Raw genomic sequence first — 144,179 nt, forward strand, 5'->3', positions numbered from 1 at the left:
TTGATAACAAAGATGTGGTTATACTTCTGTTATATGTGGATGATATAATCCTAACTGGTTCAAGTGAGGTACAAATTCAGCAAGTGGTTCAAGATCTTGCAGAGGTATTTGATTTAAAAGATATGGGCAAACTCACCTACTTCTTAGGCTTGCAAATTCAGTATTAGGAAGATGGATCTTTGTTTGTCAACCAGTTTAAGTATGCAAGGGATTTGCTGCATAAAGCTGGTATGGAGAATTGCAGACCTACATCCACACCTTCTAAACCACATACATAACTACTTATCACAGAAGATGTGCCAATGACTGATCCTACTCAATACAGAAGCATAGTAGGAGCACTGCAATACTTGACCTTTACTAGACCTAACATAGCTCATTTAGTTAATGTGTGTGCCAATACATGACTAATCCCACCAAGATGCATTTTCATTTAGTCAAACGAATTTTGAGGTATTTAGAAGGCACAATTACATGTGGTTTGAGATACACAAACTGCAAAGACTTCTCTATAAATGCATACTCGGATTTTGACTGGGTTGCAGACATCAATACAAGGCGATCTATCACAGGCTATGTTGTTTTCCTAGGAAACAATCCAATATCATGGCAATCTAAGAAACAATCAACAATTTCTCGGAGTTCAACAGAAGCAGAATACAAAGCACTAGCTCACTGTGCTGCAGATGTGTTTTGGATCAGGTCACTTCTCAAAGACATTTATCAGGTGTTATCATTTCCTCCTTGCCTACACTGTGATAACTTGTCTACATTGGCAATCTGTTCAAATGCAGTGTTTCATTCAAAGATAAAAAACTTAGACACGGATTATCATTTTGTTCGAGAGAAAGTTTAGAAGAAAGACATTACGGTTCAATATATTCCCACTGAGGATCAGGTTGCCGATGTTCTAACAAAAGGTTTACACAGTCCTGTGTTCATCAAACATTGTCACACTTTGGCATTGGGTGCTTCTCGTACTGATGTATCACCTGCAAGTTTTGCAAGTTCAGCAAGTTCAGCTTCAACAATCTCAACAACAACACTCATTGATCCTGTCCACTCTATGAATCACGAGAACAATCTCAGTTTACTAGTTCCTCGCTGAGTTTAAGGGGGGAGTAATAGCTGACAATTATCAAGCTTAGAGCTAATGAGTTAGTTAATATTGTTGTGATAAGTAGAGGTAGTTGAAGGGTAATTTTGTAATAGTATAGAAGATGAGAATACTATATAACCTGAAATGTATTGCTCTAAGCTTTAGTGTGTTGTTGATAAAGAAATATAATAAGTCTTTCTCTCTTTTCTTCCTTTCTTCGATATCATCTCTCAGTTCCATAGTTCTTCCATTGTTGCTAGTATTCTGTTTCCTCATAGATTAATAATAGCATATCTCTAATTTAAAATTATAAAAAATAAAATTTACACCTCTTCCATGTTCTCTCTCTTCCATATATTTTTTTCTTTAAATTTATTATATTTACACGTACATAATGTGATTTTCATCGTGTTCATACTCTTAAGTTCTTTAGAATTTTCATTTGTAGAGACTTTTTCAATTTAGTTAAGATGGTGTCGAGCCAATGATCTACTGTGGGTTGTGAAGCCAGTTGCTATAGTTGTAAATCAGAGAAAAAAATTTGGAGACGGTGTTGGGTATACTTCATTATGATTTCGGCGATCTTTCTTGCGATCTCTTTTGTCTCTGCTATTCTGATGGTTATGGTGGTTTATGGTGAAAATGTGGATTCAGATGAAATTTCAGGTTCAATGTTTGAAATTTTACATCATATTATTCTTTCTTGATGGTTGTTGCTAATTCTTGATCTCAATTAGAGATCTTGATATTGATTGTTCTTGGTTATGATGTAAATTCAGTTTAGTTTCTTGTGTGTATTTGGATAAATATCTCAAACCCGATGCCAGTTTTATCATTCTTGATTGTGAAATAGTTTTGGATTATGAAAACCCGATGCTTTTAATCTAGTTAGTTTTATTTTTTTTTATTATTATTTATTTTTTAATTTTTAAATTTTTTTTGTAATTTTAATTTTAATTTTGTAATTTTTTTTTTAATGGAATCCAAAGGCCAAAGCCAGTGTTCCTTGATTTTGATTTTGTAGGTTATTGAAGAATTAAAGGTTGAGTGTTTGCTATTGTTATATTTGGGTATTATCATGGTTTCTTATATCGTTAAAATTGAAGGGTTGTCGGGATCACAATTAAACTAAGTGGGCATTTCAGTTCAAAACTGTGTTGAAAGGTTACAAACTCTTAAGTCATTTTGATAGATCTGTAGTCCGTTCTCTAATGTTTGTTCTGAATATTGAAACTGAGGTTACAAAGGAAGTATTTGAGGCTTATTAAGAATGAGAGTCCACTGATTTAGCTTTGTTGAGTCTCTTAATTGCTACTCTTTCTGATGATGCTATAGAGGATGTAATTGGGTGTAGAACAACTGGAGATGCTTGATCTAATCTTGAAGAAAGATATGCTTTTGCGTCTAAATTTGATGTTAATCACTTAAAGACTGAGTTACATACAATTCAAAAGGAGAGTGATTTAGGGGATAAATACCTTCTCAGACTTAAGTGTACTAGGGATGACTCACTGCAGCTGGAGAATTCATTTCAGACAATTATGTTATCATTACTGCTTTAGCTGGATTGCCAAAGGAATATGCTAAAGATACCTCTATTTCTATGAAAGAATTTAGAGCTTTGCTTCTTGGTGCTGAGAGAGAATAACACTGTCGTAACTCTTTATCTCATAGTATGTCAGCTCTATACATGCATGGTGGTTCTAGTTCTTCAATGAGTTCACAGTTTAAAAATAGGATACCAAGTAAAGCTTTACAAATGAACTCTCTTCTTCCTGTTCTCTTTTTGATAAGCTTCCACCCTCACAAGATTTAAATATATTTGGATCAACTGTCTATCTTTATCTAACACATTACAATGATAATAAGCTTCAGCCTATAACTTTTGTGGGTTTATTTTTGGGATATGCCTTGGGTTATAAGTGTGTGATATGTCATTATTTGCAATCCAAGAAGTTAATCTGTCAAGGCATGTGCTTCATGATAAGTCCATTTTTCCAGCGAAATTGTTAAACAAGTGTCTCCAGAGGTTATCAAAGTTGTACCCCCTTTATCCATTCTCCAATAGTTGTGAATGTAGTTTCTCCCGGTATACAGCATAACTTGTCTAATGGGGTTCAATCTATGGATTCCATTTCTTCTCTACATGAAATTCATAATGCATCTAGTTTCAACTCTACTGCAGTAAATGGTTATTCTAGGAATAGTTTTGATACTGCAACATATCAGTATGAGGCAGGGTCTTCACAGGGATTTGAAACATCACATTCTCAAGTTTCTCCTCAAAGTCAAGATCAGTTCCAACCTTTATTAACTATCCTTGATCTTGCACAGCATTAGGTACTCCCTATTATATCCTCTCTAGATTATTCTAATTCGGCAATTATACCAGATCCAGTATCTAGTAGTACTCATCCTATGCAAACAAAGTGACAATCAGGGGTCATTGAAAGAAGAATTATGTTGCATATTTGGCTTTGCTTCTTGAGCTTAAGTCCTTAAAGATTGATGAGCATGAAGACTCTTGTTTTGTTGGGTATTAATTTATAGCTGATATTAATGATTGTGATGAGCCAAAAACTTTAGAATTGTTGCTTCTAATTTTCATTGGCAGCAAGCAACGCAATATGAGTTTGATGCATTCAAATTAAGCGAATATGGAATATAATTCCTCCACCTGCTAATAAATTGGTCTTCAAGATCAAGAAATATCCTTATGGGAATATTGATAGATATAAGGCAAGGTTGGTTGCATGTGGGTTCACTCAAGAGCATGTCTTGGGTTATTCAGAAACTTGCAGTCTAGTGGTGAGACACACTACAGTAAGGTTAATTTTGACTCTTGTTACCTGTCACAATTGGGAACTTAGACATTAGTATCAAAAAATGCATTTTTGCACGGAGATTTACAAGAAGATATCTATATGAAACAACCATAGGGGTTTATGATTCAAAGCTTCCTAATCATGTGTGTAAACTGGTTAAGTCCTTATATGGGCTTAACCAAGCTTTAAAGGCTTGGAATGCTAAGTTCACTGGAGTGTTACTAGACCTTGCAATTTCTTACACGACTCGTTAACACGAAACGAAAATAACTGTTTTGGGTTGACACGATAACTAATCGGGTCGTTATCCGGTCACACGATAAGAACCCGTTTATAACGGGTCATTGACAGGTTTACATGCGAGTAACCCGTTTTGACATGTTAAGAAAAAAGTTATTTTGATGATTTTAATTTTTTAAACTACTAATATAAAAAACTTACTATAAAATACAGTAGCCGTAATGTGTGTGTGTATATATATTGTATATTAAATATGTATTCTTATATTATTTTTCTATAAAATTTAAAAAATTTAAGTTTTATTTATTTATTTATTTTTAAGGTATACTATAGGCAAAAAGTGAGATTAAAAAAATTATAAAACACATTACAATAAAAATATCAAGTAATTTCGAATACCAAACACATTAAAAAAATTATAATAATTAATTTACAAGTACGAAAACATGTGAAAAATTATGCTAACGCTTGTGATCGCATCCTTTACGCTTTGAGGATGGGTACATCGTCATTTGAATTTTTAAAACCATATAAACCCTCATGAATATTATTTTTAAGGGAGTTCAAAATAAATACAATTCATATTCATTAATATACAAGTCTGAAATATGTAAAATCACATATAAATGCTCGTGATTGCATCATCTACACTTACACAATGGTTACATGGTCGTTTATATTTTTAAAACCCTCCAAATCCCATGAAACGCAACTCCCTTCATTTTGCATATCCTTGAACATTTGGTATTTTGTAGTAATGTACTAATGTTTTTTTTCATTAGACTCTTATTTTAGGGTATGTAATACTTGAAAGACAAATGTTTTTATTTTTATTTTTTGAAGTAATATTTATGTGACAATATAGTATGCATATACTAATTTAGTATTATGTTTTTTTCTTTTTTTTTTTGGGTCAAATTATGTTTTTCATTTTCATTATTTATTGATTTAAAATATATTTTCTTTAACAGGTAACGGGTCAGGTCATATCACCTTTTAGGTCGGGTCATATTACCCATTTACTTTAACGGGTGTTACACGGCACGACCTGTTAAGATATCGGTTATGTCACGAAAACGACATGAACACGGAAAACATGACACGAATGCCAAGTCTAAGTGTTACCATCTCTTGGGTTTACTGTTTCTCAATATGATACAAGTTTGTTTGTCAAACATGATGGTGAAGATATTATTGTTCTACTATTATATGTAGTTATAATTTTGACTGGTTTCAACACTTTGAAAGTTTCAATGGTTGTTACTCAGCTTGCTGAGTAATTTGATTTGAAAGATATGGGCAAGTTGACATATTTTCATGGGTTACATATCCAATACAAAGATGATAGAAATATATTTGTTAATCAATCCAAGTATGCAAGGGAACTACTCAAGAAAGTAGGATGAGTACTTGTAAACCTGCTCCAACACCTTCAAAACCCCATACTCAGTTGCTCATTTAAGAAGGAACTCCAATGGTTGACCTTACTTTATACAGAAGCTTAGTAGGAGCACTTTAGTACTTAACATTCACCCAGCCAGATAATTCTTATTCTGCCAGTGTTGTCTATCAATACATGACTCAACCTACTGAAACACACTTCTTTCTTGTGAAAAGGATTTTGAGGTATTTGCAGGACACTCTTGATTGTGGTCTTACTTATAGACCCTCATCGGATATTCATATTTCAGCATTCTCTTATGCTGGATGGGTAGTAATATCAGAAGATCTAATACAGGTTATATTGTATATATTGGTAATAATCCAATCTCTTGGCAATCAAAGAAACAAGCCTCTATTTTAAGAAGCTCCACTGAAGCTGAACACAAGGCATCGGCTCACTGTACTACAGATGTATGTCAGATTAGATCAATTTTAAAGGATTTACATGAGTTCTTGCCGTATCCTTTTTCTCTGCATTATGATAATATTTCAGCATTAACCCTTAGTTCAAATCTAGTGTTTCATTCTCAAATAAAGCACTTGGATACATATTGCATTTTGTAAGAAAGAGAGGGTACAAAAGAAGGATATTACATTTCATTATGTTCCTACAGAATCACAGATTGCTGATATTCTCACTAAGTGATTGCACAGCCCTGTTTTCATCAAACATTGCAGCAATCTCAGACTTGGATTTCCCAGCTAAGATGTATTAAGAGGGAGTAATAACAGATGTCCATGTGTCAATAACTTAATAGGTCCATCTGTCATTAGCATATTTAGTTGTAATTAGATAAGATTTCCATAGTGTAATGAAGTGTATTGGATAAACGTCCCACATGTGCAAGGTAGTTATTTCATGTCCATATATGTACTGGTGTTTGATACAATATGTTTTAATGAGAATCTATTCAAATCTTATTTTCCCTATCTCTATCTCTCTCTCTAGCTTTCTTCTTCTATAATCTTCATCGTGTTCATACTCTGAGTTATTAGAATTCTTCATTTGTTGAGAGTTCTTCAATTTAGTTAAGAGTTAAACACTTAAGTGATAATGCAATCATCAATTTTCATGTCATTTAGTTTGTAAAGTTTAGTTTCACTATCATTACCCTTCTATAAGCAAGTAGCTTGTGAATTTGACAGTCCCAAAGCCACTTAGGGTGTGTTTATTACACCATACTATCTCGGACTGGACTAACTTGAGGGATTAAGCTGGATTGTCTTAGAATAGACTAAGTTTAACTAGCTTAATGAAACGTTTGGTGCACTGTCGGACTAAAAAGCAGGATAAATAATATTATATTATTCAATTAATAAATATTAATATTTTATTATTATCCTATATTTTTCTCCCTCTTTTCCTTCCTTCACCGTCTCTCTCTCCCTCTTTCTCTCCCTCTTTTTCTCCCTTCTTCGTTCCACCCTTCTTTCTCCCAAATTAGACATCTCAATTCCAGTCTCTATCTCTTTTTCTTTTTGTCCAACTCCCTCTCGATTCCAGTCTCTCTCTCCTCTCTCCCTCGCTCTAGCTCTGTGTTATTTGACGAAACCTCACATCTCCATTTTTTCTGACGAGTTACAGGTTTTCCATCGTGTTTTCCAGCCAAACCTTGTCGAATTGGATGAGGTTAGCACCACCAACAAACTGCTTTCCATCCCTGGACACAGATCGAAGCTTTGTATGCTCGAATCTGTCATGGATTCGAAGAAACCCAAACATGCCGAGGACTTCCGGGTCAATTTACGGCCACCTCCGACCACCTTTTGGCCTCGATTCAGGCAGAAACGGAATCCCCTCACTCCCAGCTTCAGTTTGGTATATTTTTATGTGAGAATTGGTTGTGAAATGTATTTGAAAGAGATAGTCGAATTGGAAAGTTAACAGCAGTGTGTGGTCGGAGGTCACAAGGAGTAGCCGTGAGTGGTCATCAAGTAGGACAAGGATGAGAGAGATGATGGTCTTAGCTAGTCCCATGGTTCTTGGGGGTACTTGCTAAGATCGGATAGTCCTGCCTTTAGTCGAGGTGAGTAAGAGCTAGTCTCACTAAAGCTAATTCTTGCTGGGAACAAACATGGGACTGGACTAACCCTTAATTTTGTCCAGTCCAGTGAACTTTAACGAGGGCAAAGAAACGCCCCCATTGTGTTACAAATCCACCCAAATTGTATCACGTATATTTACTTATTTGGGTAAAGAACAAAAAACTACCTCAACTATTGGTGTCACGACACTTTCATATCTCATCTTTTAAAATTGACAATGTCATACCTCATCTTTAGAATTTGGTCCAATGTTATACCTTTCGTTACTGGACTGTTTACTTTTCAGTTAAATGCTGACGTGTCTTGATTCGAGACCCATTTTCTATTAAAAAATTATTAAAAACTAAAAAAAATGATTTAATATTTTTAAAAATAATAAACAAAAGTAAAAAAAAAATTAAAAAAAAATCCCTCTCTATTCGTCCCTTCCCCCCTCTCTCTCTCTCAACTAGGGGTGGGCACTTGGAACCGAAAACCGAAACCAAAACACGAATTGAATCAAACCGCACCAAACGGTTTGGTTTTGCGGTTTTGAAACGGTTTCGGTTTCAAAACCGCACCGAAACCAAAACCGCACCATATAATGAATAAATGTTATATAACTTATATTTTAAACTTTTCAACTAGGTTATAACTTATAGGTTTGTATTATGGCAAACTTAACCTTTCAATTGGCTTGTAAAGTATTGTGATTGGTGATCAAGTTCAATTTTAGTAGATGTGATGCATAAGGATTTAAAGTTTAACCTTTGATGCATTGGATGTTGTCTCAATTTTAGTAGTTGTCATTTGTTGCAGTTTTGGTACAAGTTTGGTACAAGTTAGCTGCATTTTTGGTGCATTTTTGGGGCTGTTTTGGTGCTGTTTTTTTATGCAATTTTGCTGTATTATTTTTTGGTGCAATTTTGTGCAGTTTTGGTGCAGTTTTGTGCGGTTTTTGCTGCTGTTTTTTATGCAGTTTTGTTGCAATTTTACTGCATATTCATTAATTAATATACGAGGAAAATAAGATCGTCTTATGCATAAATAGGTGTATATTTTAAATTGTACATTTTTTTTTCTCAAAAACCAAACCGAAACCGTTTGAAACCGTACCGCACTGAACTGAACGGTTTGGTTTCATTTCGATTTTGGCTTCAAAACCGCACCACACCGCACCGCAAAATGTTTCGGTTTCGGTTGTGGTTTCATTTGAAACCGCACCGTGCCCACCCCTACTCTCAACATCTTCATCTTCATCTTCTTCCCTGCTTAATCTTCAACCAAAAAAAAAAAAAAATTTTGAAAACGCATCAACTCCCCAACCCCCTGCAACCCAGAAAGAAGAAGAAGGAGGAAGAAGAAGAAGAAAAAAAAAAACCCCAACCCAACCCAGTTTGTCCCCCTCGCGCAACCCAAAAGGAGAAGAAAAAGACCCCCCCCCGGCCGCCGCCTGCAACCCAGAAAGAAGAAAGAGAAGAAAAAGAAAAGAAAAAAAAAAATTCTAAAGTGAACCCAGTTCGTCCCCCCCCAAACCAACCCCCTGCCAACCCCAAATTCACCACTCTCATCCATTCTCCACATCCTCTTCCGCACCCATCTTCCACCTTCTCTGTGTACCCATCTTCTCGGCGACGAGATCTGGGTTTTTTTTCTTTTCTGGGTTGTAGGAGGGAGAAGAGGGGGTGGGCCGGGGGGGGGGGGGGGAGGAAGACAAACTGAGGGGGGTGCGGGGGAAGTCAAATTGGAATTATTATTATTATTTTTTTTTTTGTTGGGGGTTGCAGGTGGGGGAAGATGATGGAGATAGGGAGAAGAGAGAGGAGGAGGAGGGGGGAGGGGAGGGACGAACTGAGGGTGGTTGTTTTTTTTTTTTTTTTTTTTTTTGTTGGGGGAAGAAAGAAGATGAAGATGGGGAGAAGAGAGAGGACGAGGAGTGGGGGAGGGGAGGGAGTTGTTGTTGTTTGTTTGTTTTTTTTTTTTTTTTTTGTTGGGGGTTGTAGGTGGGGGAAGAAGATGGAGATGGGGAGAAGAGAGAGGAGGGGGAGGGGAGGGGAGGGACGAACTGAGGGTGGTTGTTGTTGTTTTTTTTTTTTTTTGTTGGGGGTTGCAGGTTGGGGGAAGAAAGAAGATGAAGATGGGGAGAAGAGAGAGGAGGAGGAGTGGGGGAGGGGAGGGGAGGGGAGGGACGAAATGAGGGTTGTTGTTGTTGTTTGTTTGTTTTTTTTTTTTTTTAAACTTTTCTTTATTATTTAATATTTAAAAAATATTAAATTTTTTTTTTCGTTTTTAATAATATTTTAATGTTTTTTTAATATAAAATGGGCTCCGAATCAAGCCACGTCAGCATTTAACTGAAAAGTAAACGGCCAAATAACGGAAGGTATAACATTAAACCAAATTCTAAAGATGAGGTATAACATTATCAATTTTAAAAGATGAAGTATGAAAGTGTCATAACACCAATAGTTGAGGTAGTTTTTTGTACTTTACCCTACTTATTTTTATTATACCACAAGTTTATAACATATTAATCATGCATAACTATTGAATATTTTGCATGTTTGAAATGCCATGACGTTTTCGAGAACGTTACTTTCTCTGTTTACCTCCACATTGATTGCACGTTTCAAATGCCAGAAGATTGAACAAAAGGCCAAACAATGGGATACACTCATAGTGCGCCAATGACACTCATATATATGTTTTATATTGGAAATAATGGTTCATATCCTTTAACCGTATCTTCCAGCAAATAATTATCGACTTTAATAGAAAACTTTTAACCCCACCATGATGAGTCATTCAGATAATATATGTTTTATATTGGAAATAATTGTTCATATTTTAACCGTGTTATCCCGCAAATAATTATCGACTTTCATCACACCCTTTATTTATTCAAGCACATTTTTTGATCATACCAAATCTTCAATATCGAATCCAATTGAAAGACATCTATCTATTCATGGAGATGGATTATTTTCCCGTCTCGTATGATCTAGTGGTACCTCTCATGGCAGTCACATTGGCCATGTCACTATTTCTCTACTCCCAGTTATGGAAACAAGGAGGGGTAATCCGAAAAGCGCCACCGGAAGCCGGTAGAGCATGGCCAATAATTGGCCACCTCCACTTGCTATCAAGCTCAACTGAACCTGCCCATTTGCTATTCGGTAACTTGGCCGACAAGTATGGACCCATTTTCACTATAAAGTTCGGAATGAAGAGAGCCATCGTCGTCAGTAGTTCCGAAATAGCTAAGGATTGCTTCAAAACCAACGACAAAGTGTTTGCAAGCCGTCCAAAATCTATAGCCGGAGAAGTTCTGGGCTACAACTATGCCTTTTTACCCTTCAGTCCTTATGGCGAATACTTTCGCCAAATACGCAAGATAGCCACACTGGAGGTGCTATCCCAGAGCCGCATTGGGAAGCTCAAACACATTCGGGAATTTGAAGTGAAGGCATCCATGAAAGAAATGTACCGACGATGGACAGTGAACAACAAGAGTAGTGGTTCGACTAAGGTGTTGGTGGAGATGAAAGAATGGCTTGCGTTTACAAATGAAAACATTATATTTAGGATGATTGTTGGGAAAAGTTTTCTGGAAGCTACTGACTCGAAGTACTCTCAAGGACGTTATTTGGCAAGGAAAACGTTTTTGGAATTTCTTCGATTAAGTGGGACTTTTGTGATTTCGGATTCAATTCCATTCCTGAGGTGGTTGGATTTGGGTGGACATGAGAAAGCTATGAAGAAGATTGCAAAGGCGCTAGAAGTTGTGTTCAAGGGATGGCTAGAAGAGCATAAGCACAAGAGGAAGATTCTGGGCGGAATGATTAGTGATGAGCTTGATTTCATGGATGTCATGCTTTCAATCCTTGGTAACAATGAAGTTACTACATCCTATGACGCTGATACTATCAACATAGCAACTTCCCTGGTAATTTTTCACATACGCATTATATTGGTTGTAATTGAACAAGCATCTTATATTATTATTTTTTGTAGTCGATCTAGTAAATTTTTTTCAATTGACTCTCTCTTCGTATTTTGTTTTCTTTCCTTCATATGAACGTACATGATTTCCTTAATTTAACATTTTACTTATTTGTATTCTTGAGTATACGTAATTTATATAAAACTGTAAACATGTGCCATTGTATTGAAAATATTGATCCCACATTGGGGAAATGAAGGATTATGTATGTGCTTATAAGTAATTGAGTCACTCTTTTTAAATTGTCAATTGGTTTTTTTTGTTAAACGTCAACTTTCTTTATGGTATCAAAGCCGGTTGTCTTACGTGTAAAGCCAAATGGCCACACGTGCTCCACATCACTTGACTTGTGTTGTCCATGTGCTAGGCTTGAAAATTCTACACATGAGGAGTATGTATTGGGAGTATTAAGCCTACATCGAGAAAATAAGAGATCTTATATGTGCTTATAAGTACTACTCGGTAAAACCACTTTCAGGTTCACTGAATTGTTAGACGTGTATACATGCAGGGTAATCAGGTTAGATGAGAGAAAGTAAGAGTAGAAGGAGAAGGAAAGATGTTGGAACCCTCAGTCCCACATCGGACAGAGGGAGAAGAAAAGAGTGCTTTAAATAGAAATACCCCTTTCTAACTAACATCGGGGCCTTTTGTGATAAAACCTCACACTTGAGGATTGTGCAGGTGGTTAAGTGGGGACAGTATCGGTGTTGTTGGAGTGGGCCCTCGGCCCGTCAACCTGAAAATTTCCACATGGTATCAGAGCCAGGAGGCGGGCCCGTACTGCCACGTTATTGGGTGGGTCCCCTTTGGCCCCGCGCGATTGTCCACGTAGGCCAAAGATGCCACGTGTTTGGGTGGGTCCCCATTGGCCCCGCGTGATTGGGTGAGTCCCGACATGGCTCCACGTGGTTGCCGATGTGTGGAAATTCACGTGTGACCCATAAGTGGGGTCTCACGTGCGGGGGAGTGTTGGAACCCTCAGTCCCACATCGGACAGAGGGAGAAGAAAAGAGTGCTTTAAATAGAAATACCCCTCTCTAACTAACATCGAGGCCTTTTGTGATAAAACCCCACACCTGAGAATTGTGCAGGTGGTTAAGTGGGGACAGTATCGGTGTTGTTGGAGTGGGCCCTCGGCCCGTCAACCTGAAAATTTCCACAAAAGAGAACAAGAGAGAGACAGGATGGGGAAAAAATTGAGTCTTAAATTTTGAACTATGTGGGCATAGAAGCTTGTTGATTCTATATACCTGTGTTGATGTTACTTGTTTTGCAGACTTTACTATTAGGAGGTGCAGAAACTACGACCGTAACAATGTCATGGGCTCTAGCTTTACTTGTGAACCACCCTGAAACACTAAAGAAGGTCCAAGAAGAACTAGACGAAAATGTTGGTAAAGACAGACAAGTGAAGGAATCAGACGCAGACAAATTAGTCTTTCTCCAAGCTGTTATCAAAGAATCAATGCGATTGCACCCTGCTGGACCTCTTGCAATACCACACCTATCCACTGACGAATGCATGGTAGGTGACTACCACGTCCCATCTGGCACACGCCTATTGGTTAACATTTCAAAGATTCATAGAGACCCAAAGGTGTGGTCAGAGCCAAACGAATTCAAGCCAGAACGATTCCTCACAACCCATAAGGGTTTGGATGTTAAGGGTCGGGATTTTGAGTTGTTACCATTTGGCAGTGGTAGAAGGATGTGCCCTGCAATCTCACTTGCCCTAAAGATTACAGAATTTGCACTCGCTTCTTTGCTTCATGGGTTTGAAATCGAAACCCCAACGGATGACCCGATTGACTTGAGTGAGACAGCGGGATTAACCAACAATATGAGTGCCTTGCTTGAAGTCCTTCTCACTCCACGTCTTCCTGCTGAGTTATATTAATATAATGTACTAATTAGGCAACGTGTGCTATGTTATGTATGTTATTTGAGTGATTGTTATTTGTCGAGTCTTTTATATTTGTATCTCAGCATTGTTCCTGTACTAATTAGGCAAAGTGTGCTATGTTATGTATGTTCTTTGAGTGATTGTTATTTGTCGAGTCCTTTATATTTGTATCTCATCAATGAACAATGCTCACCAGTTTTATTTGTTTTTCTAAATAAACTTCTTCTATCTTTCCTATATGTGTTTCAAGGGACATATTTGTGAGCAAACATTCTAGCATGTGGAATTTGAGAAGAAAGATTGTTGAAAACCGGACCATTATAGCCCCTAGAAAAATTTTAAATAAACAAAAACATAAATGGCCCCATATATTCATGGAAAAAGATGACGATACTGAACAGGTCTTATACCCATAATTAACAAGCACGAGTCATCTGTCTCACCCTGTGGCCAACAAGCATGTGTGATTATCACCGCCTTATAATATTATAAGGTTCTTGGAACTACAAACATCACCAATTTTAAGAGTAAATCGGGCAAGGTGGGCATCACCTCTATATCTTTATGTTAATTTCTTAATCAATGATTGAAATTAGGCCTCAGAAATGGTGCACGAAATGATTGCGAAATTCACAAGCTTGTAGCTAATGTGCTTCCTCCCCTGATTGGTTGTCTGGCTTATGGGTTGACCATTTCGATACATGCAGGGATGCCTTCTCAGGCTGCGAAGTCCAAGCAACAAATTTGTACAAGAACGAGTATTTCAAATTTATGGTTTGAAAGGAGAACAAATAAAATATATATGAAAACAAAAAGATAACATAATCAAAATCATTATGTCTAATTAACATACCTCGTTTTTGTTAAATTCTACGAGACTGATCAGATGAATAAAATGTATCAAAAAGGGTGATGTAAGGTTTTTGGAATTGCACAGGGTTGCAGAGAGAAGGAATGTTCTTAACAAATGCATTTCATTCATCACACCTCACACCAAACATGTGTGCGGGTATATTACCATTAGAGAAGAGAGAGAGTGAGGTATTCTCTCTTTCCATTACAACGAAATCCAACCATCCTTGTAATCTACCCTATAAGATAGTTACAAGTGTCAACACAAATCACTAACTCTAAGATTACATCTTAATTGCACATTTAGACTATAATTCAATGGCTTACATTCAATCTGGAACTAAGGCTTAATTAAATACTATTAACTACATTGTAAAAGATGAAGAATTGGTACAAAGAAAGATGAAGATGATAGAGAGAAAAACCAGAAAGATTGTATTGATTAAAATGGAGAAAATGTATACAAAAGAACTTTTAGAAATGATAGCTATATAATCCCTTATATAACCATATAACCTAATTACAATAATACCCTTCTAACTATACTAACCAATCTTATCCTTATGACAACCTACCAACACATTTCAACTAACTATATTCTTCATTACTAAGTAACCATGTCATCACTAATGACTATGGTTAATACTCCCCCCTCAAACTGAACTTGGTGTAGCCAAGTGAAGGTTGAACGAGCTAGAACACTGAAACTGATCTGGAACTGCAATACCAAGATGTCTGCAGGGGCTGTTGTCATTCATCAATTCTGCCATGTTGGCTATTTCTCATTTATTGGTGGTGGTTTTATGATGGCACAGGATGTTCCAAAGTACATGATGGTTGCGGGAGAAAGAGCTGTGCTTCGTGGTCTTGGTCTGAACATACCCAACAAATTTTCGACTGTGAATTGAGAAGTCATAGTCGACACTGCCAAGAAACTAAATCTACCAAGGAGAATGACACTCCCAAGAAACTAAACTACCACGGAGAATGACACTCCAAGAAACTAAATCTACCAAGGAGAATGACACTCCAAGAAACCAAATTACCACGGAGAATGACACTCCAAGAAACTAAATCTACCAAGGAGAATGACACTCCAAGAAACCAAATCAGCCAAGGAGAATGACACTCCAAAGCACAACACAAATCTCACACTTCTACTAAAAATACCAAATAAGGAGACTGACACTCCATGAACACAAATCATACTGCAACTTAGGAGAATGAAACTCCAAATCATACTGCAACTTAGGAGAATGAAACTCCAAGATTCATAGAAAGAATGACACTTTCTTCTTTAAATCGACAAGAAAACTATTACTTGCAGAGATCAACACATCAAGACCACAGCTTCACTTCAATTAAACCTCGAAAGTACATCAAAGACCACAGCTTCAAGAAATAAGCGTTGCAGATCACCAAACAATTCCAAATGACTGCTATCAACACTTCGATGATCTATCGCACAACCCATATACCAGAATTCATTTACCAATTCAGAAGAACACATAACCAAAAACCCAAATCAAATTCGAGAAAAGAATCCAGATGAAGAAAATATGGGCAATTCGTCAAACACTTAGGCTGCACATAGTCTAAACGTTCTGCCATACCAGAAAACAGATCACGGATCAAAATCACAGAAAATCGAATTCAGAAAACTGCTCTGAAAACACCACCAAGATGAATGAAGAAGTAGATAATCAACAGTGCAAAGAAAGCAAACTCTGCTGAATCATATATGCCATCATGCTGCAGCCACAGGAACTGCGGTCTCCTCGAGTTCTTCAGCCTTTCCCAGCAAAATCGCCAACAGAGCCTTAAACACAATCCGTCCATCTTCGCCATCCAGCTTCGAGACAACAGTAGAGGTGCTTATGCTCTTCTCGACAGCAACCCCAATGCAGAGAGCTCAACTGCATTGTACTGCTTGATGTACCTCTTGGCAAGATTGCAGTAGAAGAAGAATGGACGCTTGGTGCGCGAAATGTGAATCTGATTCTTGCTCTTCAGCTTCTTTGTCTTCTAAGAACTTGAATCTTGAAAACCCAGCTGTACGAAAACTCGCTTCTTCAAACCAGGAAGCTCCGGGAAACCCAGCTGTGGCTGTGCCATTGACGGAGGGCGGTGGGGATGAAGACCCACAAAACGGATCTGGAATGGGAATCCGAGTCGGTGTCGAAGAACCCGTCGTCGATTCTGAAAATGATGAAGAACCCATCGTCAAGTGATCTCATTGAGGCACTCGTTCAGGACCTTCTTGTCAATTACAGTCGTATTGCTTATCTGCTGGAGAGCGGAAGCACCGAAGGGCTTGACAGAAAATTCAAGAAAATCTGAAGAAACTAATGAGAAAAGAAGTAAAACTAGAAATAGACTAATGAGAAGTGGAACCACCAGAATCCATAGCATGAGCCTGGTGGCTCTGATACCATATTAACTACATTGTAAAAGATGAAGAATTGGTACAAAGAAAGATGAAGATGATAGAGAGAAAAACCAGAAAGATTGTATTGATTAAAATGGAGAAAATGTATACAAAAGAACTTTTAGAAATGATAGCTATATAATCCCTTATATAGCCATATAACCTAATTACAATAATACCCTTCTAACTATACTAACCAATCTTATCCTTATGACAACCTACCAACACATTTCAACTAACTATATTCTTCATTACTAAGTAACCATGTCATCACTAATGACTATGGTTAATAAATACATCACTAGCACAAACACTTACATTCCAACACTCCCTTCTAAGTAGGGATGGACACGGACCTGGCCGGGGTCAAAATTGAAAGGACTGGATGGGACCGGTTTGGAAATACAAAGGAACGGGCCGGGGTGGGTTTGTGATATTTTAAAGTTAGAACTGGACCTAACCCAGCCTGTTTAAAATGGGCTATTCTTACGGGTCTCGAGGTCCATTTTGTATTTTTTTTTTTTTTGGTTCTCTTCTTCTTCAGCTCTCTCATTTTAGGAGATGTCGGATCATGGCAACAAGAATGTGAGCCTTCTAATTCTCTTATTCTTCATGTCTCTAGTTCCCATTACCCTTTCAATCCCTACATAAAAATTGGGGATTCTCCCTTAATCTAAAAACCCATTATCCCCAAATCTCCAAACCCTCAATCCTAAAAATGGAAATCACAGAAGAACAAAGAAAATGAGCCGACCACCAACTTCTTCTCCACGGATTGAAGAGCATAGCCACCACCACCTTTTTTCACGGACGGTCTTCGACAAAAAGGTCGTCCCCTCCGTTCTTGCCTTCAAGGTCAGATCCTCTGTGTCGCCAACGAGATTGAGACTTGTTGGAGATCTTTAAGATTTGTTGGGGTTTTTCCAATTTGTCTAATTTTTGAGATTTGATGGGAGAATTGGATCGATTTAGGTTTTATTTTCAATTGGGTTTTCTAGATTTGAAATGGGTGATAAAGATCTGTTTTATTTTTTTATTTTTTTATTTTTTCCGTTTTCTGCTTTTCTGTTAAATCAATTTGGGTTTGTCATCTTCTATAGATTTGTATTAGAAAGTGAGTGATGGCAGAGGAGGAGGATGTTCTATATCCCTTCGGCAATATCACAGCCGGAAAAGGTTGTTATAGAGCTCCTGCACTGTAGTCCAATGGTTTAGATTCATATGGGGTGTGGAAATTAGTGTTTTGTATTGGATTGTCGGTTCGGGCCAGGGGCTCGTTTCTTGCATGATTTGACCCCCCCGCCCTGCTATTAACCTCGACCCGCTCCGTGTTGAACTTTAAAATTTTGGACCCGCCTTGTATCCGTCCCGAATCGCTTAGACCCATCCCGACTCGTGGGTCCAGGACCCGTTTGCCCACCCCTACTTCTAAGTGTTGTGCTGAAATTACTCCAAGTGCCTTTCTCATATTTCAAATTGATCCCTGGCCAAAGCTTTGGTAAAAATGTTTGCCACCTGCCCTTCAGTTCTACAATACAAAAAATTAATTTCTCCATCTTGTAAAGCATCTCAAATGAAAGGAAATCTTCTATTTATATGCCTTGTTTTGTGGTGATGCACTAGATTCTTGGTTATTACTATAGTAGAAGTGTTGTCACATAGAATTTATGTTGGTTCAACTTGTTCCTCACCAAAATCTGATGGTACAAACCTCAACCAGATTGCTTCTGTAGTAGCTTTTGTTGTATTGACATATTCTGCTTCTGCTATTGATAGAGCCACACTACTTTGCTTGATTGTTGTATTGTCATCCTCACTTCCTGACCAATCACTATCAAAATAGCCAATTAGCATTGCTTCTTTCCCTTTTTCATAAGCTATTCCATTGTTAAATGTGCCTTGAATGTACCTAATCACTCTTTTGGCTGTCCCCATATGCTTCTTGGTAGGATTATGCAAGAATCTAGCCAACAAGCTTGCTATAAACACAATATATGGCCTGGTAGCAGTCAAATATAAATGGCTTCCAACAATTTGTCTATATAAATTCTCCTCAGCTTGTTCACTTCCATCAATTTTAGAAAGCTTTTCATTCACTACAATAGGGGTAGAAACAAACTTGCAATCCTTGAGACCAAACTTATCCAATATTGTCTTTGCATATTTCTTATGATGCAAAAAATGCAGGATTCAGTTTGTAGAACACCTAGTCCCAGAAATTGCTGCAATAACCCAAGGTCAATCATTGCATACTGCCTCATCATATTAGTTTTGAACTTCATCATCAATTCTTGTGAACTCCCTGTGTAGATAATGTCATCTACATATAAGAAAACAATAAGTATTCTACTCTCAGAGGTTTTAATGTATAATGTAGCCTCACTAGGACTTCTATGAAAGTTAGCTTTGGTGAAATAAGAATTGATTTCTTCATACTAAGCTCTTGGTGCTTGTTTAAGGCCATACAATGCCTTCTTGAGTCTGTAGACTTTATCTTCCTTGTTTTAAATCACAAAACCAAGAGGTTGATCAACATACACTTCTTCTTGTAGCACTCTATTTAGAAATGTTGACTTCACATCTAACTGGGACAATTTCCATCCTTTCTGTGCAGCTAATGCAACAAGTGTTCTAATTGTATCAAGCCTTGACATTAGGGCAAATGTTTCATTGAAATCTACCATGGCTTTTAAGAATAGCCCTTTGCAACTAATCTTGCTTTGTTATTTTGCACAAAGCCATCAAGGTTCAATTTGGTTTTGTAAACCCATTTGACACCAATTACTGGTTTATCAAATGGTCTACTAACCAATTCCTATGTTTGTTTTTCTCTAATTATAATTTCATTTTCAATGGCTTTTGACCATGCTTCATCCTTGGTTGCATCTTCAAAGGTTTTAGGCTCAATAATGCATAAGTTACACTTCTCATACACTTCTGCAATACTTTTGTACTTGAGTGGAGTATGATCAATATCATGCGGACCTTTGGCTCCACTTGTCTTGTAACATCTATTTCAACATGTGATTCTTCAAAACTTCTAGTTGTCTCATCATGGAATTCTGAAATCTCAATTTGAGCCAAGCCTGATTCACAAGTCACTCCTTCATTCTTTTTTGATATTTCATTAAGTGAGACTGAAATACTTTTTTCTTCTTGTACATTCCAATCCCAACATGCTTCTTCATAAACAGTACATCTCTGGACATAATGACTTTTCCAGATTCAATGTTGTACAATTTGTAACCTTTTTCAAACCTTCCATACCCTAGAAATATACATCTTGTGCTTGCCAAGTCAAATTTCTACCTTTATTAATCTGGTACATGTGAATAACATAGAGAACTAAACACCCTTAAGTGTCTAATCCCTGGTTTTCTTCCACTATAGGCTTCAAATGGGGTTTTCTTGTCCAAACCCTTAGTTGCACATCTATTTAGAACATACACAACAATGTTAATTGCTTCAGCCCAACATTAAAATGGTTATCTTCTTTTCAAACATCAAACACTTAGCCATCTCCAGTATGGTTCTATTTTTCCCTTCAGCCACACCATTTTGCTGTGGTGAATATGCCACTGTGAGTTGTCTCTCCATTCCCATTTCTTCACAAAACCTATTGAACTTCATAGATGTATACTCTCCTACTTTGTCATTCCTCAGTTTCTTCAACTTATAACTGCTTTGCAATTCAACAGTAGCCTTAAATTTCTTAAATACACTGAACACCTCATATTTGTATCTTAAGAAATAGACCCAACACATTCGAGTACAGTTATCTATGAAGGTAAGAAAGTACCTATTTCCATATTTGTAATAGTTTGCATTGGTCCACAAACATCAGTGTGTACCAGTTCCAGAGAGATAATAGCTTTACTCGTTGTCTCATTTGGAAATGCATCCTTATAATGTTTCCCAAGAATGCAACCTTCACATACTTCTTTGGTGTTTTTGATCTCTAGTAATCCAAGCATCAATTCTTGCTCTTGAAGCAACTTCAAACTATTCATATTCAGGTGTCTCATTTTCCTATGCCAAACCAAAGTTGATTGACTCACATTTGCCCTCAATGCAATGTGTAAGTCAGTTTGAAGTGAAGGCTCGAAGGAAAACTTTTGTTTCCTCTCATTGGTACCTTGGCAACCAGATTGGAGAAAGTGCAGTCATCATAAATCTCAGCTTTGTTGTCTCCAAAAATCAAAAAATACCTATGCTTTATCATTTGGCCCACACTATGTAGATTCTCATTTAAACCAAAGACTAACATGACTTCCTTGATATATCTCCTGCCCATTTTAGTCTCAACCACCAAGTTTCATTTTCCAATAACATCAACTAGCTGCCCTGTGCCCATTTCAACCTTTGCGGTCACATTTCTTTCAATATCAACTAGCATATCTTCTCTATCAGTTATATGATTGCTACAACCGTTATCCACATACCACACACCTTCAATAGACTTCATATTAGCTGCTTTACTAGCATAAAACATAGTTGGTGTAGAGGAAACCTGATTTGCATAATTCAACTGCTGAACACTTTTCTTGTTGTTATAATCCTTTGTGCAAAACTCTTCAATGAAGCAACAATTTCTTGAACCTCAACCACATCTATATCCTTTTAATGCTTAATAACATAACATATATAATTAACATTTTCTGCACATTTCTCTCTGTAGGTAATTCCTCTCCATAGTTTCTCATTTGATTAACCTGATCAAACAATTTTGTAAGATAAACAGACAAGGACTCATCATATCTCATTCTCGTATATTCAAATTCCCTAAGAAGACTTTGCAATTTAACACTTATAACCTGTTTATCTCCGTAAAATTCTTATTGTAAGACATCCTAAGCTCCCTTCAAAGTTTCTTTAAGAGAGATCCAAGGAAATATCTCATCAGAGATAGCTCCTTGAATCAACCCTAAAGCTTTGGCATCTTTCATGAGCTTCTCCATGAGAGTGATCATCACATCACTGCTAGATTCTTCTTTTTTCTTCTTCTTTGCATTAGATTCATTATCTCCCTTCGAATCTGAGCACTCTAACACCTTTTCAACAAACTCCCACAAATCGTGAGATTTGAAAATAGTTTCATCCTTATACTCTAGAATTCATAATTATCGCCATTGAAGATCAACGCCCTTAGCTCACTACCTCTAGATCCCCCCATGTTAGACACAGATCACCCAGAAACTCAAGCAATTTCTTCGAATTTCAGACTGTTTTCTTCACAGATTCGAACACCCAGTATCAAATGATTGAACCTGGCTCTGAAGCCATGTTAGATTCTACGAGACTATGATCTCAGATGAATAAAATATATCAAAAATGGTGATGTAAGGTTTCGGGAATTGCAAAAAGTTGCAAAGAGAATGAATGTTCTTCACAAATGCATTTCATTCATCACACCTCACACCAAACATGTGTACGGGCCATTAAAGGAGAAAGAGAGTGAGATATTCTCTCTTTCTATTACAATCAAATCCAACCATCCATGTAATTTACACTATAAGATAGTTACAAGTGTCAACACATATCACTAACTCTAAGATTACATCTTACCTGCACATTTGTACTATAATCCAATAGCTTACATTCAATCTAAAAACTAATGCTTAAATAAATACATCTCTAGCACAAGCACTTATATTCTAACACTTTTCCCAACTAAATTTTTTATGTGTTTAAGAACATGTTACAAGAGATACAGAAAAAGAGAGATATATATACAAGGCAATAACTAGTTTACCCTAATACCCAAGTTGAAGGCTCATTCCATTAAAATTCCAAGTGGGAGTCCAACAATGTAGTAGCAGAAAAGATTTATATGTGCCACCCATGCTTGCCATCCCGTTCCCACTGCTACTCATGTTCATTGTAAACCCCATAAAAATTTGGTCATGGTCAGTAGAACGAACTTGATAAAACATGATGAACGTTATTAAGTAGAAGGTTTTTTAGCTAAAATGGTCCCTGAGATTTGCATAACACATCACTTTGGTCCCTGACATTAAAAATCAATAGAAATGGTCCCCGAGATTGTCCACCATCCATTATTTTGGTCATTCCGTTAAAAACTCTGTTAAGTGTCTCAGAGCTCTTGGCCGAAAGTTTGGGCAATTTTCAAAGCTTCGTAACTCAATCGTTCTTAACCAAATTTGACCCTTAATAAATCAAAACGAAGATAGGAAAGTGTAGAACAAGATTATACCTATTTGAAAGTCCAATTGTTGCTGGAGATGGCTGGAAAATAGCTTGAAAGGTGATTGGTACCTGGGAAAACTTTAAACCTCGTCGGAAACAAGGCAAACTTTAAACGTTCATAACTTCTTCAATACTCAACGAAATCGAGTGATTCAAAAGAAAAAATCATACTTCTTGATGGGACAAAGAGAATGGTACCTTTATTGATGGCTAACTCGTTGTGGTTTGGCCATAAAATGGCTTGAAAGTGGCTATCTTGGTCTCGAGTTAGCCATTTTCGAGCCATTTTCTAGCCAAACCATGGGGAATTATCCATTGAGAAAAGGTACCATTCTAGTTGTCTTGTTGATAAGTATGATTTTTGTTTTTGAATCACTCGATTTCGTTGAGTATTGAAGAAGTTATGAACGTTTAAAGTTTACCTAGTTTTCGGCAAGTTTTCCAATTTTCCCTCGAACCAGTCACCTTTCAAGCTATTTGCCGGCCATCTTCGGCAACCATTGGGCTTCTAAATAGGTTTATTTTTGTTCTACACTTTCCTATCTTCATTTTGATATATTATGGTCAAATTTGGTTAAGAAACGATTGAGTTACGAAGCTTTGAAAATTGCTTAAACTTTCAGCCAAGAGCTCCGGGACACTTAATGGAGTTTTTAATGGAACGACCAAAATAATGGATGGTGGACAATCTCATGGACCATTTCTATTGATTTTTAATCTTAGGGACCAAAGTCATGTGTTATGCAAATCTCATGAACCATTTTGGCTAAAAATCCTAAGTAGAATTTTGATGTCCAAAAGGTAAGACATGTGATTAACTTCTTCAACAACATCATTGCTGGTGGTGGATATGTATGTGATTATAAGTACACAAAAAAAGACACCAACCATGGTCGATTCAATTACAGAAACCATCGTTGCATACTATGCTGCCTTATAGTTTCCAGCTCCTAGTTCATTTGCAACTCTTACTCTGTAAATTCATAAAATAAATTCCAAATGAATGCTAGTGCTTGTACTATGTCAAATAACTCTACCAAGTACAAAAAAACTGTTGATTTCAGTATTTCTTGCCTCAATATTTTTAGTTTCATTATTAAAGTGAGAGTAATTTGGAAACAGTATAGAAATGATACCTCGTTCCAGCAAAGAAGGCTAGAGGAATCATGATCTCCCACCCATTAATAGTCATGCTGCAGAATATAGACCCAATCATAGCAATAATTAGCTAATATAGTTCTTCTTTTGTATTATTATTAACGAACAGATGGAACCGCCGGTGGGGGGGGGGGGGGGGTTTCATTATTAAAGTGAGAGTAATTTGGAAACAGAATAGAAATGATACCCCGTTCCAGCAAAGAAGGCTAGAGGAATCATGATCTCCCACCCATTAATAGTCATGCTGCAGAATATAGACCCAATCATAACAATAATTAGCTAATATAGTTCTTCTTTTGTATTATTATTAACGAACGGATGGAACCGCCCGAGGGGGGGGGGTGAATTCAAAACTGTTACATGAGGACGGAAAAGTTTGAATCGGGGACACAAGGGTGGAATTTAAGTCAGCGCCTTACACACTAGGGTTGGATCACATGCAGCTAAAATAGTCATGTTAAAACTGATGAGTCAATAGTTTACCCTAATCTTATTATCTTAGTATTAATTTATTGATTATTTTGGTAAGATTTTGATACTTTGAATTATATTTCTGTAAGACATTCAATTTTCTCTTGAGCGTAAAGTATACAAACGGACGAATTTTATAGTTTTTTCAATTGGAGGATGTTTGTGTATCTTTCAAGATGATTGTATCAAAGTTTCAGATTTTTCTACCAAGCCGTTTGACTGTGGCAACGAAATAAAGGCCCAGCGCGCAGCTTTTCCAGATTCATGCTCCTGAACATTTTGAGTATTTGGGAGATCAAGATGGCATATTTTGAGGAAGATTGCTTCTGAGGATTTGTAGGGGACGAGTTAAGCTTTCAAAAGAGACATTTTGGGACCAAATCAGAGTTTATTTGGTTAGTCAAAAGTCTGATTTTCTGAGAAATCCGAATTTCAATTATATTGGCTGTTTTATTATTTTATTATGTTTCCTAGTATTATTCTAAGACCTTTTTTTAGGTAGGGTTTTATTTTGTATTAGTATAAATAAGACTATTTAGCCATTAGGGAAAGAAATGCATCAATTCAGAGAACTTAGCTAGGCTTTAACAATTTTTACCTACAAGGTGTTTTCTATCTATGTTCTTAATAATATTTTGTTTTATGGTTGTTCGTAATTAATTTTCGTTTGGTAGGATGATGCCTTGAGCCTTAGTATGAATATGTAGTTTTTATTTAATTGCTTTAGATAGTATGCATGCATACTTTGAATTATTAATCACTATGTTTAAACTGTCTCTATATCTTAATGCTTAATTACTATTAGGATGTTTAGATAAGTAATTTGATGCTATTCGGTCGGAATGCCACCGGAGGATTGAGTATTACTTCTTGTGATTGATAGTTATAAGTAGGGGTGGATTTTTTTGCCAAATTGCTGTGCCAACCGAATTGCCAACCGTGCCATACCGATTTTGTGCCAAATTTTTTGTACCAATCGGTAATGGTACGGTATTGTACCGTACCGAAATTTCATGGTACGGTATTAGTAATGGATACCATTACCACGGTATTACCGTACCATACCGAAAATACAATATAATTTATAATTTATAATTTATATAATACATAATTATATAACACATATTTATAATATTCCAATAATTTGAAAATAAAACCCTACTTATATTAGCATTGTTGTTGGTGACTTTGATCTCTTAAAATTGTGGAAATCAAACACAAAAGAGTTCCTAATTCTTTCACAAATAGCCAAAATATCTTTGTAACCCCCACTTCTTCTGTTGCTAGTGAAAATGCATTTAGTCTAGGGAGGAGGGTTGTGAACCCTTTTAGGGTATTCTTGACTCCTAAAATAATTGAGGCACTAGTGTGTACTAGTGGTTGGCTTAGGGCAGGTGAAGTAAACTTCTACAAGGACCAACGGAAGATATGCTTCAATTTTACAAGGAAATAGAAGAAGAGAAAACAAGAAAGATATGCTTTAATTTTTTTAGTAAATTTGTTATTAAATGGTTTTCAACTTTAATTCTTCTTGCTACTAATTAATATGTTTTCTTTGTTTGTAATGTAAGCTTGATGCAAACTCAATCTTCTACAAGTTCAATGCCTCCTCCAAAAGTTTCGACATCTCAAGCTTGAATAACTGATCAATGAATTCTCCATCTTGAAGTTTACTTCCAATTTTCATTTGGTTTGAAACTTTAATTTCTATTTGGATTGTTAACTTCTATTTGTTTTGGTTCGTAACTTCTATTTGGATTGTAAGCTTAATTTTCATAATGAATCTTGATGCTTCATTTGAATTATTATGTGTGTGAATTGTGAATGATGAATAATAGATGAATTTAATCTATAATGTATAAGATAAAGGTACAAAAAAAAAAGTTTTGCCCTTGAATTGGGTTAAAAAAACAAAAACATATTTTGTCCCAAAACAAAATGGCAATTACCATTGCCATACCATGCCAACCAAACTTTTGGCAATACCGAACTTCGGTATACCGAAAGTTTGGTATGGTAATGGTAATAGATTTTACCAAACCGAAACTTTGGTACGGTAATTGGTACAAGGGTTTTGGTACGGTAACCGTACCGAACCCACCCCTAGTTATAAGTTCACCTAGGGCTAATGCCATGTCTTAGGGGTTGTATGGTTTTTCAAAGGGTTTTCACAAAGTGTAATGAGTCATGCATGTTTATATTTTATCTAAATGCCACAGACGGATTGCATGTTTGATATACGTTCTAGCTTGAGTGCCACAAGTAGAATATGCATAAGGAAAACCTAAGCTTCAAAGTTGTATGTGTAATTCATAAGTAATTGGTAAAACTACATAAGATTGTTAAGGTGACGGCAAAATCCTAGTGTCCTTTTATCATTATTTTCTAAGATTGTTCCCTTTCAAATTGGTTTCTTTAATTGCGTTTTTTTATTTATTAAAAATCGCTTTTGTTATTTTAAAATCCAAAACCAACATTTTCCAAACTTTGTTTTAAATAGTTAATTAAAAACTAGTTTAAATACAAATTATTCAATCAGTCCCTATGGAAATGACCTTACTTGAGCTGTTATACTACAATAACATTGTACTTTTGTAAGTATTTTTAAGTGTTATTATTCCTACTTTTGCAGGTGGTAAAAATGCTATAAAAAACAAAAGTTTAAATATGGTTAATTTTTCACCGTAAAGTTTTTGAGGTTTTCAACTTTGATCTTTAAACTATGTTTTGGAGATGATCTAAAATTTTATTTTTTACATAACCTTAAGCGCATAAATGCTCTTAACCACTTGAGCTACATGATCCTAACAAATTATTATTTTTTAAGTTCTTAGCGATGTCAAATAAGTGCGTTTGGTAGAAAAGCTGATGGTTTAGCACTTCCTAACCTCATTTCCTAAATTTCTGAAATTCTCAACAACAATTTAGAACATCGCACTTTCTAACCACTTTTACAGTAATATCTTTAAAACGAGGTCAGCTACTAAACATGTATCCATCTCTATCAATTTTTGTTGATTTTTTTATTGAATACAAAGGTCGAAGCCAGTGATTCTTGCTTTTGATTTCGTAGGTTCTTGAAGAATTGAAGGTTGAGTGTTTGCTATTGTTGTGGCTATTATCATGGCTTCTTTTACCGTTAAAATTGAAGGGTTATTGGGATCACAATTACACTAAGTGGGCATCTCAGTTCAAATCTGTGTTGAAATGTTACAAACTCTTTGGTCATTTTGATGGATCTGTAGTTTGTCCTCTAAAGTTTGTTATGAATACTGAAATTGGGGTTACAAAGCAAGTATCTGAGGTTTATCAAGAATGAGAGTCCACTGATTTAGCTTTGTTGAGTCTCTTCTGATGATGCTATAAAGCATGTAATTGCGTGTAGAACAGCTGGAGATGCTTGGTCTAATCTTGAAGAAAGATATGCTTCTATATCTAAAATTGATGCCGATCACTTAAAAACTGAGTTCCATACAATTCAAAAGCAGAGTGATTTAGTGAATAAATATCTTCTCATACTTAAGTTTATTAGGGATTACTCACTGCAACTGGAAAATTCATTTCTCACAATGATGTTATCATTGCTACTTTAGCTGGATTGCCCAATGAATATGCTACCATTAGAACGGTAGTTTTTGCAAAAGATACCTCTATTTCTATGAAATAATTAAAAGCTTTGCTTCTTGGTGCTGAAAGAGAAAATAACATTGCCATAAACTCTTTATCTGATAGTATGTCAGCTTTATACATGCATGGTGGTTCTAGGTCTTCAAGGAGTTCACAATTTAAAAATGGTCCATCTATTTCACAGTCTTCTGATGTTGAATCTCCTAGCACTGGAGGCAGGTTTACTGCAGTTCCAATGGTTCCTTATGGTGCTCAGCCACCTGGATTTCCTCCATATTTTCCTCAATCATCACAGGATTAGTTGCCTTTCCTTCCTACACCAACTTTTGGTTTTGGAACTGGTATTGTTGGTAATTGGAGTTCTGCATCTAGACAATTTTTAGTGTCTGGAGCTTCACATTATAATGAGGACAACAACAACAAAGATCTAATAATGGAGGCCAACATAATTATAATGGGGGTCATAAGTCTAACTACAGAGTTAAAAATTTCTAATGGTTATAGGCAAAATAATGGATGGTATGGAAAATACAAAATCTAGAACAACAATGCAGCCTGAGTGTCAAATTTGTCAGAGAATGAGTCACAGTGACCTGCATCAAATTGTTTCTTTAGGAATGCTCAAAGGCCTTCTATTGGGTTCTCTACCAAGTGTCAGATTTGTGGTGAAAAGGGACATAGTACACTTGAATGTTATCAGAGAAGAAATTATTCTTATCAACCCAGGGGACCACTATCTTCTCTAGTTCCAACCTTCATTGCAACTCTATCAATGGCTCCAATTTTTCCAACTCTCTTTCATCAGCAAGGCACATCTAACGCTTCATCTCCTTTTGCAGCACAGTATTCCTATAAAGTTCTTGGATCTACAGTCTATGCAACACCTCCAAATTCATCTGATAATGATAAAGGTTCTTGTTTTATTAATGCTATGGCTGCACATAATTCTTCATCATTTTCAAATTCTTCTACATAGATTTTAGATACATGGGAATCTCATCATATGACTTCTGATTTGACAAGCTTGAATAATGTCACTCAATTTGAAGGTGTTGAGACAATAAAACTTGGCAACGGTCAAGGTTTTCCAGTTGACAATATTGGTTCTACTTTGATAAACACTCCATCAGGTTCTCTTATTTTGAAATAAGTGTTACATATCCCTTGTATTGTTGTCAATCTTATGTCCGTTACTTAACTTTGCAAGAACAATAAATGTTGGTTTATATGTGATGATAACTAGTTCATTGTGCAGGACAAGGTAACAAAGAGATCTTATACAAAGGAAGGATAAAACATTGTTTCAGATTCCTGCTTAAAATTTTTCTTCTACGTTAACTTTTCCTGGACAGTTGATGAAATCTTTAGTGTGGCATCACATACTGGGACATCCAACAAATGAAGTCATGTCTGTTATGTTAACTAAGTCTCAAATTTCTCATGCTATAGATGATGTGCATAAAATGTGTACTGCTTGTATTTATAAGAAATAGATAAGTAACCTTTTTTCTGTTGATTTTACTATATGTGTTCTTCCTTTTGATCAAGTTCATACTGATATATGGGGACCAACACATGTATAGTCCATTGAGGAGTAGACATATGTGGATATTCCCACTATTCAATAAATCTGAAGTGTTATCTACATTGTCCAATTTTACAAGTTTGTTGAAGTTTAGTTTGGTATCAGTATTAAATGTTTATTATATGATGGAGGTGGTGAGTTTACTAGTAAAGCTTTTAAGGAATTCATCGCTTTAAAAGGTATGACTCATAGAGTTTCATGTCCTTATACACCTCAACAAAATAGATTAGTAGAAAAAAAAATCTCACATTGTTGAAACTACCATCACATTGATGGATGCTGCAAGATTATGTCAAAATTTCTGCTATCATGCTTGTGCTCATGCAATAGTTTTAAGGCTAAATAGCCAAAATGGTCCCTGAGATTTGCATAACTCATCACTTTGGTCCCTAACATTTCAAATCAATCAAAGTGGTCTCTGAGATTGTCCACCATCCATCATTTTGGTCATTCCGTTAAAAACTCCGTTAAGTGTCCTGGAGCTCTTGGCCGGAAGTTTGGGCAATTTTCAAAAGCTTCGTAACTGAATCGTTTCTTAACCAAATTCGACCCATAATATATCAAAATGAAAATAGGAAAGTGTAGAATAAGATTATACCTATTTGGAAGCCCAATGGTTGCCCGCGATAGCCAGAAAATAGCCTCGTCCGAGGGAAAAGTAGAAAACTCGTCGGAAACTGGATAAATTTAAACGTTCATAACTTCTTCAATACTAAACGGAATCAAGTGATTCAAAAACTAAAATAATACTGATCGACGAGGCGAAGAGAATGATACCTTTTTCGACGGCTAACTCGCCGTGGTTTGGCCCGAAAACGGCTTAAAAGTGACCATTGACAGCCACTTTCGAGCCTTTTTCCGGCCCCAACACTGCGAGTTAGCCATAAAAAAAAGGTATCATTCTCTTCGTCTCGTTGAGAAGTATGATTTTAGTTTTTGAATCACTTGATTTTGTTGAGTATTGAAGAAGTTATGAACGTTTAAAGTTTACCCAGTTTCTGGCGAGTTTTCCAGTTTTCTCTCGGACCAGTCAACTTTGAGGCTATTTTCCGGCCATCTCCCACAACCATTGGGCTTTGGAATAGGTATAATCTTATTATACACTTTCCTATCTTCATTTTGATATATTATGGGTTGAATTTGATTAAGAAACGATTGAGTTACGAAGCTTTGAAAATTGCCCAAATTTCCGGCCAAGAGTTCCGGGACACTTAAGGGAGTTTTTAACAGAAGGACCAAAATGATGGATGGTGGACAATCTCATGGACCACTTTGATTGATTTGAAATGTTAGGAACCAAAGTGATGAGTTATACAAATCTCAGGGACCATTTTGGCTATTTACCCTAGTTTTAATAAATAGGATGCCAAGTAAAGCTTTTCAAATGCACTTTTCTTATTGTGCTCTTTTTTTTATAAGCCTCTACCCTTTCAAGAATTAAATATATTTGGCAACTATTTATCCTTATCTAAGGCATTACAATGATAATAAGCTTCAACATATGACTTATGTGAGCCTATTTTTGGGATATGCCTCAGGTTATAAGGGTGTGATATGTTATAATTTTCAATCCAAGAAGTTAATTCTATCAGGACATGTGCTTCATGATGATTCCAATTTTCTAACCAAATGTGTTAAACAAATGGCTCCAGAGGTTGTGAAAGTTGTACTTACTTTATCCACTCCTCCAATAGTTGTGAATGTAGTTTCTCTTGGTATACAGCATAACTTGTCTAATGGGGATTCAATCTATGATTCCATTTCTTCTCTACATGAAATTCATAATGCATCTAGTTTCAACTTTACTCTGGTAAATGCTCATTCTAGGAATAGTTTTGATACTGCAATATATCAATCTGAAGCAGGGTCTTCACAGGGATCTGAAACATCACATTCTTAGGTTTCTCCTAAAAGTCAAGATCAGTTCCAACCTTTGTTACCTACTTAATCTTGCACAGCTTCAAGTACTCCCTCCTATCTCTTCTCTAGATGATTCTACTTAATGCAGTTATACCAGATCCAATATCTAGTAGTAATCATCCTATGCAAACAAAGTGACAATTAGGGGTTATTGAAAAGAAGAATTATGTTGCATATTTGGCTTTGTTTCCTAAGCTTAAGTCCTAAAAGATTGATGAGCATGAAGATTCTTGTATTGTTGGGTATTCATTTATAGTTGGTATTAATGCTTGTGATGAGTCAAAAACTTTAAGAATTGTTGCTTCTAATTTTCATTAGCAGCAAGCAATGCAATATCAGTTTGATTCATTGAAATTAAGCTCAAGGAACATGGAATTTAATTCCTCCACCAGCTAATAGGTCTATTATTAGCAGTAAATTGGTCTTCAAGATCAAGAAATATCCTTATGGGAATATTGCTAGATATAAGGTAAGGTTGGTTACTCAGGGGTTCACTTAAGAGCATGTTTTGGGTTATTCCAAAACCTTCAATCCAATCAGTAAGGTTAATTTTCGCTCTTGCTACCTGTCACAAATGGGAACTTAGATAGTAGAATCAAAATACCTTTTTGCACTGAGATTTACAAGAAGATATCTATATGAAACAACCATAAGGGTTTATTGTAGGGGTGGGCGCGGTGCGGTTCGGTGCGGTTTCGAGTGAAACCACAACCGAAACCGAAACTTTTTGCGGTGCGGTGCGGTGCGGTTTTGAAGCCAAAACCGAAATGAAACCAAACCGTTTGGTTCGGTTCGGTGCGGTTTCAAACGGTTTCGGTTTGGTTTTTGAGAAAAAAAATGTACAATTTAAAATATACACATATTTATGCATAAGACGGTCTTATTTTCCTTGTATATTAATTAATAAATATGCAGCAAAATTGCACCAAAAACAGCAACAACAATGCAGCAAAAAACAGCTCCAAAACTGCCAAAAAAATGCAGCCAAACTGCATAAAAAACGCAGAAAAATAGCAGCAAAACAACACCAAAAAACTGTACCAAAACTGCAGCAAAAAACTGCACTGAAACTGCCGCAAAAAACTGCACAAAACTGCACAAAAAACAGCAGCTACACAGCAGCTAAACTGCACCAAAAAACTGCACAAAACTGCAACAACAATGCAGCAAAAAACAGCGCCAAAACTGCCAAAAAAATGCAGCCAAACTGCATAAAAAACACAGAAAAACAACAGAAAACAGCAGCAAGACAACACCAAAAACTACACCAAACCTGCAGCAAAAAACTGAAGGGAAAATCTGCTCACGAGAGTAGAAGGTATAATTGTTGATTGCAAGTAGAAATCCTAGTTGGGAGCAGCCTCTCCATAAATGGGGGTAAGGCTAGCCGACATTCACCTCTCCCAGACCCTGCGTAAAGCGGGAGCCTTATGCACTGGGTACGACCTTTTTTTTTTTAAAGTAGAAATCCTAGATGCTTTACTGAATGGAACCTCATATGCATACTTCTTGCATTGTTCTAGTGGTAATCTAGTCCCACAAAAAAATCTAATCCCACAAATATCAAAAGTAAACCTACTTTTTAACGATACGAAAGAAAGCTTGCGTCTCCAACCAACCTACTAAGAAAACCACACAAACTTCACAACAACGACGCTTCCATAATTGCGTTTCAACATTCATCTGGTAATTTCTATGGACAGTTCAAGAACTTGAAGAAGTTTTACATCAATCTTACAGGAGAAATCTACGCGAGAAGCGACTTTAATTCCCCGATGCTTAAAGGTCTAAGATGAAACACAAATAATTGAGATGATAAATGTCTACATTCTACAGAGGAATACTGCAGCAGTTGTTAGTTGGCAAACAACTTAATGAACAAGGCGATCAATCTTTTGAGTAGCAACAACGAATCAAAGTCTACAGCAAAATTTCCAAAAAGCTGATCCAGATTCAAGGGTGAGCATGAACTAGAATGGAAGAACACAAAAATCCATTTCAAATCTTGATGCAAGAAACACGAAGGAATCAAAGACCTAGACATAACCAAGCACTAAATTAGGATATTCATGACAGACACAGCCTCGTGGGCAATCCGCCATTCGGATACTCGTCCTCCTCCTCGGTGCAAATAAATTCAGAAAATGGAAGCAATAAATTCGAAAATGGAAGCAATAAATTCAGAAATTATCTTTCAAGACCCAAACTTCTTTTTAAGACAAATAACTAAGAAATTGTCTTACCATATTAGCTGGTAAGCAATGACTCAGTGAGGTCGCAAGGCAAGGCAGAGGCGGAGATGCAGATTGCAGTCAGGCAGTTGCCGATCACTTCCACCGCTTCCAGAGATGCAAGCAGGCAGTCGCTCGCAGAGGCAGACGCAGAGATGCAGATTGCAGAGATGGAAGCAGAAGCAGCCTGGTGATCGCAGAGGATAAACAGAGATGCAGATTGCAGAGATGGAAGCAGAAGCAGTCGCTCGCAGAGGCGGACGCAGAGATCGCAGAGGTGCAAACCCAAAACCGCAAAACCAAATCTATAACCTAGTTGAACTAATTAAAAATTAAAAAGTTTAAAATATAACATTTATTTATTATATGATGTGGTTTCGGTTTCAGTTTCGGTTTCGGTGCGGTTTTGAAAACCCAAAACCGAAACCAAACCGTTTTGTGTGCCGCGGTTCGGTTTTGAAACCGAAACCGTTTCAAAACCGCAAAACCAAACCGTTTGGTACGGTTTGATTCGATTCGTGTTTCAGTTTCGGTTTTCGGTTTCAAGTGCCCACCCCTAGTTTATTGATTCAAAGTGTCCTAATCATGTGTGTAAATTGGTTTTGTCCTTATATGGGCTTAAACAAGCTCCAAAGGCTTGGATTTACAAGAAGATATTAATTATGCATAATTATTGAATATTTTGCAAGTTTGAAATGCCATGACGTTTTCGAGAACGTTAATTTCTCTGTTTACCTCCACATTGATTGCAAGTTTCAAATGCCAGAAGATTGAACAAAAGGCCAAACAGTGGGATACACTCATAGTGCGCCAATGATACTCATATATATGTTTTATATTGGAAATAATGGTTCATATCCTTTAACCCGTATCTTCCAGCAAATAATTATCGACTATAATAGAAAACTTTTAACCCCACAATGGTGCGTCAGTCAGATAATATATGTTTTATATTGGAAATAATTGTTCATATTTTAACCGTGTTATCCCGCAAATAATTATCGACTTTCATCACACCCTTTATTTATTCAAGCACATATTTCGATAATACCAAATCTTCAATATCGAATCCAATTGAAAGACATCTATCTATTCGTGGAGATGGATTATTTTTACCTCTCATATGATCTGGTGGTACCTCTCATGGCAGTCACATTGGCCTTGTCACTATTTCTCTACTCCCTGTTATGGAAATATGGAGGGGTAATCCGAAAAGCGCCACCGGAAGCCGGTAGAGCATGGCCAATAATTGGCCACCTCCACTTATTATCAAGCTCAACTGAACCAGCCCATTTGCTATTCGGTAACTTGGCCGACAAGTATGGACCCATTTTCACTATAAAGTTCGGAGTGAAGAGAGCTATCGTCGTCAGTAGTTCCGAAATAGCTAAGGAGTGCTTCAAAACCAACGACAAAGTGTTTGCAAGCCGTCCAAAATCTATAGCCGGAGAAGTTCTGGGCTACAACTATGCCTTTTTCCCCTTCAGTCCTTATGGCGACTACTTTCGCCAAATACGCAAGATAGCCACACTGGAGGTGCTATCCCAGACCCGCATTGAGAAGCTAAAACACATTCGGGAATTTGAAGTGAAGGCATCCATGAAAGAAATGCACCGACGATGGACAGTGAACAAGAAGAGTAGTGGTTCGACTAAGGTGTTGGTGGAGATGAAAGAATGGCTTGCGTTTACAAATGAAAACGTTATATTTAGGATGATTGTCGGGAAAAGTTTTCTGGAAGCTACTGACTCGAAGTACTCTCAAGGATGTTATTTGGGTCGGAAAACGTTTTTGGAATTTCTTCGATTAAGTGGGACTTTTGTGATTTCGGATTCAATTCCGTTCCTGAGGTGGTTGGATTTGGGTGGACATGAGAGAGCTATGAAGAAGATTGCAAAGGAGCTAGAAGAAGTGTTCAAGGGATGGCTAGAAGAGCATAAGCACAAGAGGAAGATTTCGGGCAGACTGATGGGTGATGAGCTTGATTTCATGGATGTCATGCTTTCAATCCTTGGTAACAATGAAGTTACTACATCCTATGACGCTGATACTATCAACATAGCTACTTCCCTGGTAATTTTTCACATACACGTTATATTGGTTGAAATTGAACATGCATCTTATATTATTAAAGCAGGTTGTCTTGCTTGTGAAGCCTAATGGCCACACGTACTTCAGGTCACTTGACTTGTGTTGTCTATATGCTAGGCTTTAAAATTCACCACACATGAGGAGTGAGTATTGAAAGTATTAAACCCACATCAAGAAAATGAGGGATCTTACATGTGCTTATAAGTACTACTTACTATACTGTCGATTGGTTTTATGATGGAACCTCAACTTTCTTCTACCATGATGGTGCCTGATCTGATAGCTCTTATTCATTCTGAGAAATTCTTGAGTGTGACGGTAAAACCACTTTCAAGTTCACTGAATTGTTAGACGTGTATACATACATGAAAATCAGGTTAGATGGGAGAAAGTGAGTAGAAGGAGAAGGAAAGAGGAAAAGAGTGAGAGAAAGTTAGGGTGGGGAAAAAATTGTCTTAAATTGTAAACTATGTTGGCGTAGAAGATTGTTGATGCCATATACTTGTGTTTATGTTACTTGTTTTGCAGACTTTTCTATTAGGAGGTGCAGAAACTACGACTGCGACAATGTCATGGGCTCTAGCTTTACTTGTGAACCACCCTGAAACACTAAAGAAGGTCCAAGAAGAACTAGATGAAAATGTTGGTAAAGATAGACAAGTGAAGGAATCAGACACAGACAAATTGGTCTATCTCCAAGCTGTTATCAAAGAATCAATGCGATTGCACCCTGCTGCACCACTTGCAATACCACACCTATCCACTAGCGATTGCATGGTAGGTAACTACCACGTCCCAGCTGGCACACGCCTATTGGCTAACATTTCAAAGATCCATAGAGACCCAAATGTGTGGTCAGAGCCAAACGAATTCAAGCCAGAACGATTCCTCACAACCCATAAGGGCTTGGATGTTAAGGGTCGGGATTTTGAGTTGTTACCATTTGGCAGTGGTAGAAGGATGTGCCCTGCAATCTCACTTGCACTAAAGGTCACAGAATTTACACTCGCTTCTTTTCTTCATGGGTTTGAAATCGAAACCGCAACGGATGACCCGATTGGCTTGCGTGAGACAGCGGGATTAACCAACCATATGAGTGCCTTGTTTGAAGTCCTTCTCACTCCACGCCTTCCTGCTGAGTTATATTAATATAATGTACTAATTAGGCAAAGTGTGCTATGTTATGTTTGTTCTTTGAGTGATTGTTATTTGTCGAGTCCTTTATATTTGTATCTCAGCATTGTTTTTGTACTAATTAGGCAAATTGTGGTATGTTATGTATGTTCTTTGAGTGATTGTTATTTGTCGAGTCCTTTATAAATATATCTCATCATTCAACAATGCTCACCAGTTTTACTTGTTTTTCTAAATAAATTTATGTATTTCCTATATGTGCTTCAAGGGACATATTTGTGAGCAAACATTTTAGCATATGGAATTTGAGATGAAAGATCGTTGAAACCCCGACCATTATGGCCCCTAGAAATTTTTTAAATAAACAAAAACATAAATGGCCACATATATTCATGGAACAAGATGGCGATACTAAAAAGGTCTTATACCCATAATAAATAAGGAAGAGTCATCCGTTTCACACATGTGGCCAACAAGCACGTGTGGTCATCACCGCCAATTACATTATAAGGTTCTTCGAACTAGGTAGAAACATCAGCAATTTTAAGAGGGCATCGCCTCTATTTTTTTATGTTAATTTATTAATCAATGATTGAAATTAGGCCTCAGAAATGGTGCACGAAATGCATGCGAAATTCACAAGCTTGTAGCTATTGTGCTTCCTCCTCTGATTGGTTGTCTGGTTTATGGGTTGACCATTTCGTTACATGCAGGGTGGCTTTCTCAGCCTGCCAAGTTCAAGCAACAAATTTGTACAATAACGAGTATTTCAAATTTAGGGTTTGAAAGGGGAACAAATAAATATATAAGAAAACAAAAAGATAACATAATCAAAATCATTATGTCTAATTAACATACCTCCTTTTCCCAATCACGTTGAATTGTGATGGTGGCCAATATCAATGTTTGCATACCGGTTCCACCAATGATCATCCCACCCCAAATACCCTGTTTTACATCATATAATAAACAAAAAAGGCCAAGATAATGCCATTAATCCTTGCAAAATTTATGATGGCACAAGTGGTACAGTTAGCAAAATTTGGTCCTATACTGGCTGCGAGGACTAAGATTTTTATATGTTTAAGAGCATGTTTACAAAAGAGATGCAGAAAAACAAAGAAGTATATGGAGCAATAACCAGCTTACCCTAATACCCAAGTTGAAGGCCCATCCCATTAAAATTCCAAGTGGCAATCCAACAATGTAGTAGCAGAAAAGATTTATATATGCCACCCATGCTTGCCATCCCGATCCCACTGCTACTCCTGTTCATTGTAAACCCCATAAAAATTTGGTCATGGTCAGTAACATATGATAAAATGTGTATAACCACCATTCTAGGTCAGAATTGTGAGTATATGAAGGGAAAAGAGTTCTACATCAAGGAAATGAGAAATCTTGCAAGGACTTAAAAGAAGTTGAGCTATTTTCCATATTACTAATTGGTTCTATAATGAAATCTCAATTTTCTTCATGGGCTCACTTTTATGGTCAAGATGGTTAACCAAATGGTTCCAAATTGGTCGTAGAACAAACCTGATAAAACAGGTTGGACGCTATTAAGTAGAATTGTGATGGCCAAGAGGTAAGACATGTGATTAACTGCTTCAACGACATCACTGCTGGTGGTGAATATGTATGCGATCTTGTCATGGAGTGCAATTATAAGTACACAAAAAAAGACACCAACCATGGTCGATTCAATTACAGAAACCTTCGTTGCAAACTTTGCTGCCTTCCAGTTTCCAGCTCCTAGTTCATTTGCAACTCTTACTCTGTAAATTCATAATATAAATTTCAAATGAATGCTAGTGTTTGTACTATGTCAAATAACTCTACTAAGTACAAAAAACTCCTGATTTCATCATTTCTTGCCTCTATAGTTTTAGTTCCATTATTAAGGTGAGATTAATTTGGAAAGAGAATAGAAATGATACCCCGTTCCAGCAAAGAAGGCTAGAGGAATCATGATCTCCCACCCATTAATAGTCATGCTGCAGAATTTAGACCCAATCATAAAAATGATTAGCTAAAATTGGGTTTGGTTTTTATTTTTTAAATATTATTATGAATGGGATTCCAAGCTATTACATTAATTTAGAGGAGGAGAAGGTTTGAACCTCGGACACAAGGGTGGAATTTAAGTCAACGCCTTATCCACTAAGATTGGACCACATGCAGCTAAAATAGTAATATTAAAATAAAAGTTTAAATATGGTTAATTTTTCACCCTAAAGTGTTCGAGGTTTTCAAATTTGATCTTTAAATTGTGTTTTGGAGATGGTCTAAAATTTTATTTTCTCTATATAACCTTAAGCGCGTAAAAGCTCTTAATCACTTGACCCATATGATCCTAACAAATTCTATTTTTTTAAGTGCTTAGTGATGTCAAATAACCACGTTCGGAAGAAAGCTGATGGTTTAGCACTTTCCAATCCAATTTCCTCAATTTCTGAAATTCTGAACAACAATTTAAAACATCACACTTTCCAACCACTTTCACAGTAATATCTTTAAAACAAGGTCACCTACTAAACATGTATCCATCTCTATCAATTTTTGAAATTAAAGTTATTAGGGTTAAGTACCAAATTGGAATTGCAACCCGAAAGTTCATGAAGCAAGTCTAATTATTAGTTAAATTTGATCCGTGCAAATTAAGGAGAATTGGAATTATATAAAACATGGAATCGCATACCAGACTGACAAAGCATCCACAGTAATGGTGGTATTTTTCAAATAACCAGTTATCAATATCAGTATCCTGTAATACCAGTTCTCCAAGCTGCATAAATCATTGGTAACACAATCAACCTACAGAAAATACAAAAATAAATATAAAAAAAAAATCATATGCATGTGGGAACGAATTAAATGTGTACCAAAGCATAACGCCAGAAGCAACCGAAAGTTTGATAAATTCCCAGAGCCCAGAAAACGCTTGCGTAGAGAAACCAGTCCAAGTCTGTGAACACCAACCACAAGTAGCATACACATAGAGCCCCAAAGCCAAAACCCACCAAGAAATATCCAAAGCAATAACAGCACCAAAAACCCCAAAATGCAACACATCGACGAAAAGCCAACTCGTCAATATATTGATCAATAAAGCCACTAAACTGACCCAAGCAATAACAATGTTCTGAAGCTGGCTTTGCAAGAACCTTGTCAATGGGAAGTAAAACGCAAAGCTGAAGTGTAGGGGTATGAGCCACAGAGCCACCGCTCCTGACAGTGCCGCCACATCATCACTTTGTCCCAATAGTTTCAGAATTGGAGTGACGAAAATGTAAACCGGCAAAAGTGCAATGCAGCAGAGAAATAACACCGTCCATGACCTTTGCAAGTATATTCCAAGCATATGGTACCTTTTTGCTCCAAATGCCTGCCCACAAAGTGTTTCCAGTGCACTTGCCATTCCTAACTGATGGCCAATTATAAGAAAATTAACTATAAAACAATTAGGCCTCATTTGGTAAGTATGATTGGATTTGAATTGATAACGGTTCAATTTCACGACAAATTCAAGGTAAAAGTGGATCATTTTTTATTTGGAGGATATTAAATGAGGATTAGACATGAAGAAAACTTTACGTTCTAATCCTACTATTTTTGAGAGGATTGAAATGCATATATAATTTTTCTTCATGAGTAAATCATTTTCTAACCCTTGCTACTGGGTCATACTTTTTTTTTTATTTCTCCCCTCAACATGCCTTGATATTATAGAGTTTTACATTCCAATTCAATCCTACATTCCAAATAAGCCTAAGAGATTACAAAGTCAAATTTTTGAATCGAAAGTTGTAGTTAATTAATGTGCTTTAGGTACCAAACATTTATATGTTGAAATAAAATGTTATTATAATTAATAATTCGACAATATAACATACCATGAGAAGTTTCAGTGAAACAGAGTGTGTTTAGTTAGTAGTAGTACATTAATTATTACGTACCAAGAGGCCAAAATTGAAGCCGATGACCAGAGTGATTCCAATGGAAACTGAAGCTAGTTCAACCTCCCCAAGGTGTCCAGCAAAGGCTTGGGTAATGACGTTCATGGAGAAAGTAGCCACCCTGCTGAAGATTGCAGGACCCACTATTTTCCATAGCTTCTTGGTCTCTAACCAGACCCTTAGTGAAAGGTCTGTTTTCTGATCTCTGTCATTGGCGGCACTGTTTTGGGGTAATGCCTCTGGTAATAGAGACTGAGTAAGATCACCATCTTGGTCACTGTTTCTGTTTCCCATGAGAGAAATAAGAAACTGTACTCTTGTTTGCTGACTTCCTATATTGGTTGAGAGAGAGAGAGAGAGAGAGAGAGAGAGAGAGAGTTTGCCCTTGTAGTGACGTAACAGTTTGGAATTTTTGTAAAATAGGAGTTGTTGAAGCTGTCGGTGAATAGCATTTAAAGAATACAAAGTAGTTGAGGGTGGGTTAATGAGTGGCAGCTTTTTCTCTGAACAACCTTATTTAATTAAATGAGGTCGGTGGTTGTATGAATCTTAAAATATTAATGAGCTTTCATTTCGTATCTAGTCTTTTGTATCTCTAAGTACTCCATGTCTGTTTTTTTAAGTTTCATTTCAAATCTTCATAGGTTTTCCACTACTATTTTTTGTTATGATTCTTTATCTCATAATTGCATTTTCTAATAGTAACTCCACCGTTGCTAATTGCCTTGAAAATAGGCAACTCAATCTATTCCTCCTCCCAAAACATTCCAGCCCACTCGAGCAATTTAGGGCAAGCCCGATGAAGAAGTTAAGCAATAATCCACTAGCCTAACGTATGCGCTATGTGAAGCAAGACTGGCATCACAATTTAAATTATTAAAAATTATAAAAATTAATTATAAATATAAAAAAATATATAAAATTTTCTATAAATGTCTAACCATGTTCTACCACTTTACACTAGATTTCAATATTTTCAAATACTTTCAATCAATCTTTTATTATTATCCGAAATTAAAAATAAAGTTTTCTTTCATTATTTTATAAATAAAAATTACTTATATTTTAATACAAATTACCTGGGCTCTTTAGTTTAGGAGTGAAGATGCACTTAGGTAGTTACTGTTCACTACAGGCAGTTACTGTTCCTTTAAGGGGAATGGGTTGCCTTTAAGGAGCTTCTATAGGTCTTTGATTCACATGTCCAAACCACTTTAACCGAATTTCTCTCATCTTATCTTCAATTGTGAGCACTCCGAGTTTACCTCATATATCTTCATTCTTAATGATGTACCTTTCCCATATACCCACAGATCCAACGAAGCATTTTCATATCCATTACCTTTTTTTTTTTTTTTGCATGTGTTGATGTTTGATCGTCCAACATTCCATGCCAAAGCATTTCTTGTTGTTTGTGCATACAACAAGAACAACAACCAAGCTTTATTATGACAACATGTCCCTAGTTCTACAATTTTATAAATTTTTAAAATGTGAATTTACGAAAATTCCCTAAAGGCGAGGGTATTGACTTTCGTTGACCAACGTATAGTGAGACGTACGAAATATTCTTTTAGCATATTCTTGAAGTAGTCAATGATACGAATGCGTAGGCGCAAAAAAAAAATCGAAATCGGAGCTACGGTTAAAATTTTATGGAACTACAAATCCGAAAATTATGTTGGTAAGGGCTACTATTTATTATTTTATACATTTCTCATAATTATATTATTACCATTTTAACATTAGTTGATAGAAAATTGAAGGAAAGAAGAAGAATGAATGGAGGAAAGGGAGGGCTGTTGCCTAGTCGAAGGAGAGAAAAGGAAGGGGTTGCTGCCCAATCAGGAAGAAGGATAAATCCAATGACCAATTGAGGGGGAGATCAGGGAGGGAAAGGAGAGAGGTGAGTGGCACCCAACCCAGACCTTCATCCCTTTGACCCGTATACCTAAGACTCAACCAGCAGCACCACTGGTTTTGAAACATTTTTCGGTGGTTCTCCAAAAAATTAAAATTCTTCATCACTTGGAATCATCCTAAGATCCTTCCCTCAACCCTTCTTATATAAAAACCCAAGCCAATTTGGCTTTAATTTGGGGAATTTGAACCGAGAGTTCAAAGGTTGCACGGTTGCGATCCGTCCAAATCCAAAAGGTTTTCCGTTAGTCATCACCATCCTCAAGTGTTCCTTAAGCCCAGGAATAAACCCCAAACAACCTTGGAGGCGGCGGAGCACCGAAGAAGCCGAATCGAAGGCCACCCTTTTTAGGGTTTCCGGCGGATTCGAGATGAATTGGAGCTTTTCTCGGCCAAATTGATCTTAGTCACACGTATGAAACTTGCTCTACTCGTTGTGATCTTCATTCTTGTAAAATTTGAGAATTTTTGGAAATAGTTGAATTTTCCGACGAATCGGGGCGGCGACGTGTGGACCGAGATCCGACCTAACCATCCCAGGCTAATTTGCTGCCTCGATTCCATAGACATCCGTTTAGTGAAATCCCAATGTTTTAATATAGTTTCGTAGTTGACCGCCTAGTTGGCCGTCACTTGGTTATTATATGAATTGATGATCTGACCACTGGATCATCACCAAACATTAATACGTTATAATACGTAATATTTAAGGACCATATAAACTTATGGATCAAGAATTCGACGTACGGATCTTCCCAAATTGGATTTGTAAGTTCGTAAAATAAAACGTTGACCGCCACTTGAATTGTGATTGGCGGAGATTCGACCATCGGATCATGGTAATATTTTAGTATGTTGTTCTAGAAGCATAATGTGGATCTTTGGAAGTTACGGATTGGAAATTCAAGGTGAAGATCTTCCGGATTGAGTTAAGTAGGGTTGTCGACCGGACCGTTGACCTTTGATCGATAGTGTACTTTTGGTCAATGGGTTTAACGTCTTTGGGGATGTGTTTTATGTAAGTTACGTGTTATATTGATAAGAATTCTGAGACATGATTTGATTGTTCTAGGCGGCGATTGTTCGTGATGCCTCGATATTCATGCTAGGGAGTTGTAGTGTGAACTTCAGGTGAGTGGGTCTTTTCCTTTTTATAGTGTGTGTGTGTGTGTCTATATATAATTGATAGTTTTCATTTATGCATTTGAAAAAGAATTCCTTACGTACGCCTGGATTTGACTAAAGTTTATAAGAATTAGCGAAATTACAGAATTTATGAAATATACTACATCCTACGAGATGCACATATATGCTTATAATCTTTGATGCCATAATTATATCTACAACTATGAATGTTAGTATGTTAATTAGAACTATCGAATCACTGTGGCATGCTTATATTTATGTAGTTTGCTCATCATTACTACACGTCGATTTTAGTGCTTATCCAGGGCCAGGGCAAGTCTTTCATGTATATGTTCACCTTCGCACCGCACGCTCTCCTTGGATTCAAGTAGGTGTTAGTCCTATCATACAGGTTGCATTAGGTAACTCCGAATCGTAGGTGACCGCGATTATCACCAGTCTTCACGCGATTATAGCACTAGAGCATATAATATGATTACACCCAATCATGTCGTATAAGTAACATTGGGCGACTCCGATTCGTGTGCTAACATATATTGATAAGCATTAGTTCAGTCGTACAGGTCACATTAGGTGACTTCGATTGGTGTGTTAGCATAGGTTGTTGAGCACCTGATTTTACTTATATTACTGTTGAGATTTTGTGATTTTGGAATGTCATGCTTGATTTATGTTTTGCAAGCTATGGTAAGTATTTTCATACTATACGTGGTATGTATATTTTGGAAACTATACATGGTTTATTTTACTATAACGTTTTCAAAGGCTTTTACTAAAACTTTATTTTCAGGTCCACTCACTCTTAGTTTTTGCCCCTCTAGGTTTTAGTACCTGAGCTTTCATATTGACGAGGATTCTTGGCAAATCTTGGGGTGGACAGTTACCTTTGATGATATAATTTCTCACCTTATTTTACTGTAATGTACTTATGCTCTGTGAACACGTGTGAATTGGGTTCATTCCCGCTCACAACGCACTCTTGTATTTTGGCACTTTTAGGTTTAAATTTATTCACATTTCCACATCACTATATTTTATGGCTTCGTCACCCTCCAGGTGTCGGCCAACACAGCTCAATTTGGAGTCCAGGTGGACGTTTCAGGTCGGGGTGTGTCATTATTGCATTAAGTGGGGGTAAGCGGGGCTGTATGAATTCTAGAGCGCCACTGCGCTCAATTTTGCACGAAGTCTTCAGTTAGCTTTAAATAATCCACATCATTTGTGCATATATGGTAGAAAATTCCCATTATTTTGATAAGGAAAATGTAGACTATCTTTTTGGACCATATTTATAAACCATATAATGTGTCACCAATAAAAAATAAGCATCAACAACCGCGTTATATGGTTTACAAAATATGATTTAGATAGATAATATTCCAAGCATTACACTTTGGATAATCTCTAGAATTTGTTGTGTTTTATATTCGTATCTTTTCTCATAAAATCTGACAACTTCATGAAGAGTTATGCCTCAATATAACTAGTTTTTCTGAATGAATGCCATTGAACAGATACACCAGCCTCTACTGTATAAGAGCAAGTTCACCCCATCCAAATTGCTTGGATAAATGGGCAATCCATCCCCAACATTCAAAAAGTAACCCCACCCTAGCCCAATCAGCTGGGCTATTGGGGAGTCAGACTCATCGCTTGGGCATGAATAGCCCAAGCCTGTGACTTAGTGGATCTGATGTTAGCCACGTGATTTTTTTTTTTGTGCCAGATGTGGTTTACATGAGTGGAGAATGGTGAGTTAGCCGACCAAAAAACATGGATGGGATCAAAACTACATGCGCCTCAGCCTTTTAGGATGGTGGTACCGTGGCTTTTCGGGTTGTTGGATTTCCAATGGTTAAATTTTTTTCTAATTAGATTGTAATAGCTAGGACACGTGGCACAATATGGGTCATTAGATTATATCAATGGTCCATATTTTTTTCGACTTACATTAAAAGAAATAGCAAACGTTCTTTTATTACCCTTGGGACCATGTGTCACAATTGGGGCTATTAGATTGCAAAAACATGTAATCCAACGCTCCATGTTAATTAGGTTAGATAAAGATTATCGAAAAAAATCAGAAAAATACAAGAATAAAATTAATTTTTTTTTCCAATAAATACCCAACCATTCTCTCCACCCTACACCACATTTCCATATTCCCAAATACTTTCAACCAATCTTTCTCCCAAATTTTCTAAATACTTTTGTATGCAAAAAATGGCTAATGATGCAGGCTCAAATTGGTCGATCATTAAAGATGTTACGTTGTGTGAATCCTAAGTTTGAGTTTCTCATGACCATATTACGTGTAATGAGCAGAAGTTGCAACAACTTTGGAAGAAACTTCTTACCTATTTTTGCGAGATGCTTGGCAATACAAGAACAAATTAAGCTCTAGCAAGTCGGTGGAAAATACTCAACATATCTTTTACTACTTGGAGAGCACTGTTAAATAAGCTCATGATAATCTTCAAAGTGGTGAAAATTTATTTAGTAAGGGGAAAATATTGTTTTTACTTATTTCTTTTAGCCCTAAATTACATTAATTAATTTGAATAGAGTTTTTTTTTTTTGCTTCCCATATTTGTTGTAGGCAATTCAAGCACAAGGTACAATGCGGCCAGTATGAACAAGTCATTCAACCTCTTGTATAGTGGAATGTTTTCAAACGTTGTCCCATATACAAAACTGTGCCAAATGGTCCATCAACTGTCATGGACGACACTCATCTGCACTCTGCACCAGAAGAAGTCTTGCTTGTTCAGGAATGTAGCTTACTTGAAGTACGCTTGTGCCAACTTGAGTAGATCATTCTTGCAACACATTGTTGAACATTGGAGATTGACCAAGGACATTGAGGTCATTGTATGCTCTTGAAACACCGAAAAAAAAAACCATGCTAAAACCATGAATCAAATGATGCCACTGCCTCCAAAATGATACTTTTGGTTCCTTTTATATTTTTATAATCTCCTTGCCACGAACTTGAGGAGTTTTTCCACCTAGTGCATATAGTGGAATCTTCCAATCATGACAGGAAAACCTCGCATCTCACCGTTCTTTAGAAGCCTATGTAGGTTCATTGTCATAAGTCGCATAAGGTATTCATTAGTGTAGGTAGCTTCGATTGCGGAGTAAAACCTCATCAGGGACTCTAAAATGATTTATTTCCTCAACCTCCTTATCTCATACACTTGGTCTGTAGATATCCCATATGGGAGCATCTGCAAGCAACAATAATTGTTTGCTCAAGAATGAGACCTATAATTTAAAAAACATTGTTCTTTTGCACAAAGTATGAACCGTGGTTGCAAATAGCAATCATGATTTTGTTAAACAAATGTGGTTGCATTCTAATTGAATGTATAAAACACGCGTCATTGTAGACATTATTTGGGACTAAGTAATCTCTAAGAGATCCTGACCTCATTGTGACTAAGTAATCTCTAAGAGATCCTGACCTCATTGTTCCCTCCTATTGAGGTTTGTGGATCGATTGGGTCTGGAGATTACCGTCATACCTTGCACGACATGACGGGTATGTGCAGCTCTTTCCCTTCTTGCTTCATCATGTCTCCTTCTACGTTTTTTATCCTCTTGGTCTTCCATTTTGAACAACTCATTTCCTTGATTCTAGAAATTGAAAAAATTCATTCTTTTACTCTTCGATTTCTAACAATATCATTGAAGAAGACATTGTAAGAACTCAAGATTTATACACTATGAAGAAGAATTCAGTGAGATTTTGAATTCAGTGCCTGAGTTTAGGTGAGATGTAGGGTTTATATGGAGAAAAATGAGAGAATGAGATTGTAGTTAATGCCATGTGGAGCCCCGTGATCGGTTGAAAATCTTATCGCAAATCTATCCACCAAAATTCTAAACACATAGTGACAAGTGGTGCAACAAGATTGATTAAAAATCTTATCGAAAATCTATCCACAAAATTCTTACGGGATCATGACACGTGGTGCTACGGAATTGGTTAAAAATTAGTCGAAAATCTATCCACAAAAATTGTTATTCTGAATAGTGACGCATGGAGTGACCAAATTGATTAAAAATCCTGTATGAAATTAAACATAAAATTATCTTTTATTAATATTTTTTAAAAACAATTTTTAATACCAATTGTCTGGGCAATTCGTTTACGGGGTGGACCGAGCAGTTACTATTCACTAAGGGCAGTCATTCCCTTTACCCAAATTTGCTGGACAATAATTGTCTTAGTGGGGTGGACCTTTTAAAGATTGTCTGATGCAGATTTTAACAACCAAAAAATAATTTTGTTCTCCTTATTCAACATTTCGAAAGACTCTTCCACTTATACATTAATTTCTTATACAAAAGAAATTAAAATCTGAAAGATCATGCTAATATTTTGAGTGTTAGGGTTTGTCTTAGGAGTGCAAAACTTTGAAAAACATAAACTGTTTGGATGTGGTTCATTGTATCCGCAAAACTTATTCGCACATTAAAGCAAATTTTCACCCCTCGTATCATAATCATAACTCATATATTATAAAATTTCTTCAGCACCAAACTTAAACGTCGTCCTATATGACACTCCAAAATATCCTCTTGCATGTTTTTAGTTGGAGACCATGAATGATTTTACTCACCAAAAACAAGAGAAAATTGAGTTTAAAAGAAAGTTAAGTTTTCTATAAATTTAATTGGTAAACATATCAAACACACCAAAAAAATAAAAAGTTATCCGTATTCTAAAATGTCACGCGGCGCTTCTCCATTGGTGCTCATACATCAGAATATATCATATAATTTCAAATATTATTAGATGTATCAATATTAAAGAGTGGCGACCAATGCCCCACGCACTGATATTATTCACAATTTGCAATTTGATAGATGTGAATTTTATCCCAAAAAGCCTCATAAATAAGAGGTCAATCTGAATTTTTAAGTAGACTAACAAAAATTACATATTAGCATCATTACATGTACAATTGGGAGCCAGTTTCTCACATTTTTAGATAATTTAAAATAGGTCAACCTAAATTGAGACACTACATTGGATTTTTTATTTTGCAGTTTAATAGATTCGGACAGTGCACTGTTTTAGTATGATTATTGGTTGATGACTCGTTTTTACTTTTTTTTTTTTTTTTTTTTTGGTTCTTGTGGATGCAAATTTTCTCCTCCTCGATCTTGGACGATTTTGCACCTACAAAACAACTAGCACCTTAGGTTAAGGCCAAAAGCCTCACGCGCCCACGATGAATATTGGGGGGGGGCTTTAGCCGAAGAACCTCCGATACCAAAGTTAGAATTTTAGAGAGAAATAATGTTTAGAGTATTTAGGATTTTTTGCAAGAGGATTGGAATCATCTTTTGTGAGAAAAATAGGTGGTATATATAGGATATAGCCGGTCCCCTTTGGAGAAAAGTTGGCCGGCCTTTGGATCAAATTTGGGTGCCATTTGTGGATTTAATTAGTCCATTAATATATTAATTAGAAATAAATATATTAATTGACTAATTAAAGAAATGTTTTTGGGAGTTTTTGTATAATTGGCTAATCAATGTCACAAAAAAGGAAAATTATGGTGGAAAAAAGAAGGAAATGGCCGGCTCCCTTTGGAGAAGGGGTAACCGGCCTTTAGGGTAATTTTTGGGCTTAATTTGGTGATGTAATTAGCCTTTAATATATTGATTAGGTATAAATATATTCATTGGCTGATTAATCATAATAAAAAGGGATGTTATGGAATGTTTTTGAAGGTTATGGAATGTTTTAAATAAATGGCTAATTGAATAAGGAAAAAATGAGGTAAAAAATATATGGAATGAAATAGGTTTTGAATTGTTACCTATTTTGGGTACTCTTGATTTGGTTGATGGATGATTTTCCACTGCTCGCGTGTAGGAGACCCAGTGTGCCTTGAGGGTAAATTTGTCATCTTCACCAAAAAATCCACGTGTCGCATTGTGATTATTTTTGGCTCCACAAATGCCCACACACCTACTGGGCTGCTCGTAGGAAAGGGCAGTAGGTGTAGCGATCTTCTTGCTTTAGGAAACTTAGGACTGCTTCCTGTTTTGATGTAGATTCCCTCTTTAATATGAAATTAGATCCTTCTAGGAAAGGGAAATAAATTTCTCTCAAAGCCTATTTAAGTCCACCTTAAGTGGGTTATTAAATCAACTTTGGAGAGTGATTTATTCTACCCTACAAGAGAGAGAAAGCTTAAAGGATATTTGTTCCCCTTCCCCTAGCAATCTTCTACACTTGCCCGTGCAAAGGACCGTCTTTCGTTGCTTTTTTCTTCTTTTTCGCGCCGCACCGATGTAAGGAAAACTTAATTCTCCTTGTCTTCTTCTTGGGAGGTGCTGCCACGGGGCAGCCGTGGGGATGGTGCGGCACGTCGGCTGGCAGGGACCATGAGTCGACTTGTCATGAGCCAAGGAGGTGGTGTAGTAGGGGCCATTGCTTGTGCTGCTCGACTTAATTGAAGCCAAGGATTAGCTCGGCATGGGTCGAGGAAGTGGTGTGGCATGGGCAAAGGGTTAGGGCTGCCATGTCTGAGCTGCTTGCAAAAAATGAAGAAACTGCTTGAGTTTGATTTCTCAACAGTCGTAGATGGAGCAGTGAAGGATAGAGCTGCCAGGATTGGAGCTGCTGTAGATGAAGTGTCGAATGAGCGAACTGTTAAGTGCAGAAGTGGTTGCTGCCACCAGACCATTTGCTGCCTAGTTGATCTTCAAGCATTCGATCTTTTAATCTATGTGGCCTTCTCGCACTGGAGAGCTTACCTAGATGAGTGTCAGGGAATTAGTTTACCCTATAGCACTGGAGAGCAATTAGTTTACCCTCTTGTGCTGGAGAGCAATTAGTTTACCCTCTCGCACTGGAGAGCAAACCCATATGGGTGTCGGGGAATTGGTTTACCCTCTCGCACTGAAGTGCAATTAGTTTACCTTCTCACGCTGGAGAGCAATTAGTTTACCCTTTCGCACTGGAGAGCAATTAGTTTATCATATTGCACTGGAGAGTAGACCATTTTGGGTGTCGGGGAATTAGTTTACCCTTTTGCACTGGAGAGCAATTAGTTTATCCTCAAGCACTGGAGAGTAGACCCTTTTGGGTGTCGGGGAATTGGTTTACCCTCTCGCACTGGAGAGTAATTAGCTTATCCTCTCGCATTAGAGAGCAGACCCTTTTGGGTTTTTAGCAGTGGTTATGGACATTAGTTGAGCCATACTTGTGAATAACTTCTTGAATCTTCATTGAGAATAAAGAAATAAATCAACTGTTCTGGAAGGCAGAAACTGTATAACAAACTAGATAATATTCGGCCTGTTTCGTTGGCTTGTCAAGATACTCGTCGCATTGGCCCTCATTTGTCAGCTTTTCAAGATACTGCTTCCACTTCAGGCAACCGTTGGTAGTGTGGCCTGGTCGTTGATGAAATGTGCAATACTTTATATGATCTAGCCTAGTAAGATCGCCTTTCATGGGTGGCAACAGTTCGAACCAAGGTTCGTTCTTGAGCTTGCAGAGAATTTGGCCGATTGGAATTGTGAATTTGGTTTTCAGGCGCTGAGTCTTCTCTAGTTGGGGAACGTTCCATGTGCTTCTTTTCTGACTCGTTTTTGTTAGACTGCTTGGCCTCATCCCATAGTGCATGTTTTTCTCCCAAAGCATACGAAGCTGCTAGGGTTAGTTCTTCTTCCATGATCAGTTTTCTGAATAAAGGATGTTCAGTGGGAAGTCTATTTCTGAATGCTGCCGTTGCTATGTCTTCGTTGCAACCAACAATCTTGGCCTTCTCCGCTTTAAATCTCTTGACATAGTCGTGAATTGTCTCCCAAGGGTCTTTTACGATGCTGAAGAGATGGTTGGATGTCTTTTGATTGAGCGGTTAGACAAATACTCCTTTGTGAAAACAAAGGACATTTTGTTAAAACTCCGGATCGACTGCGGTGGCAGAGTGTGAAACCAGTCTTGCGCTACACCTTATAGAGTTGTGGTAAAAATTTTGCGCATAAGCGCATCGTTGTTCCTGTAAAAGATCATGGTACTACGATAGTGCTTGAGATGTCGATATGGATCTTCGTCTCCCTTATACGGAATGAAGTGAGGCATAGTGATCCCGCGAGGTGGATCTGTCCGCTCGATCTCATTCGTGAATGGTGACATGCTTATGTTGATCATGTCTCGTCGAAACGCATTGTCAGTAGCCTCGTTATGTTGGAAATTGTGCAATCGTTCGGTTATGAGTCTCTCAACTTTTTTTTGAATTTGCCTCTGCTGGGGCAATGGAACTTTCGGCTGCATCCAATCGTGATCTATGGGTCTAGGCCGCTCTTCCCTATGCTCGACTCGTCCATGTTGCGGCTGCGGTGCATGTGGCATGTATCTGGCAGGCGAACAGGTCGTTCACAGGCTGTCGATTGAACTTGAGTCGGATTGAGTGACTGGTTTTCTCCATCTACCATGCTGCCTACTCCGATGTGAAGTGGAGAATGCTCCTTACGATCCTAGTTAATGCTCATTGCGAGCCTAGTTATGAATGAACATTTTGCTTGGAAGGTTGTCCATGTTGATAATCGGAGTGTGACTTCAACCATGAACGTATGCTTGTCCGTGGGCTTGATTGGGAATGCACGCTCCTCCGCGCACTAAGACGAGAGTATACGCTATCCTAAGGACCCAGGCGGGAGCGTAAACTGCCAGAACGCTTGGAATGTGGCTAGTTAAGGGGCTGTTTCCCAGGACGCTGGTGGAGAGGTTTGTCTGCCCTTGTCCTACTTCGAGACACCTCGTCCAGGGCACGTTGGATCTCTATGCATTGCAAGAGTTGATTCACCATGGTCGTCTATTGTGAAAGGGCGCTCGTCAACTCTATGACTTGTTGAGTCAAGTGTTGTTCGCCATTTGGATTGAAAGAGCTTGGAAGAAATATACCTCATTGAGCAGTGGAAGTGTGGTAGACTCCGGGTGCAAGATTTGAATTAGGAAATGTCAAATCCGTGGAGAAGTACGATGAAAATGCCCCTGGCTCGATGGTTGCTTCGAATAGTTGAGATATTCTCGGGCCAACTTGAGCTGCTTGGGAAACCATGGCAGACAGGGCTGCGGAAGCAGGCAAGGCTGTGAAGCAGACTGCTCGGCGTGTGATGCTTGCGAATGCGAGGCTTGAGCTCAGCTTGGCAACACATAGGGCTCGCGTTAGGCATGGAGTGACATGTCTCGGGCCGTGGTGGTGGAGTCATGGACCTGGCCGTGGGTGATTGCCGTGGTGGCCACCGCGGTGGTTGCCATGGTAGAGCCTTATGGTGGTGGTGCGTTCCCCCTAAGATCACATGCCGCAGTCCCATTTCTTGAATATTGGAATTTTCACTTGTGGAATTCTTTAAATTTCTAGCCATTGTATTTCTCTTTTTCGTTTTATCAAAGAATCTTTGCAAATAAAAAATTCTAATAATAAGAACGTACGAAAAATACAAGTGGACTAGAAAATAGAGAAAAACCTTTTTATGCAAGAGTCTTCTACGAGTGTGAATTTCAACTCTCAATGAAAGCACCAATTTGTGGATGCAAATTTTCTCCTCCTCGATCTTGGACGATTTTGCACCTACAAAACAGCTAGCACCTTAGGTTAAGGCCAAAAGCCTCACGCGCCCACAATGAATATGGGGGGAGCTTTGGCCGAAGAACCTCCGATGCCAAAGTTAGAATTTTAGAGAGAAAGAATGTTTATAGTATTTAGGATTTTTTGCAAGAGGATTGGAATCATCTTTTGTGAGAAAAATGGGTGGTATATATAGGATATGGCCGGTCCCCTTTGGAGAAAAGGTGGCCGGCCTTTGGATCAAATTTGGGTGCCATTTGTGGAATTAGTCCATTAATATATTAATTAGAAATAAATATATTAATTGACTAATTAAAGAAATGTTTTTGTGAGTTTTTGTATAATTGGCTAATCAATGTCACAAAAAAGGAAAATTATGGTGGAATAATGAAGGAAATGGCCAGCTCCCTTTGGAGAAGGGATAACCGGCCCTTAGGGTAATTTTTGGGCTTAATTTCGTGATGTAATTAGCCTTTAATATATTGATTAGGTATAAATATATTAATTGGCTGATTAATCATAATAAAAAGGGATGTTATGGAATGTTTTTGAAGGTTATGGAATGTTTTAAATAAATGGCTAATTGAATAAGGAAAAAATGAGGTAAAGAATGAAATAGGTTTTGAATTATTACCTATTTTGGGTACTCCTGATTTGATTGATGGATGATTATCCACTGCTCGCGTGTAGAAGACTCGGTGTGCCTCGAGGGTAAATTTGTTATCGTTACCCAAAAATTCACGTGTCACCTTGTGATTATTTTTGGCTCCACAGTTCTCATTTTCTATTTGGAAAAACATTCTAAAACCCTAAAACCAAACCACCCTGAAGACCTAGTACTCCAGAAATTCTAAACTCGATTTCAAATTCTAAACCCCAAAAATAATCAACCTCAAACTAACATTGTAAAATCCTAAAATAAAGAACGCCAGAATAAAAAAAATTAAATATTAAAACTCAAAATCTTGATCAATTCACTAAACACAATTTCAAGTCATTTTATTTGTAAAATAATGTTAGATGTAACTAATTATCATACTACACTCCAGTGAGATATAACTAATTTGACTATAACAAAACCCATATTAAAGAGTCTAAATCCACATATTGCATAATATAAACTGCAATGGAGTGTTAGTACATCAATTATGACGTACCAGGAGGCCGGAATAAGCCAGCAACTACAGTAAAGCTAGTTCAACCTTTTTTTCTTCTTCTTCTTTTCTTTTTTTCTTTTTTTTTCCTCTAAGGGATGATAATAGATTAGGTGAGTTGACCTACGCATAAGGCTTGTCGTCGGAGTACAAAAGTGGAAATCTTACTCTCTAAACCCACACAATGCAGAAAGAAAGAACAAAGACTTCAGGATTAGCAATCAACTACAAGTAGGCTACTTCCTTCCCTCTTAGAGCAATTAGAAATATCCTAATAGAACGGGCCCCCCGTCCCTCCTCTATCTCAGTATTTATTAAATAAAGAAAAGTGAAAACAAAAGAATACAAGCAGGGGACAATGCCAAAACTCGCTAAGAAAAAAACAAAGAAACATCAATGAAGTTAGGGCGAACTCCGGGTCACTAGCATGGGTGGCAACTATAAAATCTAGAACAGTAGACCAACAATAATAAGCACTACCAGCCGCGCCAAAAAAAGTTAAGGCATCAACAACTTAACTACCCTCTCGATAAATGTGTGTACAAAAAAAAACTCATCTGATAAAGGCGCCATAAACAATTGTTCCAATCAACCAAGAGAAACCAAGGAACTGATTTAGGGGAATTAATAACTACTATGAAATTAGTTTCAATCCAAATTCCCCAAATAAAAGTGCAAACCGCTAAAACCCAAAGCTTTCCAGTAGAACTTGAAAAACCAGCAATAAAAGTCTAAAAAAAAACATGTAAGAATGACTCCACCATATCCGGAGGATGCCGGAAGAGCCAACAACTATTTCCATAAAGCTACCGTCCAAGGGTATTCCAAACAGAGATGCGAAATAGATTCTAAAGCAAAATTACACAGAGAACAACAAGAAACTAACATAATTCCCATGCATTGACGTGGAAATTTAGGTTGAATTAAATGTATGTTTCATAGGTTGAATGAATGTACAAGAGAGTATATATAAAGTGAGGGAGATGGTTACAAGCAACCTTCCCTTGACAAACTCTACTAACCGAGTAAACCCAGTAAACCCTAAAGTTGTCACTCCTTAAATTAAGGGAGTGCAGCAAGCATCTAGCACATAACTATCAACAAGTCATCTAGCTGTAAATCTTCCTCAAATTAAGGGATTAGGCTTGATAATGAATCCCGTGAAAAGAGGAAATTGAAAAACTGGTAGCATGGGTATCAATCACCCCATATCATCCAATACTCCCCCTCAAGCTAGATCGAGCCAAGCTTGTCAAGGAGACACTGAAAAGAAACTTAAGGAAGTGCTTTCGTGAACACATCCGCCAGTTGATCATGACTGCGAGTATAGATGGTTTGAATAACTTGGGATTGAACTTGTGCCCTAATGTAGTGACAGTCCACCTCAATGTGTTTGGTCCTTTCATGGAACACTGGATTAGCAGCGGTATGCATGGCTACTTGATTGTCGCACATGAGTGACATTGGAGTAGAAATAGAGAATCCCAAGTTCTTTGAGCCAAATTAACTCATATGTTATCGACCAACGCAATCAAATTATTCTTATCAAGTTCCCTACACGAACAGCAGGATAGAAATACATATCAAAGATCATTAAGTTCTATGAAAATCATAAGCATTGACAAGCCATTCGTAACTATGAACAGCATGATACTCCTGCCAAGAATTCACTTAACACAATCATGACTAGTGACTTTTACTACTTGTGAATATAAGCTCATAACGACTAGGTAAAATCATAACTGAATGTAATCAATTCATATCACATATATGTTCATGACTTTGAATTTGCCTCTAGCCAAAACGAGTTTAGTTTGTCATGTTCATCATAATTGAAAACCAAATTAAAATAAACATTGGACAAAAACTAAGGATAGAAAGAGCCCAAAAACGCTCCAGCACTCCCATGGCAGATTTGGCACAATCCTTGGCTACTAGGCACGGCACAAAGGCTCTCCTTCTCCTTGTAAGCACATCACAAGCCTCCAAACACCTTCAGAAACTTGCGGCACTCATGTATGTTTTTCTCTCTGATTTCTCTACTGTGTGGTGTGAAAATAGGGTCAGAAAATATGTATTTATAGGCTAGGGTTTCAGCACAAAAGGTGTGGAGGAGAAGGAATACACAATCCTAGGGAAAAAGGGACTAGGAAATTCGCACAAAGCATCTAGAATGAGATATCTGGCAGATTTCTAGAAGCTAAAGGATAAAAGGGTGCGGCACCACTTAGGATCAGGAATAGGGCTTCTAGAAAATGGTATTTAGGTGATTTAATGTGCAATTGATTCCCCCTTGCAGCTGTAATTAAGGTAGGAAAAGATTAGGATAGGATAAGATAAGATAAGGTTGGATAAGGTTTTGGATAATGTTCCTTCCTTTTAGCTGATTCATTATCTTCTTTGTCTTGAGTTTATTTTCTTCATCTCATCAGCATATTCCTAGCCTCTTGAACTTCAAAAACGTCCATCCACCTTGCTCCATGCATGTGCTATCCATTCTTAGCCCAAAACTGCTCCAAAATGCTCCAAATTGCACTTTCTTGCCAACTTTATTATTTGAACCTGAAAACACACAAAAATAGCTTAAAACACTCTAATAATTACTAGCTATGAAAATGCAAGAAAACAAGCTAACTAAGTCGCATAAATATGCTCCTATCACTATGTGGCGAGGTTTCCTCCAACAAACATACAATAGCCAGTGGTAGACTTCCTATCAATTGCATTCTCGGCCCAATCTACATCGGTGTAACCATGGATCTGAGTGGAGTGGTTGTTGTTCATAAGAATACCTCTACCAATAGAGCCTTTTAGGTAGCGTAGAATTCTTTTGACAATGAGAAGATGTTTCACAGATGGTGCATGCATGAATTGACTAACTAGGTTCACAGCATAGGTGATATTAGGTCTGGTTATGGTAAGGTATATAAGCTTTCCAACTAACCTTTGGTAGTAACTCACATCGGTGAGAGGTTCTCCATCCATATCAAGATTTAGCTTACTATCAAGGGGAGTGATAACAGGTTTGCAATCGAGTAATTTAGCCTCAATGAGAAGATCGACAACATACTTGAAATGATTTAAAAACAAACCCTTTTGAGATGTTGCCATTTCAATGCCAAGGAAATATTTTAGTCTCCCCAGGTTCTTTATGGCAAAGGTGTGATTAAGAGATTTCTTGATGATTAAATCATCCACATAGATTAAACCTACCAATATACCAGTTGATCCTTTACGAGTGAATAAGTATAAGTCTTCATTATTTCAAACAAAACCAGCAACTTCCAACAATGAACTCAACTTGGCACACCATTTACTTGGAGATTGTTTCAAACCATAGATTGCTTTGTGCAATCAACACACCATACCATTTTTACCTTAAGAAGAACCTGGTGGAAGTTGCATGTATACTTGCTCTTGTAAATCCCCATGAAGGAACACGTTTTTTACATCCCTTTGATACAATGGCCAGCCACAATTCATAGCCAATGAAAGAAGAACCCTAACGGAGTTCATTTTGGCTACTGGAGCAAATGTCTCCTTATAGTCTACTCCAAACATTTGAGTGAAACAACGTGCAACTAATCTGGCCTTGTGACATTTAATTGACCCATCAACCTTGAACTTTGTCTTATCGATCCATCTACTCCCAACAACCTTCTTCCCTGGTGGTAACTTCACAATGCTCCATGTTTGATTGTTCTCCAAGGCATGCAGTTCATCCTTCATTACATTTCTCCACTCAGGAATTAGTTGAGCTTTTTGGAAGGTTCATCGTTCAATATGATGAGAGATTTCAGCTAGGAGTGTGGCATGATTGAGATGGACATGACTATAACTCAGCACCTTAGTGATGGGGTGTTTGGAAGCAAAGGTGACATAGTCTCGGAGCCTTACTGGAGGTTGTCGAGCACGCACAGGATTACGCCTTGTAGGAGGCAAAGTTGGATCCACTTCATGACTTTCATCCTGAGTAGACTCAATACCATACTCCAGGTTTCTTGGTTAAGAAGGCACATAAGTAGTGTCACTCACAATCTCTTCCTGTCCATGATTGCTAGTAGCTTCAGGATTCAAGTACACTGAGTGATCAATGCACGCAGGCAAGGGAAATAAATCATACATTAGCTCCCCTTATTGGGAATAAGTAGCCTCATTGGAGAAATAGGGAATCGTTTCCTCAAATTTTACATTTCTAGACACAAACATCTTGTTAGTAATAGGATGAAAACATTTGTAACCTTTTTGGGTGGATGAATATCCCATGAAAACACACTTTGCAGCCTTAGCATCCAATTTGTCACGGTGTAATGCTTGAACATGAACAAAGTAAGTGCAACCAAAGACTCTTAAATGTGATAAAGTTATAGGCTTTCCTTTAAGAGTTTCATAAGGAGACTTAAACTCTAAAACACGACTAGGCAATCTGTTGATTAAATAGGTTGCAGTGAGAATGGCTTGTGACTAAAATTTCTTTGGTATGTTCATATGCAACACCAATGCACGGGTCTTCTCAAGTAAATCCATGTTCTTCCTTTCTGATATCCCATTTTGTTGTGGGGTTCCCACACAACTTGTCTGGTGAACAATACCATGAGAGCTCAAATATTGACTCATGTTGTTGGATAAGAACTCAGTGCCATTGTCAGTTCTTAGGTTTTAAATGGTTGACTGAAATTGAGTTATAACAAGTTGATGAAAGTCTTTGAACATATTGAAAACATCTTTTTTTTTATTTTAACAGATATAGCCATGTTGTTCTAGAAAAATCATCCACAAAGATAACAAAATATTTATATCCATCAAAAGATTCAATAGTTGGACCCCAAACATTGGAGTGTACAAGTTCAAAAGGTTTGCTAGCCCTAGACATTGAGGAACTAAAAGGGAGTCTAGTAAACTTGGAGAACTGACATGTATCACACATTATAGATGATTGACACATTTTGGGAAAAAGTTTAAGCAAAACAGCCTCTGAAGGATGGGCTAATCCTTGATGCCAGATTTGTTGGTCCTTGGAAGGCTTTGACTAGATGAGGTTCCTTACATAGATAGTAAAGATCATTCAAGAAGAACCATTCACCAATCATCTTTTTGGTGAGAGAATCGTGAAACACGACACTGCTTGGTAAGAAAGTGACAAGACAATTTAGGGTTCTAGTGATCTTTCCTATTGACAGAAGTTGAAAGGGAAAGGTAGGAACAAACAATGCAGTAGACTCAAGGTTGTTTGAAAGCAATTTTACTTTTCCCAAGCCGAAAACCATGGCATTTTTTCCATTAACAACTGACATATGAGAGGGTTTTGATAAAGTTTGAAAATTATGTAAGTTTGAGGCTTTGTTTGTCATATGGTTAGTGGCTCCTGAGTCGATAATCCAACAATTATGTTCAATACTAGTGTGTAGAGCAGTTAAGAATTCACTAAAAATACCTGGAGCTTTGCTTTTTGGCATATTCTAATTTTCAGCAAGGAAACCTGCGAAATGTCCTAGTAGAGTAGTGGGATTTTCAGCAATAACCTGCAAGCTCTCTGCAGCTTCTCTACGTCCCTTGCTCTACAAGTAAATTGCAAATTCATTTATGAGAGAGACAAGATTCGAAATGAAGTCCTAAATACCCTCAGTGAATAAACTGGAGTTGTGATAGGTTGTATGTTGAGGTTTGTACGAGCTGAACTGCTTTGAAGGAATCAGTTTGTGATCCTTGGTGAACTTAGGTTTTAGTTCGGGATGCAGAATCTCGCATTTTTCTGCAACGTGACCTACTGCATCACAGTAACTACACTTCAAGTGTGGATTTTTGCCCTGTAGGGCCTGTTGTCTGAGGGTTTATGTTTGGCAACATATACCGTAAACTCAGAAATCTTAGGATTCTTCTCCACGTTCATCACCCTTCTTCGAGCTTCTTCACGTTGAACAATGGCACACACCATTTGGAAGGAATGAAGTTCGATATTCATCAGAATGTGGCTCCTAAGATCTTCATAATCCGAGCTCAAGCTAGCAAGTAACTGATATATCTTGTATTTTTCAGCCCTCTTTAGAAGAACTACAGCATCAATGGTATAAGGTAGATAGACATCTAACTTATTCCACATAGTTTTGAGGCTTCCCAATTGCTACACAAAGGTTTTTTCATCTTGTTAGAGACTGGCAATGTCTCTTTTTAGCTGGAACGCTCGAGCATAATTGTTTTGATTCCCATGTATGTCTTTCACATAATTCCACAGATCGTGTAAGGACTCGGAATAGCTGAAGATTTCAGCAATGTGTTTCTCTATTGAATTGAAAATCATCGACATAACATGTTGGTCCTTGCATAACAAAGCCTCATATGTTGAAGACTCGGTTTCTAGTGCCTCATTACTTCCATTGATGAACCCTAGTTTACCTTTACCTCCAACCGCAAAAGAGACTGCCCTAGTCCAGGGTAGATAGTTGAACTCGTTCAGTAATACTGAACAAAGATGCAGGTTTATGTTGACGTCCGCATTTAACATATTTGATGGGAAAACATGAGAGTTGTCGCCTTCCACATGCACTGAGCTTTTTTTAACCATGGAAGAAGATTGTAGATGAACAACAGTGGAAATGAAATTGGCAAAGACAGGTCAAGGATAACACTGCTCTGATACCATGTGGAAATTTAAGTTTATTTAAATGTATATTTCATAGATTGAATGAATGTACAAGAAAGTATATATAAAGTGAGGGAGATGGTTACAAACAACCTTCCCTTGACAAACTCTACTAACCGGGTAAACCTTAAAGTTGTCACTCCTTAAATTAAGGGAGTGTAGCAAGAAGCTAGCACATAACTATCAACAAGTCATCTAGCTGTCAATCTTCCTCAAATTAAGGGATTAGGCTTAATAATGAATCCTATGAAAAGAGGAAATTGAAACACTGGTAGCATGGGTATTAGTCACCCTATATCTCAACCCATATTGTCCAATAATTGAATAATCAAACCAATGAGAAGGCGTCCTTGCAAAACCTCTCAAACGAGAAGACTTTTATGAGGATGAATTTGCTGAGACCAAATTATCTTCCTCAAAGGCACCTGAGTGTCAAAACTATGCAGATGAGAATAAACCTTTTTCACCAAAAGGATACCAAAAGAAAAAAGCTCGACCATCACGAGGAATCAATAGATGCTTGTAAAGGGAGAATAGTGACGTCAATTAAAACTGCCACCTTGGGAAATAAGTTACAAAAGATGGAAGGAAAATCCCAATGAAAATCAGTAATGAAATCATGTGCATGAGCATTCCGAGAATGAGGAAGAGCATCAGTAATCTCAAGATACGATACTGAAGGCTACCCAACTAATTATTTGACCAAAAAGAAATTTGTGAACCATCTTAAAAAAAACCAAGCCAAACAGACGACTTTTTATATGCGGAGAAAAGAATCAAACCTCGATATATGAAACGGGCATGCATAAAACCGCCACCAAAGAAGGCGATTTAAACTTATCCTAACAGCATTTCAAAATAAAAGAAAAATTAAGAACAGACAAATCTTTCAATCCCAAAATTCTTTGGATGACAACATATATGCCAAGAGAAGAAGAATGCCACGAGAATGAGAATCATTAGATCCGAACAAATTTCTCACCCAACGTTGTACTTGACTAAGGAGAAGACTTGGCCAAGCGTAAACCTGGAAGCTATATATGAGAATGCTCTGAATGATAGAAGTGATAAGTTCAAGACGCCCTGCTTGAGAAAGCATATGCCCTTCTAGGCCGATAACTTACACATTACCTTATCTGCAATGTCTTGAAAGTAATTGCGTAGGGGATGGCCCTGAAAGATTGGAACCCCTAAATAATTGAAAGGAAAAGAACCCAAAACCAATTCCCAGTAGATCTGTAATGGACCTATGTCTTGGACAAGCGTACTTACCGACACACACAAAAGATCTAGACTTATTAACGAGTTGACCTAAGTTGAGTCCAAATTCAACAACAAAGGGCATGAGGATGACATAGATTACAATGAATGCCACTTAAGAAAATCTTAATATCATCTACAAAAATATGCAAATGAGTAAACAGACCACGCTAGGCATGCATAGCTACCAAATGCCCAGAAGATGCCAAAGAAGTTAAACCACAACTTAAAACTTCCTCAGCTAAACAAAATAAAAGAGGAGAAAACAGATCTCCCTGGTGAACCCCTCTTAAGCAACGGAAGAAACCTGAAACTTGGTCATTGATCAAAATAGAAAGGTGCGCATAATGAAGCAACTCCTCAACCCAATTAATGAAAACATGTAAAAAAACCAAAAGCAGACAGAACTCTTAACAAAAATTACTAGTCCGAAGTGTCAAAATCTTTTCAGATATCTAACTTTATGGCAACATTTCCCCCAACCCATTTTTTATCTAAAATATTCGTGCATTCAGAGGTAAGAATAGTGGCATCTGAAATGGAACGACCATGAAGAAAATCATGTTGTTGAGGGGAGACAATCCTAGATGCAATTGGCCCTTGTCTTTCGGTGAGAATTCGATTGATGATTTTGAAAACAAAGTTGGCCAATGCAATAGGACGGAGTTGTGAAACTAAATCAGCATCGGAATTTTAGGAATAAGAACCACCAAATTAGAATTAAAATGAAGGGGAATTCGCCCATCAACAAAAATAAAAAATAAAAGATTATGAATAGCCGACACCACATATGGACCAACAATACTCCAACAAGAAACAAAGAAACAACCACTAAATCCATCTAGCCCAGGAGAGCTAGAAAGATTCATAATTTTAACTGCAGAAAAAAAAAATCTCCTTAGGGGTGAGCAAGAAAGTCAGAGTAAGAAGGACGGTTGGGAATGAATTAGATCACATACCGTAGACATATCTTGAAAGTCAGAGCAAGAAAGACGGTTGGGAATGACAACCCTTCTTTTCTCATGAACACCTAAGACACAGTTGAAATCGCCAATAGAGAACCATGGGTGTTGTCCATGAAAAAAAAAACCATGGCATTAAGGTTCACCCATAGAACTCGACGCTCAATATATGTTGTCTTGGTGTATACAAAAGAAAAATACGGAAGACACATAATCTAAGGTACAAGATATAGTGAGCTGCTATGATGAGGCTGAAATAACCTACACCAATAAACTCGAAATTTAAACCAATTTTTTCGACACCTGACATGTGGCATCATTACCCATACCTCGAGCATTCTAATATATAAGCTTCATTTAGTTTTCTTGTTGGTCGTCGATTTCCTAGTGGTAGAGGCAACATGTTTAACTGGTTTCTTTTTTGTGGTCTCAGACTGTAGTTTCTTCAAGGTGAAACCATCATTTATCCCACATGAACAAGCCACTGGAGTGGAAGCAGAAGAGATAGAAACTACACCTCTGGGATTTGAAGGGAACTCTAAGGTAGCATCACCTTTATCAACCAGATCTTGAAAGTCTTTGCAAACATTTAAAATTGTCTTGGGATCTGGAAGGGCTTTTGAAGAAACTAAATCATTTAGTGTTGGATGTTGGACTCTAATCCAAAGACTAATAGGTCAATATAGTTAATAAGGATTCATGTGGAATGTAGGTACGATTAGAGTTTAGTTATAAGCTATAACTTGGACTACAAGTAAAGTATCTAACCCCGGTTATAATTGGAGAATAAGGGCTCTTGATACTATCCTATTTGGATTGAGATTTGGTAGATTGTATCCTTGTGCAATAAGGAGTTCTAGTGCATGATTATGGGAATGTGCACTAGGGTTGTAGTAGTATAAATACCAGGGGAATGTCTCTGTATACACCACTAAAACATATACTCAGAGAACTCTTTATAGTTTTAAGTAATACAGTTGTGGTGAGTGTGCAGAAGACTTTCCTCTAGTTCAAGGTGTTCTGGTGTGCTTGCTGCAGCCTCAATGCTAGCTGTGCTTAGAAGAATGTCTTCACAAGGTTAGTATTATGGTGTTTTAATGTTGCATGAACATATTAAGTCTAAAAGTTGGTATCAGAGCCAACGTTTGTGTGATTAAAATCCATAGAGAACTAACATACATGAAATCATGCATGCAATATGAATGAACTAATGTTTGTTCGAGTTTTGATCTGGTTTCTTTTCCACTGCTATATTTAATGCTTGCATGCATATGTATACATAAAGTTTTGAGAGATGTTATCCCTGCATATTTATAAGAACCTTGACTTACTATGGAACTAAGTACCTCCAAACAAGTGCCATGATTACTTCTAGTGCTATGCATATATTCACAAAAACCCAAAAACTGTCTACCATACATAACTGGTGTAAGAACTAATTTTTGGCCTAATAAAACTAAAAAATTGTTTGCTTCAGAGTCTTGATTATTGAGCATATCAATGATCGAAAGTTTTAAGGTTCATAGAATGTTGGAAGTTATAACATGATCAATGTTTTTTTAGATGTAATTGGATGAATGAAACACAACAAATTCATTTCAGTCATTGAAGAACTGCTAAAAATTCAAGGTTTAATTGATCAGCTTGTATCAGTAGCCATAACAATAAGGTTATATCCCCAAATAAAGGTGTGACTAATCAATATTGGTTCGGTTGCTGATAGCTCAATGGGAACATATAAGATGCATGAGCTGTGAAAATTAATTGCCAAACAAAGGTGGATGGCTTTCATGTTGTACCATTACTTATGCAAGTTATATATTTTCCACTGATACTGATCAAACTTGAAAAACCAAACAAAGGTTGAGTTATTTCAGTTATACAAAATATAGAGTCTTGAATGCTTATTTTCATTTGAAAAAAACTTTCAGTAATTAGCTCTCTGGATTCAATTCAACCACTCAATGAAACCAATTATAAGAAGCAGAGGCAAGATATTGAAATAACTCTAGGGCACATGGATTTCGATTTAGCTCTAAGAGAGAATGAGCCAGCCAAACTTGCAAATGATGCAACTGCAGACAAGAAGAATAAATATGAAAAACATGTTAAGGCTAACATAATGGCGCTGTTGGTAATCAAAAGGTCAATGTCTGACCTGGTTCAAGGAACAATCACTGAATCATATAATGCTAAGGCATATCTTGACTCCATATAAGCCACGTTCATGGAATCCGAGAAAGCTGAAACTGGAACACTCACGAACACCCTTATAACCACTAAGTACCTTGGTGGTGATGTGAAAGAGCACATTCTTTTAATGGTTGATGTAGCTGCAAAACTTAATGCACTTAACATTAAGATAGATGATCCTTTTCCAGTTCATCTCGCCCTAAATTCCCTACCCCCTGAGTACTCTCAGTTGAAGAGTACTTACATAGCTCAGAAAGAAAAATGAGACTTGAATGAGCTAATTGCTATTTGTGTGCATGAAGAGCAGAATATTCGACAAGAAAAAGGGAAGAAACAAGTCAATGTAGTGCAGAATGTTAACCCTACAAATACTCATAACGAGAGAGACAATTTTGCATAGAAAACAAAAAATAAAAGGGCTGCAGGAATAGTCAATAAGGGCAATAACCATCTGAGAGTGTACAAGGGTGTTTGAATAAAATGTTTCTTCTACAAAAAGGTAGGACATCAGAAGAAAGAGTGCACGGTATAAACTATGGAAGGAAAACAAAGAAAGTAAGAAAAACAAAGGTATGGTGCATAAAATTTCAGTTTATTTTGAATCAAATTTGGTTGAGATATCTTATGATACCTGGTGGCTTAATATTGGTGCTACAATTGATGTAACAAATTCATTGCAGAGGTACATTAGTAAGAGGGTGCCAAACAAGGATGAGGTGTCAGTGTTCGTGGGCAATAGAGCTAGAGTTGCAGTAGAGTTCATTGGAGTAGTTAGGATTGAATAATTTTCTGGTTTTTTACTAGATTTGGTTGATGTTGCTTATATACCTTCCATGAGAAGGAATTTAGTTTCAATTAGTAGGCTTGTTAAATCAAAGCTTAAATTTGATATTAATGAGATTGGTTTTTCAATATTTCGAAGTTCTAAGCTAATTGGTGATGAAGTGTTGATTGGTGATGTTCAAGCTTAATTGCACTATACCAATAAGTGTGGTTAACACAGTAGGGTACAAATGAACATTGACAAACGACACCTCATCCAAGTTATGGCACAAGAGATTAGGGCATATTTCTAGAGAGAGAATGTAGAGATTGACTAGAGAACAAATCTTGCCATCACTGAATTATAGTGATTTCGAAATTTGTACCAACTGAACTAAGGGGAAATTAATAAACAAGAAAAAGAAAGGTTCAACTAGAAGTACAAAGCTGCTAGAACTAATCCACATAGACATTTATGGTCCTTTCCCAACACAAACACATGATGGCTACAAGTATTTCATCCCATTTACATATGACTTTTCTAGGTTTGGGTATGTATACTTGTTGACTAAGAAATCTAATGCCTTTGCTACTTTCAAAATTTATAAAGTAGAAGTAGAGAATCAATTGGACCATAAAATCAAGGTAGTAAGGTCTAAGAGGAATGAAGAGTACTATGGAAGATTTAGTGAGTCTGGTAAATAGCTTGGTCCTTTTGCATTGTTTTTGCAAGAGCATGGAATTGTTGCTCAATACACCAATCCTGGGACCCTTAAGCAAAGTGGAGTTAGTGAAAGAAGAAATAGAAACTTGATTGAAATAATGAGAAGCATGATGAGTAATTTGAAGCAACCTACTTTTCTTTGGGTATAAGCAGTTAAAACTGCAATTACTTGCTGAATATCGTCCTTAGCAAGTCTGTTCCCAAGACACCCTTTGAATTGTGGACCAACAGAAAACTAGTGCTAAATTACTTGAGAATTTAGGGATGCACAACAAAAGCAAGAGCATACAATCCAATAGAGAAGAAGCTAGACACTAGACCCTTTGTAAGGTATCCAGAAAGAACTAAGGGTTACAGGTTTTATTGTCCCAATCATACCTCAAGGTTCATTGAAATTGGAGAGCCAATTCATTGAAGAAGTTAATGATGATCAATGGAAAGATAATCTTGAATGGAATGAAGAGACCATAACATTGCAAGATGAAAACCTAGGTGATGCTATGACAGATGAAGTTGTTGTGCCAATTTCGGTGCATAATGCAAATGAACAAATTGAAGAACAAACACATGCTACTCAAGAAGAAGAAATGGTTGCAGAAGAACTTGTGTAATTAAACAACACACCAAATATCCAAGGAGTGCACATTGAACCTGTGCAAGTGGAAACCAGAATATCCACTCGTGCAAGAAAGCCTGCAATCTCAAATGACTTCCTTGTGTATCTGCAAGAAACTGAGTTTAATAGTCAAGAAGAAGATCCATTAAACTTCAAGACAACAATTGAGAGTCCAAATAATACACATTGGCAAGAAGCTATGCAATCAGAATTGGATTCCATGAATAAAAAAAAAGTGTGGGAGTTAGTTAAACTTCCATAAGGATGTAAACTAATAGGTTGCAAGTGGGTTTACAAGACCAAGTGACACTCAAAGGGTGATATTGAAAGATATGAAGCTAGACTTGTAGGAAAAGGTTATACGCAATAAGAAGAAGTTGATTATAATGAAACATTCTCTCCAGTCTCTACAAAAGACTCTTTTAGAGTGATCATGGCACTAGTGGCTCACATCGATTTGTTTCTGCATCAAATGGATGTTAAGACTACATTCTTGAATGGAAATCTTGAAGAAAAGATCTATATGAAGCAACTAGAGGATTTCATTCAAGTAGGGAGAGAGAGTTTGGTTTGTAAACTTAACAAGTCCGTTTATGGATTAAAATAGGGCTTGAGACAATGGTATTTGAAGATTGATGAGGTCATTTCATCACATGGTTTCGAAGAAAGGCCTAGTGATGAATGTGCTTACATGAAAAGGAATGGAAACTATTTTATTTTTCCATTCTTTATGTAGATGACATACTACTAGCATGTAATAATACATCATTGCTGAGTAACACCAAGAGATTTCTTTCAAAACACTTTGAGATGAAAGTTATGGTTACTTGGTTTATCACAGAAAGCATATATTGAAAAAGTACTTAAAAGGTTCAATATGGAAGACTCAAATGGTTGTGATGTTCCAATGACAAAGGGAAAGAAGGTTAGTAAGGATCAGTGCCCTAAGACTGATTTTGAGAGAAAAGAAATGGCTAACAAGCCTTATGCTTCTCTAGTTGGGAGTCTTATGTATGCACAGGTCTATACCAGACTTGATATTGCATATGCCATTAGCATACTGGGAAGGTTTCAGTTTAATCATGGTAATGCACACTAAATAGCTGCCAAGAAAGTTTTAAGATACATGCAGAAAACTAAAGAGTATCAGCTAGTATACAAAAGGGATTTAAGACTCGAACTATTAGGCTATTATGACTCAGATTTTGTAAGCTACCTTGATTCATTTAAGTCAACTTCAGGATATATATTCACATTGGCAAATGGGATAGTGTCATGGAAGAGTGTGACACAAGATACTGTTGCCACTTCTACCATGCAAGCTGAGTTTGTAGCTTGTTATGAAGCTACATCACAAGCTATATGGTTGATAAAGCTAATGTCTTTTATTCTAAGAATAATAAAAGGTCTCCTGGAACTAAGCACTTGAACACCAAATATGCGTTGACAAGGAAGAAAGTGAAGTTTGGAGAAATCAAGGTTGATTACATTGACACTCATGCAATGCTTGTTGATCCACTCACTAAGGTATTATCAAATGCAGTTTTTCATAAGCATGTAGTCAATATGGGAGTGACTGCAACCCTAGATTTGTCGAACTAGTGGGAGTAATGATAATATGTAGTTTAGTTATGCATGATAGTTAGTATTGTGACAGTTAGTATTGAGTTTGGTTTTATATTTTGTTAGTCGCTACACTTGGTTGAATTGAAGGCTTAATAAAGGGATGCTATTTCAGTAATTCATTACATTGTTCCAATATAGTTTTAATTCATGTTTTCTGTTTGAAATAAAGGTTGCTGAAAGGTTAAAAGCAATTAATGTATTTTCTCGATGGAATAATGCAGCAGTAAAAGGCTATTGGCTACATTTAGTTATGTCATAAGATTGCTATACATATAAACTGAGTTTTCACGAAAGTATATATAAGTTATTCTCATAGCTTGAAAGCTTCATAGGAAGCATTAGACAGTCAGGTATAAGACTGATTAAGTGGACTTGGAAATGATAGAGTTGATGCTTTTGGCTCATGGTTTGTTATGCACTTCTGTACCAAGTCTATGATTAATCGCTTCATGTCAGTAAAAGGCTTATTCAGTGATTATAAGAATTCATGGACACTTTTCTTGCTCATAGTCTCTAATAGTTTTGAGTAAGTAGCATTTTCTTGACAGAAGCATGCAAGAAGCTTTACAACAAAACTGAATCCACTGGCTAATAAAGAATCATGCTTACAAATTCATTAAAGTTCTTTCTTAAATTAACTATTTGCCCTAGTGGGAGAATGTTGGATGTTAGTCTCTAATCCAACGACTAATAGGTCAATATAGTTAATAAGGATTGATGTGGAATTTTGGTACGATTAGGGTTTAGTTATAAGCTATAACTTGGACTCCAAGTAAAGTATATAACCAGATTATAATTAGAGAATAAGGACTCTTGATACTATCCTATTTGGATGGTAGATTGTATCTTTGTACAACAAGGAATTCTAGTGCATGATTATGAGAATGTGCACTAGGGTTGTAGTAGTATAAATACCAAGGGAAGTTCCCTGAATACACCGCCGAAATATATACTCAGAGAACTCCCCATAGTTTCGAGTAATACAGTCATGGTAAGTGTGTAGAAGACCCTCTCTTAGTTCAAGGTGTTCTGGTGTGCTTGCTACAGCCTCAGTGCTCGCTATGCTTAGAAGAATGTCTTCACAAGGTTAGTATTGTGGTTTTTTAACTTTGCATGAAAGTATTAAGTTTAACATTTAGTTCACCTAGTTCACCCACTACCTAATCAGCAAACAAATTCTTAGCCAGAGGAATAACAAGCACCACTGTAAGCTTTTCCACAATAAGGTGTTCAATAGTTAATACTCCTGCATCAGTCTTAAGAGGCGGAAGGTCTTTGGCATAAAAAGAACCTACCCACATCCTGAGAGTTAGATACTAGAGAATGAGCAATTACTACGTCTTTTCCTATATCAACCTTATCTAGCAAATGGCTCTTATTGAGGAAAAAAAAAAACCCTTGGTATTTGGTTGCCGGTGACAATGAGTGGTCCTTGACTTGGAGTGACCATGAGTGGGGGGTTGTTCATACTTAGAAATAGAATAATCAGAAACTTTACAACTTGTAGAATATGTCCAATATTACCACTCCTAGAACATATGTCAGGAAATTTCTCAAATTCTTAGTCAATTAATATAGCCTCATCATTAGCTTGCTTCACCCTAAGTTGAGTTGGTGGAGTAACAGCATGATCGACATCAATGAAAACTCGAGCAAATAATCCAATAGAATGGTTTAAAGTTACAATGTCGACTTTGATGGGTAGTCCCACTCCTTGGGCAATCTCAAACAACATTTTGGGTTTCCAAAATTGAAGCCCTAAGTCCCAAAAATGCACCTATAATTGAGCATGCGTGTTCTTATTTGTGGCAAGGGAGAAATCTGGAGTCTACTGAGATAGATGAAGTACACCTGTTTTGAGAAACACAATACCCAGTGCCCAAACACAATTCATGTCCTCAATAGATGAAACTGAAAAGCAAAGAATCATTTTCCCATTGGAATAGTAGCCTACTCTTTTTGTATTGACCAAATAGAATTTAGACAAATTTTGAGATCATTAGGTTTCCATAGGGGAGAATTAGCAAAGGCAAGTAGTTTGCCCACAAAATTAAAACAACATTTGTGGAGGCCAATTTGATAAGTATCAACATCTGAATTGATATATGGCCCTTTCAAAGAAGGTTGCAGGAGCAAATCAAAATTCAATTACGGTGGAGCTTTGCGAAGATGGACGAAGTACGGCAACAAAAGAAGTTTTAGACACAAGGGGTGTCAAATCCCTTCAAGAAACTCCATGGAACCTTAAGGTTCACTGCAACTATGGGTGAAGGTTTCTCGATAAAGATGTCTAAGAACTGGAACATTGCATCGAGATGAGGATGAGGGAGATGCCATCTGAATCTATCAGTTTTGTGAGGGTGCCACTACAAAACGGAGTTAAAATTGTACAAATCTTTGATTCGAAGTCACAACCTATAGAGTCGAAGCCGCAAATGTCCAAATTAAAATCTTGATGGGGTTTAGAGTTTTTTGGGTTACAGGATTGATGGGGTTTTGGGTTTATGAAAGGAGGTGGCGGAGGTGGAATTGGTGGTGCCATTATCTATTGATTATGCAAATAGATTAATCGCTAGTTCAGCCTTACCAAGGGACTTAGTAAAGGCTTGGGTAAATATATGGTACTTACATTTACATGTGATATGTAACAACCCATCCCTAAATATTACGGTTTTTAATTTTAAAATGTGAATTTATGAAAATGCACCTCAAGGCAAAATGTTGACTTTTGTGGACCATCTTGTCATGTCATGTGAGATTCGTTTTCTTTGCGTATTCTTGTAGTACACATCGCTACGAATGCATGGGCACAAACGAAATTGAATTTGGAGCTAAAACGAAGATTTTACGAGACTCAGAATGATAAGGGTATTTTGGTAATTTTACAATTGGAGATATTTCTCTATCATGGACCATTTGAGTGGTCACATGTGGAAACATTGTCCCCCATTTCTAGGGTTTTCTTCCCGTGATTTCCCTCTCTAGAACTCTTCATCTCCTTTCTCTCCCGTGATACTCTTTCTCTCATACATTCTCGTAGCTTTCTCACTCTTCTTGTTGCACCACTGCACCACCACCACCGTTCACCTCGCGGTAAGCCACATCACCATCAACCCCAGTTTGTTCCATCTCCCTACCCGAGACCAGAAATTAGGATTAAACCCTCAGGCCACACTCAAACCGGAGAAACAGAGTATGGAGAACTCCAGCGAGTTCTCAAATCTTTTCGGCAAAAAATCAACTCGGGGAGACCACCCTCAATTTTTCGTCGATAGCCGTGATTTTACATATGGTTCTCAGCCCTCTCCTTCCACCCATTTTATTGGGTAATGTAGATTCAACTCCCTTGTTTGTTCATCTTTATTTTGGTTTAATTTTAGAGTGGAATTGTTGAAGATTGAGCTCCATCGGAGCTCGAGAACTTATCCCAGCTGAACTAGTCCAAAAATCAATGGCCGAACCCATGAAGGAGACTGGGTCGACCCAACCGGTGAACCCAAAGCCCAACCTAATAACCCAGAAACCCAATCCAAAACCAACCCAACCCAACTACTGGGCCAACCTAATAACCCAGCCCAAACCTTGGGCCATGTAACTCAGCCCAATAACCAGCCCAGCTCAATTGGATCCAATCAAGCTCAATAACCTGAACCCAAGCCCTATTCCACTGTCAGCACGTAAGCCACGCGTGGGTGAGCATCATGACGAGCGCGTGGAGCACACGAGCCTCTGCCAAAGGTACTATGCTTCCTCGCCATCCATGGTGGTGACCATGACGGTGCTAACGACTTTTCCGATGAACTTTCTAACAACCTATCTCAGCGTGTGGGGGAACCTGAAGTCCTTCTTTAGGTTTTTTGACGTGCGAAATCTGAATCTGCTGTCTGTTTTCCCAAATTCTATCATTTTAGTAGAGTTCTACTACATGGTACGTATTTGTGTTTAGGTGTGTCGGTGGAAGCTGACACCGTCTTCGCTAGTTCGAGCGACTCTCGAGCAACAAAATATTTGTGAGTGGACCCTTTCTCAATTTGCATGTTTTTATAAAATATTAAGCTTGCATGCATTTTATATTTCACAAATTGATTATATTTTATAATATGTTTTACGGATTTCTATAATTATGGTTTACGGAGAAATTATGATTTATTTAAATTGTTTTTACGAAATATTTATGATCTATCGAATTATGTTTTACGAAACATTATGAAGTACTGGATTTATGCATATGATGATTTTACGGATTTATGAATATGGTTTATGATGGTTATGATGAGGCTTTGAGCTTTTGAGCTCCGGATTTGATATGAGATTTAAGATATGTTTTAGGTGCTTATCTAGTGGGTTATCATACAACACATCGACACAACACGAGTATGTAGACGTCTATGGCCGTAGGACACAGTTGAGGAGCAATGAGATATTTATGCCATACCCCCAGCTTCACTGGCAAAACCAGTATAGACAACTTCATTAGCCACGACTAGTGTCGGTGTGTGATGTTATATGTTTTTTCTCTAGCGTAACCCAGAGTCATACAACTTCACCTTCGAGTGATGGGGCCTACCATGTTTCTTCACTAGTGTAACTCAGTGTCATACAACTTCACCTTATCGTGATGGACAGGTACTGCCTTCGGACGACTATGATACCCTTAGAGAGAGTACATCATTAACGATATTTACGAATTTGCCTTCAGGTGACGATATTACCATTGTTTCAATTTACAAGAATCATGGATTTGCCTTAGGCGGCTATATTACCATTACTGAGCATTGGTTTACACACACATGTTTTACGAATGATTTTCATGGCATGCTAGAGTTTTCAGAAAACTTACTATGTAGTATTATATATGTGTTTTCAAAACAAGGGGTTAGTATGCTCATAAATAAAATGGTTTTCTTATTATTAGTATTATTATTATAAACTTTGGTCCAGTCACTCTTTTGGTTTTGTGCCTCCTTAGGAGTTAGAATTGAGACATCCTATCCCAGCGTCAGGGCACTTCCGCTTAGGCATCTCCGAGTCTCCTTAATGTAGGACCCACTTTCTTAGTAATCCCATTTATTTCATAATGATTCTTTCACATTATTCTTGATTAGTTGTATGCTCTAAACACAATTCTGCATTTGTGAATTTCTTTCTAACTACATATTTTATTTGCATGCATGTTTAAAATGGCTTCGTCACCCTCGGGTGTCGCCTAGCATGTGCCTACCCTGGTATATGAGAATACCAGGGTCGGGGCGTGTCATGATAACTTAAAGGCTAATCAAAGAGAGCTCCATACAAAACGATGAGCAAATTGAGTGGGCAACTCAATGCTTTTATGGGATGCAATGGAGATGCCTTATGCTGGTGTCAAAACTCAAACAAACTCTGACTGGGTTCAATACGCATGTGTCCTGAGAGTTGCATTTTTTGTCTCAATGTCACGAGATGGCTTAAGAGAAAGAGAAAATAGGTGTGCCATTAGTGGAGGCTGCCGACAGACAGTAGTATGTGTAAAGTTATGTGTGTTTATGCGTAGATCTTACTTCTTAACCAAAAAATTATGCACCGAATGGAACATTTGTTTGGTTAGTTCTTTGTTATGCCTCGAGCAAACGAGGACTTAGAATTCAATGCGAAATAACTGTTTGCCTAAGTTATACGGAAAATGAAAGTAGAGTTAGAAATAGAAACAAGAACTAAATGTCATCATTTCATGAGGAAATCAAGACTACAAATGTTTACAAAAGTGTTTATGGGTTGATAAGCCAATCAACATGAATTGAAAGGTAAATAAACTTGAAGATGTAAAAAAATCAATATACTCTAGCATGATTCAGGCCATGTAGGACAAGATAATGCTAGAAGAATCGATCGAGGTCACTAGTATTGGACTAGACTGAGTAGGGAACATTGCCTTAGAAAGGTGAGAAAGGTGGTTCGAATATTATGTCAACAAAATCATACCATGGGGTAACAAAACTATAAAAGTTTTAGATCTCAGAGATTGTAGGCAGTGTATGCTTCGAAGAAAGCTTGGGTTGGTAAATGAAGAACAGAGAGATTTTGCTGACAAGCAATTGGTTTGTGCTGAAAAGCAGTTGGGTTGATTGAAGAATTACTTTAGGTATATATAGTCGTAGGGATTGAAATTGATGAAGGTCTTGAGCTTGAAGGGCTCTGGCTCTATTTATAGGCAACTAGGGGGGAGCAACCTTGATCATATTGTTGTAAGATGGGGTTATTGGTCAATTGATGTTGATAATAACTGCATTTTGTGGTTGGTTGCCTTCCGTTGTGATTTACGACGCATCGCACAATTGTTGTGGTGACATCAACATGTCTCTGGTGATGCATTCCTCGTGATTTAAGGAAGCGAGAGATTCTAGGGTTTAGTCGTCTGTGTGATAGGCATTCTTTAAATTTGGGTCGAGGCCGAGCCCTCGGATGGTTGTTATAGATTAGCGCGGTATCAAGCTAAAATATTTATTACCCAAGCACCCTACGTACAAGTATAACTGTAGTACGTGGAAGAGAGGACGACGTACATTTGGGTTGTTGATTCAAATAGAACAAGTGGAGGAAATGCTGCCATGCATCATAAAAGAATCGGATCCGAATATATTCGATATCGATCAGTCCTTTTAACTTCATGTTACATTCAAATTAAAGCTCGTCAACAACTTTCAAAACGTTTTGGCATGCGATATCGAGAGCTGCGTGCAAACTTAAAACGTGAATGCAATCAATATACATCTTTGTCAGGTCCCAATTGAAAGGCATGAAAACAAACTGAGGAAATTAGCGCTGTTTCTTCTTCGATCATACAAAAGAAAAGCCATCTATTATTTTATTTTATTTTATTTTTTATTTTTTTGTTTTGGTTACAACGTGTCATTTTATACTCAAATTCAAATAGTGTTGAGAATGAATCCTACATATTAATAAGACAAGGGCTTGCATGAGCTTATAAGTAATTGAGCTACTCCCTATATTATCAATTGGTTTACGATGAAACCTTAATTTTTTTCACAGCATCGAAGCAAGTATCCCATGTGAACCCCGACGACCACACGGTGCTTCACATCACCCCATTCATGGCTTTCTTGAAAATAGAAGTCTGAAGTCAGATCGATAGTTAGCCACACAAGATTGATAGAATTGGTTTTGGTTCAAATCAAGAGAACGTACTTGATCACAAAGGTTTAGTCGGCAATATTTTTGTTGTATTTACCAGGATCTTCTTATTATTTTGGGGTCAGGAAGCTCAAAAGGCATGTTGCGAGAATCGGACTCCAACCTTCATTCGTTCTACTTTGAATGTGAGAGCAAGGTACTTTGGTTTTTCTTTTTCTTTTTTTTTTAATTCAAATCTATTTTGTCTATTATGTTGTTGTTTGGATTGAGTCTCATATTGTTCTCTTGTATACAAAACAAGTGAAGTTCTGATTAGTTGTTCTCACTAGTCATGTTAATCTTTGCAAGTAATGATATGAAGTATGTTGTTTAACTTCATGGGACCAAAAGACACGTGGGAGCAATAATGGTACCAATAAGCTTCCATCTTAAGCTGTCCAGTTTACAACTTTATAATTGATGAGATCAGTTTGTGATTTTAGAATATAGATGAATATAGCTTGTATCAACTGTTCTAAAGTTCGAATTGGTAAATCATTATAGTTAGTTTCAAAAGTCAGGTTGTTCTAATGTCAGTCAGAGATCCCCTTTACTTGAATGAAACTTATGTTAGGAATGTCAGTACTACAAGATAGAGAATGCACAAAGTAAAGTAGAAAATGAACATCAAAAATTTACGTGGTTCGGCAATTTATGGTTACGTCCACAGAACAACAATCAATCTTCACTATATGAAAATGATGAGTACAACAAGAGTAGTCTTACCAAGCCAAAGTCAAGGCTTGATGGATACAAGAAAGTATAACACACACTTTCTATCACTCTAAATTTCACTCACAAAATGTGTAGTGGAACACTCTCACTCTCACTCTTGGAGTGGAACTCTAGCTTTGGACTTGATCCTTTTCTACTTTCTTCTTTCTTGATTGGTTTCATCACTACAACATCACACTCATATGTATAGGTGAGGGCTTGGCATTCTACTAGTTTCTAGTTCTTTCTACAAACTAAAACTAGTTTCTAGTTTCTAATATATTCTACAAACCTCTAGCTTAGATAATTCTAAACTAGCCATCATACTTTGCATGCTAGAATTTTCTAGCATCGGTCCTTTATAATGGGCTGGACCTTTAATGTCCTTCATCATGGGCTGGACCCATAGTATACCAACAACTTATATGTGAATAGCTTGATCATACTCATATGGTGGGAGGATGTAAGAGTTCTCCATAATGTGTGAGTAAGAACAATCTATCACTTAAGGATATATATGTAGACATATAATTGAATGGACTGACATTGGTATTCGACTTAGTAATGTTAAAGCTAATATTGAACATTATCTATGGAGGGAAAATCTGATGAACTCAATTTCGAAATAAAAGGAAGGTTATAACTGCTACCGTGATAGGAGGAGCATTATAATCCCACTAAAACATGTCTTGGCCTCTCTTCTCGGTTTAAACTCTGTTCATTACGCTCGTCCTATTGGGAATAGAACTCTGTCGAAACTTAGAGAAGAGAAGGCCAATTCTGCAGACATGCATCATGTCTACTTCTGCAAGTATGTGTTTCTGGGTAATTTCTGACTATATGAACTGATTAGTGTTAAACTGTCCCACATCGGTGGGGTGAAGAAAACCTAAGGGGTTTAAATAGTATTACCCCACTCTAACTAATACCGAGGCCTTTTGTGGTAAAACCCCACACCTGAGGATTGTGCAGGTGGTTAAGTGGGGACAGTATCGGTGTCGTTAGAGTGGGGCCGGCCCAGCGATCCAAAAATTCCAACATGGTATCAGAGCCCACGGTTGCGGGCCCGTGCAAGCCAACGAGCTTGTCACCACCCGGAAGGAAACAAGTCTGAGCTCTTAATATAGAGACAACCGCTGAGTTCCAATTGAAAACAAGTGGGCCCAACGTGAGCCAACCTCTGAGTTTCAATCACCGATGTGGATCTTCACGTGTGAACCACTAAATGAGGTTACACGTGAGGGGGAGTGTTAAACTGTCCCACATCGGTGGGGTGAAGAAAACCAAAGGGGTTTAAATAGTATTACCCCACTCTAACTAATACCGAGGCCTTTTGTGGTAAAACCCCACACCTGAGGATTGTGCAGGTGGTTAAGTGGAGACAGTATCGGTGTCGTTAGAGTGGGGCCGGCCCAGCGATCCAAAAATTCCAACAATTAGTCGAGCGTGGGTTAATGGCTTTGTTGTTTTCGATAGCACTCTATTATGATTATGCATATTATGCTTACAGGTCCATGAAGAACTAGACGAAAATGTTGGTAAAGGCAGACAAGTGAAGGAATCAGACACAGACAACTTGGTCTATCTTCAAGCTGTTATCAAAGAATTAATATGATTGCACCCTGCTGCACCACTTGCAATACCATACCTATCCACTGAATATTGCATGGTAGGTGACTAACACGTCCTAGCAGGCACACGCCTGTTGGTTAACATTTCAAAGATTCATACAGACCCAAAGGTATGGTCAAAGCCAAAAGAATTCAAGCCAGAACGATTTCTCACAACCCACAAGGTTACAGAATGTGCCCTGGCAGCCTGCAATCTAACTTGCCCTGCAATTTGGCAGTGGTAGAAGAATGTGCCCTGCAAGATTACAGAATGTTACCATTTGGTTACAGAATGTGCCCTGCAAGGTTACAGAATATTACTATTTGGCAGTGGTAGAAGAATGTGCCCTGCAATTTCACTTGCCCAAAAGGTTATAGAATTTACACTCGCTTCTTTATTGCGTGGGTTTGAAATCGAAACTCCAACGGATGACTTGCATGAGACAGCGGGATTAGCCAACCATATGGGTGCCTTATATGAAGTCCTTCTCACTCCACGGCGTCCACGCCTTCCCGCTAAATTATATTAATGTAATGTCCTAATTAGACAATACGTGCTATGTTATATATATTCTTTTTGAATGATTGTTATTTGTCGAGTCCTTTATATTTGCATCTCATCATTGAACAATGCTCACCAGTTGCATTTGTTTTTCTAAATAAACGTCCTCTTATGTGTGCCTCAAGGGACACATTTGTATGAGAAAACATTCTAGCATATGGAATTTGAGAAGAAAGATTGTTGCAAACCCGACCAGTATGTCACCTACAAAAACTTTAAATTAATTTTTTTTAAATAAAATATTCACATATATTCATGGACCAAGATGATGGTCCTAAAAGGCCCGATGCCCATAATAACAAGCATCCTATGCCCATAATAACAAGCACGAGTCATTACCACCAATTACATTACAGGGTTCTTCGAACTAGATACTAACATCACCAATTTGAAGAGTAAATCGGGCAAGGCGATGGGCATCAGAAATGGTGCACAAAATACATGCATAATTCACAAGCTTGCAGCTGACGCGCTTCCTCCTCTAAATGTTCGTCTGGTTTTGGGTTGACCATTTCGATACACGCAGGGTGGCTTTCTCAGCCTGCGAAGTCCAAGCAACAAATTTGTACAAGAACGAGTAATTCAAATTTAGGGTTTGAAAGGGGGAACAAGTAAATATATAAGAAAACAAAAAGATATAATAATCGTAATCATTATGTTTAATTAACATACCTCCTTTTCCCAATCACGTTGAATTGTGATGATGGCTAATATCAATGTTTGCATACCGGTTCCACCAATGATCATCCCACCCCAAATACCCTGTTTTACATCATATATTAAACAAAAAAAATGCCAAGATAATGTCATTAATCCTTGCAAAATGTAGGATTTATACACCCAATTAGGGTGTGTTATCGATATGTGGTATTTGTCCCACAATGATCATTTCCCTTTCTCTCTTCCCTCCTGGCCACTATATAAGGAGGGATTTGGGAAAGGAGAACAGATACCAACAAAAACAATTCTCTTAGCTCTAGATAGGAGAGATAATGCTCTCCACTCTCAGTAATCTTTTTCTTTCTTAGTTTAGCCTCTAGGGTATCACCTTGGCCCTAGGAGTAGGAGGCTATTAAGAACTACGACGGTGTGATCCAGAATTCATTAATTCCGTAAGGTATGTCCTATATCAAATTCCTTATATTATTACTACAAATTTCCAACAGTGGTATCAGAGCCATAGGGCTCGTTCCTCACCTTTCAATTTGATGTAAATTGTGAGAACCACAGTATCCACCATGGTTGCATAAACCCGAAAAAAATCACGTTTTGATTTGTTGCCTTTTTTGAGGATTTCTTTTGAGAAATATGTTATCCTATGTGTGAGAATCATTCCCGCAAAACTTTTTGCAAATATGTGCCACGGTTTGAGAGAACTCACAAACCCTAGTTTTGTGATTTCTTTAAAATTTCAGTTTTTTTTTTTTTTTTCAGCCGTTTTGTGGGCTGAATTTAGGATACATGGAGCTGATTTTTCTGTATTTTTTCTTGGGGTTTGTAGTCAGCCATATAAGCTTCAAAACCATATAAAATACACGTCATTTGGACGAGTATTGAAGAAGATATGGCTTCGCAAACATGCCTTAGCAAATCTGTGAAATCTGGGATATCTACAGAAATATTGAAGAAAACGTGATTTTATATTCAGATCTGGGAGATCTTTTTCGTGCTATTAGAGTCAGTTTTTAGAATTTGTTCCTGAAATAGAAGTTGTAGCTCATAATCTGGGCTTTAGTGGTATAAGATACGCATTAAATGGATGCATATCGAGTGAGATACGGTCTTGGGAACTTGGCCTTATGAAATTGAAAATCTGGGATTTTCAGATTTCTTCAAGGAAGACAATCTCTAATATTTTGAGATATTCAGATTTCTTCAAGGAAGACAATCTCTAATATTTTGAGATATTGTGTCAGCTTAAATTACACTCTCGATTGAGTATTTTAAACGGGATATTATATCATTTTAATTGCTCATTTTGAGACTTGAGCATTTAAATGGAGAAAAAAAAAATTTTGTAGAATATTATTTCATGATATTAATTCTAATTAGGTGATTTGATTTTCATATTATCCTGATTATCAAATTAAAATTAGAATTACTAAGAGATTGTCTTCTGTTATCTCTTTAATTAATGTGGATTGATTATTTAAGTGATTATCTCCTTATCAATTATTTTAAATTGATTATCTAAGTGATTATCTTCTGAGTAATTTATATATGATTTTTATCTAAGTGATTATCTTTTGAGTAATTTATATATGATTTTTTATTCTTCATTATTTAATTATGAATAATTGAATATTGTTGTTGGGCTTATTATAAGCATGTCATTCAGGAAAATGATTCACATTTAGGATGTTCATTAAACATGGATTGGGGATCACTAATGGTCACCTCTTACTTGATGTGGTATCTAGGACAAAATCTTTAAGGAGACTTTGGGTGTAAAAAAGGGTCAGTTTTTAAAAGCTTAGCGCTGCCACCCTTACTGAGTTTGACTTGGCCACACTTATGAAGGCCCACTTGTTGAGCCCATTGTCTAAAACTCAAATTTCCCATTGAAAGGCCTATTATATGCATGAGTACTATATGATTGTTTAAGCCTTTGCCCATAATTTTATTTTCTTGCGCTCAATTGGATCTAGCATGAAAAACAAAATGGAAATGTGTATGGAAAAATGTCTGGATGGATTTTTTCAAAAATAAATATTTGTTTCCAAGAAAATTAAAACTATGAACTCAACCTATAATATTGGGTGGTAATTACGAGCGACTTAGCAGATTTTTTTATCGTAATTTATAGGATTCATATTTCTTAATTAAGACTTGCGAAACAAATAAGAAAAATGTGTTGTTAATGTGTGTATGTGTGTGTGTGTGTGTGTATGAATGTTTATATATTATTTTTGTGCATAATGATATGGCTTAAATTATCGAGAGTTGCAAAATATATTTTTAATGCTTAAGTAGATAAGCACTTCTCATGTAATTAGAGCAAAAGGCTCCACCAAAAGTGTAATGTTGGTTATAATCGAATGACTCTAATGCTCCTAGAAATTGGATACACTTTGACCCTTAAGAGAACCGAGATCTTGATGAGTATTCTCATCAAGAATTAGCTCAAAAGTTAAGGAAGTGCCCTAGGTGGCATATGCTCAAAGTAGTCCAATTAAAAAAGTCAAGAGAGAGAGAAGGATAAAATTGCTCAAGCATAGTTGGTGCTATTAATGTTGAAGAGAAGACATCTCACTCACATTGGTTGAGTGAGTACTACTAAAATCTTCAATTTTAACTCTCTACTTAATGAAGTATACATGGTACAACTTTGGCTCGTACTTCTTTTCTAGTTGTACTCAAAGCAATTTTGGCATATGGGGTGAGAACTTAAATAAAGATAAGATAACTTAGTTATCTAATTCTATTCCTTGAAGTACTAAGCGATTGATCGATCTGTTGGGAAATATATGTAAGGAGATTGTGAATGAGTTCTCATTCCTTAGTTTGGCTTAGAACGTTTCTTCAACATTTCATAATTGAGCAATGTTTTTGGAATATATGTCCTTTTCGATGCACCAATATTTGAGAAGTTAAAAATACTTTATAATTTTAAGATGACACTATTCCTCAACTTGCATTAAATGTGTTTTTTTTCTTTAAATATAGAATGCTAAAAGTTAGTTGATCAAAATGGTTAGAGATAGGTTATTACTCAACCCACTCGCGAAGTGATCAACAGTACTTTGACATTAAGTTTTGAAAAAGCCTCATGGAAGTGCTATTCAAATCTAGCTCAAATTAGTGTGCTAATTCACTAAAATTGCAATTTTATTTGAGAGCATTAAGTAGATGCTTCCATGTTTTTCCTTTAAAAAAAAAAAAAAAAAAAAAAACCTTATTATTTTTTCCTACCAATGAAGGACAATTATTCTTTAATTGTACATTGTCGTAAAGCCTTGGTTTAACAACTTTATATGTACATCAAAAGAACATAGTCTATTATACTCTTCTTGGAAAACCATGAAATTGTGAGTAGGATTCCAATCACTTGGAAAGGAATTTTCGGAAATTTTGGGTAATGTCACACGCCATTTAAGGTGGTGTAGGCACAATTGACCTCTTCCAACCTAGTGGGAGACATTTGTTGAAAGTTTACAGCCAACAATTAGTCCGTAAAACCCTAAAGTAATTGAATGAGCAAAGTAACGACTTTGAGTATTCATTTAGCTTACAATAGTTCTCACATATGGTGAGTAGGAGATGTAGGATTTATACACCCAATTTAGGGTGTGTTATCAATATGTGGTATTTGTCCCATATTGACCATTTCTCTTTCTCTCTTCCCTCCTAGCCACTATATAATGAGGGCTTCAGGAAAGGAGAGAATATACCAACAAAAACAATTCTCTTAGCTCTAGAGAGGAGATATAATGCTCTCCACTCTCAGTAATCTTTTTCTCTCTTAGTTTAGCCTCTAGGGTATCACCTTAGTCCTAGGATTAGGAGGCGACTAAGAACTATAGCGGTTAGGAGGCTACTAAGAACTACAGCGGTTTGATCCATGTGCATTGGCATAAAGTACGTAGGCAATCTAACAGGGCTAGATGCTACCAAATCCTCCCTTGGATGACGCTCACTTTTATGGTTAAGGTGGTAAATTAAATGGTCCAAAATTGGTCGTAGAACAAACCTGATAAAACTGGTTGAATGCTATTAAGTAGAATTGTAACGGCCAAGAGGTAAGACATGTAATTAACTGCTTCAACGACATCACTGCTGGTGGTGAATATGTATGCGATCTTGTCGTGGAGTGCGATTAATAATACACAAAATAAGACACCAACCATGGTCGATTCAATTACAGAAACCTTCGTTGCAAACTTTGCTGCCTTCCAGTTTCCAGCTCCTAGTTCATTTGCAACTCTTACTCTGCCAATTCATAATATAAATTTTCAGAGGACTGCTAGTGTTTTTACTGTGTCAAATTTCTCTACTACGTACAAACAACTGTTGATTTCATTACTTATTGCCTCTATATTTTTAGTGCCATTATAGAAGTGAGATTAATTTGGAAAGAGATTAGAAATGATACCCCGTTCCAGCCAAGAAGGCTAGAGGAATCATGATCTCCCACCCATTAATAGTCATGCTGCAGAATTTAGACCCAATCATAAACATGATTAGCTAAAATAGTTTTTCTTTTATATTATTATTAAAGGGAGGCGGAGGATTCCAAACTGTTACATTAATTTAGAGGAGGGAAACATTTGAACATGGGACGCAAGGGTAGAATTTAAGCCAACACCCTATTCACTATGATTGGACCACATGAACAATTTAAGTTTACATATGGTTAATTTTTCACCCTAAAGTTTTGTAGGTTTTCAACTTTGGTCTTTAAACTGTGTTTTGGGAATGGTCTAAAATTTTATTTTCTCTACATAACCTTAAGCGCAACAGTAAACACTATTAACCACTTGCGCTACAGGCTCCTAATAAATTCCAATTCTTTTTTAGGTGCTTAGCGATGCCAAATAACCACCCTGGGTAGAAAAGCTCATGGTTTAACACTTCCCAATCTAATTTCCTCGATTTCTGAAATTCTCAACAACAATTTAGATAATCGTACTTTCCAGCTACTTTCACAATACTATCTTTAAAACCAGGTCACCTACTAAACATGTGGATATCTTTATCAAATTTTTTAATTAAAGTTATTAGGGTTAAGTTCCAAATTGGAATTACAACCAGAAAGTTAATGAAGTAAGTCTAAGTATTAGTTAACTTTGATATGTACAAATTAAGGAGAATTGGAATTTAACAAAACATGGAATCGCATACTAGACAATGGTGGCATTTTTCAAATAACCAGTTATCAATATCAGTATCCTGTAATACCAGTACTCCAAACTGCATAAATCATTGTTAACACAATCAACCTATAGAAAATCAACATAAAACGCAAAAATCAAATTAAAAAACCGAAAATCATATGCATGTCGGGACGAATTAAACATGTAACAAAGCATAACGCCAGAAGCAACCGAAAGTTTGATAAATTCCCAGAGCCCAGAAAAGGGTTGCGTAGAGAAACCAGTCCAAGTCTGTGAACACCAACCACAAGTAGCATACATATAGAGCCCCAAAGCCAAAACCCACCAAAAAATATCCAAAGCAATAACAGCACCAAAAACACCAAAATCCAACAGGTAGACGAAAAGCCAACTCGTGAATATATTGATCAATAAAGCCACTAAACTGACCCAAGCAATAACAATATTCTGAAGCTGGCTTTGCAAGAACCTCGTCAACGGGAAGTAAAACGCAAAGCTGAAGTGAAAGGGTATGAGCCACAGAGACACCACTCCTGACAGCGCCGCCACATCATCGCTCTGTCCCTACAGTTTCAGAATCGGAGTGACGAATATGTAAACCGGCAAAAGTGCAATACAGCAGAGAAATAACACCATCCATGACCTTTGCAAGTGTACTCCAAGCACATGGTACCTTTTTGCTCCAAATGCCTGCCCACAAAGTGTTTCCAGTGCACTTGCCATTCCCAACTGATCATATGGCCAATTATAAGAAAATTAATTATAAGACAATTAGGTCTCGTTTGGTAAGTATGATTGGATAGGAATTGGTAACTCTCCAATTTCAAGGCAAATCGAAGGGGAAGGTGAATGATTTTTTATTTAAAGGATATTATATGAGGATTAGACATGAAGAAAGCTTTACCTTCTAATCCTACCATTCTGGAGAGAATTGAAATACATAAATTTCCTAAACCATCTTCTACCCTCTCAAGTTGGTCATAACTTTTTAATTTCTCCCCTCAACATGCGATTATAGAGTTACCATTCCAATTTAATCATACGCTCCAGATTAACGAGCCCTAAAAGTCAACTAATGTGCTCTAGCAAGATATCTAACATTCATATGTTGAAGTAAAATGCTGTTAAAATTAATAATTTGACAATATAACATACCGGGAGAAGTTTCAGTGAAAGAAAGAGCGGTTAATTAGTAGTAGTACATTAATTATTACGTAGCTAGAGGCCGAAATTGAAGCCAATGACCACAGTGACTTCAATGGAAACCGAAGTTAGTTCAACCTCGCCAAGGAGTAAGGCTTGGGTAATGACGTTCATGGAGAAAGTAGCCACCCTGCTGAAGATTGTGAGACCCACTGTTTGCCATAGCTTCTTAGTCTCTAACCAGACCCTGAGTGAAAGGTCTGTTTTCTGATCTTTGTCATTGGCGGCACTGTTTTGGGGTAATGGCTCTGCCGCTCTGGTAGTAGGGATGGAGTAAGACCATCTTCCTCACTGTTTCTGTTTCCCATTCGAGAAATAAGAAACAGTACTCTTATATTTGCTTACTTCCTATATTGGTTTAGAGAGAGAGAGAGAGAGAGCGAGTTTGCTTTGTGGTGCAATTAGGAACTTTTTAAAACGAAGTTGTTGAAGCGGTGAAGAAGAAATCGGTGAGTTTGCTTTGTCGTGATGTAACAATTTGAAACATTTTGAAAATATAAGTTTCTGAAGTGGTGGAGAAGAAATAGGTCGGTTAATCAGTTGGAACTTTTTCTCTTACAAGAACAACAACAAAATCTTGTCAAATTAAGTAAAATCAGCCGGTTGTATGCATTTTAGAACAACACTGCGCTCAATTTTCTGTCAAGTTTTCTGTTTACTCCAAGACTCAATGCCTTTTTTAAAATTCTCTTTTCAAATCTTCCTATGTCTTCCTTTACCACTTTTGCCCTAATCTTCTGTCTCATAATCGTATTTTTTAACTTGAGCATGTATAGGGCTTCGTTTTACATGTTCAAACCAACTTAACCGATTTTTCCCATCTTATCTCAATTATAGTCACTCATACTTTAACTCAAATATCACCTTAATCGAAGCATTTATAGAATGTCACGTGTTAATGCTTGACCATACAACATTATGTGCCACAAAGCATTTCTCTTACAAGTATTATACAAAATTTAAACTGAGCATGCAGTTTGTGCAAAGTTGGAAAACTTAGCAAATTACCACTATTTCGATAAGGAAAATACTAGGTAGACTTTTTTTATTTTGTTACATATTTGTAAACTATGTAAAGTGTCATCAATAAGAATTAAGCGTGAAGGCAATCGAGTAGCACATTCCGCAACGAAGTATATTAAAAAACATGGTAGTTCTTATAACTAAGATTGTATTGGGCCTGAATTTCTTTTAATATTTTAGCTGAAGATATAAACTTTTTCATTAGAATGTAATAAAGTCTACCTTTTAGGAAAGAAAAAAAAATCGTAGTAACCTAAATCCTCAAGAACCATGTTATATTGTTTTCAAATACGTAAAATAAGCGGGTGGGTGCTGGGGTGGCTGGGGGAATAAGTCCTGGAGGTCGGTCAGGGACTCAAGCATCCTGATCCCACATGCTAACAAAGATTAGGCTACTGCAGTGAATTGCAAGCACATTAGTTCTTGGTTATGCGCAGCAGCTTGTGCCAAGCGCTACTTCTTCTTATAGGCACTCACCTTCTTCCTTTTGATGTGCTAGCTCCATCTCCACCTCCTAAAGTCTGGAATCAGTGTCAATCGAAGGATTAGAGCTCGCTGAAGAAGAAGACCTTTCCCCTAGGGTCCCAAAACCTGACCTATGATAACAATGGAAAAACCTTAGAAGCTAAGGAAACAAGAGAGAGAAAGTAGAGAGGGAAATTTGTTTACAACTAAATGAATTCTTTTTATTCAACCTTCTTAGAATAATTACAACTCTTGGTATTTATACATCTCTCTACTAATACCACCACTAATAATACATAGACACTTGTCATAATCCTAAGCACTCATCATATCATTAACTCTAACATCCCCCCTCAAGCTCATGTGGCATACTGCCAAGCATGAGATTGGAGCAATTCCGAGTGAACTGAGGTGAACACAACCCTTTAGTAAACATATATGCATATTGATCTGCAAAAGCAACAAATTGCAGAACAATTGTCCCTTGTTGAACACGTTCACGAATGAAGTGACAATCAATCTCAATATGTTTGGCTTTGGAGTGCAAAACAGGATTAGTGGCAAGAGCCATTGCGGAAATATTGTCACAGTGAAGGATAGGAGCAGAGGAACAAGCAACACGCAAATCTCGAAGAAGCTGTTGTATCCAGATGACTTCAGCAGTGGTTGTGGCCATTGCTATGTATTTCGCTTCAGTAGACGATCGACTCACAGTATGCTGCTTTTTAGAACTCCACGAAATAGGAGTATCACCCAGAAAAATAACAAACCCCGTGGTTGATCGTCGATCATTGGGATCGCCTGCCCAATAGGCATCTGTGTAAGCATTTAACAGAGAGGATCTGGATTTAAAACTCAAGCCTGCTATCATAGAACCTTTAAGATATTTCAGAATACGCTTCACAGCAGCAAAATGAGTAGCTAATGAGGAATGCATAAACTGACACACCTGATTGACAGAAAATGAGATATCGGGTCGTGTAAATATAAGGTACCGTAGAGCCCCAACAATGCTTCTGTAGGTACTAGGATCCGACACAGGTTCACTACCATGATTCAGAAGCTTCTGATTAGGATGACAAGGTGTGGAACAAGGCTTACACTCCAGCATATTCATCTTTTGGAGCAATTCTTTGACATATTTGGATTGATGTACAAAGATGCCCTGACACTAATACTCAATCTGTAGACCAAGGAAAAAGTGCAAGAGACCTACGTCTGTCATTTCAAACTCATAGATTAACTAAGTAATGACATGCTGAACTTTCACAACATCACTTCCAGTGAGGATAATATCATCAACATAAAGGAGGAGAACGATAATGGAAGACTCATCACACTTGACAAACAAAGAGGGATCTGCATATGAAGCTTTAAACCCAAGTTTAAGTAGATAGCCTGAGAACCTATCATTCCAGGCTCGAAGAGCCTGCTTAAGACCATATAAAGATCTCTCCAACTTGCAGACATAATCAAGACACGTAAAATCCACAAACTCTTGTGGCTGAGACATGTAGACTTCTTCCTCAAGGAAACCATGCAGAAAAGCATTCTTGACGTCTAATTGTTTAAGTTTCCAATTGTAAGAAGCAGCTAATGACAAGATTAACCTAACTATGGTTGGTTTAACCACAGGGCTAAAGGTCTCATAGTAGTCAACACCAGCCTTTTGAGAATACCCTTTAGCAACAAGATGAGCTTTGTATCGAGCCACTGAACCATCTGAATTTTTCTTAACCTTGTAAATCCACTTACAGCCTACAAGATTCTTGCCAGGTGGTAAAGGAACCAGTTTCCAAGTTTGTTGTTGAGTTAAAGCATCCATCTCTTCTTTCATGGCAGTTTGCCATTGAACAGACTTGACTGCACTAGAGAAAGACTGAGGTTTCTTGATGTCAGAGTCCTGACCAATCTGAGCAGAAAAGACTTTCTTTTTGACAATTCCAGATTTAGACCTGGTTTGCATAGGATGGCAGTTCTGAGCAGGTATACACACTTGTTGCAGATCCTCAACTTAAGACACAGTAATATTTGGATGTTTTTCGGAAGACACAGAGGAAAAAACCGGTGAAGTATCCTCAGCAGGAGTGAATGAAAGAACAAGATCACCAAAAATATTGTGTTGAGAAGCTGTGGACTAAGTAACATGTTGTGGCCTAGATGAAACAGAAGTAGAGTGTGGTGAACCAAGAAAGGAACAAGTGGTTGGAAGGCTAGGGGAATGTGTGAATGTATTGGTATGTATAACATGTATAGGTAATGAAGGATGCTCATAGACAATCTTAGGAGGCACATACACATTACCAGAGAATGAAGGAAAACTGGATTCATCAAAGACAACATGTCGAGATACCAACAACTTTTGATTTGTGAGAGAGAAACAAATATACCCTTATGTTGGGAAGCATACCCCAAAAAAATACATGCATTAGTTTTTGGTGCAAGTTTATGAACTCTGTAAGGTTTCAAAGAAGGATAGCACAAGCACCCAAAAATCCGCAAATACTCTAGTTTAGGTGGAAAGGTATATAGTAATTCAAAGGGAGACTTCATATGAAGAATGGGTGTAGGCATCCTATTTATGAGAAAGACTGCAGTAGCACATGCATGAAACCAGAATTTGGAAGGTAAAGAAGCTTGCTGTAAAAGTGTAATAGTTGTCTCAACAATATGCCGATTTTTTCTCTCAGCCAACCCATTTTGTTCTGGGGTATAAGGACAGGATTTGTGATGAACAATGCCTTTGGAAAGAAGAAAACTTTGAAATTGAGTACTAATATACTCCCCACCCCCATCACTTTGTAAAATTTTTACATGGGCAGCAAACTGATTTGAAATAAAAGCAAAAAAATGGACAAACACAGAGAACACTGCAACATTATTAGTCAATGGAAAAATCCATGTATATCTTGTACACTCATCAATGAAGGAAACATAATACTTGTAACCTTCAAGAGGCATACTAGGTGAGGGACCCCACACATCAGTGTGAATTACTTCAAATGGAGTGATGGATTTGGAAGCAATTACAGGAAAAGGTAGTTTGGTAAACTTGCCTTGCAAGCAAGCTTTACACATGTGAGACTGAGCATTACAAGCAAAAGGAATATGAGATTTACTAAGTGCCGCAGTGACTATAGACTGTGTAGGATGACCTAATCGACAATGTCACAATAGAGAAGAAATTTGTTTTTGACCCACATAAGCAATGGAGTAGAGCCATGAGAAAGAGACCTCTGTGGTTTGAACATAGGTATTGGATAGACAGCATTATTACTCAGCCCTTGGAATAACATTCTCCCTGTGACCTTGTTCTGTATACAAAGAGAAACATCATCAACTATACAGCGACATTTATTATCTTTGCACAATTGATTCATAGATAACAAATGCTGAGACAATTTCAAAACATGCAACACAGAAGGTAACTTGAAATTATAGGACTTAGTGGGAAGAAAAGAGGGACCAATATGTTTGATTAATAAACCTTCACCACTAGCACTGGTCATAGTATCATTGGAAGGATATGATGTTACCATGTGCAGATTTGATACATCGGAGGTCATATAGTTGGTGGCTCCAGAGTCAAGCAGCCAAAAGTCTTGTTGATAAGCCGAAGATGATGAACCAAGACCAGTGTGCATAGCAAGTGGAGCATGGGACTGAGGCATAGCAGACGGAGGAAACTGAGAACCATGATTCTGTGAAACCATAGGCTGTGGAGGACAAAATGGATTCCACATAGGAACCTGACCATATTGACCATTATGCTGTGGAGTAGGAAGAGAGGAAGGTACACCCGGAGAAAAATGACTTGAGAATTCAGAAGAGGTCTTGTTTCGATCAAAACATGTAGCCGCCATATGACCAACTCGATGACATATCTGACAGCCATGTTGAAAATAGTTCAAGGCAGAATGACCTTTACGATCACAGATTTGACAGATTTGATTTGGATTATAAGTCGAGGATATAGATTGTGGTGTGGCATTGTGCTGAAAAGATTGAGATACATTATAATATTGAGGCTGAGCATACCCTCCAGAACCATTATACTGTCCTACAAGACCATTATACTATCCACTAGAATTGTGACCACCATTATACTGTCCTCCAGGACCATTATACTGTCTACCAGAGTTGTGACCATGAAATTTCTTCCCTTGTCCTTTTCCTTTGTAATTATTGCCCCTAAAGTTATTTCCCCTAAAATTATTGTATGAACCAAAACTTTGTTGAGTGACAAATGCCATGGGAACATTAGTCATAGGAGGTAAAGGCAATTGTTGAAACCCGAGAAACCCCTGAAGAGACATATTTGATACTGGCATAAAGGGCGGCATGAAGTTAGGATAGCCAGAAAAACCTTGAACCATTGGAGGTACAGATTTTGTCCCTGATGGCTCTCCATGATCAAAATGAAAACCAGAAGCTTGAGTATACATAGCAAACATTAAAGGAATCTGTTTAGTAGCTTCATCCAAGGTGGATTCTTCTGCCTTCAACTGAGATCGCAATTCCTTTAGAGAGACAAGATTTTCCCGTCCACGAATGACTGCCTTAATGGTGTTATATTCACTGGGTAGACCTCACAGTGCCATAATAACAATATCCTCATCAGAAATAGCTACAACAGCAGCAGCTAGTTGATCTCTAGACTCCTTGATGCGCTGAAGATAGACATCAACAGATTCAAGTCCTTTCTTGATAATCTGCAAGTCAATCTTTAGTTGAACAATACTAGTTCTAGTGACACTGGAGAAACGTTCCCGAAGATTCATCCACATCTCTTTGGAACTCTGACAACCAATTATGTAAAACAAGGCAGAAGAAGACAATGTACCAGAAATCAATGTCATTAAAGCTTTGTCATGAATTTTCCATACTCGATAAGCATCAGAGACATGGTGATTATTCTCAACAGTTTCATCATCAGAATCAGAATCATCAAACTGAGCAGGACAAGGAATAGAACCATTTACAAACCCAACAATTCCATTTCCTTCCAGTAGGAGTTGCATTTGAAAATTCCAGGTAACATAATTGGAATCATCAAGTTTCACTATGACAGTATTCCCAACACTTGGAATTAAAGATGAAATTGGTGATTGTGTAAGAGCTAATTGCACAGGAGTCGCCATAATGGCACAGCAAGATTACAACAACCAGTAATTGCAATACAACTGCAATAAAAGCCACTAGCAACCACACTGACTAGTATGAGCAAGACACCAACACGTTCGAGTAGACAAAACACGAAACCCCCAAATCTTAGGGTTACAGATTCACAGAGAAATTGAATTTGCACTGCTCAAAACAAATATACGCAGTAATCAAATGCAAAAGAATCGACAGCACCTCATACACGAAGATAATTAAGACTGCAGCAAATCAACCGACACACAATCTCCGATCAAGAAATCACCGACAATCGATCACAAGCAGCAAGCCAAAACACCAAAATCGCAGCCAACGAAAACGAAATAACTAGTCAGAGAAGTCATCAAACACCGATCACTGACGGAAAAAGACGGCGGAAGCACTAGGATCGTCAACCGAAGGCGTGAGCCGCACCCGGCCAAGATACCATGATAACAATGGAAAAACCTTAGAAGCTAAGGAAACAAGAGAGAGAAAGTAGAGATGGAAATTTATTTACAACTGAATGAATTCTTTTTATTCAACCTTCTAAGAATAATTACAACTCTTGGTATTTATACATCTCTCTACTAATACCACCACCAATAATACATAGACACTTGTCATAATCCTAAGCACTCATCATATCATTAACTCTAACAACCTACTCCTAGGCCGCAAAGTTCATTGCCTTTCCGTCGCCCAATCCCGTCCATCAACAACAAAAGAGACACCTCTGGATCACCTCTGGATCAGATGTTTCCATAGGCAAGTCTAGTTGCTGGGAGGAAAGGTTGGTGAGGTATTAGTCCTTCTTTTGCATCATAGAAGCCTACAAAAGAAAAACAAGGAAAACCAATTAAGATTATCGATCATAATTTAAACCTTACTTTATGTAATGAATTTACAATTAAAACATAGAAAGGAATACTAACAAATATGTAATGCGCCACCTTGTTGCCATAATTAGCACATGTCTTCCCCCTCCCCCCAAAACACCAAACCTCCACCTTCAGGAAATGCGACCCAATCGTCCGCCATTTCTCAACCTAGTAAATAGGGGTTGAGAATCAGAGTGAAAAAGGTATGACTTCTTCTCCTGGTTGCATTTATTTGTCGAGGAATTTTTCTGTCTATTAAAAAATATTTATTAAACTTAACTAAAAAAATATAAAATTCAATTAAAATTAAAATACAAATAAAATTTAATTACCTATAATTATTCGCTCTGAAAATGAGTGCACAACCATTGCCAATGGTTCACCCTCTCCACTATCTCCTAGGGTGAATCTTTAGGAATTGCCTTAGGCGACGCACAAGTCTGGTAGTACTTTTTTAGCTCGGATTTCCACTTCTTATACCGCTCCCTCCACACCTGGTATATGTACTCGAGACAAACCTTGTCATGCTCGTCCCACTCAAAGCTGGCCTAGAATTAAAAAACAAATACCAAATAGTTTAGTTTAAAACAACATTAATGAGTAAAGAAAAAAGCTAATAAATTAAAAAAGTTATTGTATACTACCGTAAGCTGTCAGTTCATCTCGACCCCTAGATGTTGTGCGTTTTCTAAGAATAGGTAACCATGGCACATTTGTTACAGATGATGGCACCCGTGTCGTAAGTTAACAAACTGTTGACTTTGTCACTCGCTCAGCGGGTGACTGGGGAGGTATGCAACTCGCTTAATAAATGGTCATAGTTATATTTCGTTTGTTTATCCATTTACTTTCAACTAGTACAACAGTGGTGAAAGGGAAGAAGACGTGCATTTGGGTTGTTGATTCAAATGGAACAAGTGGAGGAAATGCTGCCATGCATCATAAAAGAATCCGACCCGAAAATCTGTTTTCGATATCGATCAGTCCTTATAAATCATGTCACTTCAATTAAAGCTCATCATTCATTAACAACTTTGAGAATGATTTTGCCATGCGATAATTCAAATCTCTTTTATCACCTAGCATTCAAAGCCAATTCTAACAAATACATATTTTTGCTCCAATAGATGTTATGTTTGCCCATGAAGCCAGGCAGTATGGTTTCTCTTCCTTGCTAAATTATCGGGTTGATATCCAATCTTTTACAACTTTCGACCAGTGGTTGTTGAACCTCTTTAAGGTGTCACCGGAGATGGTGCGGCTCAGTCCTGTCTCCTCACTATGGTCTCTTTTGTGTGCTGGGAAATCTGGAAAACCAGATGTCAATGTGTCTTTGAACTCAAAACCCCGTCCCCAATAACTACTGCTAGAAAGGCTGATGCCACTACTAGGGAGTTTCTTGCCATCCCGCCAGCTCCTAGTTGTAAAGATATAAAGAACTCAGCTTAAGTCTCAGATGGTGACACTTGTCAGAAGGTTATGTAATTCAGTTAGCTTAGTCTATAAGCAAAGTCAGTAGTATAAATAGTCTTGTATTGTTACATTGGAGTTTAATGAAAAATACACATAAAGACTTATCTTTCTCTTTCTCTCTTTCTTGTTCTTCAATCTGTATCTCTTTCTCTTTCTAGATTCTTTACAATTTTGATCTGTGATCTTCATCTCTGCTCGTTTGATATGGTATCTTCGCCAGTTATGGAATTCTCTCTTCGATCCTGTTCATTTGCTGCTTCCGCGTTCTAGTTACCTTCAATCTGGTATGAATTTTTTGTGTTCTTGATTGACTGCGGTCTTCATCTCTGTGCATTTGTGAAAAAAAAATAGATAAATAAAAATTGGTGCATCTTGGAAGTGTGCGCACCAAGTGTTCGACGAATTGTGTAATTGAAAGTCTTTGTAATTCTTCTGCAAATCTCTCTACAATCTGTTCTTCTTCCTCCATTTCTTCAAGATTTAGTACAATTTGAAACCCTAATTTCTGGTTTTTCTCAAGATTTTCTTCTACGATATCTCTTTTCTCATCAAGAATTGTGAAAGCATGGTGACTGCTGCTCAATTACAGATTGTGCAATCTCCTATGACTAGTTTAATTTCTACTGTGTCAAATTCTGTGACTGTTAAGCTTGATAATACAAACTATCTTGGTTGGAGTTATCAAATGGTTCTTCTTGTCATGGCATACTTGGCTTTGTTAATGGCACACGATGTTGTCCATCTTGATTTGATGAAACTTCTGATAAGGAAGGTGTTGAAACTGAGGCATTTCAGATCTGGAAAATGCATGATCATGCTTTGATGCAATTAATCATTGCCACTTTGTCTACCACTGTTATGTCTTGTATCATTGGCTGCACTAATTCTCATGAAATGTGGCAAAACTTGAAGGATAGGTTTTCTACTATCACAAAGGCTTGTATCTTTCAGTTGAAAACTGAATTACATAATATTAAGAAAGGGTCTGAGTCAGTCTCTCAGTACTTGCAAAGGATCGAAAATGCTAGAGACCATCTTTCTGCAGCTAGTGTTGTTTTTTATGATGATGATATTGTCATTCTTGCTTTTAAAGGATTACCTGTAGAATACAATACTTTCATGACAATAATTAGAGGCAGGGAAGATGTTATTACACTCAAAGATTTTCAAGCACAACTAATTGTAGAAGAAGCTATTGTTGAAGCCACTCCCACTACTGATTTGTTCATGTCTGCGATGATGGCAAAGGATAAAGGCAAACCTTTGTTGCTTGATGAAGGGTCATCAAATCAAAATAGTTCTTTTAAATCTGATAATTCTCAATTTCAGTCTGAGGTTCATGGCAGCTCTGCTTTTCAAAATGGTACCAATAGAGGTTATACTCACAATGCTGGGAATTATAATGCTGGTGGTTATACTAGTAATAGCAACTCTTTTAATCCAAGAGGCTATAGGAGTTCCAATTACAGAGGCAGAGCAAGGGGGCGAAATCAATATGGCAATCATCCTCGATTCTCTACCAATGGCTCTCCCAATGGTGGTACTGGTATTCTTGGTCCAGCAAGGGGTCAACCACATGTTTCCACTTGTCCTGGTCATGGTTATGAAGTTCCAGTTTGTCAAATCTGCAACAAAAGAGGGCACATTGCTGCTGATTGCTTTCAAAGGCACTCCTCTACAACAGTGACTTCTTCTCCTGTTCAATGTCAAATAAGTGGCAAGTTTGGGCATTCTGCAATGCAGTGTTATCACAGAGCCAATTACTCTTATCAAGGGAGACCTCCATCTTCAAATTTTACTGCAATGCATGCCAATTATCAACCTTCTGCTTCTTATGAACAATTTTGGGTTGCTGATACAGGAGCAACTTCTCACATGACTTCTGATCTTGCCTCTTTGCACACTGTTGCTCCTTTTACTAGCACTGATACAATCACTACTACCAGTTGTTTAGATTTGACCATCTCTCATGTTGGTTCTTCCACTTTACATGCTCCCAAATATGCTTTTCAATTAAAGAAAATACTGCATGTTCCAAAATTATCTCAACCTCTTCTATCCATTTATAGGCTATGTAAGGACAACAAATGTCGTTTTATCATTGATGAATTTTGTTTATGGATTCAAGAAAAGATCACAAGGAAGGTACCTTTTCAGGGAATTTGTAGAGGTGGTTTATATCACATACCCTTTTACATACCACAGCACATTCTCAATCACACTGTCAAAGTTCATGCACCTCACTTGTCCAAGTAGCAACATTGCTTTCTTGGTCACCAAGTCTAGTCCAATTTGTGGCACTAGCGATTAGAACACCCTTCCAATATTGTAGTTTCTGCAATGTTACATCAGTCATAGGTTCCTTTTTCTTTGGACCACTCAAAACGTGTCTATATATCTTGTTTAGAAGGGAAGTTTACTAAACTTCCATTTCCATATCCAGCAAATAAAATTGTTCAACCCTTAGAAATCATACATAGTGATGTATAGGGACCTTCACCTGTCATGTCTATTGAAGGGTTTAGGTTCTATGTCAGCTTTGTAGATGAATGTACCAAGTTCACCTGGATATTTCCTTTAATAAATAAAAGTGAGGTGTTCAAAGTGTTTATGCAATTTCATGCCTATATACTTACTCAGTTTTCTATCTCTATTAAAAATTTTCAAAGTGATGGTGTGAATATTCTAGCAACCAATTTAAACAATTTTTGCTTGAAGAATGAATTTCTCACCAAAAATCATGTCCTTGTACACCTGAGCAGAATGGCCTTGCTGAAAGAAAATATAGGCACATTGTTGAGACTACCAATACCGTACTTCAAACTGCCAAACTGTCCTCTCAATTTTGGTTTCATGCTTGTGATACTTTTGTTTATTTAATTAATAGAATGTCATGCCAAACCCTGTCTATGCAATCTCCTTATACCTGTTTGTTTGGTAAACCACCAGTTTTAACACATTTAAAGGTTTTTGGGTGTTCTTGTTTTCCTCTTCTTAGGCAACATAATTGTCACAAATTACAGTATAAAACTGCTCAGTGTGTTTTCCTAGGCTATGCTGGTCAATACAAGGGTTATATATGTTATAATCCTCTTTTGGGAAGATTTTATGTGTCTAGGCATGTCTTATTTGATGAGTCTAGTTTTCCATATCCTACCTTGACATTAGTTGCACCTGTTTCACAGAGTCTTCCACCTTCTCCCCCATCTGTTACACCTACACAGGTTACCATTCATAACATCATTATTCCTTATCCATCACCATCACCATCCTCCTTAACCCCTCGTGCCTCAGAATCTTTGACTTCAACCCCTAGTGCGTCAGATTCTTTGCAAACACTTCCTAGTGCCTCAGAGTTCTTGAGAACCTCTAATCTCATACTAATGTCACCTGCTGCTACTACACAGCCACCTATCCCTGTGGATCCTGACTTCCTACCTGAAAGTCTACATGTTGCTCATCCAGTTCCTTCAGTTAACTTACACCCTATGCAAACTCGCTCTAAAAGTGGGATATCCAAAAAAAAAAGCTTTTTTAGCTTCTGTTACTTCTGGGGATTCTTCTCTTATTGAGCCAAGTTCATTCAAATCTGCCTGTAAAGTAGTAGAGTGGCAGGTTGTTATGCAATAAGAGATCGATTCTCTTCATGCTCAACAAACCTGGACTCTAGTTCCCCTTCCTCCAGAGAAGAATTTGGTTGGCTGCAAGTGGGTTTACAGACTTAAGAAGAATCCTAATGGTTCCATAGCCCGACATAAGGCTAAGTTAGTTGCAAAAGGGTATAGCCAAGAGGAGGGCATTGATTATAGTGAGACTTCAGTCCAGTAGGAAAACCCACTACTGTCAGGTTAATTTTAGCAGTTGCTGCACAATTTCGGTGGCCTTTGAGACAATTAGATGTCAAGAATGCCTTTCTCCATGGTGTTCTTAATGAAAAAGTGTACATGGCTCAACCTTCTAGTGTTGTTAGTACTGTAAATCCTTCAAATTATGTCTGCAAGTTGCACAAATCATTATATGCGTTAAAACAGGCTCTTAGAGCCTGGAATGAAAAGTTTACTAGCTTTCTACCTGGCTTGGGGTTCAAGGCTTCTTTTGTAAATCCATCTTTGTTTGTTCAGACTTATTCACTTGGTGTAGTAGTATTGTTGCTTTATGTTGATGATATCATCATAATTGGCATCTCTTATCTTTGATGTTATATTGGCTCTCACTAAGGAATTTGACATGAAGGACTTGGGTCAGTTGCATTATTTTTTGGGTTTGCAAATTTCATATCAGACTTCCGGGGCTATTTGTGTCACAGACCAAATATACTCAAGATTTGTTGCATAAAGTGGATATGCAGGACTCCAAATCTTGTGTTACTCCATGTCTTCCCTCTCATAGGTTGATCAAGGATGATGGCAAGCCTTAAAACATCTAGAACAATACAGAAGCATTGTTGGTGCTTTGCAATATCTAACATTCACCAGACCAGATATTGCATTTGCTTTCAATCAGTGTTGTGAGTTTATGCAGCAACCTATGGAATGTCATGTTGTTCCAGTTAAGCGGATTTTGCGATATCTTAATGGCACAATCAGCTATGGTATTAATTTTCAGTCTGGAAAATTGCATCTTCAAGCCTATAGTGATGCAGGTCCACTTCTGGTTATGTAGTCTATCTTGGTTCAAGTCTTATCTCTTAGGCTTCCAAGAAGCAACACAAAGTGTCCAGATCTTCTACTGAAGCGGAATATAGGGCTTTAGCTATTGCTGCTGCAGAGTTATCCTGGATCAGACAGTTTCTTTGTGATCTTCAAATTCCTTTGTTTACAGCACCAATGATCTCTTGTGACAATATTTCAGCTATTGCTTTATCCTCTAATCTTGTTTTCCACTCTCGAGTTAAACACATTGAGATCGACTACCATTTTGTTCGGGAAAAAGTCACCATAGGGGATCTCAATGTAGGGGTGGGTTTGAAAAACCGAAAACCGAAAAAAACCGAGCCGAAAACCGAACCGAGGCCGAAAAAAACCGAACCGAACAAAAAATCGAACCGAAAGTGTAAAACCGGACCGAACCGAATCTGGTTCAGTTCAGTTCGGTTTCTGGGGTTCGGAAACCGGACCGAACCGATTATAAGAAAAACGACGTCGTTTTTTCCTTGGACAGCGTCGTTCACTTCAGTCTTCAGTCACTCTCTCTTCGTCTTCACAGACTTCACTTCAGTCTGAAAGACTGAAACCTAAACAGATCCATTCGAATCCTTTTCCTTTCCCTTATCGGCTTATCCAGCGACCTGCGACCCCGTGACTCGCGCGCGACCTGCGACGGTGCGACTTGCGACCTGTGACCCGCGCGCGACACGACGCCGTCTCACTGTCAGTATCTCACCCCTGTGACCCGTGACCCGTGCGCGACCCACTACTTCCTCTCGCCGTCGCCGTTTCGAGTCTCTCGACCAACAAATTCCCTCCTTTGCAAGGTTAGTCTCTCACCTAGTCACCCTCGTGAACGTGATGCCGGAATCGTTTCACAGATTTTTTTTTTTTTTCAATTTCATTGGTTCTGATTTGTAGCTTTTCAATTTCATGAATTTTGCAATTTGTTTTGGGTATGCTGGATTTGGTTGGGTAATTTCATTTCACTATTGGACTATTACTTGAGGTTTGGATTAATTTGTGATAAAATTAGGTTCTGCACTGCAATATGTTTTGGGTATGGGGAGTGTCTGTACTCTGAAGGGTGCACAAAGAATTAAAATGGTCTGCAATGTTAGGCTTAAGATGATAAAGCCCAGTAGATTCCACATTTCCCATAGCTTCCTGAATGTGAACTTTTATATTTCCAATTTTTTTTATTTTTTGGGTAAAAAAAAAAAAAAAAAAAAACCGAAAAAAAACTGAAACCGAACCGGAAAAACCGAACCGAAAAAAATTGCACCGAACCGAACCGAAATTTCGGTTCAGTTTCGATTTTGGGTAAAAACCGAACCGGTGGGAACCGAACCCAGCCCTATCTCAATGTGCAGCATGTCTCATCAAAAGAGCAATTTGCTGATATTCTAACAAAGGGTATGTCTAATTCATTGTTTGTTCATCATTGTTCTAATCTCATGCTTAGTTCCCATAAGCATGAGATTGAGGGGGAATGTAAAGATATAAAGAACTCAGCTCAAGTCTCAGACGGTAACACTTGTCAGAAGATTATGTAATTCAGTTAACTTAGTCTGTAAGCAAAGTCAGTAGTATAAATAGTCTTGTATTGTTACATTGGAGGTTAATGAAAAATACACAGAAAGACTTCTCTCTCTCTCTCTCTCTCGTTCTTCAATTTGTATCTCTTTCTCTCTTTAGATTCTTTACAGTTTTGATCTGTGATCTTCATCTCTGCTCATTTGATACTAGTTTGGGCCCCTTTCCTTCATCAGCAGCTGTCTCCATCTGGGTCCCCCCCTCCTGCTTGTTTTATGAAAATTAATTTCGATGGCTCTTTCTCATTGCCCAACAGGGAAATGGGAATAGCTGTCGTAATTCGTGATCACTCGGGGAACCCTTGTGGGTGGGAATGGCTCAAGCGGTTTTGCTGCAACCCCCCTCGAAGCGGAGGCTCGTGCTGCGGCTTTAGCAGTTACAACGGCAATCTCTGCTAACTTTACCAAGGTAACTTTTTAGTTTCCTGTTTAGTTATTTTCTTTCTTGCTCTGCGGTTGGGTTTAGCTCCAATGTGCTTTACCTTTCTGCCTGTTCTGTATTTCCTTTAGGAGGTTCTCCTCTGTTTCAATGAATTTGTTTCACCAACCCAAAAAAAAAAAAAAAAAATTGTTATGTCTGCAGTCTCTTTAAGCTCAATCGATCTCCTGTGAATACTAATTAAATTCAGCAGTAGTTTCCATTTCTCTGTGCCAACTTCTTTTTTCTGATGAATTTAGTTCGTGACCAGTCCAAAATAAATACAGAAAATGCTTTAAAAAAAAAATTTTAAAAAAAACCTTTTTATTTTCCAGTAATTAATACTAGGAATTTTAGTTAGAGTAGCCATTAGATTAAGAGCTTCGTGCAACTAAAAACGTTTTGTAAATGCAATCAATAAACATCTTTGTCAGGTTCCAATCGAAAGCCAAGAAAACAAGCTGAAGGAACGTTGTTTCTTCTTCAACCATACAAAGAAAGCCACGCGTTAACTTATTTTTGTTTTGGATATAATGTGTTAATTTATACTCAAGGTCCAATAGAATTGATAGTAAATCTTACATTAATGAGATACGGGATCTTGCATGAACTTATATAGTTGAGCTATTCTTGATGTTGTCAATTGATTCTATGGTGAAACCTCAATTTCTTTTATGACATCATAGGAAGTTATCTCACATGTGAAATCCAATGACCACAAGTCACCCGTTCGTGGCTTTTTTCGAATAGAAGTCTGAAGTCAAATCGATAGTTTGGTCCAAATAAAGAGTACTTGATCACAAAGGTTTAGTCGGCAAGATTTTTGTTGTATTTATTGGGATTATTTTTTTTATTTTTTTAATTTGGTGGTCAGGAAGCTTTAGGTTAAGAACTCATTTCTCGGATGAGATTTATATAGTCTTGAACAATTTAGAAATGATTGCGTTGAGTAGAAAAGTTACAAATATTTGTTATACATTGGAGTATGGGATTTTACCATATATACCTCATTCACTGGAAAAAAGACAACATTTGCATACGTCCATGTAGAAGTAAAATCCTCGCATGAATCTGTAAAACAATATTACAATATATAGGGCTATAACAATCCCTATTAAATAAGAACTCATACAAAAATTACACGCATCAATTACTTGATAAACAAGAAACAATAATTACAGAGAATAATACAAAGTCAACGGTTTGATGCTAATATGGAGAAATTTTTAGTTACGATGGAAACACAAGTGGTACACCACGTGTTTTAATAATAATAGGAATGGTGGAAAATTTTATTTTTTAAGTTATTAACATTTTAGCACACATATCCCACCATTTGTTTAGTGATAAGTGGTGTACCACCCCATGTACCGGTCACATTGAAAAATCTCTCGCTAATATGATTAAATTATGGCAATACAACCTTGTCTGGTGTTTAGGATTGGCTTGAACTGGATAACTCCTTAAATTCAATGAATGCTGAATGTAAACATGGATGTCAACTTGCATAATTTGTCCAAGTTAGAGGTGGAATATGAATGCATAGTTTGTGTGAGATAAGTTCTATTTCATGAATTTTTCATTTTCTACTTTGAACTTGGACAAACTATGCAAGTTATACATTGTTCCAATTTTAGTGTCATGTTTTTAAGTTCGTCGATATCAAATTTTAGCACAGCCAAATGAACTTTTACCCTTTTTTTCATTTGGTCAATTAACTCTTTATTTTTGCAAATTCAACAACTTGTATTTTGCTGTGAAAATAGGGGGCCCGAAAATAGGACTTGACCTCGAACTGTAAGACATGTCGTAAAAGAACTATCACACTTCTATTTAACATCACAATAACTAATTATATTATTATCTTTTTTCTTTTTCTTTCAAAGCGTAGTTAAAATACAAACAAAGAAACAAAGAAACAAAACCTAGAGAGAATACAAGCAGAGCAACAAGGCCAACACAAAATATCAAAAATAAACTCGAATCGGGGAGGGAGGGAGGGGGGGGGGGGGGGGGGAGACCACGTGAGCAACTGACAACCAGACTAACAAGGGGAAGCAGATGTAGCCAATACCACCAAGTAGCAGACACCTTCAAGCACATGAGCAAGGCAATGGAAGACCACACAAAACATGCAGAAAGAGACCTCCAGCAACCACCAGTCAAGTTTTACTATCTTTGTTCTACATTTATGAAACTGGCCGTATGTCTTCTCGTAACTCTTGTTCTGTATCTGCTTACCAGCAGCAATAATCAGACAACATCCTTTTCCAATTTTTGGATGGTACCACGCCACCATCATATTTTGGTACTAGTTGGCGCTGTTACCACTTCTCATCAGCTGTTAATGATGAAATTGATCAATGTCAGTCTGCAAGTCCAAATTGGGGAAACTATCATTTCATACTACCATGTACATTTGGTTAAATTGAAAAAAGAAATCACAAACTAAAGAGAGAAACCGTCACCTGGACCAGTGCATAAATTATTATAGTTGAGCTGAGATCATTGGGTTGGAAGTTGCCTCATTTGCTATGTGGATTCTAGTTCTGTGTGCCTGTTAATAATATTTCGACCACAGAAAAGTCCAATTAAATTACATCAAGAATTCCATAAGGACTGCTTTTCACAGAATCACCATTCGAATCATGGGTACCTCTTTCTCCCATTCCAATCTCATAGTGATAGCGACTAATATCAAGGTCTGAACCACAGTTCCAGTGATCATTCCAGCCCACAATCCCTAATTAGGACATGTAAGATCAAGAAATCAGATTAGATTCACAATTTGCACGACATTTTGGAACAACATCAGTGAAATTGCTTACTTATAGTTTACTATGCAGTTAAAATATGCAAGGCCACCATGTACATTTCTAACTTTCTACACATAAACTAAAACCATGGTAATTAAACATCTGAAGCATGTGCAGTTCCAAACATCTATACATAATGATGTGGTCTGATCAGGATAGGTATATACCTTAAAACCAAACGATAGCAACCACCCCATAACAACCCCAACAGGAACTCCTACAAGGTAGTAGCTACCTATATTTATAATTGCTACTATTGCTTGCCAGCCAGATCCGACTGCTACACCTGCAGAAAAAACATATGACGATGAACTTTTCGATCAAACTAAACATTAATTCTGAAATTCTGAATATCATGTTTTCAAAAGTGTCTCACCTGAGAGTGCTGGCTGAATGCAATTAAGAAGAATGGTGAATGCCAGCAAAAGCCATAAGTCATTGACCTTTTCAATGACCGGAATGCTTGAGGTAAATATCATTGCAAGCTCCTTATTAAATGCTAGTACTGTAACCCAAAATAGAAGTCCTACTGCTAGGGAGGTCAAGACTGAAACAGTAGTTGCAAATTTTGCACCTTTGGCATTGCCGGCACCAAGTTCGTTTGCTACACGCACTCTGGAGCAAGTAGGTAATATTCATTTAGATTTCTTGAACTGGCGCAATTGTATGTAAACGGAACATGTGAATCTGCAGGTTCATATACTATAGAACTGTTCTGATAATTAGAACGGCTGTCATTTACATTAGTACAAGTGAAAGTTCTATTCTATTAGTAGATCATAAAGAGAATTCATAATCAACAACTTATGACAATGTTTACTGAAGAAACACAATATTCAAGAGCTAAATGATACTTGGAACACAGTGATACTAAGTAGAGTGACCTTATTACCTAAAAGTAAAATTTCTAACACCAAATTATTTTATGTCACTGTACTAAGTAGAGTAACTCCGCCTGTGTAAGTTTATCTTACATTGCCGGTCCCAAGTCCGGATAAAGGAGGGGGAGAGCGTCAGGTAGTCGACAGCCGGCACTCCTAGTTTACGTCGAATCCTTATGAAAATGAATCCAGAACGAAATCGCGCTAAAGCTAGGGCGTTATCCGTAAGTGGCGCGCTGTGTGGCCCGAGCACAGTGATAAGTGAGCAAGGGTCGCTATATCTCCATCGGCACCCCGGATGCAATGTTAAATAAGCAAGGGGGCCATAGAAACTTCTTTTCGAACGACTCCACTCAAAGTTGTTTGGGAGCATATGCTCCTATCAACTTTACACAAGACACACAAAAGAAGTACTTTGATCCTATTAGACCGGGGAGGTTGAAGAGGCTAGGACAGAAGGGTAGAGTTCAAGAGAGTAGAATGCCTTTAGGAACGTGGAATATAGGAACCTTAACGGGAAAATCTATGGAAGTAGTGGAAGTTATAGTGAGGAGAAGGATAAATATTATGTGCCTACAAGAAACTAAGTGGGTTGGTCTTAAGGCAAAGGATCTAGAAAACTCAGGGTTTAAACTCTGGTATTCGGGCACAAATAGAACGAGAAACGGTGTTGGCATCATCGTGGACAAGACCTTGACACAAGATGTTGTAAATGTCAAGAGGGTAGGAGATAGAATCATGGCAATCAAGATTGTAATAGGACAAGAACTCATCAATGTGATTAGTGCGTACGCACCTCAAGTAGGGTTGGATACGAGTTCGAATGAGAAATTTTGGGAAGACCTTGGAGACTTGGTGCAAGGAATTGCTCAGACGGAGAAGTTATTTATAGGAGGAGATTTAAATGGACACATGGGTAAGGAGACAGGCAACTATGGAGGTTTTCATGGTGGCCATGGTTTTGGGGAGAGAAACGAGGATGGGGAAGCTATCTTGGATTTTGCAATGGCATATGATCTTTTCTTAGCCAACACCTTCTTTAAGAAGAGAGAAGAACATGTGATCACCTACAAGAGTGGGTCGTCAAAAACACAAATAGATTTTCTTCTAATGAGGAAAGGGGATCGTATAACTTGTAAGGATTGCAAAGTTATACCGGAAGAGAGCTTGGCTAATCAACATCGCTTGTTGGTGATGGATGTACATATCAAAAGAGTGAGAAAAAAGAACAAGACTTGGAAGTGCCCAAGGACTAGATGGTGGAATCTAAAAGGAGAAAAACAAGCCATTTTCAGAGAGAAAGTAATCACCCAGTGTGTGTGGGATAGAGGGGGAAGCTAGCCAAAGGTGGGATTCCATGGCTAGTTGTATCCGAAAAGTAGCAAAAGAGGTATTAGGAGAGTCCAAGGGCTTTGCTCCACACCAAAAGGAATCTTGATGGTGGAATGAGTAGGTACAAACAAAGGTGAAGGCTAAGAAGGAATGTTGTAAAGCCTTATACAAGGATAGGTCCGATGAAAATGGTGAAAGGTATAGAAGAGCGAAGCAAGAGGCGAAGAAGGCTGTGAGAGAAGCTAAGTTAGTGGCTTATGACGATATGTATAAGCGACTAGATACCAAAGAAGGAGAGTTGGATATCTATAAACTAGCTAAAGCAAGGGAAAAGAAGACAAGGGACCTAAACCAAGTGAGGTGCATCAAGGATGAGGATGGAAAGGTTCTTGCTACAGAGAACGCGGTCAAAGACAGATGGAGAGGTTATTTTCATAATCTTTTCAATGAAGGACATGAAAGGAGTACTTCTTTAAGGGAGTTGAGTAACTCAGAAGAGTGTAGAAACTACTCCTTTTATCGTCGAATCAAGAAGGAAGAAATGGTTGTAGCTTTGAAGAAGATGAAGCATAGAAAAGCAGTGGGCCCAGATGATATACCGATCGAAGTGTGGAAAGTCTTGGGAGAGACAGGTATAGCATGGCTCACTGACCTTTTCAATAGGATTTTGAAAACGAAGAAGATGCCAAATGAGTGGCGAAAGAGCACTTTGGTGCCTATCTACAAGAATAAGGGTGACGTACAAAATTGCATGAACTATAGGGGTACTAAGCTAATGAGTCATACAATGAAGCTCTTGGAGAGTCATACAATGAAGCTCTGGGAGAGAGTCATTGAGCATAGATTGAGGCAAGAGACACGGGTTTCGGACAACCAATTTGGGTTCATGCCAGGGTGCTCAACCAGATTTGGAAAAAGCGTATGATAGGGTCCCAAGAGATATTCTCTGGAGGATTTTGAAAAAGAAAGGAGTACGAGTAGCATATATCCAAGCTATAAAGGATATGTATGAAGGAGCAAAGACTGCCGTAAGAACTCATGAAGGACAAACCAAAAGCTTCCCCATAACTGTAGGATTACATCAAGGCTCATCCTTAAGTCCTTACCTTTTTGCGTTGGTAATGGATGAGTTAACAGGACATATTCAAGATGATATTCCTTGGTGTATGTTTTTCGCAGACGATATAGTGTTGATAGATGAAACTCAGGAAGGGGTAAATGTGAAGCTTAACCTTTGGAGAGAAGTGTTGGAATCTAAAGGTCTTCGCCTAAGCCGATCAAAGACATAATATATGGAGTGCAAGTTCAGTGCAAATGGAGGCCAAAATGAGTTAGGGGTAAGTATCGGAGATCAGGAAATACCAAAGAGTGACTGCTTTCGCTACCTAGGATCTATCTTGCAAAAGAACGGAGAATTAGATGGAGATCTCAACCATAGAATACAAGCTGGATGGATGAAGTGGAAGAGTGCATCCGGCGTGTTGTGTGACCGCCGTATGTCACTGAAGCTCAAGGGAAAATTTTATAGGACAGCAATAAGGCCGGCGATGCTGTATGGCACAGAATGTTGGACAGTGAAGCATCAACACGTACACAAAATGGGGATATCCGAGAAAGGATAAGATTAGGAATGAGGATATCCGAGGTAAAGTAGGAGTAGCCGAAATTGTAGGAAAGCTGAGAGAAAATCGGTTACGGTGGTTTGGATATGTGCAAAGAAGGCCTACTGACGCTCCGGTTAGAAGATGCGACTACGGGATAGAGGTTCAAGGCCGAAGGGGTAGAGGAAGACCTAGGAAAACTTTGGAAGAGACTCTAAGAAAAGACTTAAAGTACTTGGATCTAACAGAGGACATGACACAGGACCGAGCACAATGGCGTTCTAAGATTCATATAGCCGACCCCACTCAGTGACTTGGATTTTTCAAATCTCCAACCGAGATGTTTTCCTCACTCGAGAAATTAAGGGAACACTACCTCAACCTACATGCTTCACTCACAAAGCTTCAACATACAAGCTTCAACAAAAGAAAAATTCAAAGAACTTAGTGAAGAAGGCTTTGGTGTATTTGACACAATACCTTGAAATGAAGCAAAGCTTATTTATTGATATCTCCGATAAGTTTCAAATACGTACATATACATGAGTCAAAATAAACAAACAAGAGGATGTCTTCACAAAGGTTGCTTAGGAGAAGTCTCAGCAGTCGGTAGAGCCCAGAAAGAGAAGGCACCGGAGGGTGATCACTCGGAGCCTCAGTATTGGACAAAACCCTAGAAGGAAGACGCATCGGAGGCTGATCATTTGGAGCTTCATTACGCGGTACAGCCCCAGAAGACGAAGGCAATAAATGCCTTTGGAACAAACCCACAAACCTATGATGATCAAGTAAAATCTGACCATCATATTCCTTCATCTGGTCAAGCTTCCTCTTCATGTTTGTAGCATAGTCATGTGTGAGCCTGTGCAACTGTTTATTCTCATGCTTGAGCCCTCTAATCTCCTGCTTGAGACTCATCATTTCAGCCGCCAATGATTCAACTTGGCGAGTTCGAGCAAATAGGCATTGGGCCATATTCGACACATAACCTGCACACTGAACACTGAGAGCCAGAAAATCCTTAACAGCCAACTCATCAGACCGTTTGGAAAGAAGTTTGTTATCTTTAGGAGTGAGAATGTTCCTGGCCACCACCGCAGTGGTCATATCATTTTTCATCACAGAATCCCTAACGGTAAGAGGACCAGTAGGGATAAGAAGGATGGGCGCCATATGTTGTCTGGAGAAGGCGCGGCTGCCTCTTCACCAAGGTTCAAGTCATAACGACGGTCGAAAGAGCCAGACATTTTCAAAAGTGTTGAAGAGAGAAGAGGTCGGACAAATCAAGATCTTAGAAGTGCAAGAAGGGAGCTTCTACTGGTGGAGATTCAAGTGTGCTTTGGAACTTAATGTCAGCCTCTATAAAAATCTGCACTCGAAGGAGCTTCAAAAATCGAAAAGGCGCCTGCTCAGAAATCGAAGAGGCGTTTGCTTTCTCAAAAGTTAGGCTGCTCAGAGACCACGAGGGTTGATCTCAGAGATCGAAGAGGCGTTTGCTTTCTCAAAAGCTGGGCTGCTCAAAAACCACGAGGGCTGATCTCAAAAATCGAAGAGGCGCTTGCTTTCTCAAAAGCTAGGCTGCTCAAAGACCACAAGGGCCGATCTTAGAAATCGAAGAGGCACCTGCTTTCTCAGCCTTGTCAGCACCTGTCACATGCACTCAGCTTTGTAAAAATTACGGGCAATCTGTCGAAGATTTCTAGTGAAGTAGAAAGCACGTGAATCTTACTGTTCAATCATCCACTTTCCACACGCAACATCAGCTCATGGGTACCACAAATTACTTTGTCAAGGATCTCTGACAAAGTTTAGACACGTGAAGCTTGCAGCTCCCACTATATCGCTATGACCAAGAAGGGTAAAAGAATAGCAAAGAAACAGTACTAACAAAGTTTAGACACATAAATTTTGAAGGTTTAGCTACCATATTATTACCCACAAGGGTAAAGGAACAACACCACTGCTGGATAATTGGAAAGTCCCTGTGTGTCAACCTCTGTGCTCCGTGGCAAGGTAGACTAGCAAAAATGCCCAACCTTTACTCATATTCGAAAAAACACTCCCAACAAGATTGCTTGCTCCAAAATCGAAGAGGCACTGCCCTCTGAATCTCGAGAGCCCAACTTCCAACAGGATTACTTTCTCAAAAATCGAAGAGACACCACTCTTCGAATTTCAAGAGCCAGACTCCCAGCAAGATTGCTTTCTCAAAAATCGAAGAGGCACCGTTCTCCGAATCTCGAGAGCCAGATCCCCGACAGGATCGCTTGTTCGAAAACCGAAGAGGCATCGCTTTCTCAACTTCGAGAGCCAGATCTCCTTGGATAAAGCTTGTCTGTAATCTTCACACGCAACATCAGCTTTCCAAATACCACATACCACTTTTTCAAAGTGCTCTGACAGAGTTAAAACACGTGAAACTGGCAGCTCCCACTACAGTGCTATGACCAATAAGGGTAAAGGAATAGCATTACTACTTGTTGTTAGGGAAACTCCTATATATGTCGACCTCCATCCTCAACGAACAGGCAAACCTGCAAAAATGCTCAACCCTTCCTCGTATCTGAGAGGGCACTCCCAACGAAGCTTGTCGAAATACTTAGCTTTCTTTCCCCCCGATAATACCTCTGCAAACAAGCTACACCAGAGCAAGAATATCTCATATCATCAAGGTTAAAAGCAAGAGTATCCCATATCATGCTTTTTTCCTATCTTTTCCTTTGGCCTTGTTCTTACCTACAAGACAAGGAGAAAGAGAGCAATCAGTCAGCACTTGGAATCAAGCTTCTGACTGCCTGGAACCCCTTACCTGATTACTTACCTGGCATTGCTCTCGAGTACTCATCTTCAACATCTTATGCTTCCAGAAAAGATACCACATCTGCTTAAGGAACAGATAGGGATAGTGATAAGGATACAAGGAAGCATGTGGAGACAAGCGTAACAAAACACGTGCCGATACTTCCACTACTCTATCAACAGCAAAAGTATCACATATCAGCAGGGTCGAACGTACTCTAGATTTGATGGACTTGTTTTGACCCTCAAATTCTTCAGTCGGCCTTATACTCTGGAGGTAACCAGAAAACCCTCCAGCCCAATTCAAGAATAAGTCTGTGGAAAGTTATTTTTTCAAAAGCAAAAGTATCTCATATCATCTCTTCTCATTTTCTTCTCTTTATCCTTCATGCTGCCTGCAAGATAAGGAGAATGAGAACAATCAGTCGGAACTTGAAACCAAACTTCTGATCTGGGACTGATTGCTTGGAGCTCTGATTGCTTACCTTGTCTGTCACCTCTTTTAGCAGATCCCCTAGCTCGACGACTAGGGGACTCCTACTACATGGTTTGTATTGCGCTTAACCAAGCCTGAAATTACAAGTAAGCTTCAAGTGAAATTGATACATTACCTTGTGCATCTCCACCAGTTAAAGATACCACCCCTGGACGGAGGAATAGTACTTCCAGAGAAGATGCCACATCTACCTATGAGACAGATAAGGCAAGTGAAGATGATACCACACTTCGGTATTTAGAAGTTTCGTGATTACTCAGCGGCTTAGATCTTGCAAGTCCCCAACCGAGGAGCTTCCCCTCCAACCAGGAGGCCAATCACAGAGCGACACGTGTCGACATCAGAAGCCAATCATAGCGCGACACGTGTCAACATCGGAAGCCAATCACAACACAACACATGTCAATGTCAGAACAAGGCTAGAAACTCTCTTCTATAAAAGGAGATCATTCTCCCAAAATATTTCCTATTGCCATTTGTATTAAATCATTCACTCGTACCCACTAAAGGAGAGCTTGAACTTATGTACTTGTGTAAACCCTTCACAATTAATGAGAACTCCTCTACTCCGTGGACGTAGCCAATCTGGGTGAACCACGTACATCTTGTGTTTGCTCTCCTGTTTCTATCCTTTTACATACTTATCCACACTAATGACCGGAGCAATCTAGCGAAGGTCACAAACTTAATACTTTCTGTTATACCAAAGTCCTCACTGATTTTGTGCATCAACAATCCTTAAGTCCTTACCTTTTTGCATTGGTAATGGATGAGTTAACAGGACATATTCAATATGTTATTCCTTGGTGTATGCTTTTCACAGACGATATAGGGTTGATAGATGAAACTCAGGAAGGGGTAAATACGAAACTTAACCTTTGGAGAGAAGTGTTGGAATCTAAAGGTCTTCGCCTAAGCCGATCAAGGACAGAATATATGGAATACAAGCGGGATGGATGAAGTGGAAGAGTGCATCCGGCGTGTTGTGTGGGAAAATTTTATAGGACGGCAATAAGGTCGGCGATGCTTTATGCCCAGAATGTTGGGCGGTGAAGCATCAACACGTACACAAAATGGGTGTAGCGGAGATGAGGATGCTTCGTTGGAGGTGTGGGCTCACGAGAAAGGATAAGATTAGGAATGAGTAGATTGGACATGTGCAAAGAAGGCCTACTGACGCTCTAGTTCGAAAATGTGACTACGGGACACAGGTTCAGGGCCGAAAGGGTAGAGGAAGACCTAGGAAAACTTTGGAAGAGACCCTAAGAAAAGACTTAGAGTACTTGGATCTAACAGAGAACATGACACAAAACCGAGCACAATGGCGTTCTAGGATTCACATAGCCGACCCCACTTAATGGGAAAAGGCTTTGTTGTTGTTGTTGTTGTTGTTGTACTAAGTAGAGTAACCAGTATTGTGTCCATAGTTGCTATGGAAAATGTCAGGCATTGCATAAACTGATATAGGAAAAATTACAGTCGTATATACTGAGCTGGAAGTGGGCATAATGTGAAAAAGAAACTATGTTCCTAATACTCATCCTAAAAATTTAAAATGAAAACCAGAGACAAGTATGGACAGATCTCCTCCACTTCCCTAGATTTCAGCTAATTCCTAAATTCAGAGATAGTCATGCTCACGATATCACCAGTAACGTACCCAGTTGCTGCCAAAAATCCCAGCGGAATCATGGATTCCCAAGCATAGATAGTCATGCTGCAAAACGAGAATAATGGAATTTACAGACACAAATACATAAATGATAGATGTACGCACACTGTGCATGAAATTAAATGGAAAAAGCAAACTAATGAAGTACCACTAAGAAAAAGAAAAGTTAAACAAGGTAGATAAGAATTGGACGGTAAAGAAATACCATTTTGGGTCAATGAACGTTAGAAACACTTACCAGATGGAAAGAGCCTCAATTGAAATTTCAGCATTGTTCATAAATCCAGACATTATGACCAAGCATCTATAGTAGAAATTCTCTAACCTGAAACATAAAATGTGCATAATGAACTTCGATCCGTTATAAATACATACGCGCGACATACAGAGAGAGAACACATACAAGAGCATGACCCCAGAAGCTACAGCAAGCTTAAAGAAATCCCACAGCCCCAAAAAAGCTTGAACTGCAAACCCAGTCCAAGTTTCAGGGCACCCACCACAGACAGTGTATGCAAACAATGCCACAACTGATACCCACCAAGCGAAACCAATAGTAAGAGTAGTCCCCACTATCCCAACCTCCAATTTAAGCACAAAAAGCCAACTAACAAACACATGGAGTGCCAAAACCCCCGCCAGATACACAAGCTATTACCCCCATCTTCAGCTGGCTCTGCAAGAACCTCTGCAATGTCATCTGAAATGGGAAGCTCAAGTGAAACGGAATCGACCACAGAGCCACCAATCCGGTCTGCTCCGCCACCGCATCTGTCTGCCCAATAAGCTTCAACAATGGCGTCGCGAAAACAAACAATGGCAATAGCAATAAAGAGCACAAAAACAAAACTACCCAAGAACGCTGCATGTATATGCCCAACATACGGTACTGTTTGGCTCCGTAGGCCTGGCCACACAGTGTCTCGAGCGCGCTCGCCATACCAAGCTAGACAAACCAAACAGAGACTGAATCATTGAAAGAAAGAAAATTGAGAAACTGGGTAGTTTCATGCCATTTGAATTGACCATTGATGTTAGATTTGAGGTAGGTTAGTTATGGTGTTACCATGAAACCGAAACTGATGGAAATGATAACGGTAGTGACGATGGAGATGGCGGTGAGGTCGAGGTCACTGAGGTGGCCGGCGAAGGGTTGGGTGATGACAGTGACGGAGAACATGGCGATGCGGCTGAAGATGGAGGGGCCCGCTATTTGCCATAGCTTTTTTGACTCCAGCCATGTGCGTCTGATCAGATTACAGTCCTCTGCATTTTCTTGATCTTGGTGGTGGTGGCAGAGTAACAGAGTGAGAGGGTCATCTTCCCCTCCCTCTGCTCTCATTGTCCGGACACTCTATCATTAAAGGTGAGTCCTGAAATTTTCAAAAGATTATATTTTTTATTTTGAACCAAAATCCTTTCATCATATTCGTTCATCATATATCGTACATCGTGTGGTTATAAATTATTTTAAAATTTTTATTTAAAATTAAACACAAATAATATCAGATAAAAACTAATCGCATAATTTACAATAAACAGGTACGATTAAAGAATCTTCTCGAACCTCACAAAAAAATCTAAAGAGGATCCTCATTCTTTTTTTTTGGAGGTGAGTCGTGAAATTTTCAAAAGCTTATATTTTATTGGATAATACTTACATTTCACTTTGACCGGATGAGCTCATCATTTTAGGAGTAATAACTTACTTACTATCTATTTGTATTATCTTTCTAATAAATGTATGGTTCACCAACACATGTGAATCTCATTTTTATTAGAGAAATTGTATAAATAGATAGTAAAAACGACGGTAAAAATAGCATTTTTATTTTTTCACTTACAAATAACGTATTCTAAACATAGAAATTTTATGATCAGAATTTCTTAATTTCTTAATCTTCATTTGAATAGCATTCTAACAATAAAACATTCGAAACGTTATTTAGTCATCCAGACATACTGAAAAATCTCTTACCTACACCGTTCTAATTGATAAAGTTAGATAAGTAAACGATCTCCATTTTGAATAAGTTTTTGTAAGAAATTCAACAGTCCCAATTAAGAAATTTCCATAACGAATATACGTTATTTGCAAGTGGAGAATAAGTTCATCCCCCAAGGAGAGAATGCAAGCATTATTCCTTATAAGGTTTATATATTATTTGCCCTTTGAAACTATCATTTAATATCAATTTCTCATGAAACTGGCCAATATAGAGCAATTTCATCTTATTTTCATCTATTCCATTAGATAAACTTTAAATGAAAATGTATTATGAACTTTTCCTTTTGGAACAGGCAAAAATAAAGGGAAATATAAAGATTTAACATGGGATTTATAATGACTAGCAAGCATATACTTTAATCATTGACACTCAATAGTGCAGTGCGATCAATGATGGATATAACCCAAGCCTTTAATCATAGACACTCGCTAGTGCAATGCGATCCATGTAGAGAATGAGAGCTTTGCTTTTCTTTTATTGTAGGAAATGTACACAAAAAACTCTTAAAGTCAGAAAGCCTTAATATTTTTGCTTGTGAATTGTTTTTTGCCTCCGAAAACCTTCTGTGATGAGTTGCATCAATTAATGGCATTGCCTCCAAAAACCTTCTGTCATGAATTGTTTTTAGTGGGGTAGTGATCCAGATTCAAGGAAAATTCATTGGAGGGTGTGAGATAAATTGTGCATTGCTAAACAGGAAGGTGATATGGGTTTCCAAAATCTTTATGCTTTTAATTTGGCGGTGTGGAGCAAAAAATAATTAAGAAAATTATGAAAGCGACACGTGTACTTTTGGGTGAAAATGACAAAATTACCCTTGAACCACACCGGGATTCCCACGCGCATGCAACGGACAATAATGGCTCAATCAAGGAAGAGTCAAAGGTGATCAAAATGGTATTTATTCAAAACCCTCTCATCACTCCTCATCAAATCCTCACTCAAAAGGTAACTCCCAATTTTCTTATTCAATTTGGGATTAATTACCAAGTTAATTGCAATTACACTCACAATTTGATCATATGTGGCCGGCCCCTATTCTCCAAATAGGACCAGTCACTCCCCTGTAAATAGATGTGCTTTCCCACTAAAATGCTAGGCCATTCTCTCTCCAAAAATTCCTAAACACTTTCTCTCTCAAATTCTAATTTTGGCATCGGAGATTCTTCGGGCAAAGCCCCCCTCCTATTCATCGTGGGCACGTGAGGCTTTTGGCCTTAATCGTAGGTGTTATTATTTTGCAAGTGCATTTTCGTCAAGGGAGAAGATGACGGAAATTTGCATCCACAAATTGGTGCTTTCATTGAGAGTTTGATTCACACGCTCGAAGAAGACTCTCTCATTCAAAGTTTCTCATTTCTTGTTCGTTCGTAAATTTTTCATACTTTCTTATTCCTATATTTTTTTAATTCTTTGAATAGAGGTAAAGGAAAAATAAAATTATGGGAAATTCGGAAACCACGACGAACGGAACTTCCTACGTTTAAATATCTGGATCAAATGATGAAGGACGAAACGTAGCCCCACCACGACAATCCACGAGGCTCAACGCGATGGCAAGAGAAGTAACTTTGCCACCACAAAGCACCACCACCATGGCAGCCACGGGGACCACTGTGGCAGTGGGGAGTGGGCTAGCTCCGTGGTAGCGGGACCATCAGGCCATGGCCCAAGATGAGAAAGCCATGTAGGCAGCCCAGCTTGTTGCCACTTCAGCAGCCTAGGCCCAAACGCCAGCAGCAGCAACCTAGTACGCCTAGGTCCACGCCATAGAGTAACGCTAAGCCCAGGTCCATGCATTTTGCAGCACCAAGCCCTGGCCTATGTAGTACAGCAGCTAGCCTAAGCCGCGTTAAGGAAAGAGGAGGCCCAACGCATGCGCGCTTCTGCAACCAAGCCCAAGTCAGTGGTCTAGCCCACTCTCTCAACCCGACATGTTTCAGCTGTCCAACCCACTCTTGTGGCCCACCAAGCAATCCCAACTAGTCCAAGACCAGTTCAATTGTCCCAACTTCAGATTTATAGACTAAAGAATGAACCGAGGGTATTTTCTCCTCATTTCTTCGCAGATTTGACATATCCTAACTCGAATCTCGTGCCCGGAGTACATTACACTTCCATAACTCAAGAAGACGTATACCGTCCAAGCTCTTCCACCCTAAATAGCAAACAACACTTGTCTTGATAAGTTATAGAGTTGACAAGCGCCCTCAAGTAGCAGACTACCTTGGTGAATCAGCTCTTGTAGCGTGCCCCCAAATGAGGTGTAAGGTAGATAACGAACCTCTCCAAGAGCGTCACGGCAAACAGCCACTCGATTAGTCAATACTGGTATGCTGGGAGCAAACGAATACCAGCCCAACAACCAAGAACTAAGGCCATGCCTTATTCTCAACACTCTAGATAATTCAATACTAAAGTAACATATCACCAGTAGTCGAGCATCACGGACCTAGTGGTCCAATTCCTCTTAATGCGCATAACTTGGCCTAAGCCAGCCTCAACTCTGCATTCACAATCGTGCCTATCTGCTCCATGGCTCCCGGCAACCCTTAATTTGTTACCTTGGCTTCTAACTGTACCGATCTTACACCATGGCTCCCAGCCGTGCCGATCTTGCTTTATGGCTCGTGCCGACTAAACCTATGACACTCCAAACTTCAAAGCATCATACGACGGAGCAGAAGACAGGGCTTTATTAGTAGCCTCTGCTAGCAAAAGACTTAGCGGTGAAAAAGCTTGCAATCCATTCAAATTCTCAGCTCATCACCAACTAAGCCTCAAATGGGTACATGATGAAACATTTAACGATGGCGCAATACTTGACGAAAGTCTAGGAGCAGCTCACCGTGCTTTCACGTACATCTTTACATAAGTTCCACAAGCAGATTGCAAAACAAAGACCTCACATGTTGAGGATTATTTTAGTTATCTAGCACTTAATTTTTCCTTAACTGCACTCACAACAACGACTTTCATGCTCTTCAGTGCGAGAAGGTAAACCAATTCCTTGACACCCATATGGGTCTGCTTTTTAGTGCAAGAGGGTAAACTAATTCCCCGACACTCATCTAGGTCTATTCTCCAGTGTGAGAGGGTAAATTAATTACTCTCCAGTGCGATAAGGTAAACTAATTCCCCGACACCCATCCAGGTTTGCTCTCCAGTGCGAGAGGATAAACCAATTGCTCTCTAGTGTGAAAAGGTAAACTAATTCACCGACACCCATCTGGGTCTGCTCTCCAACGTGAGAGGATAAGTGAGAGGGTAAACTAATTGCTTTCCAATGCAAGAGGGTAAACTAATTCCCTGACACCTATCTCGGTCTGCTATCCAATGCAAGAAGATAAACTAATTGTTCTCTAGTGTGATAGGGTAAATTAATTCCCCGACACCCATTTGGGTTTGCTCTCAAGTGCGAAAGGATAAACTAATTGCTCTCCAGTGCAAGAATGCCACGCAACTCAAAAGATCGAATACTCGAATACCAGCTAAGCAGCAAATGGTTAAGGGGCAGCAGCCACTTCGCACTCAATAGTTCGCTCGTCCGACACTTCATCTTCAACAGCTCTGATCTTGGCAGCTCCGCCCGTGATATGCTCCATCTACGGCAGTTGAGAAATCAAACTCAAGCAGTTTCCTCATTCTTGGCAAGCAGCCTAGACGTGGCAGCCCAAACCATGGCCCATGACATGCCATTTCCTTGACCCATGCCAAGCCAGCCCTTGGTTTCAGTCCAATCGAGCAACACAAGCTGTGGCCCCTGCCAGTCGATGTGTCGCACTACCCCGACGGCTGCCCTGTGGCAACACCATTCTTACATTGGTGCGACGTGGAAAAGACAAAGAAATCAACGAAAGACGGTTCTTTGCACTGGCAAATAAAGAACAATGCTAGGGGAAATGGAACAAATATCCTCTAGCTTTCTCTCTTTCTTGTAGGGATAAATAATTGCCCTCCGAAGTTGATTTAATCCTCTACTTAAGGTAGGCTTAAATAGGCTTTGGAGGTGATTTATTTCCCTTTCCTAGAAGAATCTAATTTCATGTCCAAGTGGGAATTTACATCAAAGTTGGAGATCTCTACAACTGCTGCCCTTTCATGCGAGCAGCCCAGCAGGTCTAGGGGTATTTGTGGAGCTAAAAATAATCAAGAAAATTATGGAGGTGACACATGAACTTTTGGGTTAAAAAGACAAAATTAACCTCGAGGCACATTGGGATTTCCATGCGCATGCAACAGATAATAACGACTCAATCAAAGAAGAGTCAAAGGTTATCAAAATTGTATTTATTCAAAACCCTCTCATCACTGCTCATCAAATCCTCACTCAAAAGGTAACTCCCAATTTTCCTATTCAATTTGGGATTAATTGTCAAGTTAATTACAAGATATTATTTCACATAATATCTTGCAATTACACTCATAATTTGACCATATGTGGCCGGCCCCTATTCTCCAAATAGGACTGGTCACTCCCCTATAAATAGCTATGCTTTCCCACTAAAATGCTAGGCCATTCTCTCCCTAAAAATTCCTAAACACTCTCTCTCAAATTCTAACTTTGGCATCAGAGATTCTTCTGCCAAAGCCCCTCTCATTTATCGTGGGCGTGTGAGGCTTTTGGCCTTAATCTTAGGTGTTATTATTTTGCAGGGACATTTTCATCAAGGGAGAAGACGACGAAAATTTGCATCCACAAGCGGTACTGGTGAAACAAAGTTGAAGAATTATTCAACATCCAAAGTCGTTAACGACAAGGCTTTTCAAAGCTAAATATTTTCCCAATACCTCATTTTGGGAAACTCATGTTCCTTCATCTTCTTCTTATTGTTGGTCTAGTATACTCAAGGCTAGAAGCGTTTTGAAAAAGGGTTCGAGATGGATGATTGGTAATGGGGCTTCGGTCCGGGTATGGAAGGATATGTGGGTGCCCTAACCCTCTACCTTTCGTCCCATATATATGCCATCACTATCCCGAGACTGTATGCAGGTCTAGGAGGTTATAGATGTGGATCAGTAAGTGTGGCTTGACGACCTGCTCGTTGAGTTCTTTAATGAGGATGATAGGGATCATATTCGTACGATGACAATTAGTTCTTGGCTCCCACTAGATAAATTAATTTGGCATTATAGTGACTGCGAGATTTTCACAACGAAGAGTGCATATTGGGTTGCATGGGATTGTGTTAAACCACCGTCAGTAAGTGCTTTTTCTTTGGACACTGGTGGAAGCCCTTTCTCTCCATTATGGAAAGCCATATGGAAGGTTAAGGTACCGCCAAAAATACGAAACATGGTGTGGAGGACTTGTCAGAATATTCTCCCGACAAAATTAAATTTGTCTAGGAAAAGAATATTGACAAATATGGCGTGTGTCTTTTGTAAAGGAGCTCTCGAGACTGAGGTGCATGTTTTTAAAGAGTGTCATTTTGCTATAGCTACATGGTTTGCAACCCCATTAAGTTTCTTGGTTGATTTGGTTTCCGGCCATACAGTCAAAGAGTGGTTTTTATCTTTACTAGAACGCAAAAATTATGTTTTCGACTTTGCTTGTATAGTGGTGTGGCTTATTTGGTAGGAAAGAAATGATCAGATTTGAAGCGAAAAGCAAAGGTCTCCAAGGGTGGTAGCGTAACGTGCCATGGCATGGCTGCAGGATTTCCAAGCTGTTACGGCTTTCGTGCCTGTTGCACAACAGATGGGTGAGGCATGTTGTGTTGCGAGATGCACATGGGACTTTTGTGGCAGCGAGTGCATGCTTTTTGCCTGCAATATCATAAGCACTTCATGTAGAGATGCAAGTGGGAGCTTCTAAAGGTACAAATTGAGAGTGACTCCTCTCAAGCAATATCCATAATTAACACTTGTGTGGATCTTGCCTCCACTATGGATTTGTTAACGGGGGATGTTCTTCATAGTGCAACTTCGTTTTCTGCTTCGATGTTTATTTCTATTTCTAGGAATAATAATGGGATTGCCCATCGTTTGGCAAAGGTAGCATTGTCTAGTGGTTCAAAACTAGTCTAGTGGTTCAAAACTAGTTTGGATTGAGGAGCCTCCAACTGTCATCCAGGACATTCTCATCGAAGAAACAGTGTAAACTTTCCCAAGTTAATGATATCGTTTTCTCTTAAAAAAAAATCCTTAATACATTCCTTCTAGTGTAAACCTCGATTTTATTATTAAATATTTTGTTGTCATATTTGTAGTTACGACACATTTATATTTACGGCGTAAAATTTTTCGATAAGTGGAAAAGATGAAAATGCCCCTAGTTAACTGAACCGAATTTTATGAGGACGTACTTTATCCTCCCATGTTTTGCCTTGTTTCTTTGTATATTTGGATAGAGCTCAGTCCTGTATACGCCTAGGTGAAAACCGTTCGTGAAACGAAATTGTAATGAAAGAGAAATTAACGGTTAAATGCAGGGGTAAAATGGTAATTAAAATTTTTTCCTGGAAGGCTCCCGAAAAGTTGGAGAACCTTCCAGTGCCATGTGTGTGGCTATGATTAGGGGAGAAAAGGAAATGAGAGAAACGAGAAGGGGTAATCGGCCTAATGAAGATAAAAGCAGGCCAACCCGAAACCCACACTACCTGGTTTCCTGACCCCATTCCTGCACACACCCCGACGTCGATTCCGACATTTTTATGGCCATCCACTAGAGTCCATTTGGCCTCGGATTCATGAAGAACTCATCGACGAGTTTCATGGGTACATAACGGCGATCGGCCATTTCTATAAGCACCACCATAGACCACTACCCTTGTTCAACTTCCCTTGAGGCTTGGATCAAAGCCCAAACAAGTTTGGGGGCGGCAAAGCTGCAAATTCGACGAATCGAATAACACTCATTTCTAGGGTTTCCGACGGATCGAGGGCAATTTCAGGTGTTTCCTGGCCGAATTGGACTTCGGCCCAGGTATGAAAATTCTTCCCCTTTTTGTGTACTACAAATTTGTGAAGTTTGGTAATTTTTGGAGTTAGTCGAAAAATTAGGTTTTCGTTTGCTGAAAACCACCACATGCTGCGGTGCGTGGTCAGTGGGCCGAGTTTGCCTTTTTAAGCTAATTTTGATATTCTGATTTCATATTTGATATTTGTATGTCATGATTCAATTATCTGAATTTAGTATCATATGTGTCCACCACTTGAATAGTATAGAAAACAGTTTAATTACGTTGGTGAACAACGAATGGCTTGATCCCGTTTGAGGATATGTAGGCAATCTAACGAGGAGGTTAGATGCAGCCATGAAGTGATCAGATGAACTTTATTTTGGCTAATAGAGTTGAAATTTACTATGAAATTTACTTTAAGGCATCTTTCTCTTTTATTAAAAGCTCAATGTACCCGAAAGAACACAAACTACTTTTAAGTTCAAAAGCATTTCATCGCTTTTATGAGTAATTTAGACTTTCTAATTAATCATATCACCTAATTAATGTAGTTAATTAATTCCATCATTCTTTATTTATCTCATTACACAAGTGTATATGTATACTATCGTTTCTTGTTCTAATCAAGGAATAAAATATCGGTGATATCGGAAATATCGGTAGTCCGAAAACACGGAAATATCGATGGAAATATCGGTAAAATATCGATATCGATAAAAATTACATGGAAACCACGGAAATTGTAAGAAAAACTTGGAAATTTTTATTGAAACTTTGTAGGATGTTTATTTAGTCAATTATCTATTAGTTTATCACAAAAAATTGGAAGGAAATGCATTGCATGATGGATTTAACATTATCAAGTTGATTATATAGCGATCTGACAAACATTATGAGTGTAGAAAATATGTAGTAATTAATGAAAGAAGTCTAAACACACCATAATCATTTATATATAATGAATTAGTACAATATTTTACACTTTAGTACCACATAGAGTTCCTATGAGGTTCAAATTTGTCACTATCTTCATCATCTCTATGTGTAGAATGAGTGTATTGTGAAGAGTGGTTATCAAATGATAAATCCCCAAAATAGTTTTGCATGTAATTGTTAATATGCCACCCATATGGATCCGAGATTGGTTGAGGTTGTCCATAAGAAAAATCATTTGAAGATTGAGGCTGGGATTGTTTCCATGAGTCGCTCGATTCCATCCCAACAGGAATGGGATATGAAGGGTAGGGAAATGGTTGGTTATGAGTATAACCATAGTTACTACTTCCCAATCCAACAGAGTCTGAAGTTCTAGATAACGAGTCATCTTCTTGACTTGACAAAATCCCTTTGCCTCTTTCTCTGCGAGTATAGTCCTTCCCTATGGCACCAATTCCTGGTCCTGCCCGCCTACTGCCATGGTCATCATCTTGTGTTGCATGCGTGAAGTTTGCCTCACCAGTGAAGGGGCTCATATATCCGGGAGGTGGTGGTCCATAATAGTTTCCATATCCACCACCACTACCTCCAGCTCCACTATGTCCTTCATCATTCCCACCTCCGGTGGTAGGTGAGTCTCCTGATCTTGTACTAGAGCTATCATTAGTATCAGCACGATGTTGTGGTTGTGTAGGATTGGAAAAAGGTGGAATTCCAGTGTTGCTTGGTATTGGGTGCAAAAGTTCTTCGAAAGAGTCAGCGCTGCTAGATCCCACCTCCTCCTCTAATACTCTTTCTACATTTATCCCTTCATTACGTGCTTCTTCAGCAACTCTGGGAGCGGGGTTGCCTTCATCATCATCTAAATGAAGAGGTCTAATCCATTGAAAAAGTTGGTTACCCTCCGTGTCATCATCTTCACCAACAATATCAAACACATCTAGTGGGTCACCACGGTCGACATGATCGATTTCTGCTTCCTTATCTCGAATTTGAAGCTTCATGTTGTAGTAGCAATAAACTAATTTTTCCAAGCTACTATGAGCCAACTTATTTCTTTGCTTTGTGTGTATGAGTGCAAATGTGCTCCAATTTCTTTCACAAGTAGATGAGGAAGTTGTTTGTGATAATACTTTTATTGCTAACTTTCTCACAGTTGGTGCATCGGTCCCATACATGATCCACCATTCAGCTACAATGAAAAATAATGTTGATAAGCCTAATAACTCCAACAAATTCTATTATAAACTTATAGTGAAATATGTTTATACTCACTAGGAGACATATTTGTTCGAGCAGCAACTGATGTTGGTTCTCCAAATGTTCTTCTTGCATCTTTAAACCATGTTAGCTGAATACAATAAATTGTGTTAGTTTAATCCAACAAAGTAATTATTATAATTTAAGTAATTGTGTACCTCATTTCCAAATTGGCCAACTGCTGGTGATGCAGGGTCTAATTTAAAGTATACATTATGTACAGCACGTATAAGGTTACCATCATCTCCAACACCGGGTCTGTATTGGTATCGGGGATTCAAATAATATGCTGTTCAAAGAAACACATACTCTAATAAGATAAATAATACTTATGCAACTAAAGAAATGAATTGCAAATTATGACATAATTTATACCTGCTGCATGCAAATCGTGGTATAATGTTTTATACCATCGGTCTTCAATTATTTTTACGACCCACCTTGCACCATGTTTTCTTTCCAATTCATCCTTCACTACACGCATCAACTCATATACAGCCCCCATAGTAGGATACACTTCTGTGTCAACGATCCGTAAAACTTTGTAAAGAGGTTCAAACACTTGACACACATGTTCTGTTTGACTCCAAAAAGCATGATCAAGCACTATACTTTCCACCATACGACCTGTATTTGAGCGGCTGAAATTGTGGTTGGCCCAATCGTCACTAGTGAATAGTTGCTTCAACCCTGCTTTCTTCTTGAGTAGGCTGTTTAATGCAATATAGTTGGTGGCGAATCGAGTGGTAGCTGGACGAATAATTTCTCCTCTGCAAAATTCACGCATCTTTGCCAACAACCAACCGTGATTGTAAATATAATTAGTGATCGTTCTAGCTCTTTTGACCACAGTAGCAACATTCTCTCTCTTCCCCATTGCCTCAAACATAAGATCAATACAATGTGCTGCACATGATGTCCAAAACACATTATGATGCTTCATTAACTTTTTTCCAGCTTTGACAAATGCAGAACCGTTGTCGGTCACGACTTGGACAACATTATGCTCTCCCACCTCCATGATTACATCCCTCAATAATTTGTAAATATACTTGTAATTCTTTATATGGTCTGAAGCATCAACAGACTTCAAAAAAATTGTCTTGCCCTTGGAATATACCATGAAGTTGATGATAGATAATCTGGTCGGGCCGGTCCATCCGTCACACATGATTGTGCAACCATTAGTTTCCCACTTTGACCTCAACTTGTTAACATACTAGCCAATGTCTTTATACTCCATATCCAAATATTTGTTTCTTATCTCATAGGGAGTGGGAGGTTGTACTCCAACACCGGCCTGTTGACATCCCACTACCATATTTTTGAAATGATGTGATGAAGCCTTCGCAGCAGGGACATTTTCATAGATAAAGAACTTGCTAATTAGACGCCCCATTCCCTCCTTCACATTACCTCCCTTGAAATAACTCCAAACACTCTTTTGACGTGCGTTGGATGACTTATATAAACTTGGGGCTATTGGTGGTGTTGGTTGTGATTCTCTAAGACTGCCTCCCCGTCTCATTTGTGCACCACCACTTGTCCCGGAACCTTGTCCCCTATTAGGAATTTTATGAAGGTGTTCTCTTTCCCATGCTGACTGTTTGGAGGCACGTAATGCTTGTTTCAAACTGCGTCGTTCTTCAGGTCCCATGTCATCATCACATTCGTCCTCATCGTCATCATCATCACTGTCAACCGCTTGGCCATAGACTTCTCCCCGTAGCCCAGCTCGAATATTTTCCATTCCTTGTGTCATCTTTTCCTTCTGCTGTTTTTTATTTTTTAATAATGTGCTGATGAATGCCTTCACTTCTGGGGGGACATTATCGCATCGTTGGACATTTTTTGCTGGATCTAATCCACTAAGATGGTACTTAAGTCGTGTCACTCCACCACTCTTCATTACCCGACCACAATATTTGCAAATTGTGCCATGTTTGTTTCCGTCTATTGGGTCGCCATGTTCCCAAGCTGGATCACGTTTACTAACTCCACTAGACATCTTAAACGTACCTACATTTAATTTGATAAAACCTAATATTAATGAATAATAATCCAATTTGATAAAAAAATAATCACTGATGAATAATAATCCAATTTGATAATAATCCAATTTAATGAATAATCCAATTTGATAATAATAAAAAAACCTAATATTAATGAATAATAATCCAAATTGATAAAAAAATAATCCTAATATAAAACATAGTGATGAATAATAATCCAATTTGATAATAATAAAAAACCTAATATTAATGAATAATAATCCAATTTGATAAAAAAAATAATCCTAATATAAAACATAGTGATGAATAATAATCTAATTTAATGAATAATCCAATTTGATAATAATCCAATTTAATGAATAATCCAATTTGAGAATAATAAAAAACCTAATATTAATGAATAATAATCCAAATTGATAAAAAAAATAATCCTAATATAAAACATAGTGATGAATAATAATCCAATTTAATGAATAATCCAATTTGAGAATAACAATAATATAAATATAAGTTAGGAAGGGCTTAATAAAAAGTTGTACACATGCTTTCTAATCTAACCTCCGACCAGGCTAACTAATATATTTCATATTAAATTCACAAACATGCAACTGAGATCCCCATGTTCTATTTTACTTTTTATTTTATTTTTTTGGTCTTAACTTAATATTAATGAATAATAAAAAACCTAATATTAATGAATAATAATCCAAATTGAAAAAAAATTAATCCTAATATAAAACATAGTGATGAATAATAATCCAATTTGATAATAATCCAATTTAATAATAATCCAATTTAATGAATAGTCCAATTTGATAATAAGCCAATTTAATGAATAATCCAATTTAATGATTAATAATCCAATTTAACAATAATCCAATTTATTTGTTATTGTATAAATTACAATAATATAAATATAAGTTTGTAAACTTACCTTAAATATGGAACCCTTTGTGTTCAAGCTTTGGAATAGATCTGGAATGGCTTTGAAAATGGTAAGGGAAATAAAATAATAAATAACATTAAACATATTAAAATAATCCTAGGGAATAATTATACAACATTACTTAATTACTTAAAAAAAATTAACATGTAATTGTTAACATTACTTAATTACCTACAAAAATTAACATGCAAGTATTAATTAGTTAAAAAAATTAACATACGAGTCCATACAAATTTATTTGTTGTTGTATACATTACAATAATATAAATATAAATTTGTAAACTTACCTTAAATATGGAACCCTTTGTGTTCAAGCTTTGGAATGGATCTGGAATGACCTTGAAAATGGTAAGGGAAGAAGAATAAACGAAATTGCTCTGAGGGAATGCCTTTGATACTCTAACTCTCATAAGGTTTTGCACATCCTCTGAGGGAATATAAGTATATAACAGAGAATGGAACATGGTTTTGCCTGTGAAAGCATATCACAGACTCACAGTGATACACGGTTTCATTATTAAAGTTCTAATATTCGTTGTCCATTGTCTGCAATTGTAAAAAGTGATTGAAAAATTAGTGAGGTGAGTCAGATGGGGTCAATCAACCACAGAGGCACACACACAGACATGCTATTATTCGTTGTCCATTGTCTACAAATGTAAAAAGTGATTGAATAATTCATGAGGTGAGTCAGATGGGTCACTCAATCACAGAGGCACACACGCACACAGACGTGCCATCACACACGCACACATATCACACACGCATACCGCACTCTCTCTCTCTCTCTCATTCTCGATCCTTCTCTCATCTTCTCTGAGTCGCGCTGGACCTCTCTTCTCCCCCTTCTCCATTCGACCCACACACACCCACACACATATCTCCATCCTTCTCTCTTCTTCTCTGAGGCGCATGACCTTTCTTCTCCCCCTTCGCCTTTCGACCCACACACACACAGATCTCCCCCTTCTCGATCCTTCTCTCTTCTTCTCTGAGGCCTGACCTCTCTTCTCCCCCTTCTCCATTCGACCCACACACACACAGATCTCCCCCTTCTCCCACTCTCTCGATCCTTCGCTGCCGTTGATCGTGGGTCTGGCGAAGTGGAACATGGCTCAGTCGTCTCAGGTAAGATTCCATTGAAACCCTAACTTAGATGTGTTGAATCGTTGATGCATGCGTGAAATTTGAGGCTTATATGTGAAATTTAAGTTAAAATTCGTGTTTTTGCAAGGTTTTTGGGACGAAATGGGCTCGGGAACAGGCACACATCTCCGGCGTTCTTCTCCGGCGTCCGATATCGGAGTCCGATTGCCGCGTTTGCCGACATTTCTCGATATTTCCAAAATATCGCGATATTATCGATAATATCGATAATATCGCGATATTTGGCCGAAAACCCCACGGAAACCAGTTTAAATATCCATGTCCCGAAAAATCGATATTATCGGCGAAATATCGCCGATAATATCGATATTTAAATCTGTGGTTCTAATTAGAGAGGTAAAGAGGTGATAGTATTAAACAATTCATTAATACTTAGGGTGCGATTGTTGCACTGGACTATCTTGGACTGGACTAGTTTTAAAGACTAACGTGAATTGGCATGGGATGAACTAAGTAGTATAAGAATAATAAAAATGTTTGATAAATTATAAGACTAAACCACAGACTAAATTATATTTGAAATCCAAATATTTTTTTGTAATTTTTTAAACTTATATTATTATAATTTTATTATTATTAATCCACACATTTTTTTTCTGACTCACTCTCCTTCCACTCTTTCCAACTTTCCTTTCCCTTTATCTTCTTCTCCGCCGAATTTCATTTCCGTCGAACTCTTCATCTCATGATTCTCGTCACTTCCTTTCTCTTCTTTGGATCATTCACCATCAGAGCAACTCCAGTGTAGGAGCCCTCCCCCCAGGCAATTCACTATTTAATCCACCTAGTGAACAGTAACTGCCCTTAATAAATAGTGCATTCCCCTGGCAATTGCCTTTTGCATCTCCACCCCTGCACTGAATAGCCCTGGCAATTGGCAATAAAATATTAGTATTTTTTTATTTATAAAATAATACATAATAATTTTATTTGTAATTTCGGATAAGATTTTTAATCGTTCTCGTTGCGCCACGTGTCATTATCCGAAAAGCCAATAGCAATAAAATTTTTGTATTTTTGTATTTTTGTATTTATAAAATAATTCAAAATAATTATATTTGTTATTTCGGATAAGATTTTTAATCGTTCTCGTTGCGCCACGTGTCATTATCCGCAAAGAAAATTATTGGTGATGGATTTCCGATAAGATTTTTAATCGTTGTGTCAAGGCACGTGTCATTATCTGAAAAGACAATTATTGGTGATGGATTTCTGATAAGATTTTTAACCAATCACGTCGTGCCACGTGTCACAATCCGATTACAATCTTTGAGGATAGATTTCCACCAGATTTTTAACGAATGACGGCATGCCACGTGGCATTATCTACAACCTAATCCCTTCTGAATCCTCCATATAATCCCCCATCCATCCTCATAAATCTCACACCAATTTTCTCAAGATCTCTATCATTATTCATAGTTTCTGCTTCCTTCTTCGCCAAAATCCCTATCATTATTCATAGTTTTTTCTTCCTTCTTCACCAAAATCCCTATCATTATTCATAGTTTCTGCTTCCTTCTTACAATGTCTTCTTCTTCTTCTTCAAAGATGATGTGGGAAATCGAGCAAGAAGAGGAAGAATTGTTTAACCAATCACAAGGAATGTTCAATGTTGGGGATTGGGCCCAAAATGAGATGGAAGAGGATGACGAGCGTAGACGGAGAGATGACGAATCAAGAATGGCAGGAGCCTCACAATCCCGTCGAGTCGTCCAAGCTGTGGCTCATATCTGCAGGCCCAACCGTGCTGTAAACATTGATAGAAACAGGCAACGACGAGGTCAGGAGCTCTTGGACGATTATTTTGTCCGTAACAGTGCATTCCCTGATACATACTTCCGACGTCGTTTTAGAATGGAACGACATTTGTTCAACAAAATCATGGGCGCTGTTTGTAACCATGATTCTTACTTTGTGCAAAAGCCGGATGCTTTTGGTGCTATGGGTCTCCTGCCTCAGCAAAAAATTACTGCTGCCTTGCGGATGCTTGCATATGGAGCAGCTGCAGACCAAGTGGACGAGATAACGAGGATGGGACAATCAACCATTCTTGAGTCCCTCATGAGGTTTTGTTCGGCAATCGAATCTATCTACACCGCAGAGTACCTCCGGATACCTACTCATATGGACTTGCAAAGGCTTCTGAAGAAAGGCGAGATGCGAGGTTTTCCAGGGATGATTGGAAGCATTGATTGTATGCACTGGACTTGGAAAAACTGTCCAAGTGCATGGCAAGGCGCTTATGGGGACAGAAAAGGATCAAAAAGTATCATTTTGGAGGCGGTGGCATCTTTTGATACATGGATTTGGCACGCCTTTTTCAGGGTTCCGGGAGCTCAAAATGACCTCAACGTCCTTGCCCAATCCCCAGTGTTCAACGATGTCCTGCAAGGAAAGGCACCAAAAGTCACGTATGAGGTCAATGGACGTATGTACGACGGGCCATACTACCTAGCTGATGGCATTTACCCAAGGTGGTCAACATTTGTCAAAACAGTGCCACGTCCGCGCAGTGCAAAGGAAAAACACTTTGCAAGATGTCAAGAAGGGTGTAGGAAGGATGTGGAGCGTTGTTTCGGTATCCTCCAAGCTCGCTGGGCGATCATCAGGGGTGCTGCCAGATTGTTTGATGTAGAGTCGCTTCGATCCATCATGATGACGTGCATCATTCTTCACAACATGATTGTGGAAGATGAGTACGATTATGAAGCCGTTGATGAATATGAGCCAGACACGATGAACAATTCAAGAACACGTATATATTGTGCTCATGACGCCACCGATGAGCCCGTGCAACATGAGCCATTAGAAAGGGATGGACGTTACAATGAAAGGATCATCCAACGATATACTGCACTTCAAAGGTCAAATATGCACAATGCCCGCCAACTTGACTTCATAGAGCACCAGTGGGAATTGAGGGGTGCTGACGATACTTAAGTTCATTAGTGTTTGTTTTTATTTGGTGTGTTTATTTTATTTTATGTGGTGTGTTTTTTTAGTTCATTTAGTGAGTTGAAATGTAATTTTATTTTATTTGGTGTTTGTTTTTATTTGGTGTGTTTATTTTATTTTATGTGGTGTGTTTTTTTAGTTCATTTAGTGAGTTGAAATGTAATTTTATTTTATTTGGTGTGTTTTTTTGGTGTGTTGATGTTATTTTATTTGGTGTGTTTAAATGTGTTTTGAATAAAGTACTAAGTTCAATAAATTGGAAACAACATAAAGTACTCTATTCAATGAATAAGAAATTACAACCCGAATAAGAAATTACAACCCGAATAAGAAATTACAACCCGAATTGATTGGAAAATTATGGGTTCGTGAATGGATGATAACCATCACCTAACCAATTTGTGGTGCTAGGATGATCTTCTCTTGTCATGCTAGGATAATCTTCTCTTGTGGTGCTAGGACCATCTCCTCTTGCTCTCGCTTCTCTTGCACGCATCCTTCGCACCACATCCGCTTTCTCTGACTTCCAAAAATATTTAGAGTCTGGAGACTTCCCTTCTAAAGGCTCCTTCATAATGTCACGATCTCGTTCAGCCATTCTTTCTTCTCTTCTATGTTCCCTTTCTTGCCGAAGTAGTTCTCTTTCTCTCTCATCAGCTTCAAATTTTCTCTCAAAAGCTGCAGCTTTTGCATCCTCTCTAGCCTTATCAGCCTCAAATTTAGCCATTTCCCGGGCCAAATTCAATTCACCTTGGCGGGCAAGATCTTCCATATACTTTGCATAATCATTCTTGGAAGCATTACCTTTTCTCTTTGAAGCCTTCTTACCTTGAGGCCTAATTGGATAACGGGTCGACCCCAACGCTTGTTCAACGGGGGGCGTTTCAGGCACTTCTTCATCATCTTCATCATGATCATGCGAGGCATGCTCAGGTGTAGAGTGTAGAGGGGTGCTGTTCATGAAAACTTCTGGACCGACATGCACAACTCTAAATTTAGGACAATCTTTGACAATATTCCAACATTCAAACCGGGTGAATGTTTTGTTTTTGCTTTTGGTTTTGGCACCATACCAAGCTTGTGCTTGAAGTTCCTACACAAACAAATAATTATAATGAGAATAGGTAACAAATAAATAATTATAATGAAAGTATGTAACAAATAAATAATACAAACAAATAATTATAAATGAAAGTAGCTAACAAATAATTATAATGAAAGTAGGTAACAAATAAATAATACAAACAAATAAATATAATGAAAGTAGCTAACAAATAATTATAATGAAAGTAGGTAACAAATAAATAATACAACCAAATAATTATAATGAAAGTAGGTAACAAATAAATAATACAAACAAATAATTATAATGAAAGTAGCTAACAAATAATTATAATGAAAGTAGGTAACAAATAATACAAACAAATAAATATAATGAAAGTAGCTAACAAATAATTATAATGAAAGAAGATAACAAATAAATAATACAAACAAATAAATATAATGAAAGTAGCTAACAAATAAATAATATATTGTTACCTGATCCGTTAAATTTTCCCCACTTCGAAGATTACCACTAGCTTGTGCCAAGGCGTCTCTCCACGTACTAAACGATTGACTAAGTAATTTCCAACGACTGGACATCGATTCTTTAGTTCTTTGCCCACCCATTTTCTCAAGATAATTGGTATGAATAAGACTCCACATTTCTCGCAACTGCATCTCATTACCCGTAATCGAATCATGAGTAACTTGAACCCAACTAGTACACAACGCAACATCTTCAAGAAGCGTCCAATTCGTACCTGGTTGAGTAGTCATTTTGTTGGAAAAAAATTGGATTGAAACTTTGAAAGAAAGATAGGAATGTGGTTGAAAGTAGTTGAGAAAATATGAAATTGTGGTGTAGGGTAGAAGATAATGAGAAGGTATTTATAGGTGAAGTGAAATCAAATTTTTTTATAATTTTTCATAATTTTTTTTCGGATTTTTAAGATTTTTTTTACATTTTTTTTAAATTTTTATTCACCTAATTAATCTTTGCCATTGGATTTAAAAAAATTTAAATTCCAACACTCCAGATTGTGCCACGTGTCACAACGGTAACATTTTAGATTTTTAAACAGTTTTTTCTTTTTTTTATATATAATTTACAAAGCCTAATAACGTGAACCGTTGATTTTAGGTCAAACGGATGAAATTAAATGAGATTTTTAAATGTTTTTTACCGTTGGAAATCCAACGGTCCATAAAATATGACCGTTTCAATCGAACAGACATGGGGAAGCCACGTGGCTTCCCCAACGGTTACTTTTCAAAACTGAAATCGCGGGCCCCAGCCCTGTTTTTTTGTCGGACGACTCGCGCCCACGCGCGCGTGAAACGCACGCGCCTGACGCAACCCTTGGGCTCTCGGGCTGGCAATCCTCGACGGGCCTGCTCCTCGGGCCTCGCCTGTTGCTCGGGCTTCCATACGCTGGAGCTCATCCCCCCAGCAATTTGCTACTGTTTGATCCACAGCCCCCGAGCAACCTCCCCCGCTGGAGGTGCTCTCAGACTCTCCAATTGTTTGTTGGATGTCTCTTAATTTCTTTTTCCCGTCAGTTAAATGAGCAAGAGGAAGGACAAGAAGCAAACCAAGAGTCGGAATCTTGATGGGCACTCTGCTTAAGTTAATCGAAATTTCTGAATTTCTATATTGAAGGCGTCAAGCCTAGTCGACGAAGTCGAGATTTCTTGTATTTGGTCAAACAGAGGTGGTGAGAAGCAAACGAGATGGCTATGAGGCAGTGCAAAGCAGATTAGATGGTTACGAGGCGAAGAGACGAGACTGTCTTAGCAGTCCTCTACTTTTCGGAGGTCTCGACCTTCTAGGGTGTTAGTCGACGCGAATCTCCTTTAATCTCAGTAAACGTAGTTGTCACATAATTATTCATGGTTTACTAGTAATTGCACACGTATTGTGCATGTGTTGAGCAGTTGAAACATGTCCAAGTCATTTGTGGCATAAAGTTGATGAGTTTTTCGTGATTCGAGTTCTCTTATGTCCAATTAAATTGAGTGAATGTTGCTTACTTTGACAATCCAAATTAAACAGTCTAGAACATGAGTGCCAGTTGCAACAGTTACCTTAAACTTAAAAATGGAAACGCCTTTATTATTGATATTGAAGCTAACACTACCACAGTAAACAGCTTTCGTGACAAAAAAAATTTCGTTGGGTAAAGAAAATTTCCGTCGTCAAAAAATTGGCACGACGAAAACTTCATCGCATAGACGTTGTCACACAAAGGTCGGGTAGAAAACATTTGTGCGACGAAGACAAATAATATCGTCGTGCAAGGGCCTTTGCTCGCTAAAGTATACATTTGTCGCCTCAAAGACAAGGGGGCAAAGTATATCATCGCGCAAAAGTAAAGGGTGCAACAATTTGTCGTTGCGTTCAGTTTACGGAACAACTGGTTGTTAGGTAAGACCATGCGTGACGACAAGTTTCGTCAAGTAAACAAGGATGCAACAAAAATTTGTCCATAATATTTTGTTTTCGGGTTTTTTTTTAATTTTAAATATGTTGTCTTTTCAACTTACGCGCGTTGAAACTGTTTCAAGCTTGAAATTTTAGACATCGAGCAAATGGTGTTTTTAATATATTTTTTAATTATTAATTTTTTATTATATTACATATTTTAATTAATTTTTAAATTTTTTTAATTAATATGAAATACAAAAATAAAAATTAATTTAATTATTATTTATTTTATATATGAAAATGTACGTACGAGTTAAAAAAATTATAATATCCTAATGCAAAAAATGAACTATAAAAGCTGGTTGGACAGCTGGGCATCTGTTGGGTAGAAAGGTTAGGAACCGAAGTCAAGGTGACTGAGAAGTAGCAATGGCATCAGGAATTGAAGGTCGAACAACTGGAGGGCGTGTAAGATCTGGCACAACCGATCACCCTGGGCCGCAAGCTGCTAGTTCAAGTCCTCAACTTCCACCATCATCGTGGCGACCTGTCTCGCAGTCTGTCTGGAAAAAGAAGCAACAGTGTGTCACGATGTCGTGCATTCTCCATCCCCCGATAAACTTTACCAGGTCTACGACTAAGGGTTTGATTCAGGGTCTCAATCAGGATTTGAAGACCCGCATCCTCGTTTGGAGTTACCTCCTCGACAAGGGTCTCCGAGGGAAGCTATGATGCTCTTCTCCACCTTTACAGTCTGTAATAATAAGAAGATACAAATTATAATATAATCAATACTTATAGTGTGTATAAATTTAAGAATAATAACAATTACATAAACTTACATCGAGATGCTCAGTCGTCTCATGGGCGGGTTGAACATAAATTTCCTTGAACATGTCGATCTTCGGGAACTTAGGACCCTCATGAAAACAAAAAAGTTAAGAAATTAGTTATTAATTCTGATAGAAATTAATATGTAGTACAATTTAAAGTTAATACACTTTTACCTGATGTCATTGCTCCAACCTATAGGAGAATGGCCTCTATTGACCTTGTTTGCCTTAGCTTTCTATACTTAGGCTCCTGAAAATCCACAACCACTTTTAATCCTCCAAGCTAGACTCGGCAGTTTCTGACATGACATGGTGACACGACACGAAAACGATATGAAAATAATGAGTTTCGAGTCAACACGATAACTTATCGGGTCATTATCGGGTGACCCGTTAAGAACCCGTTAATAACAGGTTCTTAACGGGGTATACACGCAGGTAACACGTGGGTAACCCGTTTCGACCCGTTAAGAAAAAAATTATTTTGATAATTTTAAAGTTTAATTACGAAAAGATTTATTATAAAATACAATAGCCATATTAATATATTCAATATATTCTATATTAAATATATAGTTTTGTATTATTATTCTATATAAGTTTAAAAAAAAGTTTTAGTCATTATTTATTTTTATTATGAGAGTTCCTTATTATCATTACTAGGATAAATTTTACTTAACATGTTGTTCTCCAAAATTAAAATAAACTAATATAATATTTGTATAGGCAAGAACTAAGAAGACATACATACAAGTATGAAAAATGTGAAAGAATATATAAACACTCGTGATTCATCATTATTCATCTACGAGTAGATAATGGTTACACTTACATTATCGTTTAGATTTTTAAAATCCTCCAAACCTTCATGAATAATGTTTTTTATTTGAGGAAAAAATTAATAAAATTAATAATAATTATTGTAGAAGTGTAAAAAATGTAAAAAAAAATATACAATCACTCATAGTGACAAACTTTACAACTTTCATGAAGGGGTCAGCTTCGAAATCCAACACTATAATTCATAAACCTTAAATTTATATTTAACCGTCGATTACCATTTACACTTTATTCTTCTTACTGAATTTCATTTTTAAAATTTTCTTTTTTGAAAACATGATCATTTGGGCGATGTAAGAAGATGAACAGTTCAGATCTTTGATATCACATTTTGATATTCACGGTTAACTGAAATATGAGTCGATGTCATATAGTTTGTAGAAACTTTATAAACATCAAGCAATATTTTCACTAACTGTAAAACTCTAAATATAATATCAACGATCCAAATCGTTCATCTTCCTGCATCCTCTAATAGATCATGTTTTCAAAAAAGAAAATCTGAAAAAACAAAATTTGATGAGAACAATGAAGCGTAAATGTAAACAACAATCAACGGTTAAATTTTGATCTATGATTTATATGATTATAATGGCCAATTTCGAAGGTGAGCTCTTCATGAAAGTTGTAAAGCTTGTCATTACGAGTGTTTATATATTTTTTCTATATTTTTTTACACTTCTACATTAATTAAAAAACTATTAAAGACTTTAGGTAAGTGAAAATATACTTAAAAGAAAAATGCTTTTTTATGTTTTGGATGTGACAATATGGTATGTATATATTTATTTAGTATTATATTTTTCATTTGATTATTTATTGGTTTAAAATATATTTTCCTTAACGGGTAATGGGTCGGTTCATATTACTTGTTAATATTATCGGGTCGATTTCGGGTCGGGTCATTTTACCCATTTATTTTAACGGGTGTTACACAACATGACCTATTAAGATATCGGGTACGACACGAAAATGACATGAACATGGAAAACACGACACGAATGCCAGGTCTACTCCAAGCGCCAACTCCTCAGGGCAGCCTTCTTCGAGAGCAATCTCTGGATCCGAATATAACTCAAAATGTTTGTAGAGGTCGCTGGATGTATCGGTGTGTGAAGACATCGTCTATGTGGTTGGTCAGGTGGGCATCCATGTGCTCAAGATCATAGTTTGCCTGCAAATATAAAAGATATTAAAATAATAATATTTTTTTGTTAATATTTGATACTTGAATAAAAAAGTCATATAAAAGTTGAGAATATACTAACCAACAACTCATTCAGCACCTCCTTCTTTGTCTCCTCCGGCATGGCTTTCCAGGACTCCCATATTGAAATGAAACCGACATTCGGAGCATCCACCCAATTTTATTCATCAACAAATATTTTTAAAAAGAAAGCAATTACAATATCAACAAAATTATTAAATATTAAATGTTTGGGATATCTCTCCCTCGACTGTGGATGCCGAGGGAGTCTGCTCTGGATGGTCGGCTAGGCGGGGCCCCTGGTGAGTCTTATGTGCAATCACAAATGGATGCGTCATCGAAGAAGCTGATGCAGTGGGCGACTGAGACACTGCGGGAGCAACCAGTGTAGGCTCCACAATCGGCGGAGTACTCAAGGACACAATAGTAGGTGCGAGAGGTGCATTGGTAACTACCCGACGATGGGAAATCAATCGCGACGTCTATAAAATTTGTGAACGACAAGAATATCAAATTAATCATAAAATTATAAAAGATGATTGTAAAACTAAAATCTTAATCCTAATATTAAAAAAATATTATTTTAAGTGTAAAGTTAAGAAATAATCTTTTTTTTTTTTTTTTTTTTGGATAGAAAATGCAATAAGATTAAAGGGAATGTCCACGAGTAGAACCCAATTGCAAGTAACAAAAAAGAAGAGCTCTATGAGCAAAACTAGGGATAGAACCATCCCACATATGAAGATTGCTATAATTAATGCCCACATCCGTGATCGCATCCGCAACAAAGTTGGCCTCCCTATAAATGTGTATCCAAGAGATGTTCTCAAACCAACTAGCTAAATGCTTGATGTCCCCTCCAAGGAGTAGAATAGTGTCCAAAAATGGAATCAATCACAAGCTTGGAGTCACCCTCAATCTGAATATTCCTGAAGCCCCGGGACCTAGCCATCCAAAGCACATCTCTCAAAGCAACACATTTTGCAACATTTATAGTGTTGATCCCTAAGCTCCTGGCACCAGTAAAGATAGGCCTGCCAAGTTCATCTCTTATAACAAACCCAACAGCAACATGATCATTTATAACAACAACAACAAAGCCTTTTCCCACTAAGTGGGGTCGGCTATATGAATCCTAGAACGCCATTGCGCTCAGTTTTGTGTCATGTCCTCCGTTAGATCCAAGTACTCAAGTCTTTTCTTAGGGTCTCTTCCAAAGTTTTCCTAGGTCTTCCTCTACCCCTTCGGCCCTGAACCTCTGTCCCGTAGTCACATTTTCAAACCGGAGCGTCAGTAGGCCTTCTTTGCAGATGTCCAAACCACCGGAACCGATTTTCTCTCATATTTCCTTCAATTTTGGCTACTCCTACTTTACCTCGGATATCCTCATTCCCAATCTTATCCTTTCTCGTGTGCCCATACATCCCACGAAGCATCCTTATCTCCGCTACACCCATTTTGTGTACGTGTTGATGCTTCACCGCCCAAACATTCTGTGCCATACAACATCGCTGGCCTTATTGCCGTCCTATAAAATTTTCCCTTGAGCTTCAGTGGCCTACGACGGTCACACAACACGCCGGATGCACTCTTACACTTCATCCATCCAGCTTGTATTCTATGGTTGAGATCTCCATCTAATTCTCCGTTCTCTTGCAAGATAGATCCTAGGTAGCGAAAACGGTCACTTTTTGTGATCTTCGCTAGATTGCTCCGGTCATTAGTGTGGATAAGTATATAAATGGATAGAGATAGGAAAGCAAACACAAGATGTACGTGGTTCACCCAGATTGGCTACGTCCACGGAATAGAGGAGTTCTCATTAATTGTGAAGGGTTTACACAAGTACATAGGTTCAAGCTCTCCTTTAGTGAGTATAAGTGAATGATTTAGTACAAATGACATTAGGAAATATTGTGGGAGAATGATCTCGTAACCACGAAACTTCTAAGTACTGGAGTGTGGTATCGTCTTGACTTGCCTTATCTGTCTCATAGGTAGATGTGGCATCTTCTCTGGAAGTACTCTTCCTCCATCCAAGGGTGGTATCTGTAACTGGTGGAGATGCACAAGGTAATGTATCAATTTCACTTGAAGCTTACTTGTAGTTTCAGGCTTGGTCAAGCGCGATACAAACCATGTAGTAGAAGTCCCCCAAGTCGCCGAGCTAGGGGATCTGCTGAAAGAGGTGACAGACAAGGTAAGCAATCAGAGCTCCGGCTGATTGTTCACATTCTCCCTATCTTGCAGGCAGCATGAAGGATAAAGAAAAGAAAAATGAGAAGAGATGATATGGGATACTTTTGCTTTTGAAGAAGTAACTTTCCACAGGCTTATTCTTGAACCGGGCTGGAGGGTTTTCTGGTTTCCTCCAGAGTATAAGGCCGACTGAAGAATTTGAGGGTCAAAACAAGTCCATCAAATCTAGAGTACGTTCGACCCTGCTGATATGGGATACTTTTGCTTTTGACAGAGTAGTGGATGTATCGGCACGTGTGCTGTTACGCTTGTCTCCACATGCTTCCTTGTATCCTTCTCACTTGCCCTATCTGTTCCTCAGGCAGATGCGGTATCTTCCCTGGAAGCATAAGATGTTGAAGATGAGTACTCGAGAGCAATGCCAGGTAAGTAATCAGGTAAGGGGTTCCAGGCAGTCATTTCCTGGCTGGAAGCTTGATTCCAAGTGCTGACTGATTGCTCTCTTTCTCCTTGTTTTGCAGGTAAGAACAAGGCCAAAGGAAAAGACAGGGAAAAAGCATGATATGGGATACTCTTGCTTTTAAACCTGATGATATGAGATATTCTTGCTCTAGTATAGCTTGTTTACAGAGGTATTATCGGGGGGAAAGAAAGCTGAATATTTCGAAAGGCTTCGTTGGGAGTGCCCTCTCAGATAAGAGAAAGGATTGAGCATTTTTACGTGTCTGCCTGTCCGTTAGGGATGGAGGTCGACATATATAGGAGTCTCCCTAACATCAAGTAATAATGTTATTCCTTTACCCTGCTTGGTCATAGCACAGTAGTGGGAGCTGCCAGTTTCACATGTTTTAACTCTGTCAGAGCACTTTGAAAAAGTGGTCTGTGGTATCTGGAAAGCTGATGTTGCGTGTGAAGATTACAGACAAGCTTTATCCAAGGAGATCCAGCTCTTGAAGTTGGGAAAGTGGTGCCTCTTCGGTTTTCGAACAAGCAATCCTGTCGGGGATCTGGTTCTCGAGATTCGGAGAACGATGCCTCTTCGATTTTTGAGAAAGCAATCCTGCTGGGGGTCTGGCTCTCGAGATTCAGAGAGCGATGTCTCTTCGATTTTTGAGAAAGTAATCATGTTGGGAGTCTGGCTCTCAAGATTCGGAGGGTGGTGCCTCTTCGATTTTGGAGCAAGCAATCTTGTTGGGAGTGTTTTCTGGAATGTGAGTAAAGGTTGGGCATGTTTGCTAGTCTACCTTGCCACGAAGCACAGAGGTTGACACACAGGGACTTTCCAATTATCCAGCAGTGGTACTGTTCCTTTACCCTCTCTTCGATTGTTGAGAAAGTAATCATGTTGGGAGTCTGGCTCTCGAGATTCGGAGGGCGGTGCCTCTTCGATTTTGGAGCAAGCAATCTTGTTGGGAGTGTTTTCTCGAATGTGAGTAAAGGTTGGACATGTTTGCTAGTCTACCTTGCCACGAAGCACAAAGGTTGATACACATGGACTTTCTAATTATCCAGCAGTGGTACTGTTCCTTTACCCTCTCTTCGATTTTTGAGAAAGTAATCATGTTGGGAGTCTGGCTCTCGAGATTCGGAAGGCGGTGCCTCTTTGATTTTGGAGCAAGCAATCCTGTTGGGAGTGTTTTCTCGAATGTGAGTAAAGGTTGGGCATGTTTGCTAGTCTACCTTGCCATGAAGCACAGAGGTTGACACACCGGGACTTTCCAATTATCCAGCAGTGGTACTGTTTCTTAACCCTTGTGGGTAATAATATGGTAGCTAGACCTTCAAAATTTATGTGTCTAAACTTTGTTAGTGTTGTTTCTTTGTAATTCTTTTACCCTTCTTGGTCAGAGCGATGTAGCGGGAGCTGCAAGCTTCACGTGTCTCAACTTTGTCAGAGAACTTTGGCAAAGTTATCTGTGGTACCCATGAGTTACTGTTGCGTGTGGGAAGTGGGTGATTGAACAGTACGATTTATGTGCTTTCTACTTCGCCAGAAATCTTCGACAGAATGCCCATAATTTCCGCAAAGCTGAGTGTGCGTGTGACAGGTGCTGACAAGGCTGGAAAAGTAGGTGCCTCTTCGATTTCTGAGATCGGCCCTCGTGGTCTCTGAGCAGCCCAGCTTTTGAGAAAGTAAGCCTCTTCGATTTCTGAGATCAGCCTTCGTGGTCTTTGAGCAGCCCAACTTTTGAGAAAGCAAACGCCTCTTCGATTTTTGAGATCGACCCTCGTGGTCTCTGAGCAGCCCAGCTTTTGAGAAAGCAAACGCCTCTTCGATTTCTGAGCAGGCGCCTCTTCGATTTCTGAAGCTTCGTCGAGTGCAGATTTTTATAGGGGCTGACATTAAGTTCCAAAGCACACTTGAATATCCACCAGTAGAAGCTCCATTCTTGCACTTCTAAGATCTTGATTTGTCTGACCTTTTCTCTCTTCAACACCTTTGAAAATGTCTGGCCCCTCCGACCGTCGTTTTGACTTGAACCTTGTTGAAGAGGCAACCCCGCCTTCTCCAGACAACATATGGCGCCCATCCTTCGTCTCCCCTACTGGTCCTCTTACCGTTGGGGATTCCGTGATGAAGAATGATATGACCGCTGCGGTAGTGGCCAGGAACCTTCTCACTCCCAAAGATAACAGACTACTTTCCAAACGGTCTGATGAGTTGGCTGTTAAGGATTCTCTGGCTCTCAGTGTTCAGTGTGCAGGTTCTGTGTCTAATATGGCCCAACGCCTATTTGTTCGAACCCGCCAAGTTGAATCATTGGCGGCTGAAGTGATGAGTCTCAAACAGGAGATTAGAGGGCTCAAGCATGAGAATAAACAGTTGCACCGGCTCGCACATGACTATGCTACAAACATGAAGAGGAAGCTTGACCAGATGAAGGAATCTGATGGTCAGGTTTTACTTGATCATCAGAGATTTGTGGGTTTGTTCCAAAGGCATTTATTGCCTTCATCTTCTGGGGCTGTACCGCGTAATGAAGCTCCAAATGATCAACCTCTGATGCCTCCTCCTTCTAGGGTTTTGTCCAGTACTGAGGCTCCGAATGATCCCCCTCCGGTGCCTTCTCTTTCTGGGGCTCTACCGACTGCTGAGACTTCTCCTAAGCAACCTTTGTGAAGGCTCCCTTTTGTTTGTTTATTTTGACTCAAGTATATGTACATATTTGTAACTTATCGGGGATATCAATATATAAGCTTTCCTTAATTTCAACGTATTGTGTTAAATACACCAAAGCCTTCTTCGCTAAGTTCTTTGAATTTTCTTTTGTTGAAGCTTGTATGTTGAAGCTTTGTGA

The 144,179-nt window shown here is 38.0% G+C and overlaps 5 protein-coding genes, 4 long non-coding RNA genes and 2 pseudogenes across 9 annotated transcripts; 4 read left to right on the forward strand and 7 right to left on the reverse strand.

Annotated features, from left to right (window-relative positions):
- Positions 1-10,539: 10,539 nt before the first annotated feature.
- On the forward strand, positions 10,540-13,742 carry LOC126602192 (cytochrome P450 82A3-like). The gene is made up of 2 exons (XM_050269026.1): positions 10,540-11,578; positions 12,915-13,742. Exons 1-2 carry the CDS (start codon positions 10,601-10,603, stop codon positions 13,533-13,535), a joined length of 1,599 nt encoding a protein of 532 aa, XP_050124983.1. The 5' UTR covers positions 10,540-10,600; the 3' UTR covers positions 13,536-13,742.
- On the reverse strand, positions 12,368-79,084 carry LOC126602203 (uncharacterized). The gene is made up of 2 exons (XR_007616024.1): positions 78,651-79,084; positions 12,368-12,714 (listed from the first exon to the last, which is right to left on the reverse strand). It is a non-coding gene; the product is annotated as an uncharacterized LOC126602203 (long non-coding RNA).
- Positions 13,878-14,520, reverse strand: LOC126602202 (uncharacterized). Its single transcript, XR_007616023.1, has 2 exons — positions 14,395-14,520; positions 13,878-14,263 (listed from the first exon to the last, which is right to left on the reverse strand). It is a non-coding gene; the product is annotated as an uncharacterized LOC126602202 (long non-coding RNA).
- Positions 28,207-34,555, reverse strand: LOC126602200 (uncharacterized). Its single transcript, XR_007616021.1, has 2 exons — positions 34,033-34,555; positions 28,207-28,646 (listed from the first exon to the last, which is right to left on the reverse strand). It is a non-coding gene; the product is annotated as an uncharacterized LOC126602200 (long non-coding RNA).
- On the forward strand, positions 35,069-37,452 carry LOC126602193 (cytochrome P450 CYP82D47-like). The gene is made up of 2 exons (XM_050269027.1): positions 35,069-36,093; positions 36,640-37,452. The coding sequence occupies exons 1-2, from the start codon at positions 35,122-35,124 to the stop codon at positions 37,258-37,260; spliced, it is 1,593 nt and encodes a 530-aa protein (XP_050124984.1). The 5' UTR covers positions 35,069-35,121; the 3' UTR covers positions 37,261-37,452.
- Positions 37,655-41,612, reverse strand: LOC126602195 (protein DETOXIFICATION 27-like). The gene is made up of 8 exons (XM_050269029.1): positions 41,205-41,612; positions 40,131-40,672; positions 39,947-40,033; positions 39,186-39,242; positions 38,785-39,023; positions 38,395-38,513; positions 38,104-38,193; positions 37,655-37,973 (listed from the first exon to the last, which is right to left on the reverse strand). Exons 1-8 carry the CDS (start codon positions 41,496-41,498, stop codon positions 37,896-37,898), a joined length of 1,506 nt encoding a protein of 501 aa, XP_050124986.1. The 5' UTR covers positions 41,499-41,612; the 3' UTR covers positions 37,655-37,895.
- Positions 79,085-80,188: 1,104 nt separating the features above from the next.
- Positions 80,189-87,210, reverse strand: LOC126603021 (protein DETOXIFICATION 27-like; annotated as a pseudogene).
- A 14,959-nt stretch (positions 87,211-102,169) lies between these two features.
- Positions 102,170-103,185, forward strand: LOC126604603 (uncharacterized). Its single transcript, XR_007616692.1, has 2 exons — positions 102,170-102,533; positions 102,977-103,185. It is a non-coding gene; the product is annotated as an uncharacterized LOC126604603 (long non-coding RNA).
- A 1,167-nt stretch (positions 103,186-104,352) lies between these two features.
- On the reverse strand, positions 104,353-115,518 carry LOC126604601 (protein DETOXIFICATION 27-like; annotated as a pseudogene).
- A 14,908-nt stretch (positions 115,519-130,426) lies between these two features.
- LOC126603022 (protein ALP1-like) lies at positions 130,427-132,317 on the forward strand. Its single transcript, XM_050269794.1, has one exon. It carries the CDS (start codon positions 130,902-130,904, stop codon positions 132,315-132,317), a length of 1,416 nt encoding a protein of 471 aa, XP_050125751.1. The 5' UTR covers positions 130,427-130,901.
- A 271-nt stretch (positions 132,318-132,588) lies between these two features.
- Positions 132,589-134,418, reverse strand: LOC126601945 (uncharacterized). The gene is made up of 2 exons (XM_050268722.1): positions 133,872-134,418; positions 132,589-133,425 (listed from the first exon to the last, which is right to left on the reverse strand). The coding sequence occupies exons 1-2, from the start codon at positions 134,151-134,153 to the stop codon at positions 132,691-132,693; spliced, it is 1,017 nt and encodes a 338-aa protein (XP_050124679.1). The 5' UTR covers positions 134,154-134,418; the 3' UTR covers positions 132,589-132,690.
- Between the last annotated feature and the right edge of the window lie 9,761 nt (positions 134,419-144,179).

This window comes from Malus sylvestris, chromosome 15 (assembly GCF_916048215.2).
Source record: "Malus sylvestris chromosome 15, drMalSylv7.2, whole genome shotgun sequence".
NCBI lineage: Eukaryota > Viridiplantae > Streptophyta > Magnoliopsida > Rosales > Rosaceae > Malus > Malus sylvestris.

Excerpts from the sequence above, each read along its gene's own strand:
- LOC126602192 (XM_050269026.1), top strand. The coding sequence starts at position 10,601 with ATGGAGATGGATTATTTTCCCGTCTCGTATGATCTAGTGGTACCTCTC. Across the intron at positions 11,579-12,914 it reads TCAACATAGCAACTTCCCTG|ACTTTACTATTAGGAGGTGC; the intron begins GTAATTTTTCAC and ends CTTGTTTTGCAG.
- LOC126602193 (XM_050269027.1), top strand. The coding sequence starts at position 35,122 with ATGGATTATTTTTACCTCTCATATGATCTGGTGGTACCTCTCATGGCA. Across the intron at positions 36,094-36,639 it reads TCAACATAGCTACTTCCCTG|ACTTTTCTATTAGGAGGTGC; the intron begins GTAATTTTTCAC and ends CTTGTTTTGCAG.
- LOC126602195 (XM_050269029.1), bottom strand. The coding sequence starts at position 41,498 with ATGGGAAACAGAAACAGTGACCAAGATGGTGATCTTACTCAGTCTCTA. Across the intron at positions 40,034-40,130 it reads GCTTCTGGCGTTATGCTTTG|CTTGGAGAACTGGTATTACA; the intron begins GTACACATTTAA and ends TGATTTATGCAG. Across the intron at positions 38,194-38,394 it reads CCTTCAACTTGGGTATTAGG|GGTATTTGGGGTGGGATGAT; the intron begins GTAAGCTGGTTA and ends GATGTAAAACAG.
- LOC126603022 (XM_050269794.1), top strand. The coding sequence starts at position 130,902 with ATGTCTTCTTCTTCTTCTTCAAAGATGATGTGGGAAATCGAGCAAGAA.
- LOC126601945 (XM_050268722.1), bottom strand. The coding sequence starts at position 134,153 with ATGACTACTCAACCAGGTACGAATTGGACGCTTCTTGAAGATGTTGCG. Across the intron at positions 133,426-133,871 it reads GGGAAAATTTAACGGATCAG|GAACTTCAAGCACAAGCTTG; the intron begins GTAACAATATAT and ends TTGTTTGTGTAG.